At 45.3% G+C, this 130,771-nt stretch overlaps 3 protein-coding genes and 1 long non-coding RNA gene across 9 annotated transcripts; 3 read left to right on the top strand and 1 right to left on the bottom strand.

Moving 5' to 3' along the window:
- The first annotated feature begins 19,482 nt into the window (after positions 1-19,482).
- On the top strand, positions 19,483-29,063 carry PARP16 (poly(ADP-ribose) polymerase family member 16). 2 transcript variants are annotated; one of them, XM_038419646.2, is made up of 7 exons: positions 19,483-19,545; positions 20,785-20,989; positions 23,852-23,989; positions 25,189-25,395; positions 26,770-26,941; positions 27,763-27,904; positions 28,205-29,063. In XM_038419646.2, the coding sequence occupies exons 2-7, from the start codon at positions 20,798-20,800 to the stop codon at positions 28,347-28,349; spliced, it is 996 nt and encodes a 331-aa protein (XP_038275574.1). In that variant the 5' UTR covers positions 19,483-19,545; positions 20,785-20,797; the 3' UTR covers positions 28,350-29,063. The 2 variants fall into 2 exon arrangements, with proteins under 2 accessions (XP_038275574.1, XP_043349604.1); XM_043493669.1 differs by lacking the exon at positions 25,189-25,395.
- Positions 29,064-33,841: 4,778 nt separating this feature from the next.
- LOC122456060 lies at positions 33,842-45,493 on the top strand. The gene is made up of 2 exons (XR_006274688.1): positions 33,842-34,023; positions 44,282-45,493. It is a non-coding gene; the product is annotated as an uncharacterized LOC122456060 (long non-coding RNA).
- Positions 45,494-51,352: 5,859 nt separating this feature from the next.
- Positions 51,353-105,594, bottom strand: LOC119863048 (gonadotropin-releasing hormone II receptor-like). 5 transcript variants are annotated; one of them, XM_038420791.2, is made up of 6 exons: positions 105,503-105,594; positions 103,493-103,543; positions 67,230-67,339; positions 59,950-60,465; positions 54,788-54,989; positions 51,353-53,965 (listed from the first exon to the last, which is right to left on the bottom strand). In XM_038420791.2, the coding sequence occupies exons 4-6, from the start codon at positions 60,460-60,462 to the stop codon at positions 53,556-53,558; spliced, it is 1,125 nt and encodes a 374-aa protein (XP_038276719.1). In that variant the 5' UTR covers positions 60,463-60,465; positions 67,230-67,339; positions 103,493-103,543; positions 105,503-105,594; the 3' UTR covers positions 51,353-53,555. The 5 variants fall into 5 exon arrangements, with proteins under 5 accessions (XP_038276719.1, XP_038276717.1, XP_038276718.1 ...); XM_038420789.1 differs by lacking the exons at positions 103,493-103,543; positions 105,503-105,594 and adding exons at positions 72,685-72,754; positions 73,520-73,687; XM_038420790.1 differs by lacking the exons at positions 103,493-103,543; positions 105,503-105,594 and adding exons at positions 72,685-72,754; positions 73,624-73,676.
- Positions 105,595-105,751: 157 nt separating this feature from the next.
- On the top strand, positions 105,752-124,259 carry LOC119862632 (cartilage intermediate layer protein). Its single transcript, XM_038419645.2, has 9 exons — positions 105,752-105,826; positions 109,574-109,727; positions 112,462-112,545; positions 114,926-115,195; positions 117,600-117,782; positions 119,011-119,325; positions 119,468-119,576; positions 120,265-120,422; positions 121,070-124,259. The coding sequence occupies exons 2-9, from the start codon at positions 109,661-109,663 to the stop codon at positions 123,415-123,417; spliced, it is 3,534 nt and encodes a 1,177-aa protein (XP_038275573.1). The 5' UTR covers positions 105,752-105,826; positions 109,574-109,660; the 3' UTR covers positions 123,418-124,259.
- The last annotated feature ends 6,512 nt before the right edge of the window (positions 124,260-130,771 follow it).

The raw sequence follows: 130,771 nt of genomic DNA, 5'->3' as shown, positions 1-130,771 counted from the left end.
GCTGGGTAGACTTCAACATTTCCTTTGCTGTTATTTGACCCAAATAATTCAAGATCATAACGGTATCTGCTATCACGATAGTTATCTGGCCAGAAAATATTATTTTCTGCTAGAAATACTAGGTCTGATTCTCCTCTTATTCACACCAGTTTCAGTTGAGTTTAACTTGATTAGTTTCAGAGGAGCTATTCCTAAATTACTCCGGTGTCAGTGAAAAGAAAATCAGGCCCAATGTCTCTTTTGTGCTGCTGGGAATGAGTATGCTGTCTTGGGTATTCCTTTATTGTGATGATAAAGAAAGGCATGGATAATTACCATCTAAGAGGGATTTAGTTCACGGTACTTTTTAACCTCCTCAGATGTGTTTGGGTGAAATGGAAACTGCCTCTTTTTTCCATAGATGGTGACAGCACAAATAAACCTGAATCATGTAACCTAGTCCTCAATAATCTGCTCTACAGATGATAATGGGAGTTTTGATCTCTTTCCACGTGAAATCCCCAAAGAGGAGCATAAAACTGGTGCAGAACAAAGAAAAGAAATTCAATAGAACAAAGAGAAGAGCAATATTGACCAGAAAAGGAAGGATGTTTTTGTGGTTAACGCACTGGACTGGGACTCATGAGATTTGGGGTGAAATTCTGGCCCCATTGATATTAATTGTGCTGCCTTGGGGAAGTCACTTACCCTGTCCCTCATTTTCCCCATATGCTAACTGGGGATAAGGCCTATCTCACAGGGGGTGTGGCGAGATTAATATTTGTAAAGCACTTTGAGCTATTTAATTTTAAAAAATTAAACAGCTCACTTTTTAGAAGGGCAGACTAAACTGAGGGTACAGATGAGAACTCACAGCAGACTAAATTTTCCTTACACTGGTAAATTTGGGGTGATTTGGGGTGGCACCTGTATCAGTGACAGGAAGATTTGACCCATCATTTTCACATTGCTTTATTTACAAAATAAAAGTTAATATGATTTCAGCAAGCCACTAAAAAGTAGGGAAAAATGAGGGCATTTTCTGCCAATTGATTTAAAAAAATATTTGGTATAGCATTCTAGTTTCAGTAAATATGCCAGGAAAAAGCGGCCTTAACAGATTAGTCATGAAAAGGACAGAAAAACGTTAACTACCAGAAGAAGAAGGAAAATGAGATAAACAGTTTAGTTCTATTATCTTTACCATATGTTCTATTCCAACTTGGTTCACAAACTGCATGTCATCTTCAAGCACAGCTCTAGACCCTTTGAAGTGACCTGACCGTATTATTGATTTATTTCAAACTAACCTCTCTCTTTGAACCCTAGGTCAAGGTTAGTGCTATAATAAAATATACCTTTTACAGCTGGCCTTTGCCAGTGTTGCCAACAAGTAACAAACCCCTTATTTAAGCATTCATTTTACTGAGTGTAGCATTGTATTTCTATTTTCCCTCCCGCATAGTCATTTCCTTCACAAACCCTAGTTAAGGAGAAAAAATTCTCATTTCCGGTCCAGGAGATCAATTTTAAATGTACTTGAAGTAAATGCAGCTATTTAAGCTACAGTTATATGCCAAAAGGCACTGACTAATGCCAGAAATGCTCTATTTCAAATATCCACGTACGCTAACCTACCACATCTTTGACTTCATAAGAAACCATACAGATACTTCTTCCACCAGCAATGTCAGTTTAGCAACCTTCTATAAAACTGTCTTTGTGCAGAATCACAGCTATCCAACATGGACAATATATCTAGAAAATCAATATTGGAGAATATATTTTAAGAGCTCTTTTTGAGTAGGGAAGACATAATGGAGAGCTGCTTGTAAGCACACATAGGGCAAAGTTCATCCTTGATGTAAGTTCATTGGCTTGCAGAGGAAGATAAGGATGGAAGTGAGGTGAAGTGAGGTCTTTGATTGCATGTAGGCAGCCGGGGGGTGTGGGGTGAAAGCAGCATTGGGCAAAAAGTGTCTGTGGTTGTTTGGAGATGAGGAATGCAGGGATTAGGGCAGGGCATCAAGGCTGTATTCCACTCTGTTCAGGGCTTCTGAGTCTGCTGCTTCCTAGCCTAGAGTTTTGACTTCTAAATCCCCAGCCAGTGATCAGACAGCGCTGTGCCTTCTTCAGACAGCAGGAGGGTGACCATATTTCCTAAAGAGAAAACAGGACACCCTCAGCTTCTTGCCCGAAGTGCCTGTCCCCTCCTCCCCCCACCCCCATGAGGCTGTTGCCCTTCACTGGAACCCTCTGGGTGACCCCCCCTCGCATGTTGGAACACTACCTCCCCCAAGCCCTGCCTCCCCCCCGTGGGGTAGGGGGCTGGCATTTCCGCTCCCCCCCCCACGTTCCTTCACACCGCACCCCACTTTTTTGACATCTGTCCCATTTGCTCTTACCAACTGATCAAGTCAGCAAGAGCAAACAGGACATATGTCTTCTGAAAAAAAAGTCGGGAAGGCTGGGACAGGTCTTAAACAAGGGACTGTCCCAGCCAAAATTGGATGTATGGTCACCCTAGATGGCAGCGGAAATGAATGTGGCTGGGTGACAATAAAAAAAGAAATAAAACATTTAGACATATGTAATTCTTCGATACAACAGTGTTTTTAGAAAAGAAAGGAGTGAGGACAAGTGGCGAACGTTGAAATCACAGCAACACTTTCAACTCTTAATTAAATGCAGGAATTAGTTGGTTGGCTATATTTCTAATATTCCTCCAGACCCCAAAGCTTTATCACTCTGTGTCCATCAGAGCTGCTATGAGCAGGATTAAATGACATGGGGCTTAAAATGCTAGCAGCAGTTGGAGGTGCTTCTACACCAGGGGCTCCCAATGTTGTCAATACTAGAGGAGCTTAACTGGTATTAGCAACAGTGGGATTTTTGCTAGGGAGGTGATGTTTTAAATAATGATCAAATAAATAAAATCTACCCTCCCCCAAGCAGAGTTGTGGCCCCGAAAGGGGAGAAGTGTCAGAGTTTTCCTGAAGTCCATTAAGCAGTTTGCTATTCCTATTGAGTGGAAGGTATTAAGATACTGCAGTGATGGGCAGCAGAATAAAACCCCAAGATAAATAAATACTAATGGGCAAAAGCTATTTGGCTTCAAGGGAGTTACTCCTGATTTACACTGTGTGAGGGCCCTGTCAAGTCAATGACTCCCATTGAGTCAGAGTTGGATCAGCCCCTACACAAGAGGAGAATCAGGCTTTGTTACTCCATACCCACCATGGGGTTGCTCCAGTGGTTTGATCGATACTACAACAGGAGGCAAAAGAAGATGATAGCGCCCAATGTCCCCAGCTGGAGAAAAGGCTCATGCCAAAACTAAGAATCAGAAAGAGGAATGGATCTAAATACAATACTGTAACTTTAACACTTACAAGATGGTAGTGGCTCCTTATTAATATGGCTGATGTCACATCTTCATGGACTTTAGTGGAAGTTTAGAAACATCAGTACAGGAAGGGGTTTCTCTTAAATTTGGCATCAAAAGCTTTTAATGCTCCATCCCCTACTTTAATGTCTAGTTTGTAGAATAGGGTTTTAGTGCATCCTTGGATGAATTTGACCAGACACCACTCTCAGTAAGTTTTAATATAGCAAACTTGTTATCCCATTAATATCTGCCACTGCCTAAATCAGCAGAACTTGCTGCAATAGAACTGTCATCCATTATAAATCCCAGGGATGACTCATCACTTCTGGGTCAATGTTTTCAGCAGTTTCGTTAACTATCACACTGCTGCTGTTACTTTATATCTATTCTCAGGTTAATTTCTTGGTGCAGGAACAAGTCAACACACCACCATCTATTTACTTTAAGAGAGGCCCTCCTGCGATTAACTAAAAGGTGTATTGATGAGCTCTGGAGCAGCACAAACGTCTGGCCTCTCCAACACAAATAGACATAATTTTCTCCTCCAAGACAAACTCTTCCTCTCTCTCTCTGGCTCTCCCATTGCAATTCACTAGGATGGACTTTTTCTCATAGCTTCCCAAGACAGACACTTGCCTTTCTCCCACATCTAAGTCCTTGACCTTCTATCCACGTACACCTAAATCCTTGATCGACCACCTATGTAATACATCCCAGACCATCATAGGAGATAGCCAGCTGGCAGCTATCAACCGAGCACTACACCACTGCATCACACTCTTCCTCAGACTCACAGCCCTGGTTGTTTGTGAGGTATCAGACTTTAAAAAAAGACACTGGTCCTTCAGATCAGCAGTTCTATTTTGCCACTTGTCCAGGATTGTTACACGGCAAATCCCGGATATTGGACCAATGCAGCTTTTGGCCCTTGAAATGTCTTTATTATACTCAGGAATTTCAAAAAGAGTAACAGCTTTTCCTTAAAGGAAAGGTGAAGATAGAAGCCCAGGAAACAAAAATTATTCACCATTGGTGAGCTATCAGTAAGCAGAGATTTGCATCTGGTATGTGATTGGCTCAGAAGTTAACAGTTATCACCAAACGCAGTTGCATCCGGTTAGGATGCAATCGTTGGTATACCCAATCTGATTGGTCACCATTGCTCCAAATCTCAGTGACCATCCCCTAAATCGTAAACATCCAAAATATGCTGACATGAGAGTAGCTGAAAGTAGTCATGTGACAAGACAGCATTTTCTTTTCTCATGTAACAAGAGATATTTTACAATAAGACATGAAAATAATATTAATGCAAAAGTTCAAAATAACAATGTAAAATTCCACTCAGAGGAAGAAACTGAAAGAGACATCTCTATGGTCATATTATATTGTTCTTTAACAAGTGCTGATAAGAAAACAATTATGTCGAATGAAATATTAGTGAACAAAATCAGCCAACTGAGACAGTCAATGACTGATTTTCAAAGGGAGCGCACAGAATAATTTAATATAATGCAAGCTAATAAACACGTCCCAAGCTGAATCACTGAATGATGTAGTTAACAGCCTGTCAGAGACATCAGATATTTACAGACAGAATAATGCAGAGAATCAGATAAAGCAAAATGCCTCCTCACGAGGCCTTGCAAATGTGGAAATCAGTCTCAGCAGCCATATTCTGAGATCAGGATGCCTTACACAAGCCAAGAGAAAGAGGTGATAGCTACACCTTCCCCTTAAAAGTAGCTCATCCCATCCTTCCATCCAAAAGTACTTTATGGATAATATACAGGAATTACTGCACCAAATGGAATGCAACAAAGTCCAAGATTGAAGGTGGCTGAGCTGATTGGCACATACTACACTGCCACACAATGGGGGGTGAGGAAATTTGCTGGCCAGTGACATTGGGGAAAACTCCTACTGTTACAGGAAGTGCTGTGGGATTTTTAATGTCCATGCAGAGCAGACAGAATCTTGATTTTAAGGTTTCATCCAAAAGACCCTGCACAATAACAATCAATTACCAGTGTGTTAGGAAAAGAAAGGCAATATAATCCTTACGAGCTGGATAATGTTTTGAAGAGAAAAAGTATATCTAGATGTCTAGTAAATTTGCTAATCAAAAACCAGTTGGAGAACACTTCAATCTCTCTGGTCACTCGATCACAGACCTAAGAGTGGCTATACTTCAACAAGAAAAGGAGTACTTGTGGCACCTTAGAGACTAACAAATTTATTAGAGCATAAGCTTTCGTGAGCTACAGCTCACTTCATCGGATGCATTTGGTGGAAAAAACAGAGGAGAGATTTATATACACACACACAGAGAACATGAAACAATGGGTTTATCATACACACTGTAAGGAGAGTGATCACTTAAGATAAGCCATCACCAACAGCAGGGGGGGGAAGGAGGAAAACCTTTCATGGTGACAAGCAGGTAGGCTAATTCCAGCAGTTAACAAGAATATCAGAGGAACAGTGGGGGGTGGGGTGGGAGGGAGAAATACCATGGGGAAATAGTTTTACTTTGTGTAATGACTCATCCATTCCCAGTCTCTATTCAAGCCTAAGTTAATTGTATCCAGTTTGCAAATTAATTCCAATTCAGCAGTCTCTCGTTGGAGTCTGTTTTTGAAGCTTTTTTGTTGAAGTATAGCCACTCTTAGGTCTGTGATCGAGTGACCAGAGAGATTGAAGTGTTCTCCAACTGGTTTTTGAATGTTATAATTCTTGACGTCTGATTTGTGTCCATTCATTCTTTTACGTAGAGACTGTCCAGTTTGGCCAATGTACATGGCAGAGGGGCATTGCTGGCACATGATGGCATATATCACATTGGTAGATGCACAGGTGAACGAGCCTCTGATGGTGTGGCTGATGTGATTAGGCCCTATGATGGTATCCCCTGAATAGATATGTGGACAGAGTTGGCAACGGGCTTTGTTGCAAGGATAGGTTCCTGGGTTAGTGGTTCTGTTGTGTGGTGTGTGGTTGCTGGTGAGTATTTGCTTCAGATTGGGGGGCTGTCTGTAAGCAAGGACTGGTCTGTCTCCCAAGATCTGAGAGAGCGATGGCTCGTCCTTCAGGATAGGTTGTAGATCCTTGATGATGCGTTGGAGGGGTTTTAGTTGGGGGCTGAAGGTGATGGCTAGTGGCGTTCTGTTGTTTTCTTTGTTGGGCCTGTCCTGTAGTAGGTGACTTCTGGGTACTCTTCTGGCTCTGTCAATCTGTTTCTTCACTTCAGCAGGTGGGTACTGTAGTTGTAGGAATGCATGATAGAGATCTTGTAGGTGTTTGTCTCTGTCTGAGGGGTTGGAGCAAATGCGGTTATATCGTAGCGCTTGGCTGTAGACAATGGATCGAGTGGTATGATCTGGATGAAAGCTAGAGGCATGTAGGTAGGAATAGCGGTCAGTAGGTTTCCGATATAGGGTGGTGTTTATGTGACCATCACTTATTAGCACCGTAGTGTCCAGGAAGTGGATCTCTTGTGTGGACTGGTCCAGGCTGAGGTTGATGGTGGGATGGAAATTGTTGAAATCATGGTGGAATTCCTCAAGAGCTTCTTTTCCATGGGTCCAGATGATGAAGATGTCATCAATGTAGCGCAAGTAGAGTAGGGGCATTAGGGAACGAGAGCTGAGGAAGCGTTGTTCTAAGTCAGCCATAAAAATGTTGGCATACTGTGGGGCCATGCGGGTACCCATCGCAGTGCCGCTGATTTGAAGGTATACATTGTCACCAAATGTGAAATAGTTATGGGTCAGGACAAAGTCACAAAGTTCTGCCACCAGGTTAGCCGTGACAGTATCGGGGATACTGTTCCTGACGGCTTGTAGTCCATCTTTGTGTGGAATGTTGGTGTAGAGGGCTTCTACATCCATAGTGGCTAGGATGGTGTTTTTAGGAAGATCACCAATGGACTGTAGTTTCCTCAGGAAATCGGTGGTGTCTCGAAGATAGCTGGGAGTGCTGGTAACGAAGGGCCTGAGGAGGGAGTCTACATAGCGAGACAATCCTGCTGTCAGGGTGCCAATGCCTGAGATGATGGGGCGTCCAGGATTTCCAGGTTTATGGATCTTGGGTAGCAGATAGAATACCCCAGGTCCTCCACCCCCTCCACCCCCTCCACCCCCACGAACATGATACAGTTCTGTGGTGACCTAGAATCCTATTTTCGACGTCTCAGACTGAAGGAATATTTCCAACACACCTCTGACCAACATATTAACCCACAGAGACCTTCCTGCCAACACTACAAAAAGAAGGATTCTCGGTGGACTCCTCCTGAAGGTCGAAACAGCAGCCTGGATTTCTACATAGACTGCTTCCGCCGACGTGCACGAGCTGAAATTGTGGAAAAGCAGCATCGCTTACCCCATAACCTCAGCCATGCAGAACACAGTGCCATCCACAGCCTCAGAAACAACTCTGACATCATAATCAAAAAGGCTGACAAAGGAGGTGCTGTCGTCATCATGAATAGGTCAGAGTATGAACAAGAGGCTACTAGACAGCTCTCCAACACCACTTTCTACAAGCCATTACCCTCTGATCCCACTGAGAGTTACCAAAAGAAACTACAGCATTTGCTCAAGAAACTCCCTGAAAAAGCACAAGAACAAATCCGCACAGACACACCCCTGGAGCCAGGACCTGGGGTATTCTATCTGCTACCCAAGATCCATAAACCTGGAAATCCTGGACGCCCCATCATCTCAGGCATTGGCACCCTGACAGCAGGATTGTCTCGCTATGTAGACTCCCTCCTCAGGCCCTTCGTTACCAGCACTCCCAGCTATCTTCGAGACACCACCGATTTCCTGAGGAAACTACAGTCCATTGGTGATCTTCCTAAAAACACCATCCTAGCCACTATGGATGTAGAAGCCCTCTACACCAACATTCCACACAAAGATGGACTACAAGCCGTCAGGAACAGTATCCCCGATACTGTCACGGCTAACCTGGTGGCAGAACTTTGTGACTTTGTCCTGACCCATAACTATTTCACATTTGGTGACAATGTATACCTTCAAATCAGCGGCACTGCGATGGGTACCCGCATGGCCCCACAGTATGCCAACATTTTTATGGCTGACTTAGAACAACGCTTCCTCAGCTCTCGTTCCCTAATGCCCCTACTCTACTTGCGCTACATTGATGACATCTTCATCATCTGGACCCATGGAAAAGAAGCTCTTGAGGAATTCCACCATGATTTCAACAATTTCCATCCCACCATCAACCTCAGCCTGGACCAGTCCACACAAGAGATCCACTTCCTGGACACTACGGTGCTAATAAGTGATGGTCACATAAACACCACCCTATATCGGAAACCTACTGACCGCTATTCCTACCTACATGCCTCTAGCTTTCATCCAGATCATACCACTCGATCCATTGTCTACAGCCAAGCGCTACGATATAACCGCATTTGCTCCAACCCCTCAGACAGAGACAAACACCTACAAGATCTCTATCATGCATTCCTACAACTACAGTACCCACCTGCTGAAGTGAAGAAACAGATTGACAGAGCCAGAAGAGTACCCAGAAGTCACCTACTACAGGACAGGCCCAACAAAGAAAACAACAGAACGCCACTAGCCATCACCTTCAGCCCCCAACTAAAACCCCTCCAACGCATCATCAAGGATCTACAACCTATCCTGAAGGACGAGCCATCGCTCTCTCAGATCTTGGGAGACAGACCAGTCCTTGCTTACAGACAGCCCCCCAATCTGAAGCAAATACTCACCAGCAACCACACACCACACAACAGAACCACTAACCCAGGAACCTATCCTTGCAACAAAGCCCGTTGCCAACTCTGTCCACATATCTATTCAGGGGATACCATCATAGGGCCTAATCACATCAGCCACACCATCAGAGGCTCGTTCACCTGTGCATCTACCAATGTGATATATGCCATCATGTGCCAGCAATGCCCCTCTGCCATGTACATTGGCCAAACTGGACAGTCTCTACGTAAAAGAATGAATGGACACAAATCAGACGTCAAGAATTATAACATTCAAAAACCAGTTGGAGAACACTTCAATCTCTCTGGTCACTCGATCACAGACCTAAGAGTGGCTATACTTCAACAAAAAAGCTTCAAAAACAGACTCCAACGAGAGACTGCTGAATTGGAATTAATTTGCAAACTGGATACAATTAACTTAGGCTTGAATAGAGACTGGGAATGGATGAGTCATTACACAAAGTAAAACTATTTCCCCATGGTATTTCTCCCTCCCACCCCACCCCCCACTGTTCCTCTGATATTCTTGTTAACTGCTGGAATTAGCCTACCTGCTTGTCACCATGAAAGGTTTTCCTCCTTCCCCCCCCTGCTGTTGGTGATGGCTTATCTTAAGTGATCACTCTCCTTACAGTGTGTATGATAAACCCATTGTTTCATGTTCTCTGTGTGTGTGTATATAAATCTCTCCTCTGTTTTTTCCACCAAATGCATCCGATGAAGTGAGCTGTAGCTCACGAAAGCTTATGCTCTAATAAATTTGTTAGTCTCTAAGGTGCCACAAGTACTCCTTTTCTTTTTGCGAATACAGACTAACACGGCTGCTACTCTGAAACCTATACTTCAACAAAAAAGCTTCAAAAACAGACTCCAACGAGAGACTGCTGAATTGGAATTAATTTGCAAACTGGATACAATTAACTTAGGCTTGAATAGAGACTGGGAATGGATGAGTCATTACACAAAGTAAAACTATTGCATCCGATGAAGTGAGCTGTAGCTCAGGAAAGCTTATGCTCTAATAAATTTGTTAGTCTCTAAGGTGCCACCGGTACTCCTTTTCTATTTCCCCATGGTATTTCTCCCTCCCACCCCACCCCCCACTGTTCCTCTGATATTCTTGTTAACTGCTGGAATTAGCCTACCTGCTTGTCACCATGAAAGGTTTTCCTCCTTCCCCCCCCTGCTGTTGGTGATGGCTTATCTTAAGTGATCACTCTCCTTACAGTGTGTATGATAAACCCATTGTTTCATGTTCTCTGTGTGTGTGTATATAAATCTCTCCTCTGTTTTTTCCACCAAATGCATCCGATGAAGTGAGCTGTAGCTCACGAAAGCTTATGCTCTAATAAATTTGTTAGTCTCTAAGGTGCCACAAGTACTCCTTTTCTTTTTGCGAATACAGACTAACACGGCTGCTACTCTGAAACCTTAAAACCCCAAGTATCTTTAAGATCTTTATCTCCAAAACTCCAACAAAACCATACCGCAGCAAATAATTTTATGTTTTTATACTGAAGTCTTGTTTACATAACTGTTATTGAAAAATGAATTTTCTGTGAAATGATCAAGAAAAAGATTGTATGCATATTTATTCCAACACACCAGTCCCTGATCATAAAATCTCATCATCTAAAAGATGCAAAGGTATTTTACATAGCTAATTTAAGAACAGTTAAGACTCTTTCTAAGGCAGCTATAGATATTTAAGCAAAGAACATTTTCTTTGAATTCCATCATTTATACAGGGAAAACTATCTTAAAATAATTCAATTATGATCTAATTTTGGGTACAGTAACTCCTCACTTAAAGTCGTTTCAGTTAACATTGTTCTGTTGCTGATCAATTAGAGAACATGCTCGTTTAAAGTTGTGCAATGCTCCCTTATAATGTTGTTTGGCAGCCACCTGCTTTGTCCACTGCTTGCAGAAAGAGCAGCCCTGCTGGGGGCTTGGAACCAGGGTGGACGGGCTGCCCCCCCTCCCCCATCAGCTCCTCATTCTCCTAAGTTCCCTGTGCAGCAGCAACCCAGCAGGCTATCAATTGCCAGGCAGTTCAGCTGTCCCTCGCCCCACTGCCATGTGCTGCTCCTGCCCTCTGCCTTGGAGCTGCTCCCGGGTGCTTCCTGCTTGCTGTGCAAAGGGGGTGAAGAGGAGTGCTAATGTCAAGGTGTTCCCCCTGCTCCTGACCCCCATCTCCATAGAACAAGGGATGGGGGCTCAGGACGGAGGGAGGAGGGAGCTTGCTGGCAGCAGCTGCTTGTCTCAACTTGCTGATCTACTTAAAAAGGCAATCTACTTAGAGTGCGGTCAGCATACTTAAAGGGGCAATGCGTGTCTCTCTCTCTCACACACACAGTGTGTCTCTCTGTCTCTCTCTGCCATGCTGTCTCCCCTCCCTCCATTCGTGCTGCCTTGTAGGGTGTTAACCCTTGAGGGCTCAGCCAAGTGCTAGTTCATCATTTAGCAGTAAGGCATTCCCTGGGAAATATCCCACCCCCTTCCACCCTCTGACTCCACCACCTCAATCAAGCTTCACAATCTTCATTGCTGAGTACAGTATTAAATTGTTTGTTTAAAACTTACACTGTTTATATGTGTATGTATATACATATAAAATATAGTCTTTTGTCTGGCAAAAAATATTTCCCTGGAACCTAACCCTCCCATTTACATTAATTCTTATGGGGAAATTGGATTTGCTTAACATCGCTTCACTTAAAGTAGCATTTTTCAGGAACATAACTACAACAGTAAGCTACTATAATTAGCAGTGTCTTATGTGTGATATTGTAATGGATTTGCTAGTTGTGGAGTCTCCTTCACTGGAGATTTTTAAGAACAGGCTAGACAAATACCTGTCATAATGGTGTAGTTATTACTTAGTCCTGTACCGAGTGCAGGGGACTCACTCCTGAGAGTAGAAGACCAGTTGAGGTCCCTTCTAGTCCTACACTTCTATGATTCTATGGAATATAATCTGAACAGCACCTAAAGCTTATCCTTCAACTCAAGTGACAGGAGCCCATACTTTTGGAGCAGGGAGACCTGAGTTCTAGTCCCTCTGTCATTGTAATATTCCAAGCAGTGGCATGCAGCATGGTGACAACTCTGAAGATTCCAGATGGCCCAAGATGTATTCAACTATTTTTGTTTGCACTCCCACTGTATACTGAAACCATGAACTGATTTTTGTCCATTGAGTTTGCCTGATTATGATGTATTGGATTATAATCTACACTACCCACGCCAGATGAAAAACAAGCATTATCATACAACTGCTGAAAATTAGGAGAAAAAATGATCCCAGCAGAACAAGTGGAGAGAAAGGAGAGTGTGATGGGGTGGCTGCCCCTCACCGGCAGAAAAGGGGTTAAAAGCAGTCCTAGGGAGGCTGTGCTGGAGGCAGCCAATTAGAAAGGGGCTGAGAGGAGCAGCCAATCATGGCCCGGGAGGCTTATATAAGGAGGACTGCAGGGCAGAGAGTTCAGTAGCTGACTGCTGCCTAAATAAATACCGTGCATGTATGCCTTTTAAAGCTCTCTGAGCATTTAAGACACTTCTGCATGAAAGGAGCCTGTATCAATTGATAAATTGCATATGGAATGCCCTTTCTGAGCTGATAAACCAAGCCACAACCGACTCCTCATTGAGATCCCTCCTCCAGACTTACTTCTGCTCTAATGCCTATAAGCTAGGAATCAATGGGATTTATACTATTAAAAAAAGAAATCTGTTTTGCCATGCTGCGCATCAGTCTTTTGCCAAGTAACAGTGCATTCTCACTGCTGTAACACCCCTCGCTGCCTTCACCCGCCTCAGTGCCCCGTATAAAAATGCTATCTTCTGACAGGGAAAAAGAGAACAACTCTACTATGCCTTGCATGTCTCCTTTGACTCCCAAAGAGGTGGGGCTGTCTGTATTATGAAGTCCTGCACCCTCTTCCTATCCAATAGTTCGAACAGGCTTGATGTTTCTTCTTCAGATCAGATCAGACCCCATCTCTGCCAAGTCTCCCCCACTTGGAGGTGACCTATTCAACTAGGATTGGGCATAAAGGCCAGTATGTATCATGAGAGAAACAAGGTGAGTGAGGTAATATATTTTATTGGACCAACACCTCACCCACCTTGTCTAATATCCTGGGACCAACACGGCTACAAAAACACAGTAGATACCACTGTTAGGACAAGGGCTGGGTTTTGGCGTGTTTGTGATGGTCACACTCAACAGTTGCAGCTAAAGAACCTTGCTCGCTATCTGAGCACTGTCACAGTCTCTCATCCTCTGTGGAAGGGGGATACAAAGCACACCACGGGTATCGGCTAGAGCTGGTCGAACTATTTTGTGATGGAAAAAACTGCAATTTTAACTAAAATTAAAATTGCTGTTGAAAATACCTGGTTTCCGCTGAAGATTTCAAGGAAAACCATTTCCCCCCTTGTTTCTCTCAAGATTTTCTGCAAGGGGGGAAAAATTAACATTTCCAGGGCAGCTCTGCCAAAGGCTACAAGGGTGCCAATGAAACCCTGCAAAGCTCCTCTCTTTTCATTTCTTCATTCAGATGATCCCAGCTTGGGACAGTACAGACGTTGACCCGCCCCAGGTCTCTGCTGGGGCAAGAGTGGGAAAGGAACATGATGGGGGCAGAAAGGAGGGAAAGAAAGACAGGGAGTGGAGAGCAAAACAGTGCAATGAGCAACTGAATGGAGAAAAGAATGGAAGCTATGAATAAAGGGAAGGGAAAAAGGATGGAAGGATGGAGAGGGAGGGGGAAGGACAGAGAGAGGGTGGATGGAAAGTGAGGAATGAAGGACAAAGATGAAAGAAGGCGGGGGAGGGGGTAAAATACAAGGGATTGAGGGAGAGAGAGGGAGGGAAGGAGAAAGTGGGCAAGGAGGGAATGGGAAAGAGAAAAAAGGCAAAGGAAAGAGGGACAGCTAGTCAGTTGGGGGACAAAGTCAGGGGGACAGAAGGAAAGTTGGGGGACAGACAACGGTGGGGACAGCGACAGGCCGACAGTCAGGAGGACAGAAGGAAAGCTGGGGGAACAGAAAAGACAATGGGGAGATAGGAGGAAAGTCAGGAGGCAGATTGTGGGGACAGAGGGAAAATTGGGGGGTAGAAAATGGGGGGGACAGAAAGTTAGGGGCAGACTTAGGGACAGCAACAGACCAACAGTTGGGGAGACAGAAGGAAAGCCAGGGGACAGATAGACAAAGGGGAGACAGACAATGGGAGGGAGCAGTCAGGGGGACAGAAGGACAATGGGGAGACAGGAGGAAAGTCGGGGGGGGACAGAAGAAAAGCCAGGGGACAGATAGACAATGGGGAGACAGACAATGGGAGGGAGCAGTCAGGGGAACAGAAGGACAATGGGGAGACAGGAGGAAAGTCGGGGGGGGGGGACAGAAGAAAAGCCAGGGGACAGATAGACAATGGGGAGACAGACAATGGGAGGGAGCAGTCAGGGGGACAGAAGGACAATGGGGAGACAGGAGGAAAGTCGGGGGGGATAGAAGAAAAGCCAGGGGACAGATAGACAATGGGGAGACAGACAATGGGAGGGAGCAATCAGGGGGACAGAAGGACAATGGGGAGACAGGAGGAAAGTCGGGGGGGGAGGACAATTGGGGGGTCAGAAGGAAAATTGGGAGGCAGATAGACAATGGGGGGGAATCACGGGGGAGACAGATAATGGGGAGTGCAGTCGGGGGGGTCAGAAGGAAAGTCAGGAGGCAGACAGACAATGGGGGGGAAATCGCGGGGAAGACAGACAATGGGGGGTGCAGTCGGGGGGGTCAGAAGGAAAGTCGGGAGGCAGACAATGGGAGGGAATCGCGGGGAAGACAGACAATGGGGGGTGCAGTTGGGGGGGGTCAGAAGGAAAGTCGGGAGGCAGACAATGGGGGGAATCGCAGGGAAGACAGACAATGGGGGGTACAGTTGGGGGGGTCATAAGGATAGTCGGGAGGCAGATAGACAATGGGGGGAGTTGCGGGGCAGACAGACAAGGGGGGGGTCAGATGGACAATGGGGGGGATCGCGGGGAGACAGACAAGGGGGGGTCAGATGGACAATGGGGGGGAATCGCGGGGAGACAGACAAGGGGGGGTCAGATGGACAATGGGGGGAATTGCGGGGAGACAGACAAGGGGGGGTATCGCGGGGGAGATAGACGGGGGTCAGATGGACAACGGGGGGAATCGCGGGGGAAACAGACATGGGGGGGTATCGCGGGGGAGATAGACGGGGGTCAGATGGACAAGAGGGGGAATCGCGGGGAGACAGACAAGGGGGGGTCAGATGGCCAAGGGGGGGATCGCGGGAGAGACAGACAAGGGGGGTTCAGATGGACAAGGGGGGAATCGCGGGGGACAGACAAGGGTTGTTCAGATGGACAATGGGGGGAATCGCGGGGGGGATAGACAAGCGGGGGTCAGATGGACAATGGGGGGTATCGCGGGGGAGAGAGACAAGGGGGGGTCAGATGGACAATGGGGGGGAATCACGGGAGACAGACAAGGGGGGGGTCTGATGGACAATGAGGGGGAATCGTGGGGAGACAGAGAAGGGGGGGTCAGATGGACAATGGGGGGGAATCGCGGGGGAGATAGACGGGGGGGGTCAGATGGACAATGGGGGGGAATCGCGGGGAGACAGACAAGGAGGGGTCAGATGGACAATGGAGGGGAATCGCGGGGCAGACAGACAAGGGGGGGTCAGATGGACAACGGGGGAATCGCGGGGGAGACAGACAAGGGGGGGTCTATGGACAATGGGGGGGAATCGCGGGGAGACAGACAAGGGGGGTCAGATGGACAATGGGGGGGAATCGCGGGGGAGACTGACGGGGGGTCAGATGGACAATGGAGGGAATCGCGGGGGAGATAGACAGGGGGGATCAGATGGACAATGGGGGGGAATCGCGGGGAGACAGACGGGGGGATCAGTTGGACAATGGGGGGAATCGCGGGGAGACAGACAAGGGGGGGTATCGCGGGGGAGATAGACGGGTGGTCAGATGGACAACGGGGGGAATTGCGGGGGAGACAGACAAGGGGGGGTCAGATGGACAATGGGGGGAATCGCGGGGGAGAGAGACAAGGGGGGGTCAGATGGACAATGGGGGGAATCGCGGGGGAGAGAGACAAGGGGGGGTCAGATGGACAATGGGGGGGAATCGCGGGGAGACAGACAAGGGGGGGTATCGCGGGGGAGATAGACGGGGGGTCAGATGGACAACGGGGGGAATCGCGGGGGAGACAGACAAGGGGGTGTCAGATGGACAAGGGGGGGAATCGCGGGGAGACAGACAAGGGGGGTCAGATGGACAATGGGGGGGAATCGCGGGCAGACAAGGGGGGGTCAGATGGACAATGAGGGGGAATCGTGGGGGAGACAGACAAGGGGGGGTCAGATGGCCAAGGGGGGGATCGCGGGGGAGACAGACAGGGGGGGTCAGATGGACAATGGGGGGAATCGCGGGGGGGTCAGACGGGGGGGTCAGATGGAGAATGGGGGGAATCGCGGGGAGACAGACAAGGGGGGGTCAGATGGACAATGGGGGGAATCGTGGGGGACAGACAAGGGGGGGTCAGATGGACAATGGGGGGAATCGCGGGGGGTCAGACAGGGGGGGTCAGATGGAGAATGGGGGGAATCGCGGGGGAGAGAGACAAGGGGGGGTCAGATGGACAATGGAGGGGAATCGCGGGGCAGACAGACAAGGGGGGGTCAGATGGACAACGGGGGGGAATCGCGGGGGAGACAGACAAGGGGGGGTCAGATGGACAATGGGGGGGAATCGTGGGGGAGACAGACAAGGGGGGGTCAGATGGCCAAGGGGGGGATCGCGGGGGGGACAGACAAGGGGGGGTCAGATGGAGAATGGGGGGAATCGCGGGGGGTCAGACAGGGGGGGTCAGATGGAGAATGGGGGGAATCGCGGGGGGTCAGACGGGGGGGTCAGATGGACAATAGGGGGAATCGCGGGGGAGAGAGACAAGGGGGGGTCAGATGGACAACGGGGGGAATTGCGGGGGAGACAGACAAGGGGGGGTCAGATGGACAATGGGGGGGAATCGCGGGGAGACAAGGGGGGGTCAGATGGACAATGAGGGGGAATCGTGGGGGAGACAGACAAGGGGGGGTCAGATGGACAATGAGGGGGAATCGTGGGGGAGACAGACAAGGGGGGTTCATATGGACAATGGGGGGAGTCGCGGGGGGGGGACAGACAAGGGGGGGTCAGACGGACAATGGGGGGAATCGCGGGGGGTCAGACGGGGGGGTCAGATGGAGAATGGGGGGAATCGCGGGGAGACAGACAGGGGGGGTCAGATGGACAATGGGGGGAATCGCGGGGGACAGACAAGGGGGGGTCAGATGGACAATGGGGGAATCGCGGGGGACAGACAAGGGGGGGTCAGATGGACAATGGGGGGAATCGCAGGGGAGACAGACAAGGGGGGGTCAGATGGACAATGGAGGGGAATCGCGGGGCAGACAGACAAGGGGGGGTCAGATGGACAACGGGGGGAATTGCGGGGGAGACAGACAAGGGGGGTCAGATGGACAATGGGGGAGAATCGCAGGGAGACAGACAAGGGGGGGTCAGATGGACAATGGGGGGAATCGCGGGGGACAGACAAGGGGGGTTCAGATGGACAATGGGGGGAGTTGCGGGGGGGACAGACAAGGGGGGGTCAGATGGACAATGGGGGGAATCGCGGGGGGAGACAGTCAAGGGGGGGTCAGATGGACAATGGAGGGGAATCGCGGGGCAGACAGACAAGGGGGGGTCAGATGGACAATGGGGGGAATCGCGGGGAGACAGACAAGGGGGGGTCAGATGGACAATGGGGGGAATCGCGGGGGACAGACAAGGGGGGGTCAGACGGACAATGGGGGGAATCGCGGGAGGTCAGACGGGGGGTCAGATGGAGAATGGGGGGAATCGCGGGGAGACAGACAAGGGGGGGTCAGATGGACAATGGGGGGAATCGCGGGGGACAGACAAGGGGGGGTCAGATGGACAATGGGGGAATCGCGGGGGACAGACAAGGGGGGGTCAGATGGACAATGGGGGGAATCGCAGGGGAGACAGACAAGGGGGGGTCAGATGGACAATGGAGGGGAATTGCGGGGCAGACAGACAAGGGGGGGTCAGATGGACAACGGGGGGAATTGCGGGGGAGACAGACAAGGGGGGTCAGATGGACAATGGGGGGAATCGCGGGGGACAGACAAGGGGGGTTCAGATGGACAATGGGGGGAGTTGCGGGGGGGACAGACAAGGGGGGGTCAGATGGACAATGGGGGGAATCGCGGGGGAGACAGACAAGGGGGGGTCAGATGGACAATGGGGGGAATCGCGGGGAGACAGACAAGGGGGGGTCAGATGGACAATGGGGGGAATCGCGGGGAGACAGACAAGGGGGGGTCAGATGGACAATGGGGGGAATCGCGGGGGACAGACAAGGGGGGGTCAGACGGACAATGGGGGGAATCGCGGGAGGTCAGACGGGGGGTCAGATGGAGAATGGGGGGAATCGCGGGGAGACAGACAAGGGGGGGTCAGATGGACAATGGGGGGAATCGCGGGGGACAGACAAGGGGGGGTCAGATGGACAATGGGGGAATCGCGGGGGACAGACAAGGGGGGGTCAGATGGACAATGGGGGGAATCGCAGGGGAGACAGACAAGGGGGGGTCAGATGGACAATGGAGGGGAATTGCGGGGCAGACAGACAAGGGGGGGTCAGATGGACAACGGGGGGAATTGCGGGGGAGACAGACAAGGGGGGTCAGATGGACAATGGGGGGAATCGCGGGGGACAGACAAGGGGGGTTCAGATGGACAATGGGGGGAGTTGCGGGGGGGACAGACAAGGGGGGGTCAGATGGACAATGGGGGGAATCGCGGGGGAGACAGTCAAGGGGGGGTCAGATGGACAATGGGGGGAATCGCGGGGAGACAGACAAGGGGGGGTCAGATGGACAATGGGGGGAATCGCGGGGAGACAGACAAGGGGGGGTCAGATGGAGAATGGGGGGAATCGCGGGGAGACAGACAAGGGGGGGTCAGATGGACAGTCACGGGCGGTGGTGACCCAGGGCAGGGGGGTGGCGCTGACGGGGTCCCCCCCGGCCCCGATCCGGGCCGGGCCCAGCCGAGACACGGGGGGGCTCTCCCCTTTCCGGAGCCCCGCGGGGATCGGGCGGGCCGCTGCCCCCGCTCGCTCGCTCGCCCGGCGCCGCCAGGGCCGTGTGCGGGAGGAGGCGCCGTCCGGCGGCGGGGTGGGCGGGGCCGCGGAACCGGGGGAGCCGGGGCTTCCGGCCGCGGGCGGGGCGGGGCGGGGCGAGCGGGGGACGCTGCTGGGCCCGCGCCGCCGGGTGCGTAGCGCGGGGGGCAACGGGGGATGGGAGCAATATGGGGGAGAAGGGACAGTAGGGCCTGTAGGGGAGAGAGGAGGAGCCTGGGGGGGCAGTAGGGGAGAGAGGAGGAGGCGGGGGGGCAGTGTAGGGAAGGGGGGGCAGGCTGGGGGGGGAGTGTAGGGAGAGAGGAGGAGGCGGGGGGCAGTAGGGGAGAAGGGGGAGGCGGGGGGCAGTAGGGGAGAGAGGAGGAGGCCGGGGGGCAGGCCGGGGGGCAGTAGGGGAGAGAGGAGGAGGCGGGGGGGCAGACCGGGGGGCAGTAGGGAGAGAGGGAGGAGGCGGGGGGGCAGGCCGGGGGGCAGTAAGGGAGAGAGGAGGAGGCGGGGGGGCAGGCCGGGGGGCAGTAGGGGAGAGAGGAGGAGGCGGGGGGGCAGGCCGGGGGGCAGTAAGGGAGAGAGGAGGAGGCGGGGGGGCAGGCCGGGGGGCAGTAGGGGAGAGAGGAGGAGGCGGGGGGGCAGTAGGGGAGAGAGGAGGAGGCGGGGGGGCAGGCCGGGGGGCAGTAAGGGAGAGAGGAGGCGGCGGGGGGGGGCAGGCCGGGGGGCAGTAGGGGAGAGAGGAGGAGGCGGGGGGGCAGGCCGGGGGGCAGTAGGGGAGAGAGGAGGAGGAGGTGGGGGGGCAGGCCGGGGGGGCAGTAGGGGAGAGAGGAGGAGGAGGCGGGGGGGCAGTGTAGGGAAGGGGGGGCAGGCTGGGGGGGCAGTGTAGGGAGAGAGGAGGAGGCGGGGGGGGCAGTAGGGGAGAGAGGAGGAGGCCGGGGGGCAGACCGGGGGGCAGTAGGGAAGAGAGGAGGAGGCGGGGGGGCAGGCCGGGGGGCAGTAAGGGAGAGAGGAGGAGGCGGGGGGGCAGGCCGGGGGGCAGTAGGGGAGAGAGGAGGAGGCGGGGGGGCAGGCCGGGGGGCAGTAAGGGAGAGAGGGGGTGGCAGTGTAGGGAAGGGGGGCAGGCCGGGGCCAGGAGGGGAGAGAGGAGGAGGTGGGGGGGCAGTGTTTGGGGTGGGCCGGGGGCCCAAGCCGTGAGATGGAGGGGAACTGCGGGGCAGGGTACTTGTTGTGTAAGTCGCTGAGACAGGGATGGCCGGGTGTGTGGGTGGGGTGAGGACAGCTGTGGGGTGGTAGATTGGTCCCTCCAGCCCCTCCCCCGCCCGGTGAGTGTTAGGGAGGGGCTTTAATCTCTGCTGAGCTGCTGCCCTGTGTGTTTCCTGGCCAGACCCCTGGTGGGGATGCTGCCCCACAGGCCCAGCGATGCTGCCCTGAGGGAGAAGATCAAGGAGGCCACCCACAGGGACATCTTGGCTGCGGATCTGAAGTGCAGCCTCTTTGTCTCTGCTTTACAGAGCTACAAGCGTGATTCCGTCCTGAGACCCTTTCCAGGCCTCTATGCCAATGAGGAGAGCAAGGATTTTGATGCATTGGTGAGTTGTTATCCCCTCGGAGGGGACAGCTTGGCACCGGGTGAGCGGGGAGGGGAGAGGAGAGGAAGAATGACAGATAGCAGATGACAGAACGAGGAGTAATGGTCTCAAGTTGCAATGGGGGAGGTTTAGATTGGATATTAGGAAAAACTTTTTCACTAAGAGGGTGGTGAAACACTGGAATGCGTTACCTAGGGAGGTGGTAGAATCTCCTTCCTTAGAGGTTTTTAAGGTCAGGCTTGACAAAGCCCTGGCTGGGATGATTTAACTGGGACTTGGTCCTGCTTTGAGCAGGGGGTTGGACTAGATGACCCTCTGGGGTCCCTTCCAACCCTGATATTCTATGATTCTATGATTCTAAGAACAGGAGGTATTCCTTCAGAGCACACGTGTAATTAGTTCCACATAAAAACAAAGCCCAGAACAGATCGTATAAACAAGTCACTCATTTTCATTACTGATGCACGGAATGCTACTTTGCAGTAGTGTCGTTAGGAGCAATTAATTAATATCTGTAAAGTGCCTCCAAGGTGAAATGTGCTAAATGTTATTAACATGATTATCCACTTGAATAATGCTGACTCCATTTCTGGCACCTCCTGGTTTAAACACACCGGCTGTGCTGCTGTAGGTAGGCTGTACGGGCTTGCCTTACCTTCCCCTTGTTTTCTGGCTGACTGAGAGGAGCAGTGGAGGGTTACCACTCCCACACAGTGCTTTCCTGCATTGTACATTTGTCCCCTTGTCCTCTCAGGTTGGGGGTAAGAGTCTGATTCACTAGGAGTTCCTGCTCCCTGCAGCTATTGCTTCAGGCCCTTAATTCTGGAGCCTGTTCAATTTATCTGGCTTTCTGTACACACCAAGGACACGGACAGATTCCCGGCCGTGGCAAAATATGGCGTAAGCATTAGCAGCACATATATTATAAAAACTTGATCCTTGTTAAGGACAAGTGGCTAACATAATTCTCCTAATCCCCTCACCCAATCTTGATTTTTCTAACTACACATGAGGCTGTTAGGTTGTGCTCTGTATGTATGTGTTTGAACACTGTCCAGTAGTGAAAATTGCAAAACAGCTGCCACTATAACATATTCAACTACTCACAACTTTCTGAAAAACCCTCCTCTAGGATGGAAACTTTCCAGACATAGGCCCTGTCCAAAGATGAACTTCCGGTTTGGTTGGAGGAAAACACCTTTTTGGGCTTGTGATGTTGAACAAACAGACTGATGCCATATTGAGCACATGCAGCAGCACATAGACCTCTGCATAAGGGGAAATAGGGAATCACTGTTTTAATGGTGTCCTTCCAAATAAATGCAGTGTAATTTGTACACAGCTCTGGAAGTTAAAAAAATAAATAAAGTTAAAAAGTAGAAAAGTTGTCATACTACTGCGTATATTGTGTTATAACTTGTATATGGGCAAAAACCTACATAGCTCTTTACAGACAATCATAAAAATGAGGCCCCGGCCCAAGGGTTTATAGCTAAGTTGAGTAGAATCTATAAAGCGGGTTTAAAATGCATTGTTTTCGCTATAACTAAAGAGCCTAAGCAGCTGTGCAAAACTATGTACATTTACTAGCTCAAACAAAATACCTACTCTTGCCCAGTTAATAATAAAAAAAATTGATATGTTGTCTGCCCAATATAAGTGGGTAAGTAAAATTTTGCAAGTCTGAAATGCAGTAAGTAAGATTAAGGAATAGAGATTTAGAAGGTAAATGACAAATGTAGACTTGGAAGCCTCTAAGTCTAAGTTTGAAAGTCTGAAAAGGTTTAACAGGTGAAATAATATCAAAAGCCTTTTATTTTTTCCCTGTCTGTTGCTCTCTGGAAAATCCAATTTGAACCAGTATGTGCAAGCCTCCTCGGGGTGGCATCTCTCTGGAGGTGTTTACAACTTAAATGAGTCACCGTAATCACCCCCTCACTGTTTTGATTCATGGGGGCATTGTGGTAACTCTCCCTCCTGGTGTTGCATATAATCCCTGGCCCACAGTCATAGGTGCCAACTTCCCCTCTTTCCCGTGGGTCCTCGACCCCCTGCCACCCCTGCCCCCATTCCAACCCGTTCCCCAAAGTCCCTGCCCCAACTCCGTCCGCTCCCTGCCAACATGCCGACTCCTTCCCCAAATCCTGGCCCCATCCCAGCCTCTTCCCCTCTGCGCACCAATGTTCTTGCTCCTCCCCCCCATCCCCGAGCCGCTCGGGGACGGGGAGGCGGGGAGGAGTTTGGCAGTGGCCGGGTGGGAAGTGCTGGGAGCTAGGTAGAGAAGAGGGGATGCGGCGTGTTCAGGGGAGGAGGAGGTGGGGTGGGGGGTGAGGAGAGCTTGGCTGCCGGTGGATGCAAAGCACCCACTAATTTATCCCCGTGGGTGCTCCAGCCCCGGAGCACCCACAGAGTCGGCGCCTATGCCCACAGTGATACATAACTTAATACGGTATGGTTCCCAAAAATATTGCATGGGATGGCAATATCTGGTCACACTTATACCATTCCAGATATTGCCTCTGTGTTGATGTAGTGACCACATTCAGACGTTTTTGCTCACTGTTCTTATGCATACCCCATGGATGCTGCTGCTGAATATAGATCATAGAATTATGGAAGACCTGTAACTTGCTCAAACATAGTACTCAGTGTTGCATGTCAGAACAAATGACAAATTTCCCCACATAATCTCAGTGCAAGTTTTTTCAGAAGCGATTCTTGTAATTAATTGGAAATTGTTTTTCAACTTGTACCCCACAGATCCTCATTAGAGTGAAATATTATTTTCTTACCACTAGAGGTCTCTATTTAATCGTGATGATGAAGAGATGCAAACCACACTAATCATCTTTCTTATCTTAGCTTGCAGATACAAATGCTTTGCCAAGCTTAAAAGAACTTCCAGAGTCTATTTCAGACACAGATAAAAGGACATGGGATCTGTTTAGCTGGATTTTATCATCTAAATTCTTAACTATACAAAGTACTAAGAAAAAGGAGGTAAGATTTCAAATTCTTATGAAAGTTTCATGACGTGAGTTTTTTATTTAACACAACCACTTGCATGTAGGTGGTTACCTCAACCTGGGATTTAAGGGTTATTTATTGTAAGGATTGAAAAGTACGTCAAGTGAATGCATATTCTAGTAGGCATAGATGAATAAAGAGACAGTGTCTTTACCCCCAAAGAGATCAAAATCTAAATAGAGAAGGAACAGAAGAAGGAATGCGTGCAGCAAAAGCAAGTGAATGACTGAGTGGTGATTAATCTATTATTTCCTATTAAAACCCCAAAGGTTTGTCTTAGCAAAACCCTTATATTGCTAATATATGGTTTATCGCAGTTGACCACTCTATTGAATGTTGTACTCCTACCCTGTGTTTAGATTGTGAGGGCCTCAGGGCAGGGACCGTGCCACTTTTTCTATTTAGAAAACACCTCATGTTGAGGAGGAAGAATGAGCTAGTGGTTCAGGTGCCAGCCCAGGACGCAGGATACCGGGGTTTGTTTCCATGCTCCGCCACAGCCTCCACGTATGATCTTGCATAGGTAACTTAGTCTCTCTGTGCCTCAGGTTCCAATCTGTAAAATGTGCACTACCTCATGGGGATGTTGTGAGGATAAGTGTGTTAAACTTGTGAGGCACTCAGATACTACAATAGTGGAGACTGCGTAAGTACCTAAGAGAGCTGTGGATGCTCCTGGAAACGATAAAAATGTCTTTTAGTTCCACATCTTTTTCTTTCCCAAGGAACATATCTCATGAATATATCTATATCATAGCCTTGTTTGTGTGTTGGGATGATGACACCATAAAGATGTCTCTCTTCTTTTCCTCCCTCTCATTGCATCATCCACTTAACTCTGATATCTGACTCCCATTATTGGGAGAGGAGGTGGGGGGACATTTAACTTTGATGTCATAACCTTAACACTCAACACTCATGAATATTCGTAGAGAAGCAGCAAAGGAGAAGAGGGCAGGAGCGTGGAGGCAAAATAAACCCTTGCAGTTTCCACAATCCACTTGGTCTTCTATGGTTATCATTACCAGCTAGCTGGGTATTAATACTGAATTATAAATGTGCATAGGTAAATATATATAGGAACTAGGAAAGGATCTGAGAGTAAGCAAATTTCCAGTGAACAATCTAGACCTTTTAAAAAAATAACACTAGGATTCCTTTCTGTTTTTAAGTATGAGAAGATCCAAGAGTTGACAGGAATGTCAAGTGATGCCGTTCCTACTCCCGACTTCCTGTTTGAAATAGTGTATTGTGATCAGATGAATGCCAAATTTGATGAAACCAGGGGAGAAAGGAACCTTATTTATGCATTCCATGGGAGTCGCCTTGAGAACTTCCATTCCATACTGCACAATGGTTTACATTGCCATTTAAATAGGGTAAGGTTTCCAATATTTCTTGCATTAAACACACAGCTTTATCCTTCATTCACAAACTTTGAGGGGTGTTTTAAACACATGTACAAACTTGTGTAGGGATAAAAAAATGTGATCTGATATCTCATGTTGCTATTTGTTTTCCTTGATGGCAACGCAGTTAACTTTGCATATGATTGTACTGGGTTTTAGAATTCAGACTGAGCTTAAAAAATGCAGGTGATGTGAAACATAGGCATTAAATTATAGTCGTTTCTCCAATATGCCTGGTTGTAGCCATCCTTCACTTTAAAAATAAAAAAAAGAGAGATGAATTTAGTGCCTCTGAAAAATGCTGGCTTATTTGACAGCCCTAGAGATGGAAGATCTCTAGCCTTATACCAGGAGGAACATGGTCAATGTAGGCACTCTCTGCCCAGGTCTCAACCTTGGACCACCTCTAACGGTGAGAAACTACCTACCAATTGAGAGTCCTTTGCATCTGACAGGAGATTGCTAAGAAGGATGTCATTTGGTGGGGCGGGTGGGACTTTGTGGATGTCCATACCTGTTTGATAGAAGCTAGCTGGGACTATCACATATTTTCATGTAGATTGTCACATAGCTGCCAGACAGTAAAAACACACAGTCATTACCAACCTGGGTCACATGTGAAACAGTGACTTATTGTTTTTAATTTCATCCCCACATTCTTACTACCTCACTTTCATAAGCACCAAAGTTCACATGAAAACAAAAAAAAAAGTTAAAAGGCCCACACTTTTAGGGTTACAGAGGGCAAGAAAGAATCTTTTCCTTCCCAGGAGGGCACAGCTGGCATGGTGCGTTTTGATTTTTTTCCTCCACCCTCATGAATTATCACATTGACTACAGTGGGAGGCAGCGTGCTAGATTAGATGGGGTGGCAAATCCCATGTTTCTGAACTAGTAAAGCAATTGCATTTGGAAAAAAAAATCATACTTGAAAATAACTTTTCTCCCTCACAAGGCAGGTTTCTAAATGTCACTAAGGCCTTGTCCATGCACAAAAGTTGCACCACTTTGAATATACCAGCATAATTAAAGCTGTACAACCTCCTGAGCGTGGTTTAAAAAAAGTGCTTATACTGGTCTAGCTTAATCCATTTAAAAAAAAAAAAGTCACACCCCTAACTGAAATAGTTACACTGGTACAAAATCTGTCTGTAGTCCAGGAGTTTAAGATCTGAGACTTCTGAATTTCACTGCTGTGTTTTTAAGCTCCATAATACTTTTGGAAATAGCATGCTGGCATTTGGAAAGGAAAGCGCAGTGGTACGCTGTATTATTGTTCAATGTGGACATTCAGAGTGTTTCATCTGATGTAGTCTCTCTCGATTTACCTTTGTGCTATTTCAGACATCCTTGTTTGGTGAAGGTACCTACCTTACCAGTGATCTAAGCCTCGCTCTACTTTATAGCCCTCATGGTCTTGGGTGGCAACACAGTGTTTTGGGCCCTATCCTTAGTTGCGTAGCTGTTTGTGAGATTATCGATCATCCAGATGTAAAATGCCAGGTGAAGAAGAAAGGTGAGTGTATAAAAATAATTACAACTAGAGTATTTGTTAATCTTCTATTAATACTCCTCAGTCTTAGGTTGTGTAAATGTGCAGTAATACAGCTAAAAATGTACTCGTGTGTACACTTGTTTCCCTCCTGCAGAAACTGAACCGGGGGGCACCTTTTCTGAATGACCCATTAGCAAATCTACAAAAGCTTTCCACAAAAATGGAAACAATAAAACTTGATCATTCTGGTAGTGGGACCCAGCTAGATCAGTATAGAAACCAAAATAGCGTCCTATTTTGTTTTAATCTAGCATCAATACGATAACAGAATGTGTTCTGTAATACAGAGTTATTCCATTTGTTTCAGAAGTGAACCCAAGCCAAGGTATTCGTGTAACAGCAAGATTAATACGCATTCTGTATTTATGCATGTTTGACTCCTAACAAGGCCTGTACTCTAGTAGTCAAATTTCATTTTGCTGCTTTCTTCCCACAGTTCTAGATCCTGTTGTATTATTTGTTGATCCTTTCTGATGTTAGCAACCCCTCAAGCATTGTGCTCTAGGCCTGCCTTCTCCTATCTCTAATGTGCCCCTTCTCCACTCCCAATCCACAGTACCCCCATGCCAGGGATAACCATTAGGGGCCGGTGTAGCCTTAACACAACTCTGATTCTCCTTTGGGATGTTAAGAGGGACCAAGGAAATTTTAGGTACAGGAAGGAATAAGAGCCCTGTTTCCTAACTCCAAGTCCTGTGCCTTGACCCGTCTTCCTTTACTGTCATACATGTGCTTTTGCTTTCCTTCCCATTTCCAAGAAAACCTCTTTTTGTCCCATACAGATTCAGAAGAAATAGACAGGAAAAGAGCAAGAGTAAAAAACAGTGAAGGGGGTGATGTTCCTCAGAAATACTTTGTTGTCACAAACAATCAGCTTTTACGAGTTAAATACTTATTAGTGTATTCACAGAAACAACACAGGAGGTAAGAGTTCAGCTCACCAGTATAATGAGCATGGTGCAAGTGCCAGATAGACAGAGATCTTATTTGTACATCATTCTCTCTCTCAAAATCCAAAAATACAAAAGCAAGACATGCTTCTATTTACAGGAAGCAAAAAGGGATCCCAAAGCAAATAAAGGAGCAAATGTAGTAGCTAGGAAAATCTTTATCAAAGCTTGCAAGATCATTTAAAAATAATAAAACATAATAAATGTGTCTTAAATGTGACAAGCTTATATTTGATGTAATTCATGCTTTTTATGAATTTTTTTCTTTCCACAGGCCTTCTAGTCAGTTATCTTGGTTTTCCAATCATGGTTTTGCTATAATGATGATGATGTATCTACTACTGCTAATTGTTATAAGTGCAGGCAACTCACCGGCCTTCCTCTACTACTGGAATAGAATGTTTGTCTCGGAAGGATGAGCAAGCTGGTTTATATGCTGTTATGTTCACCATGTGCCTTAATGATAGGAGATCTCCAACCTACTGCATCTGTACCAGCGCTCTGGAAATGGGGTCTCGAGCATTTGGTTATATTCCAGTTGCATTACCTTCATGGCCTCCTTTCCATTTTTTCCTTGTTTAAGTTGTTTTCTTTCTTTGAGTAATGACGGAGCCTGATGGGCTTAAAAGGGAGCTGCCATTCTTGCCCTAGGGACGCTGAAGTAGAATGTGAACAGTTCTGTACACGTTTTAGTCAATGGTCCAAGAAAATCTTTATTTACAATTAATTAAAACTTTAGTGTGGAAACTATCGGGCTGTAGGTGCTGGAACTGGGGGTGCTGCCACACTCCCTGACTTTAAGTGGTTTCTATCATACACAGGGTTTACAGTTTGGTTCAGTTTCTCTCAGCACCCCTGTATTGGGGGTGTTTATTCTCTGCCAGATTAAAACAGCAATATTTATTTATAACGTTATTGGAAGGGAGGAATTCTCTTTACCTCACACAAAGGTAAACCCGCAGTAGGTTTTATTGCTTTGACTTGAGAAACCCTATGTCTTTACTGAAGAGGAAAAGTGCTGTTTCTCATATGATAAAGCAGGATCATCTTAATTACAGTTTTTGACAGGGGATTATATATAGGCACAGTGATTGTAACAAAACATTATAAATAAAACAGTAACCAAATCGGAAGGATCTGAATGTTCTTGTTATTGAAAATAACATCACTGGATAAAGAATTAATACTGAATTTTAGAGGACTGTAGGTGATGATGAGGAATATGTCTTAAGTACAGTACAATGGGCCAGATCCTCACCTAGGTTCAGAGAGCATACAGTGCACGTCTGGGGAGGGTGTAAGATCAAAGTTCATCTTGGCCCTCCCCCACAAAGGGGCCCACTATATGCAGGGCTGGTCCCTATGTCTAACAGGCTCAAATGGGAGCTTGGGATCAGCGCTGGGCAGGGGCTTCCCATCAAGAAGGAAGGGGAAGGTCTATGCCACTAGCAGATCTCTTGGTCTGGGAACACTGTTTTCGCAGCCAATGGTGCAGTGCAAAGTGGTCACATGATGCTCCAGCATGTGACTCTGTTTGTACATGTCCCTTCTCTTTTTCTGCATTTGTGACCTGATAACTGCAGTAGGAATATACCAAATATTTCCTAAAACAGTGTTTTAGAAATAAAATATTTTGAGAGCAGGATTTATTTTGTTTCCGAGGTCAGAGAGTGATGTCAGCTTAGTATATACTACATTTAGGTTTTCACTTGATAACTGACCTTTGTACGTGTGTCTGTAAGATGTACTGTCTACATAAAGTTATCAGAAGGAGATTGTTTTTTCCTCTATCAGAATTACATTATCTGTGTTAGGTAGGCTTCATGCCAATATGTAAGTAGTAGCCATATTTTACTTTTTTTGTAAATCAAATTGTAGTGCACACTTAGACTTGGAACTTTTAAAGAGATTTGAAAATCACTTCCCTGTCAATGTTTTATCTGTACTATAGTTATAAAACCACCTAACAGTATAAAAACTGAAAAAGCTAGCAAAAAGAATTTTCCTTTAGTTTGTTGTGCATATGAGGATAACTTTGCATAGGGTCAGATTCACTGTTTCTCCTTTTATGTATCAGCAAGGTAGCAGAAAAACCCTATATAAAATTGCCTTAATACAAATATTTGTAAAAGCTTCAGGACACATTTTAAGATTGTGCTCTCAAAAACTGGCAGGTTTTTTAAACAAGTCAGCTTTAAATAATTGAAATTGACAATGTCCCTTTTAAACTCTGGGGGCTTTTAGCACTCATTTTGAACACAGTAAAATTTTACTTTTGTGAAGATGTGAGCATGGGTGACTTTGACCACTCTTGATGATGATCTCAGATTTAAATACAGTGATACGTGAAAACAGGACAGTTCCACATTTATAAAGCGGTACATTTTGTGTTGTAAACATTAGTTATGTTTTGAGACAGCCAGGGTTCAACAAAGATGGTCTACACCCTGTGAAACTAGATTTAGCAGCAAACTAGCCAAGGTTGTGAACAAAGTGTCGGGAAGGAATGAACTATTCCAGACAGAACTATTTTAATTAAACTTTGGGGTTGGCTGACTTATTTTTAAAGGCATTGAGACAAAATATCATTTAATGAAATGTGTATTTTCTCACCTTTGAGATTTTGAATTATATAAATTCAATTTTACATCTTTAATAGGAGTATCCATTCTAGGAGCTAAAAGTTTGTCATGACTTATGGTAAAGTAGCCTCACAGGGGTGTTACATAGGGAAGTAGTATGTCCATTTCACAGATGGGAAACTGAAGCACAGCCACTAAGTAAGGTGCAGGGGAAATGGTGATTGGGGCATTTTACAGTGAAAATGGATGGTTTTCGAAGATTTAAAATGGCAAAGGAAGCCATTCTCACCTTCAGGAGAGCGGTTAAATGACTTGCTTATTAGGGTGAGGAAAGAGCGGTTTTAAAAAGTTGTGTGTGCTTAAAGGTGATCACATTGACAAAAAAAAATCAACTGCAAAATTTGATAACAGCTCCTGTGTGAAATCTGTTATTAACCAAACTGTAAGAAAATGATGTGTATTCCCTGCAGCCATAGTGGAATGTCTTTTAAGATGCATGAAGACCATGATTATCCTCTATGCTTCTCATTATCCTTCATCTGAGGATTTCAAAATGGTGGTGAAGTATTAAATCCCTTTTCCTGATGGTTAAATTTAGGGACAAAGAAGTGACTTGACTGAGAATATACAGCAAGTCTGTGATGTAGCTGGGAATAAAACCCAACAGACTTGACTAGAGGCCCCTGCTGTAACCACATTAGAAGTTTAACATCTGTGGATGGCTGAAGTGCTGGCAAAACAGATTAGATGAATGTTAGAGAGATCCAAGGCAAAAGATAGAAGTTAGATGCATGCATCTGCTCGAGACTGCAATCTAACCCTTAATATTATGCTTGATCAATGCAGCTTTTCATTGAACAATGAAAGGTTCAGAAAGGTCTCACTGCATATTTCTAGCAAACGAGACGAGGGTTACTACCTTACTGATTAAGTGTGTCAAAATATCTTTTCCCTAGATGTTATTCTGTCACCTAATTGCCAGAAATAATGACTTGGTAATCAGGTTTTCTAACTCAAGCCCTCAAAATTAGGCCTAAACCATGTCAACACTGGCTGTGCTATTGTGGCTACATCACTATCTATTCTCATTCAATCTCTCTTATTGGTGAATGGAACTAGAAGCATTTATTCCGGTGAATTTCACTGCCAGAACGCCTTTATTTATGCTCTGTGCAGCTTGCAAAACCAGAACATTATCATCTAATGCCACATTGCCTTTCACAGTCCATTAATACTGCCCAGCTTTACAGCATAGCCTACACCCAAGTAACATGTGCACTAATCATAGAGCTGATTTGAAATTAAAATACTTCTCAATTAACATTTTATTGTTCCATGGAGTGGAGGACAGAAGCCTCTCGATCTCTCTCTTTAAGGCAGCTTACTCTTTGGTTCTCCATTACAGGAATTAGGCTTATACGGGGGGGATCTCAGGCCATTTCTGAAAGCATTAGTGTGTGTTTTTGGTGCACATCAGTGTGTGTGCGTGTGTGTATATATATTAGTGCCATAGTGTGCATAGTGATTGCAAGCTATTTAGAGTATAAATAGCAGGGTAGCTGTGGCAGCATGGGTACAGCTCAGCTGTACCAAGTACGTACCCACTGGGTTCAGGCAGGTTTGTACTCGGCCCGCTGAAGCTGTATCAATACTGCTCAGGCTGCTGTAGCGACATCGCTGTTTCTGTTCACACTAGCAGTCATCGAGCTAGCATGAGTATACGTACCCGAGCGGGGAACTACACCCCTAGCTCGCAGGGCAGAATCTAAGAGGCAGGAGTGGATACAGCGCTAATCACTCGGTGTTTGCTCCCGATTGTAGTGGCTGCAGCTAGAATGATGGGGGAGTGGGGGGACGAGCTGGGTTTCCAAGAGCCCTTGGAAGGAGGAGAGGGAGGTCTGTGACACATACTAACTTGGGAGGTTGTTCCAGGAGAAGAAGGAGCAGGCACAAAACTGGGGGGGAGGGAAGAGCAATTAATTAAGACAAAAGGAGCAGCTGGGACGACAGGAATTTTTGAGACTTTGTTGCTTAGAACAACTGGTTCTCTAAGAGCCAGGCGCCTGTAGCCCAGAACTGCCCCTACAATCAGTGGAAGTTTTGTGTGGGGAAAGGAGCAAATCTCATTCTGCTATCAGTTGTTAAGCAGGTCTCCCAACAGACTACAGCCATTCTTTTTGGGTCCCAGATGAAGGATGGTCCAGTGGTCAGGGCCGTAGCCTGGTACTTAGGAGCTCAGGGTTCAGTTCCCTCCTCTGTTACGTTTCAGAGTAGCAGCCGTGTTAGTCTGTATTCGCAAAAAGAAAAGGAGTACTTGTGGCACCTTAGAGACTAACAAATTTATTTGAGCATAAGCTTTCGTGAGCTACAGCTCACTTCATCGGATGCATTTGGTGGAAAAAACAGGGGAAATTGATATACACACACACAGAGAACATGAAACAATGGGTTTATCATACATACTGTAAGGAGAAAAGGAGTACTTGTGGCACCTTAGAGACTAACAAATTTATTAGAGCATAAGCTTTCGTGAGCTACAGCTCACTTCATCGGATGCATTTTCGTGAGCTGTAGCTCACGAAAGCTTATGCTCTAATAAATTTGTTAGTCTCTAAGGTGCCACAAGTACTCCTTTTCTTTTTGCGAATACAGACTAACACGGCTGCTACACTGTAAGGAGAGTGATCACTTAAGATAAGCCATCACCAGCAGCAGGGGGGGGAAAGGAGGAAAACCTTTCATGGTGACAAGCAAGGTAGGGTATTTCCAGCAGTTAACAAGAATATCTGAGGAACAGTGGGGGGTGGGGTGGGGGGGAAAAATAACATGGGGAAATAGTTTTACTTTGTGTAATGATTCATCCATTCCCAGTCTCTATTCAAGCCTAAGTTAATTGTATCCAGTTTGCAAATTAATTCCAATTCAGCAGTCTCTCGTTGGAGTCTGTTTTTGAAGCTTTTTTGTTGAAGGATAGCCACTCTTAGGTCTGTAATCGAGTGACCAGAGAGATTGAAGTGTTCTCCAACTGATTTTTGAATGTTATAATTCTTGATGTCTGATTTGTGTCCATTCATTCTTTTACGTAGAGACTGTCCAGTTTGGCCAATGTACATGGCAGAGGGGCATTGCTGGCACATGATGGCATATATCACATTGGTAGATGCGCAGGTGAACGAGCCTCTGATAGTGTGGCTGATGTGATTAGGCCCTATGATGGTGTCCCCTGAATAGATATGTGGACAGAGTTGGCAACAGGCTTTGTTGCAAGGATAGGTTCCTGGGTTCATGCATCCGATGAAGTGAGCTGTAGCTCACGAAATCTTATGCTCTAATAAATGTTAGTCTCTAAGGTGCCACAAGTACTCCTTTTCTCCTCTGTTACAGCCTTCCTGTGTGACCTTGGCAGGGGTGAAAGTAAGTCGAGTGACTTATCGGTACGCTGGGGCCAGTTCTGGCCCCCAGAAGGAGCGGGGTTGAGGGGGTCAGAGCCAGCCCCAGCCCACCCTGTAAGGTAAGTGCCCCTCCTCCCCCACTGGGGTAGCAGCAGCCGCCTGGGGCTCCAGGGGCTATTTAAAGGGCCAGGGGCTCCCCTCTTCTACCCCCCTGGCCTTTTAAATAGCCGCCAGAGCCCTGGGGAAGCGGCGGGGCTCCAGCGGCTATTTAAAGGACAGGGGCAGCAGAGGCAGTTGGAGCCCCGACCCTTTAAATAGCCGCTGGAGCCCCTGCTACCACAGGGCTCTAGGGGCTATTTAAAGGGTCCACAGCTCCCCTCTTTCACCGCCCCGCTCCTTTAAATAGCCTCCGGAGCCCTGGAGTAGCGGCGGCAGGGCTCTAGGGGCTATTTAAAGGGCCTTGGTGGTAGAAGTAGAGGAGCCCCAGGCCCTTTAAATAGCTGCTGGAACCCTGCAGCCACTACCCCAGGGCTCCAGCAGCGGGGCTCTGGAGGCAATTTATAGGGCCTGGGGCTCCAGCCACTGCTGGGAGCCCCAGGCCCTTTAAATCGCCCCCCCCCAACCCCCGGGGGAAGCTGGGCTGCCCAGTACGGTGCACCAGCTTTTACCGGTATGCCGTACCAGGGCGTACTGGCTTACTTTCAGCTCTGGACTTTGGACAAGTCACCTGGCCTTTCTACGCCTCAGGTCCCTATCTGTGCAATGGGGATAACAGTTCTGCCCTACCTTGCGGGTGCGAGAGGGTAAATACCTTAAAGATTGTGAGTTGTTCAGATATGATAACATGATTCAGATAATGCATTTATCAGCTGATAATGCATTTTGTACTCAGGGCCACATCCTGCCACTGTTTGGAATCGGTGTGGAGGACTGGTTACTATGTGTATTTCCCAATGCTGGCAAGATGCATTCACTTGAATTACTTTGTGGTAGAAAACACAATGTTGTACCAAACAACTCCCACAGGTATTTTTATTACTTAACGTGAACCAAAGGTTAGCCTATTAAATAGTTTAAAGCACCGGGCAAAGTGCTCGAAAAGTACTGAGTGCTTTACTTAATGGGAAACTAACTGTAATTTTGCCTGCACAAAAACTGAATAAAACTGAGTAAGCAGCTCAGGATTAGGCCCCAAAGCTGCAAAATGTCCAGATCCCTCTGCTCATCAAAATGGCCAGTACAGGAATGTGACGAATAGTGAGAATGTGCTGCTCGGACACAGACATCTGTCAACTGCCTTTTAATGAATTGAAAAATATTGAAGTGAAACCAATCTTTTAAGTTACAATAAAGCAAACAAATAAAATATCAGACAAGTAATAAAGAAACTGGTCTCTCTCTGCTCCGGTTTGGCCCAAGTCCAGTGGAATTTTAATAAAATGGCCCCACCCGTGGCCTCCAGGTTTTGCAATAAGGGGCTAGTGCATGGGTATCTGAAAGTGAAACATACTAGAAATAAAACTGAAGCTGCGTGGTCTCTCTTCCTTCCCCAAGCTGAGAGAAATGCAAACAGATTCTACAAAAGTCACTTATTTTTAAAATTTCCATTTTAACAAATTAAGATAGAGAGAATTTTCTCAGTGCTCATCTACCTTTAACATCTCCTTGAAGCAAGATTTCCAATAGCCTCCCTCAAAGGAGCTGGAAAGAACAAGCTTCAGAAATTCAAGGGAAGAAATGTACTGGTTAGTTTTGCAGAGTTAAGAAACTGTAGTGGGAAAGGCTGATGGCCGGTGATCATGCATTGCATGGTTAGAATTTTATTTTTATAGAAGCAAGAGTAATAACCTTTAGATGAGACATTAAGCATTGGAAATAATCGGTCAGGCTGAAGATTGTAGCTGTAAGTCACCAAAAATAAAAAACAAATACAAATAGAAATTTCCATTTAACAACAGGCTGTATGTGTAAGTTACTCTTTAAAGATCTCATTCTGAGTATTGCCAACCACAAGCGTTCAAAAATCATGACTCAGGCCTCTCCAAAATCATGAGATTGGCTTAAAAACAATAAATGTTTTTCTATTTGATTTCTGAGCCTTTAGGCTGCTCTCACTTCACATTTCAAACTGTTTGTCACTACCCAGAGGGCTAGAAACTTACTTTCATTTCAAATGAGAGCTGAGAGTCTCATGCAATCTCTGGATTCCAGCATCTGGGGAAACACCAGGTATAAACAAGACTGAATCCCTCAAACGCTACTAAGTAAAGTGCTCACCCTTGGAGCAGCAGGCCTGGTGCTATAGGGAGACAGCAGAAGGGTTGTGTCAGCCGTGTGAGTGAGTTGGCATTTGCTCGGTAACACCTCTGCTCTCTGGCTTCTAGTGATGCTACTCTACAAACTCAGCTGCCCCTTCCCCTAACCACCAGCTCTGCTCCTTACAGCCCCAAATGCTTCCTCCTTGCTCTTCTGTGTCTGGGACTTGGAGTCTGCCCCCTAACCACCATCTCCACCTTCTGCAACCTCCAAGCACCTTGATCCCCAGATTCTCCCTAATGTCTGCAGACCTCACCCTGCTGTTTAGCAATTCCTCCTGTCCCAGCCAGGGGAATTCACGCACTTCTGATTCCACTCAGCTGCCTCTGCCCCCCATCCCTGCTTGACAGGAGTCTCCATCTCCATCTATTTGGCCTTTAAGAATTGGTCAGTTAGCACTGAAAAGAACACGCTTCAGTCCACTGGTGGTTTGCAAACTATTCTTAAATTAGTCAGGTGTGTGAGATGGGGCCTGGAGTGGCATTGTTCTGCTTCCTGATCTGGCCTTAGTTCAGCAAAATATCAAAGCATGTGCTTACATCCCATTGCAGACAGCAGTAGCACAACCACTTCCAGTGCATCAGTTGCAAGGGGACTTAAGCATATGCTTAAAAATGCTTATCAGCATAGGGATGGAATTATTCATGTGCTTAAAGTTAGGCAGGTGCTTTAGTGAGTTTCATGACTAAGGCCTGGACGGTAGGGTCAAAAATGAGAACGATTCCAAGATGGCAGCACAAATGCTTACAGGGGCAACACACGCATGAGTATTTGCAGGACTCATTTTCTACCAATGTTCATGTAAATGGCACATAAACCCTGGTGCAAAGGGTGGTGGCAAAGTGATTGGAAACAGTAATAAAGCAATTGGCTAAGCAGCAGTTCTGCAGAAAATGACCTGGGGATTATAGTGGATGAGAAGCTAAATACGAGTCAGTGTGCCCTTGTAGCCAAGAAGGCTAACGGCATATTGGGCTGTATTAGTAGGAGCATTGCCAGCAGATCGAGGGAAGTGATTGTTCCCCTCTATTTGGCGCTGGTGAGGCCACATCTGGAGTCCTTTGTCCAGTTTTGGTCCCCCAACTACAGAAAGGATGTGGACAAATTGGAGCAAGTCCAGAGGAGGGCAACGAAAATGATTAGGGGGCTGGAGCACATAACTTTCGAGGAGAGGCTGAGGGAACTGGGGTTACTTAGTCTGCAGAAGAGAAGAGTGAGGGGATTTAATAGCACCCTTCAACTACCTGAACCGGGGTTCCAAAGAGGATGGAGCTAGGCTGTTCTCCGTGGTGGCAGATGACAGAACAAGGAGCAATGGTCTCAAGTTGCAGTGGGGGAGGTGTAGGTTGGATATTAGGAAACACTATTTCACTAGGAGGGTGGTGAAGCACTGGAATGGGTTCCCTAGGGAGTTGGTGGAATCTTCATCCTTAGAGGTTTTTAAGACCCTGCTTGAAAAAGCCCTGGCTGGGATGATTTAGTTGGTGTTGGTCCTGCTTTGAGCAGGGGATTGGACTAGATGACCTCCTGAGATCTCTTCCAACCCTAATAGTCTATGATTCTAATTGGTGGGCTTTATTTTAAAAAAGATTTGTATTACAGGTGCTCGTTTGAAGGTCTACTTAAGACAAACATTCCCAAACAAAAATCTTTAGCTTTAGCAAGCTAAGGCAAAGCTGACAAGTTTTACGCTCTGATCTACCAGATTGTTTATGGAGAATTGAATGAGATGGGTCAAGAAACACCTTTAAAAAAAAAATCACAAAATAGAGATCTGGCATGGAGTATTTTTAAAAACACGTTGTCACTTTTAAATACCAGTCTTAAAATAATTGTGGTGACTCACAGAAAGATTGCCAGTGGAAAACAAAATAAACTAAAACCATTTCCTTTCAGCCTCTTTGCAGCTCACTGACGCAAATGCTAAGGTGAACTAAAAAAGAGTAATAGGATTTTTTAATGAGTGTCTGGCAATCTAAACAGTTAGATGTAATCATATTTGTTATATTAAAGTGAATTTAATTCTAAGGAGAGCACTAGACTTATATTAAAAGGAGTCAGTAGATATCCCCAGAAAATTGGATTTGGTTCTATGGCTTATCGTCGATATTACATTGTTCCACGAGGCTGTATTTTATCAAATGAGTGAAAACGTTTCAGTAAACTTTGAATTTTCATCTTTTCAGTTAACAGTGTAGCTCTATCATCACTCAAAAGGATTAGATGAAATACTGTCACCAGAAAAGTTATTTTGTCTCATTTTAATTGTTTGTACTTAATGAGCCAGGTTCACACAGGATGTGGTGTATCCAACAGGGGAATTTGATCCCATGCTTGTTAAATATAATTGCCACTAGATTTTCTTGCTACTTAGCAGATAATTAATGGGTAGGTAGGATCTAAAAGCAACAATTTAATGAGATGCTTAGCTTCCTAGGAAAATGGGAGTTTCTATGTCCGACTAAGATATCGTGGCTTGTAATATTGTGACCGCTTCCTCTTTGTTTGTAACATTTGGGGGACATGGCAAAATTCTCTGTTCCTAAAGGGAATTATTATAGATCCCAGGCTTTGCTGCTTTTGTAAAGGGATGAAAATAACTGAGAAGGAAATCGCAAAAGCCACCAGCATAAAAGACCAAGCAGCTTTCCTGTATGGCCTTTCATAAAGGACTCTGGAACAAACAGAGATCTCCCTCTGATCACAGTAAAATAAAAGAATGCAGTGACCACCGCCCTGTAGCTTAAGTACCACATTTGTATTAATGGTGCTTGTGCTGAGAAATATAGTCTTATATGAATCCATAGGACTAATCCAGCTAACACTTCAGATACCAGCTGGAATTGGGCAGCAGCCTATTACAGTGAATTAGCCCTCAGTTATAGTGCGATTGATGGAGTGAACTGTATGATGCAAGATGGTATCTTACTACAGCTACTAATCAGACTTTCCTTCAATAGATGCACATTAGGATTAGGATTTCACTACTGGTAGCAGGAAGTGGTGGTGTTCTGGTCTGGATCTGATTTAGCTTAGGGCCCAGGTTAGAAGGTGAAGCAGGGTCAGGGCATGGGGTCATACTGAATGGTGCTAAAAGCTCCTGAGCTGTTCTCAAACACAACATCCACATCAGTTCAGGCGCCAGCCCCAGAAATGCAGGGGCAGTTTCAGACCCAAGTACAAGAAGCCAAACACCAACCCAGAATTCACAGGGGGCTGGATTTGAGGTTCTGAGCTTCATCTCTGTTTTCCAGAGCAACTGGCAAGACCCGTTATCTGTGCTAGACTCCTACCGTCAGCAACCCAGCTGACACTGACCCCTTGCAAATCTATCCTCTTGCCAGTTCTGTCTCCGTTGCCTGGCTGGCTTAGCGCTAGGCAGGCAGGGGGATAGATTTGGCAATGTGCTTTTTTGGTGACATTTTCAATTCATCATGAAAGCTGTCTCCTCAGGCTCCCTGCCCACACCCCGAGCTTCCTGAAATGCGCAAATGTCAGACTCAAGCGCAGAGAAGAAAATGCAGAAAAAATAAAAATGCCTACAGATGAGAGACAAAGAACCAAGTGATGGAAGGAAAGGACACCACCAGCAGGTCTTATGCTTACTGAAGTGCAGAGCTTCTGGAGAGCCTACAGCTGAGCCTAAACCCCCTAGGTCCCAGTAGCTTTGGACAACGGAGAAGTTCAGAACTAGACATGGTGGAGATGAGGAGAGCTCTTTCTGGAAACAGAGTTGAAGCAGTTTGGGGCAGCTGCTGCTTCAGGCCCCATCCAACAAAGCACTTAAGCACATGGTTTAACTGTAGGCGTGTGGTTCAGTCCCACTGAATTCCATTGGATTTAAGCACATACTTAATTATGTTCCTGAATCAAGGCCAAGAGGCTAGCACCACAGACCTAGCTGACTGTATCCCAGTCAGTCTCATGAACCCCCATTTTACAAACAGGGAAACCGAGGCACTGGGAGTGAAGTGACTTGCCCCAGGTCACCCAGCAGGCCAAGCTGGGAATAGAACCCAGGTCTGCTGCATCCCACTCTATTGCTGTAGCCACTAGGCAACACTGCCCTTCCTCCCCCCTTCCACACAACGCACGCCAACCTCACACAAGGGCTCCTCCCTCCCAACGCCGACTGCTGGGCAAGGCCTATGGCTTTGCTTTCGTGCCGGAGCAGCAGAGAGCGAGGAAGGCCGACGCCGTCTCGTGACGGGCCTGATGCCGAGCAGCCTCAGGTCCCTCCGTGGCCCATAGGCCGGAAGCAGCTGGCGTGCGGGGGTCAGGCCAGAGGGAGCCAAACTCCTTCATGCTGCACAACAGCGCTGCCTATGAAGCCAGCAGATGGCTCTGCCCCAAATAGCCTTCTATAGCTGACCCACGACGCGGGAGGAGCAGCTGCATGGGCCGGCCAGGCAGCTTCACGCTGGTGAGCAGGGAAGGGCAATGCTCCGGATTCCTTGCCAGGGAGTGGTTTTAGGCTGTTGCAGTGCTGTGCTGGCCCAGACATCCCAGTCAGGGTGCCGCTATCGCTCCGAGGTAATGAGCGGGTAAATGCAGCAAGAGCAGCTCAGTAAAGCATCAGCAGAGTGGGTAAGGGGCCATGAGTGGTTTAGATGGGGACTCAGCCTTGGGGTCCCAAGGTCTGACGGGGCTGGCTGCGGAGGGTCCCCCCTGTTCCAATCTGCCTATTGTTCAAGGAGAGAGGCACCAACGCAGGTTGGGAGGGGATGGGAGAGAGGTTAAGAGAACAACGACCGGAGAGTCATCTGAAGAGAAATGAAGCCTCTTCCCAAGAGAGCCCCAATCTCAGAGGGACCTGAGACAACTACAAGACTCAGAAACAGGCCCCGGAAATGCTCGGATATGTATGCAGGGCATCTCCTTAGATTAGCGTATACGGAGACAGAACTGGCATAGCCAGCAGGGCCTTTCCATTCCTTGGCAGCCCCCCAGAAAGGTGAGGCCACAGCTCTAGGCTTTGCAAGTCTGGTCTATCTTTATTTATCTATTACCCCCTATTACCACAGCCTCTGAGCACCTCACAATCCGTAATGCATTTCTCTTCACAACACCCCTGTGGGGCAGGGCAGTGCTGTTATCTTCAGTTTTTCAGATGGGGAACTGAGGCGCAGAGAGACTAAGTGACGTGCCCAAGGACACACAAGAAGCCTGCGTAGGAGCTGGGAATTTAACCAAGGTACCCCCAGGCTAGTGCCCCAATCCCCTGGCCATCCTTTCCCTCTGATGGGCTGCCGGAGAGTTAGGCCATCCTCCCATCGCTGCAAAGAGGCAAACTCACTAATAGAAAACTTCAGCATTTTCCAAATCTCTGTAGCCCCTCCCAGGTTTTCCCATGGCTGGCCCTGGTGTAGAGACATGAAGGGACAGGACTGGAGATTAGTACAGAGGTTCCCTGAAGCTTGTATTTCATGGACATGTTTCTTAATTTTAAACAGCTGGGCTTCTCTTTGCTGTTTTCTACCTCGTCTCTCCAATATGGTCACCGAGCACCAGATCACGAAACCTGCACTCTGTTTATAATTTAAATCTAGTTCTCCTACATCCAAACACTGCCACTATAAGATATGGCCTTTGTTTAACCCCAGTCCTGTCCGAATTCCTTTTGGGGTTGGAATGGGCATGTTCCGATTTCTCTTCATTTAGTCTCTCTCTCTATGGACTATCTCAGCAGATCGTAACTGCATGGCCATGTTTTCATACGCATGCTGCAGTCCTCCCCCACAAGCCCTTTATTAAAGTAGCAGCTGCGCCCAATCTCCGCTCTTTCCCAAAGATCACACTGCAAAAGCTGTATCGGTTGTTTCCAAATACAAGCCATGTTCTCCTAGTTGTCTTTTTGTTGGGTTACAAAGAACCATGAAACGTATCAAATAATCTGTTTACAATCAGCATTTTTCAGGAGGAACTGGATTTTAAAAATCAATGAAACAGAATGATTAAGCCAGAGGATTAAATTGTATTACTTTTTTACTCTGTGTGTTGTGATAGCACCACAGAGTCCCTAATCTAATCATGCACCAGGACCCCATTGTGCCAAGCACTGTACAAAAAGACGCTCCACTGCCCAAAAAGCTAACAACCCATTACACTTTCCAAGGTCACATATGTTTAACAACAGCACTAACTACTCTGCCAGGCACATCTTCCTGCATTATTAACTGTACATGAGGAAACTTTCCTTTCCTTCATTCCTTGCTATTCTGTCGCTTGGAAGCCTTCAGAAAACCCTCATGGGAGCTCCCCGACGCTAGTCATGGCCCACCAGTAGGCCAAACAGGCTGCCAGCTGGAAATGAGCTGAACCCTGAACCTTGAACTTGATTACTCCAAACTTTGGGGGGATTCTATATATCTGGGCCTGGATCCTGATCTACTTTTGCACCTGGCCCCTAGCTCTGGATAGGCTGCTCTGAAGCCCCAGTTCTAACCATCCCTGAGTTTTTGGGGAGTTTGAAATCCAGACCCGTATGTTGTGGTTTAAGCCCATTTCTACTGCAGGACATATCAGAGTGGGTGGGAGAGGAGATCCATTCATCTTTCCCTTGCCCACCGGGGTTCCAATCATGGGAGAGTATTTAGCCTTAGTCCTGCTTCCATTGAAGTGAATGGAAAAAGTCCCGTAACTTCTAGATGGGAGAAGAACTGTGATTGCTATACTGACCAACTAAGAACTGTGTACTTCCCATTATATTTATTGATTGCCCCAGCCCACCCTGGCCTGCTTGTTTGTCTCAGCCTCTTGTCTCTCAGAGTGTAAGCTCTTTGAAGCAGGGACTGTCATTTAATAGGTGTTTGTACAGTGCCTAGCACAAGGGTCCCCCCCTTCCCCGCTTGTGGCCTTTAGGGGCTACTGCAACAAACAACAACAGAGAACATAGTGAAGTATGAAGACCTCTGCCATGCAGTGCCACAATTATGGAAAACCGGAACAAAGATGACCCCAGCTATTAGCGACTGGAGCGCTTGAAGGGGTTCCTAAGGGTGTGAGTGAGCAGCTCAAACCTCTGTTAGGAGTGTAAGACATCATGACCTCCAGCAGAATGCAAGAATCTGAAGGAAAGTCAAAGGGGAACAGGTTCATCTGAGCACCTAAAATGCAGGAATTTTGTTGAGGGTTTAACCAGACTCCTGCTGACCCAAACCTACATGTTAGGGGGCTTTCCCTTCACCCCTCCCCAGGTTCTTGTCACACAGACAGAAAGCAGAAGTCTGAAGTTCAGGCAATGCGATGTTTATTGGGGTTAGTTTCAAGCAAGAATATGCATAGCTCTGATGCCGCAGAGCCTTTACCTGTGTCCCTGTTCCCCCAATCCTCAGAAGCATAATTATACCTGCACTGCATGCTCCTGGTCCCACTCCTTACCATTTATGGTCATGTTCTGTTTTGGAAGGTCATGAGTCTGTGGGCTTGGTACCACCTCTTTTGTATCCTATAGAAGGGGTAAGGAGGGAGGTTGTTTTCTTGCCCCGGCCAGGCTTTTCTTTGGCTTTTAGTGTTTCTTTTACACCACCCTCCTTGCCCCCTCCTAACTGGTTGCTTGATCTTGGCTTGAGAGAGGAGCCAGGCAGCCTTCCAGTGTATGCTCGTATATTATACTCCCTGTCATGGGGATACTGTCAAAAATGTATCTCTCCCCTTTTTAAAGATCTTGTATGTTGTGAAGGCTAATGGTTGTTTTAAAAAAATCCCCTCATGTAATGCCGAAGGATAATACTACTTGGATTAGCCAGGGAGCACACTGCAAAAGTATCCACAATGACCCACGGCTTTGAAACAGGCTTGCAGCCCTTAAACACATGTTCTCCCTGTCTGTGTGGGCAAAACAAAATAAAACAAGATAGAAGCACGTGGAGGAGCAACGTTTTAACCCTGGTGGCTATCTAGACTAAAAAACGATTCCTTAATATGGTTAACCTCTAACATTGGGGTGGGGGGGTTTCTGTTCTTTTAAAAACCAACTTTTTAATTGTAATTATGGAAACATTTTCACCCAAACAAGGAAGTTCTGTAGCTATTCGTGATATTTCTCTTTCATTTTGACAGGCTTGGCACAGAGAATTATATTAAGGACGGACTTAATTCTGCAGCCCTTCATTGATCAGTGATCTTTTAACTGACATCCATGAACATTCTGTCAGATCCAGTGCCCTCTGAAGTCAATGGGAAGGTACCAATGTCAATGGATGCACCGCAACATATTTGTCATATTATATAACTCCTCACGCCTGCTACTGCTTGTCTTACTCACCAACTTCTACATGAATGGAAGACGCAAGAGATTTACTGCCCGTGCTATCTCCTGGGAATGACTTGTCAAGATAAAACAGGAAGCCTGTAATATTAGCTATGCAATAAAACAAAAGTTGTGCTTCAAGTGAAAATATGAAACAAAACTCTCTCTCTCTCTCTCTCTCTCTCTCTCAATAAGAGAGGATTGATGCCAAGGACACAGTGCAAGAACAAGACGACAGGAGGTAGAGAAGACACATATTAAAGGTGTTGACAGGTTAATGTATAATAAACAATTCCAGGAGGCAAAATGCTGAGCAGAAGAATAAGCTTCCAAAATCTGATCTATGCCTTTCTTTGATTAAATGAAAATCAAAGCCTGAAAGAAAATAGAAGTTCCACCTCAGCTGGATTGATGGCTCTGTTAGAACACACGTTCTCCGTCCCGCTATCTTGCTTCCTAATAAAAGGTTACAAACAAACATTCCTGTACATTCATCAGCCTGATCCACCATCTCAGTGAAATGCCACGTGCAGCTGTTTCTAAATACATGCCAGGAATCTGTCTCACTTACACCACTTTATAGACTGGCTCACCCAGGGATGGTCCCCGAGCTGCAAAGCCAGCCCAAATGTAGCCTGATTAATTGTGCTATGGGGACAGAAAAAGCCAGTGACTCAAAATGGGAATGTAGAAGCGGTTTCCTAGAGACAACTGGTTTAATTGCTACCAAAAAGCCAGAGAGCAACAACTTTCCGTCACTAGCTTCCAATCTGCCTTACATTTGAGCCAAGGATGTCCATGTGAAAGGCTCCACGTTCCATTCCAAAGGCGCCAACCTCCTGAACTGTCTTGCCTTGTTTTCCTAGATCGCCTGCCACAGCAGCTTGCAAACTTGGTGTTAGTTATTCGAAGACATGTTAAAATATGTTCTGTGTAAGAACCAGCCGAGACAGAGAGCTGGCAGGCTCTCAAGTCCCAACCTTTGTTCCTCCCACAATAAAGCTCATGCTTCTGGATCAAGCCATCCGTTCATAAACTTTTTCCTTTTTTTATGATACCACTGCATATTCTTCCTGCAGCGGATTTCACATGTCCTGCACGCAAGTAGATGTTTGCCAATTTCATCAATGGGTGGTGAAGGAGAATGAGCTTCTCTACTGGGGTATGGTTTGCTTAAGAGTTTTACAGACCACCCACTCTAAACATCAGCCTTTTAGAAAAGGAACAAGACAGAGGGCTCTGGGTGGGTGTGACACCCACGGAGCCCTTGGTGTCAACTGGCAGAGGGCACAGGGGGAGCCTATGGTATTACAGAGATTCCTTGGGTCAGATAGCCGCATAAAGGTTCACCATAGAGTGGCATACGAGGTCTCAGCCAAGAGCCAGTTGCCCACCAGTCATCATGATCATTATAAAATGTACGTGAAGATCATATTTAAGGAGTTCTGTATATATACTGAAAATGATGCAGTTAAGGTCTTTGTAATTAAGGTTGATTCCCAGGAAGTGACATATCTTGGGGATGTTCCTTTCAGGCAGGAGGTAACTGATACTTCTCTCCCTGTCAGAAAACCAGACTTAAAGGCCATTATGTGCCCACTGTGATTTAAATGGCCAGACTACATGAGAGTCTCATGAACAACATCACCTCAGAGCACAAATAGCTCCTGCCACTTTGAAGCCGTTCCTGTTTGCATAGCTCAAGTCAGGACAGCGTGAGAGTCGTTAGCTCTGCTCCCCGTTAGCAGTGCTTAATTAACCTTTAAAAGAACAAGTGAGGAAAATGAAACATTAATGATGTCTCTCATTTGCATTTGGGAGTAGTGTAAAGGTCTCAGATTAATCCCTACAAACCAGGCAGAGCTCTCTGAGCTGTAATCAAAATTCCTATTAAGCTGCACATCTAGCATGGAGGGACCTTAATGCTACTCTGGGCTCAATATGGGGAAACAAGTTACTTCGTATGTCTCTTACCCCCAGCCTACAATCAGCCTGAAACACACATTTGCCCCATTGCCCAGAAATAATCAACCTGGAGGTGCCATCTCCCTCTTTCCTAACAGAGTGACACAGATGTAAAAGGGAATTCTGTGCTAAGCAGCCCCTAGGGAGAGCAATGGCCTTGCCCATGAAGGCACTAGCTAGTACTAGGGAGTTAGGCAAGCCCCTTCCAACACATGCAGCTGTCCATGGGGGGGGGGACCAGAACAGATTGGGAGCCCCCCAGGCTAAGACACAGCATGTGCATCTGATTACTATGGGGCTGGTCTGAAGGGAAGCTTCTAGCTTCCCCACAAACTCACAGGAATTTTTTTGACAAAACATTTCCCCCCCCCCCATCAGAGAATGCCGAGTCACCAAAAGCAAAACTTCTCCTGGGAAAAGTTTGATTTTTGACAACAATTTTTTGATGTGAAGAAATATTGAAGAAAAAAAAGTTTTGAAGGTTTGTTTGTTTTTTTTAAAAAAGAAAAATTCTGGTGCCAAACCATTTTGTTTCAAAATTTAGGCCAGTGGATGTAATTAAGAAGAGGTTGAAATCACAACAAAACATTTTTGGTGGCCCCAAACCTATATTTGTATTTTAGCCAATGAAAAAGATCAAGATTTCAAGCTCTCATCCCAGTTTAGAGTAGAAAAATTCATCAAGATATCAAAAACTCTCATAGATGGAGAAACAATTTCCTAGATAGGTCTACTCACAATTTCTGACCAGGTTTGGCTCCTTCAATCCAATCCTAGCTTTGACCCAGACTCTGCTCCAAACAGTATTCTGGCTGCTATTAGAACACAGCCAGCTGAACTCATCTTCTCTAAAAGTTAGTTCCAGTAATAGCCCTCTCACTTTTGTACAAAGGGCTCCATACCCTAAAGGCCTTACAGTTAGGGTGGTTATGCTGGGCAACAAAACCACCTCTCCATATATGTTGCCTAGATCAGACCAAATACAAATAACTCCCTTGCGAACATTTTTAATGCTGAACAAACTCACTTTCACCAAAACACAGCAGCCACTTAACTACCCAGCATATGCCAATTACCAAGCAGTTGATTCAGTTCCTTCTTTATGCCAACAGTCGGTGCCAGCTTTGTTAGAACAATCACTAAGAGCCCTCCCTCTCTCAACACATTAAACAATCCTGGAAGGATTGTGTGTGATCTCACTGCTTCTCCTCCCATCTCTCCATTTCCGTCCTCTCCTCCTGCCTCTCAACTCTTACCTTTTAACTGTTTTCTCTTCCTTTTGGAAAAAAATATTTTTCGCTCTCCCCTTTTCTCTTTTCCTCTGCTTCCCCCATCTGACCCTCTTCTTGGATCCTCAAAACAAGTTTAAGCTGGGCTTTAAAAAGGTGTTTAGGCTTAGTTCTCACCCTCCATATTACCACCAGCAAATGATCCGTGCCTCAGTTTACCCATCTAGCAAATGTGGGTGTGAGGCAGGGGTGTGAGGCATGGGAATGTATGTAGGGGTTGATGGATACATGTACCAGTGCAGAGTGTTATTGTTTAACTTGCTGACACAGGGGGAAGTCAAATGCAGACGCTGTCTGTCACCCTCTGTGTCCCCACAGACACACCCGGTAAATCTTTCCCAAGCTATGCCTCCTTGCCCCCCACAAAATGCTGACTGATGGGACTTTCCAGCAGCACTGCAGAAGAAGTGGATCAGAGGGAGTGAGAATCTTTCCCCTTTTGGAAGCCTCTGGCTTTGAGACGTGCAGAGCTGGTGCTGATCTCACATGCAGACAGAAAGGAATCCCGTTGAGGAATACACCTGATGGGCCAGAGCCCAAGGTCCTTCCCTCAGGCAAACTCCAGCTGAGGCTAAATCCAATGGGGAACTCAAGTAAGGGATAAATAAAAGTGGAGTAAAGACGTCAGACCTACATGTGGATGACTGAGTGACATGGAGTCATCTGGCCATAGGGTGACCAGACAGCAAATGTGAAAAATCGGGACGGGGGTAGGGGGTAATAGGAGCCTATATAGGAAAAAGACCCAAAAATCGGGACTGTCCCTATAAAATCAGGACATCTGGTCACTCTATGCTCCCACGATGTCCAAGCAGCAATGTTCAGTACCTTTCATTTGATTGGGATATTAGGGTCCCATCGGGCATCTTTTATACCAGAGTCAGGTCTAATTCCCACTGACTCCTTTGTCTGTGTCAATGGGAATTTTGCCTGAATACAGTGTGCAGGATCAGGCCCTTTCTTTTAAATTTGGAAATCTGCATTCTTAGCACAGACCAGAGGGCGCTTGACAATAGAAGAGAAGCCAGCACGAGAGTTCATTGCAATTGCCCTGATGTAGGCTACACTGCTGTCCCAGCTCCTACCCTGTCATTATCAGCCAGTGACTTCTGATCTGGCCACACCTCCTGCTTCCCCTACACATCCACCCAGGGCCGTAAGCAGGGTGGGGAGAGCAGGGCAGCTGTCCAAGGCACAATGCCCTGGGGACAGAAAAATGGGGCAGCATGTGGGGGCAGTCATGGCCCCTGCCCCCAAATTTCTGCCTTCCATTTAGCACAGCGGTTTTCAAATTGTGGGGCGTGCCCAAACCTCTGTGCTAAATGGAAGGCAGAAATCTGGTCGGGGGGGCACAGGACTCTGCGTCACCTCTAGGGGACGCAAATATGCCTGATTGCAGCTCTGCACCCACCCACCCTCACGCAACTGAACTATTATGAATTATTCTGCCTGAGCCCTGAACATGTCACAACTGAGATCAGCCAGCCTGTCTTCCTCCAGATCCCAATAGCAGCCGATTGACACACCCTGCATTAACTCCCTTCTGGTCTGAAGGTTCCTTCTCCTGGTAGTCCCCAAACAACAGCCAAACCACTGATGCTGGGGTCCAGGATTTGCCCTGTAACTGTAACATTTATAAAGCATGTTGAGAGCCATGGACAGAAGGTGCTGTAGAAGTACTAGTGCATTAGTAATAGCAAGGGGTGGGATCTTGAATCTGTGGCAGATTTCTAGCAGAAGCACTCTTGCAATCTGCTGGGAGGATTTTTCCTCTTCATCGTTGGTAATCAAAGGTGCTAGCAATGGGAAGATAGGAGCCACTAGGGATTCTATCAACATGAAAAGATACCCAACCCATGGAGCGTACAAAGTAAAATCCATGTGTGTGGGCCACAGGTTAGGACACTGGACTAGAAGTCCTGGGCTTTATCCACAGCTCTGCTGTAGGACCTTACACAAAGTGGCTTTCAGTTTCCTCCCCTTTAAAATAGGGCTACTGAAACGCATCTTCCTTTGCAAAGCTCTTTGAGATCTATGAATGAAAAGCACGACAGAGGAGCTCAGTACTATTAGCTGTGTCCATAACCTATAAGATTCGAAGTATTGTGATGAGAATGAAACAAAACCCTGCAAAACTCATTTATTTCTCATTCCAAACCTAACGGGGGGGGGGCGGGTTTATGCTGAACATTTGGTCTGTACAAACAAGCAATCTGTGGTCAGGTGTGCTCTCGATCAGCTGCCAGCATCCTTCCCTATTGAAAGCCCGGCCTTGCAGATGGCACCGAGGGGCTGCGAAAGTGCCCACAATGGTTCTAGAGTTTTACTTGTAATTGACATGCGCACAGGAAATGTGAGACTGGAGAGAGGCCCGGGGCGGAGTGAATCTAGATTTGTTTCTGGTTTGGATGTGATTCCAGTTTGCATGGTAGACTGGACTGTAGAAATGTTTCTTAGCCTGTCTCAAAGCCTGGTCCGACCAAGACTTCAAACAACTGACAAACCACCGTCAAGGTTCAGCCTACACTACACACGGAAACAATGTTTGCAACTAGGTTAGAGAACAGGTGTACTCGAACCAGCTTCCCAGACATGGTTCCATTTGCAGTGTAGACCTGCACTTAGGACGGAAGAATCCCATGCACTGCTACAGACTGGGGACCGACTGGCTAAGCAGCAATTCTGCAGAAAATGACCTGGGGATTATAGTGGATTAGAAGCTGGATATGAGTCCATAATGTGCCCTTGTTGCCAAGAAGGCTAATGGCATTTAGGGCTGCATTAGTAGAAACGTTGTAAGCAGATCGAGGGAAGTGATTATTCCCTTCTATTCAGCACTGGTGAGGCCACATCTGGAGTATTGCATCCAGTGTTTGGGCTCCCTACTACAGCAAGGATGTGGAGGGCAATGAAAATGATTAGGGGGCTGCAGCACATGACTTACGAGGAGAGGTTGAAGGAACTTGGCTTATTTAGTCTGCAGAAGAGTGAGGGAGGATTTAATAGCAGCCTTCAACTACCTAAAGGGGGCTTCCAAAGAGGATGGAGCTAGGCTGTTCTCCGTGGTGGCAGATGACAGAACAAGGAGCAATGGTCTCAAGTTGCAGTGGGGGAGGTTTAGGTTGGATATTAGGAAAAACTATTTCACTAGGAGGGTGGTGAAGCACTGGAATGGGTTACCTAGGGAGGTGGTGGAATCTCTATCCTTAGAGGTTTTTAAGGGCTGGTTTGACAAAGCCCTGGTTGGGATGATTTAGTTGGGGTTGGTCCTGCTTTGAGCAGGGGGTTGAACTAGATGACCTCCTGAGGTCTCTTCCAACCCTAATCTTCTATGATTCAATGAATACCAGCTAAAAAAGTGCCATGCAAATGCCTGTCATCACTTTCTGGTGACATTGTAAATAAGATGAAAGCAGCATTATCTCCTGTAAATGTAAACAAACTTGTTTGTCTGAACAAGAAGTAGGACTGATCAAGAAGTAGGACTGAGTGGACTTGCAGCCTCTGAAGTTTCACATTGTTTTGTTTCTGAGTGCAGTTATATAACAAAAAAAAACTACATTTGTAAATTACACGTTCATGATAGAGATTGCACTACAGTTCTCGTATGAGGTGAATTGAAAAATACTATTTCTTTTGTTTATCATTTTTCCAGTGCAAATATTTGTAATCAAAAATAATATACACTTTGAGTCCAATTACATGACAGAATACAATAATATGAAAATGTACAAAAACATTCAAAATTTTAATAAGGTTCAGTCGGTAGTCTATTGTTTAACAGGGCGATTAAAACTGCGATTAATCGCAATTAATTTTTTTAATCATGATTAATTTTTTTGAGTTAATTCTGTGAGTTAACGGCGATTAATTGACAGCCCTAGTCTGAAGTCCATTCGCCTGTGAATCATCAACCTCCATTTCCAGGGTCACAGTTAAAAAATTTACACCAAGGCAGCAAAATATGGGGCTTTGGGAGGTGAAGCTATTCATTCCCCAGAATGGCTAAGGGTGCTGCTCTTCCTGTCTTGGTCCACTTTGAATCTCCTGGGGGGTGCTGACTTCGACACAGCTAATCAACGGCCACAGCAGCTTTTGTCTGAAGCCAGTTAAACTGCAGTGTAGACGGCAGAGCTCTCTGTAAAGCCAAGGTGGCAATCCCCACTTTGTGGCCACTTAGGGCTGCAGAAGGAAGAGTTTGGACTGGGTTTTTGACACAGATTTTCAGTGCGGGGGTTGTTTCTCTCTTTTCTTGATTACCTATCCTTTAATACGGACAACAACTAAACAACCAGGGGCTGATCCTTCAGTCTTTGCCCAGGCCAAACTCCCACCTCAGGGAGAGTTTTGCTTCTGGAGGGAATGCCAGATTTGGCCAGAAGAGGAGTTTAAGCCCCAGGAACCTTCTGCATCACTGGGCCCAAATGTGAGGGCATAATATGGCTTCCGCTGTATTAAAGTTAAACAGGGATGAACTGCATTGGTACTCCACACTGATCAGGCAGGAAACCATATGTTCACAAGCTATTAAAATACCCACATTGGCATATCTGATTTGTAATTATGTCAATTCAAAGGCGAACATAACTCAGAGTTCCCGGTGCCGGGGCATGGCATGGACACAGCTAAGGGTTTCCCATAAACAATCCACTGACCATTTATTTCCACCGTACATATATCAGAAAGCACCAAACCAGCACAAGCTCCCTTTCCAGGGATTCAAAACAGTCACAGGAATGACAGTGGAAGAATTAGGGCTGGTGCCTGGTATGTACTGAGTCATGTGAGTAGCTTTTAATACGGGACAGCTGAGTAGAAGTTCACAGAGGAGGTGATGTCAGGAGCAGGCAGGCCAGGAAGACAAGACCAAGACTTTGTATGACAAAACTTGAAACGTCTCATTTTTGTCATGGAAGTCACAGCTGTGAGAACTGCCCAGCCCGTGAGCCTGGTTCTGCAAACACCTCCGCAGCTGAGTACCGTTAGCCCCATGAATGATCCCACCGAGGCCAAAAGGAAAGGATGCTCTTTTGCCAATCCGACCCTTCCTCTATATTTTTTAGAAGCCAACGTATATTTCCAGAAAAACAGTGGTTGGGAGCAGGGGGCTGGCAGATACTGAATTCTAGAATCCATCACAGTAGGTTGCACCTGGCCCAAGAGCAGCATGAAAAGGCCATAAAGAGGATGGAACCAGCCCGTGGGGAACAGGATATGTGCAAAAGACTTCTACAGAGCTGGTGGAGTAGCAGGACACCAGCCCCTCTCTGAGTCTCTCCCATTGTCCCAAGGGGTCCTCGGAAGCAGAGCACAAGGGCCCAGGTCCGGAATAAGGGGGAATCATAGAATCATAGAATCATACAATATCAGGGTTGGAAGGGACCTCAGGAGATCATCTAGTCCAACCCCCTGCTCAAAGCAGGACCAATCCCCAATTTTTGCCCCAAATGGCCCCCTCAGGGATTGAACTCACAACCCTGGGTTTAGCAAGCTAATGCTCAAACCAATTTCTTAGAGGATCTTTGAAAGTGGTGCCAAAAAAATCTGGTGGTAAAGTCTAGAGATAATTTCCTTGTAAGAATAATCAGAATCAATGGGATCCCTTGGAGAGCACGGTGATACTCAGCATGAGTGTGGCAGAAGCCGGCAGAAGTTACCAATTTCTGGTGACTGTTCCATTCAAACCTAATTCAGGAGGGGCGGGTGGCTGAATGACATGCCAGCATTAGTACTGTACTTCCCAGGCAGTCACCGTAATAGGGGCTACTGGCCAACACAACACCCCTGATCAAGAACACAGAATTCCTTTCCTCCTGCCGGATGCTTTTCTTTAGCAGACTGTGTGGATGATTGTGCCGTTGGAAGTGCCCGAAGCTGCTCCTCCATTTATAATGTAGTCCTTTATGTTCATCTCAGAACTGGACATCAGTTTGTTTCTCTCCTGCCCCGTAATTACTGTTTCTATTCCTCTAAGGCACGCCTTCATATCCTCTCGGAAGGAAGGAGTGTAGAGTCCATAAATGATAGGATCGGTGCACGTGTGTAGCAAGCCAAAGAGAAAGAGACTGTGGTTGATGTACTCGGGCATGCTTTGAATCATGTCTGGCTGGAACCAGTACCATAGGCCCAGGAGGTAATATGGGGTCCAGCAGATAATGAAGGAGGCAACTATCACAATGGTCATCTTCAGGGTCTTCATTCGCGCCTTGGAGATGTGGTTGTTTTTGCTTCTTGCTAGACCTGCAGGGAAGAGTCAAAGGGATAATTGTATACAATGCAACAGCATATAATCAGGAAGAGACTAACATTCACAGCTCAGCCTCTGTCAAAGTCAATAAGAGTTTGACTTCAAGACTCAGGCCTGATCCAAAGACCACTGGAGTCAGTGGGGGCATTTCCATTGACTTCTGTGAGCACTGGATTAAGCCCAAAACTGCAGCTGAATTGAGTTACCACAGGGCTGAAGTAGTGCCCAGAGGCCTGTACTGGCTCTCTGTACTGGGGTGTGCTTCATTGGGACATATGGCCATGCACAAGGCGTGGGTTGGGCCTCTCCCAGAGGTGGATGAATAAGGATGTCCATTTTCAAGGCTGCTGTCTTTCATCACTATAAAGACACTTGACTGGATTGACGCCTGGCCCTCCCCAGCTATGCAGGAGTCAAAAGAGGAGGAAGCTGCCCTGGGCCTTGCACACCCTCCCCATCTCTTCTCGCCAGGCCTGAAGGAGACAGTAGCAGGTCTCCATGATATTCCTGGAAGAAGTGGGCAGAGAGAGGTGGCAGATTCGATGCTCTGCACCCCCTCCACCATCTGTGCAATCTGTCTCACCACATATTACGATATACAAGGCTCCCCTGTTCAGCTGTCTGTTATTTTCCATCAGAGGGGACTTGCCATCCCCAGAAACACACCTGCTGTTTCTCATTTTCTAAGCCTGGAGATGTCAGGCACTGATGCTGATAATGCAAGAGATGCCTATGACGGGGAAAATTAGGTCTCAGCAATACCAATAAGATCACATGGAAGTATGCTGAATGCTAAATAGCCGCAACCTGCTCACCCTTGTTGATCTTCAGTTGCTTACTGATTTCCCAGATGATGCGGATGTAGCAGACAATCATGACGCTCAGTGGGGCGACGTAGAGGGTGGTGAAGGTGAACATATTGTAGATGATTTCTTCCCAGTGCTCTTGGAAACTTCCATGCGTCACACACTGGGTAAAATTGACACCCGGGATAGTGTGCAGGTGAAAAAGAAAAAGCTGAAATTAAGAATGAAACACTTAGAGATCAGAGTAGCAGCCGTGTTAGTCTGTATTCGCAAAAAAGAAAAGGAGTACTTGTGGCACCTTAGAGACTAACAAATTTATTTGAGCGTAAGCTTTCATGAGCTAGCTGTAGCTCACGAAAGCTTATGCTCAAATAAATTTGTTAGTCTCTAAGGTGCCACAAGTACTCCTTTTCTTTTTTAGTCAGAGATCGTTCTTAAAGGGGCACTGTCACAATGACAATCTCCTTCCTGGGCTTGCTGGGAACACCTTCTGGCAATTATTAAACCCAAAAAGAATTTAGAAAGTCTTATTACATAGGGTTTGCTGGATTGGGTCAGACCACAGGTCCATCTAGTTCAAAATGCTGTTTTGACAGTGGGCAGCACCAGATGCTTTCGAGAAAGGTGTTAGAACCCTGCAGTAGCAGATGTGAAATAATCCGTCCCCACATTAAGTCTTGTTCTATCTCTTATCAGCAGAGCACGAGATGTATATTGACTTTCATCATGCACGCTCTTTGCTGACTCAGCCCATCACCCATCTCAAGCAATCGTCTGGTTCGTTCATGGTCAATTCCACTGTCCAGTCCTCATGCACAAGTATGACTCTGCAACGTTTGGGATGCAGCTGGTGAGAAATGGGTTCTGTTGGAATTAAAAGCTCGTTGTGGTTTTTTCCAGGCCTCGATCATAAACCTCAGCCATTATTGTAATTATTTCTTATTTTGTGCCAATAGACAACATGGAACCAACTACTAGCAAACACATCAATTAATTCTATAAGCCAGGTTCTTATAAATAAATCAGAGATAAAGTCCTTGATTTGGGGTGGATCCATCTCTCCTTTCTAAGTATTATGATGCTGTTCTCCATGATAAAAATTATTCCACTATCAAAAACATACTTGGCCTAAGAGCAGAAAATAACCCCCACTGAGCTTGTAAGCCAATGAGTGGATATTTTAAAGGTTGTTGTTCTCAGCCATGCAATATTTGATGGATTCAGTAACTGGGTGAAGAGCCATTTATCTCTCTCAGGAACTCAGAATTCTTTTGTGCCGCTACAACAGCACTGTAGAATTCATGCTCACAAGATTTATTTTCACTCGATGGCAGCTTCCTGTCCTGAGCTGAAAATACACCCCACTTATCTCCATTAGTGTCAGACATTCCTATCACTGTCTGAAGCTGGAGCATCTTTTGAATGAAAAGTCTCGATACTAGCCTTTTAAAATGCCAATCCCTCAATGTTTTCAGTCTCCGAACCTGGCTGCCCTTGCAGCACTGAAATTTGTACACTGAATAAGCACTGGAAGAAGGACAGGTTAAGTATTTTATAGCAGTCATAGTCCAGACACACCATACTGTGGATATGAGAGACCAAGGCCCAACTCCTCAAAGGTAGTTAAGTGCCTAACTCCAATTGATTTCAATGGGAGTTCGGTGTCTGAATACCTTTGAGGACCAGGACCCAAAGAGATAATGTCTGGTTATCATCTAGCAGGTTTCCTCCACCATACAAGTAGCTAATGACAGCATTACGCTACTGCACATTTCCTGCTGGGTGTTTTTGACTATTGCATTGATGAAACTACTGTATTTAGAACAAGAGCAGCGGGTATAATAGGCCTGGGGAGGTTAAGCCTCCCCTAACCGAGGCCCTGGCCCTGCCCACACTCCACCCTCTCTTCCAAACCGGCGGGAACTCCGCTCCGGCCAGATACTAGTAGGCGGCTGGGGCCGGTGGGCGGCCTGGTGCTGGTGCCGGCCGGCACTGGGGGCAGCCAGTGGCCCAGGGCAGTTCAGCTGGGGCTCCTCCGGCCATAGGGGCGGGGGATGCTCGGGGCTCTGGCAGAGGGAGGGGGCAATAGAGGCAGGGCCTCAGGCGGAATTGGGGTGGGAAACACGTGGCTAGCCTCCCCAAAAGGGGGTGGGGGCTTGCAGGGTGAAAGCTGGTTAGTTCTGTGCTTGTAGGCCCTGTTCACACTACAGCACCTGTAGCAATTGCATTTGAAGCCATTTTGCAAGGTGGTTGCAGCCCAGTGTAGTTATAACATGGTTCACATCTACCCCTTCCCACTGAAAGATGCCGTCGGCTGTCTAGAAGAGTGCTCTATGGAGCTGGTCACACTGGGTATTTTTGCTGAAATTCTCTACCGTTGCTGCCAGCATTTCAGCGCCGCTGGGGGTAGCAATGAGGGGAGGTTAGTGTAGGCAGTGTTCCAGGAAGCCGATGGTATTTGAAGCACCATCCTGTTTAACCTCGGCATGAGCAGGTCTTGCCAACACGTTGGCTTAAGACGCTGATGATCACTGGCAATGTGGCCATTCTAGAATGTCAACCACTGTGAGCACAAGTGGTAACAACTGGGGGAAATATTTGGCAAAATAGCCCATCACTGACAAAGCCAGAAGCACCATCTAAGCCAGCAGGGTTTTCAAATCTCCACACACACTGGACTGGGAAACTGTACATGCTGCAGTTGGGGATGCTCAGTGGGCTTAGTCTAGTTCCTCAGGCTTGCTAGATGTGCTGAGGAACACGGCAAAGAGATGTTCTGATGGGACCAATATGGGACAGAAGCTCTCTACCTGCAGCAATCATTGAGGGTACGTCTACACTACAGAAAAAAACTCCATGGCAGGGAGTCTCAGAGCCCCGGTGAACTGACTTGGGCCTGTGATACGGGACTAAAATCAGCAGTATAGACATTCCCGTTCGGGCAGGAGCTTGCGCTCTGAGACCCACCCCATTGCTGAGCCTCAGAGTTTAAGCTCCAGCCCGAGCAGGAATGTCTACACTGCTATTTTAATCCCCCGCAGTGTGAGCCCCATGAGCCTGAGTCAGCTGACCCAGGCCCTGATGTGCGCAGACTCAGGGTTTTTTTACACAGTAGATGTACGCTTAGTGTTGAAGTGACAACACCCCACCTGTTGTTCTGTGATTATGTTTTCACTCTGACTCAAAGGCTTGGTTTATTTGCACATTGCAAAATAATCCATCCTCCACAGAGAGTTAAACAAGGGCTCCCCAGTTGCTGTGTTGATCAACCCCATTGCACGTCATGAAATCCAAAAGCCACAGGACCAAAGTCAGCTCTCATTCCCATCTGTGCAACCCAATGAATGAGGTCATTTGTGCATAACAGAGCAGAATCGGGCCTGTAGTGTGAGCTATGGATCTGATTATCTTTTGGATACTTGGCCATTGTATCAGTAGTTGATCAGTGTGTAATTCTCGTATTGAACTTCCTTGCGCAGATAAGATGGAGGCAAGGTAGGTCACTAAGAAAATTCTACCAATAGAAAATTTATCCCTGTAGAAATCTGGGGCCAGGGCCTCAGCTGGTGTGAATCAGCATAGCTTCATTAACTTCAGATCAGTTCACACCACAGGAAGAATAGAATTCTATAGCAAATACATTCCCAGTTAAGTGAATGGGGTGCATGGATCAGCATTCATGTTGCACCCCCTGTCAGTACCTGGCCTGGGCCAGGGAAGCTAATGATCCAACCAGCGGATCAAATTTGGTGCCACCTGAGTCAAGTTGCACATTTGCTAAGAAGAAGTTAAGTGAATGGAATACAATAGCTAACACATCTCCATGCAAAGAATGGGGTTCAAGAGTTAATGGATTCCCACTGAAGCTAATGGACTCTAGGAGCTACTACCTCCAAAGCTGAGCCCAGTCGAAATTTCAACTGACATTTTCTGGCAGCACCATGGTACAGCATCACCACCTTTGACTCACTCTTCCTCACAAGCTGGAACAATGAGAAAGGGGCAGTGAGCAAAAAAGGGCTCAGTTCCAGGTTACTCTAATAGCTGCAGAAAGCACTGACCATAGACTTTGGAGAAGTCTGGAGCGGTTCAAGAGACAGGCATGGTGTATGGGAGTGGAAGCCAGAAATTCCCAAGTTATAGTTCTGGCTCAGGCAGCAAGTTCTTCCAAGATTCTGGACCTGTTACCTCACCTTCCTGTGTCTCACTTTCCCAGTGTACAATGGAGATTGTAACAATTACCATTCTCCCTAGGGTCTGGTGGTGATGAATGAGTTAACGTCCATAAAATTAGTTCTCTGAAAACATCTGCTCAATGTGCAGCAGCAGTCAAAAAAGAAAACAGGAATACTGATGTGCAGTTCTGGTCACCCCATCTCAAAAAAGTTATGTTAGAATTGCAAAGAGCACAGAAAAGGGCAACATAAATGTTTGGACTGGACGACGGGATGGATTTCTCAATAATTGCCCTGTTCTGTTCATTCCTGCTGAAGAATGTGGAAGTGGCCACTGTCAGAAGACAGGATACTGCGCTAGATGGACCATTGGTCTGACCCTGTATGGCTGCTCATAAGTGTTCTAGAAGTCCCACTTTTTATCTACCTCAACATCTGCATACCTGAACCTTAACTGGATTTGAACACCTCCCTGTGTGTTGGGGATGGGGCACTAAATCAGGAGGCTCTTCCCAACTATAGCTGTGCCGAGATGGGATCTGTGCCAGCTACAAGAATATCTCAGGCCTGAACTCCTCAACATTCAGCAACAAGTTAGGACCTGGGTTCCTCTTGGAAAATAATGGGCACATTGTCAATCTGTTTTGGGTATTGCAGATGGCTCCCCATCACTGCAGTATCTGAGCACCTCACAATCTCAAATGGATTTATCCTCACAACCCTCCCCTGTAAGGCAGGGTAGCGCTATTATCCCCATTGTGGGGAACTGAGGCCCAGAGCCACTGAGCGACATTCCCAAGGTCCATGGTAAAGGAGGGAATTGAACCCAAGTCACCAGCTAGTGCCCTATCCATTGGACCATCCTTTTCTCTTGATTACTGATTATCACCCAAACCATTCGCCCAGCCCAAGGTGGCTGTTCACTTTTGCTTATTCTGAACTGTGACACTTCCTGTTCAAAGTGACCCCAGCTTGACAATGGCGTTGCGCTCATACCTGGGGCGAGGCCAGCAGAAGGCTCATGACCCAAGCGACATATAACATGAGTCTGTTGCGTCGACTGGAATTAGCGAAGGCAAAGGGGTGGAGGATGGCTGAGTGCCGGTCTATGCTGATAACCACAAGCACCAGTGCTGCAGAGTACATGGCAAAGAGCTTGAGGAAGTTCAGCAATTTACAAGGCAGGTCCCCGGCGTACCACTGGACTGTCACATTCCACACAGCATCCAGGGGCATGACCGTGAAGGTCACCAGTAAATCTGCCACTGTTAAGCTCAGTATCAGCAGCCGGACATGGGACTTCCTTCTCTTCCTCATGATGCTGTATAACACAACTGAGTTGCTGCATGCTGCTATCAAGAAAAAGCAGATGGTGACAATCACACGGACCCTGGCTGCTAGGGTGAAAGTGGGTTCGATCCAGGGCTCGGGGCAGTCGGAAACAGAGAGGTTTTCATCCACGACATCAGCTGACTGAGGAGGAGTCATAAGGTCCCGTTCTTCAGTCATTCCCTACAGGAGAACAAATGGCAAAATCAGAGAAGAAAGCTAGGCCTAAAATCCCTGTTGGGTATCCATTTAGCATGGGACAGCTTTAAGTGTGATGAAGAGGGAGGCTCAATTGGCTTAGCCAAGGATTCTCAAATGTTTTAATATTCTTATCTGGTAGTACCTTAACGGCCCCAACGAGGGCTGGGGGCCCACTGAGCTGGGCGTAGGGTCTGACTAGATAATCTAAAGGTCCAGGCTAGCATAAACTCTGTGAAACTTCAACTCTATTAAAACCAAAAGATTTCACCTGCCCTAAAGAGCTTACAGGCTGAACGACCAGACAGACAAACAGGCAGAGACAAGCAACAAACAACAGTACAATGTCTTCTCTGTTTCCTAGTTTCCATAGTGTGAACCACCTCTCACTAGACAGATAGTCCCACAGAGCTGCATCGTCTTCCATTTGCTATTGAGAGGACCATCACCTCCTCCTCTTCATAATTACGCATCATCCCCATGGTGACTATAGCAACCGCTCACATGGAAATGTATTTTAAGCACTTTTCAATGCTGCTTAGCAGGTGGAAACAAGGAGGTGGCAGTCCCATGTGACCAGCCAACTGTGCAGATGACCCAGTGTGGTGGGGCAGGACTCACTCCTGCAGCGTCTCCTGCTAGTCGTCCAAGAAATTAGCATTTCCAGCCTCCAGAGTGCCTCCGGAGCTCTGCAGGCCAGTATCCCATCTGCTGCTGGACCCCACATCCCTCCTGGATGCCGGTGCCCCTTTCACACCAGGGTGCTGCCCCCTGTCAGCACCCCCACAGACCTGGGTCTGCCCCCTGCCCCAGGGAACCCCCACCTTCTATCCCCACCTCGCCTCAGTCTTTGGCTACTGTCAGTCACCATCTAGCCCCCGTTCCCTGGGGCAGACTGAGGCTCATGAACCAGCATGAGGAGCAACTGGCCACCCTCTGGAAGGGTTTGGGTGCCCACTGTAGCCTGCTTAGCTCCCAGGTGGGTTTCCCTTTCTGGTCTGCACCGTGGCCTGTTTCACCCCCGCGTGGATTTCCCTGTTGAGCTGGGGCCTCTCTGCCCCAGACCCCCTCTCTTCTGGGCCCCTGGTCTTTACCACACCCTCCTTTGGGGTAGTCTCAGACCAAGGCCAGAGGATCGGGCTCTCCCTCCTTCTCTGGGGGCAAGACCGTATTACTTGGCCACGCTTGTGACACAGGAAGCACAGCCAGTGCATTCCTTGGGCCACCTGCGGGCTAGGCCTGGCCCTGTGAGTCCCATGAGGGCACTCCCTCTTCTGGTACCCTGGCTCCCCACAGGACCAACAAGTTTGGAGCCCCCCTGTTGGCTTCACAGGGGGCACTCTAGACTCTCCACAATGTCCTGGGCGGAGCCTCTTTGCTCCATCCCGATAGGGGCACTCCCTCTTATAGTGCCCCGGTCGCCCACAAGGCGAAACAGTCTTTAGGCCCCGACACTGGCCTCCAGCCCAAGATGTTGGCCCCCAATGAGAGCTATGTGCCCTCCCCCACAACAGCTGTAGCAGCCTTGCTTGCTGCTCAGCGAGACGGGCCACACAGGCTCTCCAGTAGTAGTCCCTCATTTCTCCATCTTCAGTTCCTTCACTCAGATTCCGGGCAACAGTCCAACAGTCCTTGCCCTTGCCCCCTGTATCAGGGGCAGACTGTCTATGCCCGCATTCTCCACCACGTTGTAGCGGGGGCGGGACTCACCCCTGCGGCGCCTCCTGCTTGTTGTCCAGGGAATTAGCATTTCCAGCCTCCGGAACACCCTCCACAGGCCAGTGTCCTGCTTGCCGCTGGGCCCCGCATCCCTCCCAGACCCCAGGCCTCTCCCTCTCAACGTCTAGAGAGAGACTGTGTCCTCCTGGCCCACTGCCCTCTTATAAAGGCCAGCTGGGCCCTGATTGGGGCATGGCCGCAGCTGTGGCTGTTTCCCCAATCAGCCGAGGCTGGCTGCTTTCCCTATCAGCAGCCCTCTTGCAGCCTCAGCCCTCTCCCAGGGCTGATTTCAAGCCCTTCAGGGCAGGAGCAAGTGGCCATCCCGCTACACCCAGTAAGAGCTTGGTGCAACCCAGCGGGTTCATTGATCACAAATAGAGAACCTCTGGTCTAATGAAGAGTTAAAATGCACCTGAAATACTGAGAATCTCTGGAATTGTGATACTCTGAAGTAGATACGTTGAGTTCCATGGAGTTTATACTGGGTGTCTGGGAGAGAATCCATGTGATAAGACATTAAAAACAGAAGGCCTGACTCCTCATTGAAGACCCATTGGCACTTTTCTTTAGAGGAGGGGTGCCCAACCCAGTGTCTTTCGTTACATTCTCCTTTGGTCTGCTGTTGTGCAGTGAGCTTGGGTGTGTGGCTCTGGAGATCGAACCACTGGCTGTTGTACGCTGTGCGCAGTGAAGAGGTGTCAAATCCCATCCCTCCACACCACAATCCTAGGAAAGGTCCCTGAGGTGGAGACTTATGGAATCTTCCTTTCCTCATAAGTATTTCCATGGGAGGCAGCAATCTGAGCAAAAATACTTCTCCTATCCATGTTAGCACAGCCGCCATGAACCTATGACAGCCCAGGCACCTGTATATTGCCCTGTTCAGGTCACCGGGATTATATTATTATTATTCATTATTTGTGTTACTGCTTGGGACCCCTAGTCATGGAGCAGGACCCCCTTGTGCTAGACGTTATACAAACACGGAACAAAAAGACGGTCCCCACCCCAAGGAATTTACAATCTAAGTCTAAGACAAGGAAACAGATGGGTATAGTCAAACTGATGGAGGAGCACAAGGATACAATGAGACAACATTGGTCAGTAGGATAGGCAGTAGGCTCTGCACACTAGCAGCTGATAACACAATGGCCCATACTGTGAAGGCCTGTCCTGCACTCTGCCCAGAAAAAATGCCTAGCAATCACCATCTAATATTTATTCACTTACAGCATGAACATGTTTCAGGGCTGCCAATGTTATCTGTTTATTCCCTGGAACAAGAGCACTGAGCTATGTTAGCAGAACACAGATAACACTCAGAAGAATTAGACACAGCAGGCCATCTTTGGTGTGAGACCCCTGTAGTCGGTCCGTATTACACCAGGAATGAATTTGGCCCACAGTCATTTTAAAAACTCTGATTGAAACTCATCGCTTGCTAAATGGAGATGGGCCATTGGCCTGAATCTGCCAAACTTTGGAAGTCCAAAAACAAAACAAAACATAGGACCCATGGCTGAATTGGGTTGTTAGGTTTGTTTTACAAAACCTTCTCATGACAAGGTTTAGAAAGACCACACCACCCTCGTTTTTGCCCATCTCTGTTTGAAATAGACAGGGACCTATATTAGAACCATTTACATGAACCCCTAGGGACACACGCCCCCTGAACATTGTGGGTCCAGACAGAAAAGGACCTGATCCTGAACCAATGCCAAATCACTGCAAAACCCAAACCCAACTGACAAGATTTTTCCAAACCAAACCAGCTCTGGGTGTCACCTCTCTTTGGTGTCAAGGTTCATGACATTTTCTCAGCCCTTATTAATCTGATCTCCAGGACTGCCTATCAATATCTGATTCCGACTTCCAGTGTATAACAAACCCACAAACCTCACCTGCTTCTTAGCAGAACAGAGACATCCGGCCGAGCTCTGGGTTCAGTAAGCAAAGGATAATAAAAGATATGAGGTTAACCAAAAAGAGAGAGAGAGGAGTCTCTTTCTTTTTTTCCCCGCTCTGCTCAAAATAAATAAAGATGCACACAACCGCTTTTCACATCTGTGAGAAGTGCTTCACCCCCCTCCTTTCATTCATCTGTATGGTGACATGAAGTCAATCCCCAACAGTCCCCCACAACTGTCTCTAAACATGTTTTTGGGGGAAAGGGGGGTTCCCTGCAGAAAGATGCAACTTATACAATTTCAAAGCCAGATTCTTGCCCAGGTAACTCAACTGTGCAGAGCCACCACTGTTCCACTTAAACTGCCCTGTGCTCCCGTACAGAATGATATCGTGAACAAGCCAAATTTCAAAGGCAAAGACTTTCAAATTTAGGAGAACACAAACAATGAGTACCGATCAATGCGAGCAGCTGACAAACCGTTTCATGCAGCTGGGGCTGATGCTCAGTTTCACTTACACAGCAATAATGTGCTTTCCCCTGGTGAAGTTATAGAAATAAAATGATCAGCAGAGACCGAATCTACATCCTGCTCCCGAACTAACCTATTGTTACTACATACTTACACTTGCCTCTCTCTTCTCCTTACTATCATTTAGTCCATGTTCTGTGCCTAGTTACAGCTGTTTGCTTTGCTGGAGCCCCCACACAGAAAGTAAGCGCAAATATTACCAGATTCTTAGATCAAACCCCAAAAAAGCAAGCAAAAAGCGATAGCAATGACAAAGTACCAAACTGGTCGTTTCTCCTGTTATTGCCAGTCCACAGGAGGGAGGAATGACACCAAAGCCCAGTATCCGTGCTGATTGGAGCTGCTGCATTCAATTCATCGATGGGAACATACCTGGTATCCGCATGCCCTTAAGGGAAAGGAAAACCGTTGCCTCTCTCTTTATTTTCCCGTGCCAGAAATATCAGCCTGCTCCTCTGCTGAATTTAGCCAGCCGTCTGCATGATGCAGATCTGCCTTCCAGTAAAGAGGAGACGCAGAGAGCTAGCAGGGTGGCTGGGAGCTGTTACAGTGCTTGGTCTATGCACAAGAGGAGTGTCATTCCACTCTCTGCTGCTGGCACTGGAATTCTCCTAGAGAGACCCCACTGCCCAATGTAATTCAGGTGAACCTAGCATAATGCTTTAACAATGCACAAGGAGAGTTGCTTTGATAGGAGCCCACGGGGGGCACAGCTCCAGTGCATTCAGGGCTTAGCAGGTTTATTTTATGATGCTTGTTAGGTCTGTATTTTAACATGTGCAGAATGCCGAGTGCCTCTGTGGTGAGATGGGGTACAAACATAGCTTTATATATAATATTATTATTGCATCCTTAATATTATTGTATTGCTATGGAGATCAGGAAAAAGGCTCATTAACCGGGCCATGAATCAAACTGCTCCAAAGAAAAGCAGAAGAGATTCTTTGCCCTGGGTCAAACCACGAGGTCCTTATTCCATTTTTAACCTAGTCCATACATAGGCAAAACTGCATATGGACTGGGTAAAAACAAATCTCAAGATTTGACACACACGTGAAAACAGGTATCAAGCAGTGAACGTCCAGGTACCAACACATATTTCAGTGGAGCACTTGGGCTGGATCCATGCAGGGACCGTATGGGGGCACTTTTGGGTTTTCAAATGTTAATGACTAAATGGGCCTCCTTTCCTTTTAGGATTTAATGAGCCACCCACTTGAGGATTTAATGAGCAGGCCTAGGAGACAATGACAAATCTGCTGCATTCAGGGAAATGGCCACATTCAGATGCTGCACCTGCTTACAGCAAAGCTGAATGTTGCCTCTTCAGGGACAGCATCACCATTCCAGCACATCAGTTGTCTGTAAATCAGTAATTATTACATGGACTGTTGTTGAACCTGCTGTTGCTTAGACAACCGTGACACACACACACACACACACACACACACACACACACACACACACACACACACACATATAAAGCACATACACTGCAAAGTTCCAGGAGTATACAGCTCTTTATTAGCCCCACTGATTGGGGTTAATAAGGAGGGGATGTGATCCTGAATGGAAAGCCATTAATTGGGAATTAAACACAGAGGGAAGAGGAATTGGATAACATGTTCAGAAGTCCCTTAGTGACTTAGAAGTCTATGGCCCATTTTTGAAAGAGACGTAGACACTCAGGGCTAGATCCACTAAAGGGTGAGGCTGACATCTTATTTTAGACACCCTGCACCCAGTGTAATCCCCAGTCCTGAGTTAGATGCCCAGGCTCTCTATACAATGCATGGAGACTGGCATGGAGCCAGCCAAGGACAAACCTACGGTCTTGGACGGGATCATGAGTGGGTGGCTAGAGCCCGTTGAAATGCAGCTGCACTTCTGTTTGGGTACGTCTCCTCCAGCCAAAATGGACACTTTCTAGCTCTAATGTAGACATACCCTTAGGGACTGGGGACCCTCAGCTGTGGACCCTCTCCTGAGTTAGGCTCCCAAGGTAGGTTGGTCCTTTCTCACAAAAAAATAGAGGAGGAACCCTTACACCTAATAGCCCAGGGAATGGAGCACATGGGGAGCACCACGGTGTGGGTTTCTACTGAAGTAACCCACGAATCTTAATAATAATTCATTGCTAGTAACTTAACAGTTTTTAATCAGGTAATTAGTTAACATATCTCCAGCGCATCTGAATGCAGGTCAGTCTAACCTAAAACCAGCTGCCTCCTCCCAGGGTCAGCCCCCAACAATCTGAAGAGTCTATTCAGTCTCTTAAATCCATTAGAACGCCACAGCCACCACCACCCTCTCCTCGACGGCATCAGGACTCAGGCCGCTTTGCACATGTCCAGTGGCAGAAATGTAGGGGACTTTACCAGCAGCGACATAGGCACTTACACTTGGCTTTGAGGATCTCTGTTTTGGACTTAGGCACCTCAAATGGCAGTTAGGTACCTACATCTCTTTGTGGATCTAGCCCTAAGAGACTAAATCTCATTGCAAGTCAATGGGACTTAGGCAATGCCTAAGCCACTTTTGAAAATGAACCCTAAGTGACTTAGAGAGCTAGGTGGCTCAATGCCTAAATACCTGTAAAAATCTGTTCAGAGGATCCTCTCCTGCCAGATGATCTAAGGAGCGGTGTTGAGTGCTGCATGTCCTTCTCTCCGGCTCGGGGGAAGATGCTATGGAAGCAGGTGCTGTAAAGAACGAAGAGTTCCTTGGGTGACAAAGACAGCGAGGAAGAGATGAACTATAATATCAGTCTGGGTAATTTAGAAGTCCAACACACACACTGGATAGTGTGTATCAGGAAGAAAACCACATGAAAGGGTCAATGCTAAAAATTAGTGAGTAACTTTGAATGCTGTCTTTGACATTCACAAAAGTCTCCAGAAGATGGCGCCTCCGAGTAATCAGCAGGGGGACGGCTCAGCCTTCCGCTCCCAGAACTGGGTCTGTCTTCTGTAACCAAACCTGCTCTCAGGTCTCATTGTGAAACCCACACTAAGGCCAAGTTTGCTGAGGTTCTCAAAACTATCAGCAAACCTGTTAAAGTAATGGTTTCCGGTGGCCAGCATGCAAAAATGAGGTAACTTTGTGCAACACCAAGTGGTTTCGATCTGAAAGTTAGGCTAAACTTTTGGCCATGTTCCATTTTGGAGGGGGGGATTATTCACACCTGCAACTCAAAGCAACTTTGGAGCGGGGGGAGTGAACCCCGAAACATTGGCTCTGTCTGTGATGCCAAGCGAGTGCAGAATTCTAGGCTGAATTAAAGCACACAGGCAAAAGCAATGAGCCCAACGAGAGTAAATGGCCAAACTCTCATTGATTTCCCTGGGAGCGACAGCAAGCCATATTATTTTCCCCGGTATCATGAACAATTAAGGACTCATGCCAAACGCTGTGACCTTTAGAAGAACTGTTACAATCCCCTGGAGGAGAGGCAATAGCAGTACTTATTCACACACAAAACCTCAGTGCTAGTGACTCAGTATAGAACAAGGTAACCTTTTCCTTCCTCCAGTAGGGCCTGTACAAGAAACCAGATACAGATAATGACACCCAAAATTACACAGATTAACAAAGGAAATAAGAGCAGGAAAGCCCTAGAGAGCACGACGTGCTAGGTGCATAACTAACTGTATGTGTAAAATGTTCCTATGTTTGCACACCGAACATGCACATGGAAATACTGCAGCTGTGCACACAAAGTGGGGAACTGGGAGTGGAAATAAATTAGGGTCATTTGTAATTGCTTGATTTGTGAGGAAAAGTGGTTAATTGCCAGTGCAAATAGATGAAAAAAGGAGCAGAGGGAGAGAAACATTGGAGTGAAAACCATATAGTCCAAGGAATAGTTCTGACATTTTTCAAAATTTTCAGCAAATTGAAGTTGAAAAAGATTTGTTTTGATTTTGAGCCTTTTAAAATGTTTTTCATTTTTTAAAAAATAAAATGATAGGAAATTTCTAAATGAAAAGTCATTTTGAGTCAAAAATCAAAACATTCCCATTTGTGCTCAGGGGTTTTTGTTTTGTTGGACTGAAGCAATTCAGTGAAATCGACACGAATTTCATTTTTCGCCCCAGAAAAGTTTTGATTGAAAAATTTCACCCTGCTCCATTCATATGCAATGATCCAACTTATGTCAGCCACAGGGTTTGAATCAAAGACCTTCTGCAGCACAGAATACACCTCTATCACTTGATCTGAAAGAGTACTTCCTTTTCCTTTAGCTAGTAGCAGTAATAGGCTATTACCTTCTACACGGATTGACCAGTGCAGAGGGACCAAACACACACTCCACAAGCCTATTACATATACATGGGGCACGTACTTGTATCAGTCTACCTTTGGGGGTAGAATATTCTATGCATAGTGCAGGACTTTCTAATTAGTTTGTGTTTTAAAGATTGAATCACCGTTGAAAAAAATACATCTAATTACAGGGGGGAAAAGGTCAGTGAACTCAAACTAGTTTTGGGAATCCCAAAGTATAGTAAGAGCCTACAGCCCCTTCAAACTCTGCGATGGTGGCTCATGCTGCATTTAACTATTCGATCGCCCCCACCCACATACCCATGTGCCTGCCCGTTTCCTAAAGGGATTTACATTTAGCTCATGACAATGACATTGAATGGACTGGAGGAGGCTGACCCTGTCCTGGAACTACATAGAAAATATGAGCTTGGAGTTTCCAACTGCAATGAGAAAAGCTAGGGAGGGGCCAGGCAGGCAGAATATCTGGAGAGCTGCAAACACACAGGGCAGCCTACAGATCACAGCCACCAAAGGGGAAAACCAAACAATCCAGGGAGATACCAATATTGACTTAAGTGAGAAGTGTCACTCCTAGAGGAAGGGGAGGAGTAACCCAGCAGGCTGGGGGAACTAAGCACTACCAGAGGGATTATACCAGGGATCGAAATCTCTCACCGAAGTCACTTTCAGTGTGACACCTGTCAGGCTGAGATACAAAGTAGCTGCTTTATCACCAGGAAAATTGCTCCTGCAATATACTTCTCTGCTGAAAATACCTGGGAGCAGTACTTGTGTATTTGAGGGAACGAGACATCACAACATAATTATATAGTACTTGATGATCTCCTCTTAGATACACCAATGTAAATCAAGCTAACCCAGTTCACAATGGCGTAACTAAGGGCTTGTCTACACACAGTCTTTGTACCACTTTAACTATATTGGTTTGAAACTGACATAGTTAAATCAGTAAAATCCATAGTGTGGATGTAGTTATTTTGCTATAAAGGCACCTCATACTGGTATAGTTTGTTCCTGTAAACCTACATCCATGTTAGGAAATGTACCAGTTTTACTGTTTGGTTACACAGCGTACCAGTAATCCTTACATTTAACTTGGTATGAAAACTGTGTATAAACCAAGCCTAGGAGTTCTGTGGCCTGTGTTTTACATGAGATCAGACTAGATAATCATAGTTGCCCCTTCTGGCCTCAGAATCTATGAAAGAGGAAGAGTTGGCCCATACTACAGGCCAAACTACTTTGCGAACATTATTAGCTAATTTATTCTCACTGCATCCTGATTTTGCACATAGGGAAACTAAGGCACCGAAAAGGTAAGTGGCCACACTCAGTGAGTCATTGTGAGAGCCAGGATTAAAACCCAGGTGACCCTGGCTGCCCAGTCCAGTGTTTTAATCATTGGACAAGTGCTGACTCTGGGTGCGTAGGGAAAAACGGCACTTACACTACAAGTCATTCATAAAGCCAAAGAAGGAGAGAGAAGATGGATTGTCAGAAAACAGGACATTTAACCTCAAGTAGAGAGAACAGGCTTGGATGAGCTAGAGGCTGATAAATCTGCTTTGCAGACAACGCAGCAGGGATGGTGAATCGTTCTGTAAATATTGGGAACATCTACCAGTACGTGTTGTCCTTCTTAAAAACAAAAAGAACAAACAAAGCTAGTAAATCCCTTGTGATCTTTCCATCATCTGCTCTGATACTTATTGAGGAAACGCTCACCAGACAGAGAATGTGTTGTTCAGGTCTACACGCCGTTGACATGCACTAAAGCGATGTGCAAGCTCACCTATTTTAAAAACCCCAGGCCAGCACCAAGAGGTTTTTTCTTAAGAACTCCTGTGTATGGAGGGACAACCAAATGGGGGATGGGCATGTTATTTGCTTCTGTAGTTTCTTGTTTGGTGTCACACACTACATCTGATATTATGGATGCTTTCAAACACAGTAAAGGACTCTGGCAGGCAAAGGGATAACAAGATCCAGTGGTGGGAAGCTGAAGCTAAATAAATCCAGGTTAGAAATAAGGTGCAATGATTTAAAAGTGTGGGTAATTGACAACTGGAACCGCTTTCTGAGGGATGTGGTGGGTTTGCCAGCGCTTGGCAATCTTTAAGTCACGATCGGATGTCTTTCTCAAAAATATGCTGTAGATCAGCCAGAAGTTCTGGGCTTAAGGCAGGAATCACTGTGTAAATTTCTATGGCTTACATGATGCAGGAGGTCAGACTCAATTATCATAATTTAAATACATTTACAATTGTTCATAGACAAATCTCAATTTACTATCAAACGGCCTCCACTTTCAATTCAGTTGCTTCTCACTGTCTGGAGGGGACACATTCCTTCTAGGTGATTGTTTGGCTCTGTTGCTGCTAACCTGTTCTCCAGTAGCCTGACAGTGTTTTCACCTATTTCAATAAGGTAATGCATGATCTCCTCTGAAAGCAAATCTGCACCATCCAATGACCTCATGCCTGCAGAAGACCTCCTTGCCATACGTTCATGTTATGCAAACAAAGGGAGGTTTTTGCACCTGGTGACCAAAAAACAACGACCCAAGCTCTAGTTTGACTTGCAGGGATTCTGTCAACTGTTTAACACAGTATGCAATAGATTTACTTTAGAGTCCAAAAATACACCCCAAAGAAACCCCTGGGTTCAGGCTTGCCCTCATTGCTTTCACTGTCTCTGCCCGAAAAATACAGGGCCCAAACCACTTCACACATCTGTGAAAATCAGGAATAACTTCATTGAAATCAATGGAGTCACATCTGGTGTAAAAAGTGGCAGGATCAGAATCAGGCCCTTTATGAATACAGGCCCATGAATGAAATACAAAAATACTCTCCACCCTGGGTGCTCTGCCTAGGAGTCAGGACCACCCTGCTCTCTCGCATTGCTAAATGAGAGCGGATCCCTTTGTCTTTCTGGTCTATTTCGATGACAAGCTCATCGGGTGAGGTGCTGTCTTTCCCTGCGTGTCTGCCCAGCAGCCAGCATAATGGGGCCCCGATCTCGGCTGGAGTACCTAGGTGCTACTCGGCTGAGCGAAGCGAGGCCTAGCTCGCCACTCGCTGACATTTCGTTTTGTCTCTTTGTGCATCAGGGGATAGCTTTTGAAGATCCCCTCTGAGCGGTTCTAAACTTTCAGGGACTGGTCGAGGCATCTAGAACCCTTGTGATTTTGGTGACACGAGAAATGCGGGACCGCCACATTGTGCCCATCTGGTGCTGCCGGGGGAGAAGCATTGTGACATCGGGGGCAACTCGGCCAGTCAGCCCTCTCTCCCACCAGTTCATTTGCATACTTCAATCCCATTGGTTGAAATGAGTCGGCAAATGAAACTGCAGGTCAGGTCTGACGTGCTTGGACAGAGATGATGGGTGGCAGGGATTCAGGCCTGGAAGAGCAGGGGCTGCATCAGATCAGATCGCAGGAGTGGGTGGGTGAGATTCTGTGCAGGACGTCGGACTAGATCATAATGGTCCCTTCTGACCTTAGTATCTATGACTCAGATGCTGTACTGAGTAAGGCTGGAGATTTGCATTGTGACTTCCTCTGCACTATGCCTGGCTCAGGCACGTACATTTACCTTTGCCCAGTCAGAGCTGTTTTAGTTCAGTTAAACAGTGCCCCTCCGGTGTTCGACTCCTCGACTGGCAGCACTAGATGGGTACGGGCAAGGGGAGAGATGGCCACAGGTCCGGGTTTGGGGTACCAGAGGCAGTGAGCAATGACTGACTGAGTTACCTTTGATGTCAACATGCCGCTGCTCAGGTTCCTCTGCCTGAAGCACCCCATGGACCTTGTCAAGTGGAAGCTGTTGACATAAAACAATGCAGAGAAGAGGAGGAGTGGCTAAGACAACTTCACAATAACGTTTAAGTTTAATGGCAGTTACAGATTCAGGGAGAGAGACTGCTTTCCTCCTATTCCCACTCCCTGCGAGCTCGGCCTGCATCAACAACCAAGTGTGCCACCTTCTAGTTAATAACACTAACAAGGGCTGGGGGTGATCTGAGGGGATCCCAGTTGTGGCTCCGAACTAGCAGGGGAGGCTCTGATGGGGGAACAGTTACAATGGGAGAACAAATGGCAATGATATGCGTCTCTTGCTTCTTTCGAACAAACATCTGAATGGAAATCTTGACAAGTGGTTTTCCCACTTGGTTCAGCCGCCCTGTTTTCTAGATTAGTTCTTGTTAAGAAGTCCCGTTTGTCCCACAGGAAGCACGGCTATCCATTCTGGAAAAAACACTTCCCCAGCTGACACAGCTCAGCTTGGATCATTTTACGATAAACCCACAAGTGACGCAAAGTGGAGGCCGAAATGCTTTTGCAGCTTGTTTGTGGGCAAGCCTGGAGTCTGTTCCAATCCTAGAAACCCAGTTAGGAAAAGCAACGTGTCTGTTGTATCTCAGTTGGTGCAGCTAACTACCCCAGTTTGCATCTGTAAGTTTGTTCCTAGAAGCTTTGAGTCCAGGAACTACAATTCCCAGGATGCACCAGGGGAGGAGGAGGAATGGGAGGAGCAGGAAAGGAAGAATGATGAGCTCTGTGAAAGAATGAGGGGAACAAACCTTACCTTGCTATTAGCAAGTTTCCAGAGTCTTCCTCTCAGGGGTTCAGGTACACAACAAACTGGCAATGAGCATAAAAGAACCACAGAGAAAGAGAGATCTAACTTACGCACGTGCCTCGTGATTCCTGCTGCTGAGAACTGCTGTTGCTGCTTCCAAGGAAAAGCCACAGGCCTAATGCCTGCTGCTATCTGCAACTGCAGCTTGCTGAGAGAAGTTTAAAGGGGCAGTGCCTATTTCTTCAAAGTGCCCCTTTTTGCCAGCTGGCTTGTTCCTCTGCCGTTCTGAGTATGCAGCTTGCTTCCACACTTATTACCAGGACACAAGTTACACCTCGTCCATTCTTCATGCCTACCCCAGGAGATGTGCCCTCCCATAGGAACAATGGAAATCTTACTTCAGCAACTGTGTTTGCGAGAGAAACTTCTGCTTACACTCCAGGCAAGAGGAAAGCGTTACTGCTTCATTGCCTTGGTTCTGGAAGTCACTATTGCATTAGCCTCCAGAGCCCTGATTGATCCAGAAAAAGCCTAGGCTGTCATTGAGATAGATGCTTTTCGGAAGGAACACATTTCAGAACCTACCTGTGTAGGTAGGAGATTTATCTTAAGATCGGATCACAAACCTCTTTAAGCTTTATTCACCATGTGAGGTTTTGGTGAGCAACACCAAGAATTGCTAAATGGGCCACCAAACCAATGGACTTTGATTTCCAGACAGTACATCTTTCAGGAGCCAAGAACATGCACTGCAGATTGTCTATCTTGCCTGCCCATACCTTATCATGAGATTGCAATAGAGCAAGATGATGAGCAGAGTGTCATTTCAAAAATCTCTGCTACAACTCAAGGAGTAATCAAAGTCTCAGAGTGGGAAACAGCCATAAGAGATGACAAGGTACTTCAGGACCTAAAGTCTTACAAAGTCAACAGATGGCCTTAGAAGATGATGACACCAGAACACTTGCAACCCTATATACACATATCATATGAGCTATCCCTTGTACATGAATTAATTTTGGGAATTGATCATCTTGTTGTCCCTGCACTTATGAAAGAATGATTGATTCACCTGGCACATGACAGACATCTGGGGATGAGTCTAACCAAAAGATGACTGCGACAAGACTTCTGGTGGCCAGGGATGCACAAGCCGGTTGAGGAAATCATCAAGAATTACATGGCTTTGTCTTAATAGTGATAAATCACAGAAAACCTTCAGCATCCCTCTCACACCAGTTGACCATCCCATCTGTCCATGGGAGAAATTGGCTCTCAACATAATGGGACCATTTGAAGATCAGCTTGTAATGCAAAGTTTTGCCATAGTAAGTGGCTGGAAGTTACATTCAGTGGAAAGGTTATCACTGAAATCATGATTAAGTTCATGCCATCAGTCTTCTCCTGAGGTGAATTTTCTAAGAAATTGGTAACTGACAATGGAACATAACTGACCTCTGCTGAAATGCAACATTATCCCAGTAGCAGTGGTATCAAGCACAAAATGGTTTCTTTATACCAGTGGTTCTCAAACTATTGTACTGGTGACCCCTTTCACATAGCAAGCCTCTGAGTGCAACCCCCCCTTATAAATTAAAAACACGTGTTTATATATTTAACACCATTATAAATGCTGGAGGCAAAGCGGTGTTGGCGTGGAGGCTGACAGCTTGCGACCCCCCATGCAATAACCTCACAACCCCTCTGAGGGATCCCGACCCCCAGTTTGAGAACCCCTGCTTTATACCATCTGAGAGCTAATGATGCAGTCAAGAGAGTGAACAAACTAGTGAAAGAAAGTTTGCAACTGACCAGTTTGCAAGTGAGACCATGGAAACAAGCTTTATGTGAAACACAGTTTGGTTACAGGACCACTCCACACTCAACAACTTTGAACTATTAAGAGGATGCAAGGCCAATACACAACTTACTACCTGTCAAGGGCTTACATATTCTTCTTTTTCAACCAAATATCCCAAAAAAAACTCCTTGTGAATGTGTTGAGAAAAAATAGGAGAAATACAGACAGTATGTAGATTGTAAGAAAGGTGCTAAACCTTACAAGTGTCAATCTGAAGATTTTGTTCGCGTGAAGCTGCGTTATGGAGTCAAAAAAGGATGTTCAAAATATTGATGTCCTTTGCAGATAACAAAAATCGGAGGAGATCCTGCTGTATTAATAGATGGAAAGAAATGGAACATTTTCAGGGTTGTCCACAGCTCATCAGCCAGCAGTTGGAGAAGAGAATGCTGATGTCCACCTTGGACCAGTGAACATCAATGACAGATAGTGATGATGGACAATCCATAGTAGTAGGAATTGCTCCACTGCCTAGTCTCGTTACTGCCTCTCCAGGTAGTAGGAGAAGTGGGAGACAAAGGGGACTGCCCAAAAGATGGGAAGACTTTGTTACTGGACTCAAGTGACTGTTTAAAGTTTTACAATGACTATTTGAAAGGGGAAATGTGTGTTATAGCTAGCACGGTGCAAATACCTACCCCAGTTTGTGTTTGTAAATTTGTTCTGTAGCTCTGAGTCCAGGAACAATAATTCCCAGGATGCACCAGGGGAGGAGGAGGAGAAGGAGGAGAAGGAAAGGAAGAATGTGAGCTCTGTGAAAGAGTGAGGGGAATAAATCTTTCCTTTGCTGTTATCAAGCTTCTCGAGACTTCCTCACAGTGGTTCAGATACAAAACAGTAGTAGCCTTTGACCTGTATTACCTGTGCAACCACATAGGGTTTGTCTACACTGCAGGATGGCCATGACTGGCCAAGGTCAGCTGACTCAGGCTTGCGGGACTTGGGCTGCAGGGCTACAAAATTGCAGTGTAGACAATGGGGTTGGGGTGGAGCCTAGGCTCTGAGACCCCTCTATCAGCAGCCCCAGGCTCTGAGACAAGGTGCCATGGGTTTTTTATTACAGTGTAGACATACTCATCCTTGTTTATCCAAGGATCGCGCATGCAAACAACTCGGGATCCACAATGGCAAAGGCCTTCTCATAGGTGGAGAGGAAGCTAGGACTCGTAGGGTCTGAACCAAAGCCTTCTGAGCTCAGTGGAGAGTTGACGTCAGTGCACTTTGGATCAGCCCCTTGCTTTGCATGGGGCCCTGTAAAGCTGAGGCTTGCCCCTGTCAGTCAGCTGGTCAATATAATTCCGTGGACGATCTACTCTCAGCAGTGAAGCTGTACACGATTCACAGGGATTTGGACTTGGGCTGGATGAATGGCACAGTTTATAATTTATCTGAGATGGCATTGTATGGAATTTATGATCCCTGCTCCTGGCATGTTTAAATTCCCTCCCGCAGCTTGACAGGGGATTTGGTTTTGGATAGAGAGAGATTATATGGTAGGCTAAGTGTGTATAGTTATTTTGAGGGATTTTATGAGATTATAGGCGGATTGGCATTGCCTGCCCATGGCAACGATAGGCGATATGTCTTAGTGGAGCACATGGACTTTCCCAAGACCTCTGCATTTGTTCTCTTTTTCAGTTCAAATTTTAAAAGGCAATTCTTCCTCTTATAGGTGGACCCCTATCTATCTCACCCCCATCTCTGGATACTTGAGCACCTCCCAGCCTTTAATGCATTTATCTTCACTATGCTCCTGTGATTAGGGCAGGGCTGTTATCCCCATTGCACAGATAGGGAACCGAGGCACAGAGAGGCTAAGTGACTTGCCCAAGGTCACACAGGAAGTCTCTGGCAGAGCAAGGAGCTGAACCTGAGTCCACCAACTTCCAGGCCAGTCCCCTAACCACTGGGCTATCCTTCCTTCCCATTGTAGAGACCTCAGGGAATCTCTGTTAACAAAACTCAGCAAAAATACTTGCTTCCATGCGGGCTGGATATAATCCATTGTGCCTTTCACAGGGCTGACCGATTGGGACTGGATGAACTCCACTTGGAGTTGCAGAGGAAAGTTCATGGGTCCACCGAAGTGATCACCACTAAAAGGAAAAGACCGAGTCTGTCTCTTTCCTCCCCCACTGTCTCCCCTCCAAGCATTGTCAGTTTAGCTGAATACATATCCTGCTCTTCGGGTTCCAGGACCAATGACTAAATAGTCTAAACAACACTCAATCATCATCATCAAAACCCACCACCTCCAAAGAACACCTAACTGATTGCAGCTGAACCCATTAGTAGAGGCAATGGAGCTGATTTGCTTTTACACACAAACACCATGCTTAGCCGAAGTTCAGTTATCATATCCCATGAGCAACCATGAGATAACCATTGTTATCTACTGGAGGGAATGGGGCTGTTTTCTGGGCTTACAGATTCAGCTCAAAATCTGAACAGACAATGAAGGCCAGTTACATGTTTCCTCCATCTCCCCCCCACCCACTAAACAAAGATGTGCACAGATGTGACAGTATTTTGCAAAGGCATTGCCAGGTCAGTTTACAGTCTTGGATACAAAACCAAAGAAGCCTGCAGAAGAGCATTGCACAGTTTCCATCCGTACTGAATCTTAAAGAAAAGGGGAGTGTGTGGCCAAGGCAACTAGTGAGGTTGGCAAGACAGAGATCTTAATACAATTGTCAAGGCTGATTCCCCACTCCGGCACTTTGAGTGCAGAAGGTAGGGGCCCGCAAAGATTTTAAAAATTAATACTGACCACTCCAGGCTTGTATTAAACTTCCAAGGTTGCAGCTTTTCTCTGACCTCAGATGGGTAGATGCTGCAACTACCCAAGTACAAAACCCCCCTTTTTGGAACCCAGGAAGGCGCACTTGGGAATTCTTCCCCGTGGGGTAACCTCAAGCCCTTTCACCCCTGCCCCTCCAGGGAAGAGCTGAGAAAGAAAACAAAGGAAATTAGCTGTTGCCCCCAACTAATTAAACAAAATATGCACAAACCTCTTAGGACACCGAAAATACAATCCTGTTCTTAAAAAAGGTAAATTTTATTAAAAACAAAAAGAAAGAAAATACATCTGGAACTTCGGCTTTTGCTAGGTTTAAACAACCCACTTACCAAAATTAAACATCAAGAGTAATCTTCTTGAGGTCCAGCTTAAAGGTTACCAGCAAAACAAAAGCATTTGGGGTTAGCACAGAGGAGTCCACAAGCCAATAAGAAATAAACTGAGATAAACCTAATTGCATCTTTCTAGACATTTTCTGATCTACTTACATATCTGGGGTTTCAGATGAGGAGGTTTTAGGTATGATCTGATGATTTTCATACCTGACAAAAAGCTTTTTACAGCTAGTCCCAGCCCTGTCCCCTCTCTCTGGAGAACAGACAGACAGACAGACAAAGGGAGGTTTTTTCCAAATTTTAAAAATTCTAGCCTTTCCATTGGCTCTTTTGGTCAGGTGCTCACTCCCGTTCCTTTTACCTGTGCATGGAGACTTTTTAACCCTTTACAGGTAAAGCAAGTAGAGAACTGCCACCAAGAGGGATTTTATAGCTAACAGGCTGGCTGGGTGTCCACAAAAGGGAGCTACCCCCCTCCCAGCCATTTATCACAACAATGTATGTAACTTCTCTTTGTTTTGGTAATGAGAATCATCTACATTTATTGTCTATTTGTTCACATGGATATTTCTGTTTGGTCAGAGTAATTTATAGCCTCAAATAGAGTTTTTCAGAGACTGATCTTTTCCCCTTAAGTTTTTTGAAGGCTTGTGTTGTTTCAAAAGCAACTTGTCCAAGGAAACTTCTGCCTCATGTTGCATTTGAAACAGCAAGTCTAGTCAGGAGGGGACATCTAACTTAGTGTTTTTGTGAGTAAATACCAGCATCCATGCAGTCATTTCCTCCGGTTAGGTTGGAAATGAGATCACCGCTGGAATGGTTTCTTGATATCGGACAAAAAGTTCACAAGTTAAAAATATGCTCATGAAGTTCCCATTCCCCCCCCCATCCTTAAATACATTATCTGGGCTCGATTTCCAAAATCACTGTGCTGAGCTAGAACTAATTCCATAACATACCTCGTGCTATGGACATGCCTCTATCAGCTGTGTAAATATAGTAGCCATGTGCTTTCAGACTAGCCTTCAGGCCAGGATCTCAAAGCCCTTTGGAACATTCACTGAGCCTCAGAATATTATCCTGAGAGGTAATTCATCCTCACTCTAGAACTAGGGAAACTGAGGCACAGAGCAATTAAAGCAGGTCAACTTGCACAGAGAGGTATCCTACACTCAACTGCTCCATGACAGCTCTCCCAACTCTGAGACTGCAGTAGCACCCTGACACCTCCAATGTGCAGGCAGGACGCACAGAAGGATTCTTTCCAGAAACACACCCTCTGGTCCTGCCTTCCACCACTTGCTTGTATCAGCAATAAGGTTTGAACCTAGGACTTCCACCACTACATCCCAGACCTCTACTGCCTGAATTAGCAGGGCAACTCCATTAGTTAATATATAGTAGGCTATTATCTTGTATTGGACCATCCCCTAATGGGAGATGATATACGTTTGGCCACCATCGCGGTGAGAAGCAGGGAGCCACCACAGAGTTAAGCTCCAGCCATGCAGAAACTAGTGCAAACATTGCCTGATTTTGTCCAGACAAGTTGCTCTTTTGGGACTCTTGCTGGAGCCCTGAAATGGAACTGTAAATAGTCCCAACTTGTCTGAGGACACATTTATGACTTCTGCGCTGCAGAAATTGGGTTATGTGGATAATGAGGAGGACATGATCTATTGGGTGTTTATGTCAGAAGATGGTAGGGAGGAAAGAGTTTATTTTCCGTAGTTGTAGAAACGTCTGTGATCAAAGGAAACATTTGAGAACCAAGACATACGTACTCCACAAGGCTCTCTCTGTTATTGTACCTCAGTTCCCATCTGCAGTGAACCCTGTGGTAATTACTCTTTTGCCTCGCCTTCGTTAAGACACACAACACACTTGGTTTCCAAGGCTGATATAATAAGGAAAAATTGTAGCAGAGAGTCATATAAACATATAAAACGCCTGACATTCAGAAATGCTTTGGGAGCTGAACAGGGTGTATGGATTTCAGTCTGGATTGGGGTTAGACCAGGGCTCAGAATCTGGGTAAGAGGCAGAACCAGGTCTAGATTCTGAGTTAGCCAGCAACAAAATCTCATGAGATTTCAACCCCCAAACCATGAGAATTTCACACAATCAGTTGCTCTTGTGAGTTCTCCACCACCTGGGCCATATTCAGAAACAGACCCCTTCTGCTCTGCAATCTAATCCGGAAAGGATGGGGATCCCCATACAAACATCTCATCCCTGGAATGTATTTGGGCTGAGGGGACGCAGAGATGGTATGTCTTCACTGGAGAGTTAACTCGGGTGATCAACACCGGGTTCGCTGAGCCTGTGTGTGAGCCACCCCACTGCAAAGCCAGACTCGAATGACCCTATCCTTCCTGCTGCCTCACTCCCCCGTGTGAGTCACTGGGACTTGGGGGCACATCCCAGAGTTCTGCAGTGAGCTTTCCCAGTACATTGTGAGAGAAATTGTCTGTCTTTCTGGGCACATGGGAGAATGGTGGGAAGGCCTTGGAGGACTATGAGCACTCAAGCCTGTGTCCTCACAGCCTGTGTGAAACCAGCACTTCAGCTCTAGCCTATCTGCAGGACAGGACAGTTAGCCTGGGTTTAAAGCAGCAAACACAAGTGAGTGGTTGTGTGTGTGGATGGGAGGAGGGGCTAGGGTCAACTCCCAAGTAAGACCCTGGGTTGACTCTGTAGTGAAGATAGACCTAGTGTCAGGGCCAGACCATTGGCAGCCTGTGTGCCCTGGTCAGCTGCTAAATTGCAGTCGGGAAATAAGCAGCGGGGCTGGGGTCAAGCTGGGTCAGGGTTCTAGGAAGCTGGGGTCAGGCACCAGGTTATAGACAGTAATAAAATAGCAAAGTCAAGGACCAACCAGGGTCAGCAGCAAGCAGGGTCTGGAGCAGAAGCAGGCAGCCAGTCTTCATGGTTGCTCAGATAATAGTTGGGGTTGTTTCTGCTTTGAGCAGGGAGTTAGACTAGATGACCTCCTGAGGTCTCTTCCAACTCTAATCATCTATGATACTATGATTAACTCCCCATGATGGCTTTCTGGTTTAAATACTAGTCTCAGCCAATCAGTGGGCTGTGATGGGATGCCACTCAGGTCCTGCTGGGCAGTACTTTCTACCAAGCTTAGGTCCACAGTGTCCTCTAGTAGATGGTCAGCCTGAGCTTCCAGTGGTGATGTGGAAGCGTTAGCAGCTCAGAACCTCCCTTGTCTAATCCTATGGGCTCTTGTGTCTAGAGAGGTTCTACCCTTGGCCATCAGCATGCATCACACTGCACCACTTCATCATCAGCTGTCTCACACAGGGTTTGAACATAGATCTGAGCGACAGGCCAAAGCTTCTCCAATTCCAACAAGTTCTATAGACACAGAAGCAGTCTGAGAGGCTTGCAAACCTCTACACAGCTCACCATCCAGCTGCCATTTGTCTTACATCTCATATGGGTCATCAGAACACACCAGCACACATCAAAACTAGAGATGGGCCTGCCCCTTAGACCTGAACATCCCTGAGGCTTTGGGATGCTGATCAGGCCCATCTACAACGGAAACAGTTCTTCAAGCTGCTATTATAGCAATCCCTGGGCATGAGCCCCTCATGGCAGCTCTGCCTACCTGCAGTGCAGACCATGTGCCTCCATTATAGTCTATACCTAACTGGCTTGGTTAGGCTAATGAGACCACCTATCTGAATAGCTAAGTCACCACTGAGGCTCATTTTGCTTTCCTCCAGCCCAGACAAGCCTGGCAGGGAAGAACTGTGGCCTTCCTGCTCTTCAGGAGTTCTGCTTCCAGGGAACTGCCAGGATATGGATCAGGATTCAAGCTGACTTCCCAGGCAGACAGCTGTCACTGCTTGTGGATGCATCCCAGCATTGTTGCTTGGGAAGTTGGGATGTTGCACCATTATAGGCACGAGGGCAGGTGACTTCTAGCCCATGTGGAATCCCCTGTCAAACCGTAAAAGGTTCATATAGTCAGTAAGAGGCCGGGAAAGGCTTAGTAATTGGAAGGTGAGCTAAAAGGACAGTAACATGGTCACAGATGGTTCTGGAATGCTATGTACAGTTCAGACTTGCTTATGTCACAGAGAAGGAAACAGAGAAGGGTCCTGTCTGAAACCAGAGAGCTAACTGTAAGCTTGGGGAGTTTGGGTCTTGACCTGAGCTGTGTGTCTCTGGCAGGCAATGCAGCAAAGTGACTCTATCCCATTGCCAAAACTCTGGGCCAGCCGTTACTCTGGCTTGAGTTTCTGTGCTTATTGCTAGAAGCAATGGGAGTTACACAGGGCAGATCTCTGTTAGGCTGGATGGACCCAGTGCAATGGCTGCTAAGACCCCACTTCAGGAAACTGGGAATCCCATAGATGCTGCCAGTGATTAGGGTGGCTACCCAGCCCCCTTCTTTCCCACTCTGCAAACTCCTGCTGACTGTTGCAGAGGGTTTGCACAGTTGGCACTAACTGCCTTGGTGTCCTAAGTAAGTAAGGGGTTTGGTCTCCTTCCCCCACCCAAATCTCTTTGAAGCACAGGTCAAATCACAGAACCTCTGTGCCTCAGTTTTCCCAGCAGTCAAGCAAGGATTATAATATGTACCTGCTTCCCAGGGGCGTTGATTCATTTATGTCTGCAAAGAGCTTTGAGGTGCTTGGATACCTTTGGATGTTAACTAAATGCTCTGCATTTCTGTATCATCCTTCGGTTGCCGCTCCAGTTCTAGAATCCGTTATACCAGCTGCAGCAACGCTTCAGAGACAGTACCACAAAAGCCATTACAAAGCTGGATGCTGGAGCTCACAGAGGACCTGTTGAGCAGAAACAAGGAAGCAGAAACCTTGTGGCTGACAGGCCCAGCCTATGGGGGAGCGACCATGATAGACCCAATACACTTTCCATGCAGTGCCACCTAGTTAGCCTGTGTCTAAGGTTGCTATTTACCAGCAGGCACCAGATTCCCTTAAAGCTCTCTCTGCAGGTTCCCAGGAAAAAGGACGGATGCTGCTGCTGACACACCTCTCACCATATCTCTGGTGTCTACAATGAATGCTTTGTAAGGAGAATGGATAATAAAAGGGTCTTATATCATTGGACCACTGTGGATTGCTCCTTGCAGCCAGTGATAGTTTTCTGGGGTCTAGCTTGATTCTTTCCTGACCTGTGGGTCCCCCTTTGCATAAATTCTTAAGTGGAAAGTGGCACGCAATGAGCCAAATTCTGCTTCTGCTTACACTGGAGTAAGCTCCAGGTGACTTCATGTCCTGAGCAGCTCCAGGTGACTTCAGTGCAGCTACTCTGGATGTACATTAGTGCAACGGAGCCGCATGGGGTCCATTGGATCCAGTTATGGCAATAGTGTTCGACTGGAGCAATTGACTGTAATTGGAGCAGGAATGAGCTGTTAGGGCCTGATCCAAAACCCATCTTCCCAATGACTTGAGTGGCTCTGGCTCAGCGCCGCAATGTGCAGGAAATCATCCAACTCATTCATTTCTCGCCATTCTTGGTAAATGAAGAAAACACAATTGGGGCCTCTGCTTTCTTTGCTGCGACTTCCAAAAATGCGATTGCAAACCTTTCAGGGAGAAGTGAGCATCTTTTAAAGCCAGCGTCATGTTTTTACACGTCTGGGGGCCGTTTGCCTCATGCTTTATTGGAAAATGATCACTACCCAGAAGGCCACCAACTGTCCTTTCATCAAGTCTAAGGTTACCTCTGATGTATGGATTTGTCAGCTGTCTGTGCATTGCATAGCTCAATTCATCCACGAGGATTTATGGGGAAATAAATGGGGGTGCTGAAAATGAGCTTTGCAGTGAGCAGATTTATGACCATAACAGAAGCTTTAGAAGTGAGAAGACTCCTGCAGTATAAAAACACTTCCCACTAATCCATATCCTTCCTAATTCAACCACGACCATCAGAATTAGTCCTTCTGTTCTTATAGAAGCTGGTAAATTAAGCAGCAGCAAGTCAACACAGTAATTCAATACCCTTTCACCAGAATGCTCTGAAAGATCAAATGAGGGAATATGTAGCTATTGTACTGCAGAGAAATCAAACGTCCAAGAATACACCCAGGAAATTTCCAAGGACCGAAATACTCAGAGAAAACACCAACCATATGCTCATAAAATAAAATGCTTTATTAAGAATTGCAATAGCCTGAATGTTCATTCAAGCATTTCCCTGTGGAATGATGATACTCTGCTTTTATATAGCACCTTTGTGCAAAGATCGCAGTGTGTTTTTCAGATACTGAGGAATTAAGCCTCATGGCTAGAGATGAGTCCAAAATAGATTCCAGTTCCAACTGCTACAGAGTCTGGGGTGTTTACAGTCTGGGGTCCAGGTGTTATGACTTGGGACCATTTCTACTCACAGACACCCCTGGAAGCTGATACTTTAAATATCATCCCCATTTTACAGATGGAGAAACTGAGGAGTCACCAAGTTAACAGTAAAAAGAAAAGGAGTACTTGTGGCACCTTAGAGACTAACACAAGTACTCCTTTTCTTTTTGCGAATACAGACTAACACGGCTGCTACTCTGAAACAAGTTAACAGTGAAGCAGTGGCAAAAACAGGAATAGAATTGAATAATTATAGCACATCGTCCCTTGATCTAACCCCTACGCCACACCACCTTTTCTATTCCCTTTCATTCACAAATCAGGTTCAGCCTGGGCAACAGCAGTGCAAACTTCTCCACACAACCCCACCAGCATGTCATCCTGACTCTAGGAGTGAGAGGGGAATTGATTTGCCCTGCTCATCCAATTTTGGCCTTTTGATGAGATTGCCAAGAAGGAAAAAAATTGCATGAACTGGGTTCACTGGCAAACTAGGTGCTTTCTATTCAATTGCTGATACTCTGGGCCATCCAAAAAGATTCTAATTTAACATTGAGATTTAAATTTATGCCTGGTGTAACTCCATTGAAGTCAGTTAAGTCATACCAGGGATAAATTTGGCCAAGCATGTTTAATTTGTTAGTAAACCCTCATCTTCTTTTGGACCATTTCTGCATGAAATAAAGTACGGTGTCAAGATTCAACGTCATATTATGCTGTATTTCAGAACACTTTGAGACTTTATCAGCCATGGCCCTTTTCTTTGTCAGATTCTAGGTGAACTGCCTAATCTAGCAATTTGTTTCTAGCCCTAAAACGCCTCCAATGCTCACAAGACCATCTGTTCTTGTGTGTTAGTAACCTGGTACAGGATTCCTAATTTATCATGTACCAGAGATATCAGCAAGCCAGCCTCAGCTTCAAACAAGGATGCCTGAAAAGGTGAGAATGTAAATCCATATTCACTAGGTACTTAAATCTGGATGGCGGTGTCTAACACTTTAGACATACAACTATTTCCCCAGGCTAATTTTTCCCCTACGGTTACTCACACCTTCTTGTCAACTGTTTGAAATGGGCCATACTGATTATTACTACAAAATTTTTTTTCTCCTGCTGATAATAGCCCACTTTAATGGATTACTCTTGTTAGACTTGGCATGGCAACCCCCATTTTTTCATATTCTCTGTATCTATATATATTCCTACTGTATTTTGCACTGCATGCATCTGATGAAGTGGGTTTAGCCATGAAAGCTTATGCCCAAATAAATTTGTTAGTTTCTAAGGTGCCACAAGTACTCCTTGTTCTTTTTGCTGATACAGACTAACACGGCTACTACTCTGAAAGTTATCTAATGTTTTCCTAAAGCTTTATTCCCACATCCTGCTCGTAACAAAATGCTCTGTGTATGAGAGTCAAAAGTTCTCTCCGTTCACTTAAAGCAGAGAAAGTTTTATCTGGGAGGATGGCAGCTGAAAGCATTATTTCCAGAGGTAAATGGCTAGATGTGTGAAGCAGCTGTGCAGACCAGGCCACCTGCTGCTTTAACTCCAGTATTTCAGCAGAGGTGCGGAATTCCACACCCGGCTCTAAATGACCCCAGAGGAAGAATTTAGTAGCCTGACTCCCATTCAAAAAGTGCAGTTCATATCAAATCACTGCTGCTGGCCATTCCCGGGTCACACCTGTTTCACTGTGTGTACCATCAAGGCGGTGGTATTTCTGGCTTTGACGGTTTTCCCTCCTAGAGCATTAAACTGAATGAACAATGATCTATATGGAATTGAAGGTGATTCTAGATTAAACATTTAAAAGGCACCAAAATGGACATTCTCCCCACCACACATACACACCTCACACTGCCCATCTCTTAAAGTAAACAAGACAGACAAATGGATTTGTCACAATGTTGGGGATTGGTCCTGCTTTGACTAGATGACCTCCTGAGGTCCCTTCCAACCCTGATATTCTATGATTCTATGGGCCAAACCCTGAGGTCCTGCGTCAGGTCAAATACCCCTGGGAGTCACTGGGAGTTGGGATGAGTTGGGACAGAATACAATCCTCCTATGCAGGAGAATAACCCCCAGCTTACAGAGTCGCCTATGAATTCTGTCATTGAGGATAGGAGGCTGCTCCCACTGGGCCTTGGAGAACATGATGGCTTCAAGCCTTGTGCTTCTAGGACTCCCCAGACCACAGATGTCTTTGCTTCACTGAGGGAGAAGGCACTTAAGTTAACATAGCCACAAGTTTGGGGGGGGAGCAAGTACCCAGATAAATCCAGTTGGTTCCTATGCCCTATCCCCTCCAGCACCTGTTATATTAACTTTCTCAGTGTGTGTGTTTGCACATGAGGGGGAGGAGGTGATACACACCCCTCTCAGCTTTCCCCCCCTCTTGCCTTACAGATCACTGACAAGGACAACCTACCAGGTCCAAGGTAGGAAGGGATGGTGCCTTGGGGTCAGATACAGGAGCAGGGAACAAATAGAGAGTATGCAGCACCAATGATCAGGATGAGGGCTTGACCCTTACTTTTAACAAATACAGTTTCTGGGTTTGGGTTTTCATTCACCCTGAAATATCAAAGAACCCTTCCAGTTCCAGTGGAGCTCAACATGGCACCCGCACGGGAAACCTCCTGCCCCCTTGCATCCAGCTTTGACATTTCAGTGCTTGGCTGCTGGAATCATCCTACGGAATAGATGTTCCAGACATAGGACTGTTTGCTTTGGAGGAACCAACACTGGAGTATCTTATACACATAAAATTCCAGGAACAACTCAGAGCACCAGACGACACTGAGGCAATGAGGGCTGGACACAGGTAGCAGCTCTCCATAAGAATGGAAGGGATATTTCTGGAGCTAGACAAGCTGTGTGCGCGAATGAGGGATGCTTATGAGGCTTTCAGCATTGTAGCATGAGACCTGGCACAACGTTTATTTTGCTGTATTTCTTAACTGCTGTCCCGACAGGATTTTTGAAGATAATTGAGCAATGGAATGTCCTGTTCTGCTAAGACTTCTTGGCTGTCAGAAGCGATGTCTAAACAGCTGAAGTGCAATTCTGGAGCACAGCCCCACAGGGCAAACAGAAGCTGTGTTTGTTCATCACCTGGCTTTGCAGACCTACTTATCTGCCTCAGCACATGGTGCCCTTTGTGAAACTACACTCAGAGTTCGCCCATCAGGTTCCATCCTCTGAAATTCACTGACGCTGACACAGCAAGGTCCAAAGGATAGGGCGAGGGTCAGGAAACCTCGTTTCAGTCCCGGTTCTGCCACTGATTAGTGTGTGATCTTGGGCAGTTCCCTTCACTGTGCCTCTATCCCCTCTCACCCTCTGTCTTGTCTATTTAGACTGTAAATTCTTTAGGACAGAATGGTGTCCTACGTGTACATACACCACCTTGCACCATGGGGCCACGATCTTAGCTGGGGAGTCTGGGCATGACTGTAATTCACCTAATAGCAGCAATGACAACAATGCAGAGGCTGGGTTCACCTTGTAAGCCTAGGCTCAAAGGTTTACAACTCTACGCAGCAAGGGGTTTAGCCAGCCCATGGGCCCTACTGGTTTATATGGAGAAGATGTTGGTTGATGTCCCATCATAGCCTTCTTCCTGGTGGTCTCTGCACAATGCTTCGGATGGAGTTGTACAGTATAGTCAATGTGTTACAAGTCCTGTCAGCCTCAAACATTCTGTAGATTTCTAGAGGTTTTTCTTTTTGGAGGATGGGTGGGCAAGGGAGGCAGGGTTTTGATGCCAGCGTGAGGCTCAAGGTAGATTAAAACCATCAATCAATGCAGATCTCAGAACTTTGCTGTGACTTGGTAAGAAGTCCACTGTGCACTCCTTCCTCACCCTGGTTAGATCGTGGCAAAGAATTATCAAGGCTCAGTGAAAGGAATGTTGCTTGTCTGTCCAGCATTCATTTGTCTTCCTATCCAAACACGTTCCTGGCCAGACATTTGTTAGGTTTCTTAAACAGGACCAGATTCGCCAAAGTGCTGAGCACCCTAAAACACCCCCTGAAGTCAACAGAAGTGCAAGATGCTGCCCATAATTTTCCACAGTTCTTATATTTCCCTTAATCTGTGACAAACTATGGAATCTAATATTTTCACTATGACTAACCTATGAAATTGGACAGTTTTGTTCTTGATTTATATGGGGCTCTAGTTGCCATATTCAGGTCTCTCCCATCTATTCTCTCTTTCCTCCTTACTCTTTTCTACTACGTCCATCCATTCTCCTTCAAATCTTCTTCTCTTGCTGGTTAGAACAATCTTAAGGATGGCCAGAGAAAACATCCTAAAAAATCATACTGTACCAGTGCACTCCCATCTTTAATACTATAAGAATTGTAATTTCTCAGAGTATTTTCCAAAGGAAAAAAGGCTTCAGACCCCAGCAAAAGATCATATTTTCAGCCTGGCTTCTCAGCTACCAGATGAATAAATCTCCCACACCCACACCATGGCTCTCATTTAAGACTGCAGACTCCGGCTTTTCCGTGCAATTACCACAGCAATTTTACAAGTCAATTTCACTACAGCCAGTTGAGTCTTATCAAACAATGCTGTTCTGGAGATTTCTAGAAAATCCAGAGTGCAATTAGCCTAGGTCAGTTAATGAATATTACAGGCCAGCTCTTCAGCTTGATACAAACTGGTACAGCTCTGTTGTCGTCAATGGAGCTATACAGATTTACAGCAGCTGGGGATGTAGCCCTAAGTTGCTCCGCACTCAGCAGAAAGTGTGATATATGCACTGCATTTCCATGAGGATAATGGGCCTGATTCTCTTCTCACTCAGCCCAATGGATTTACTTCCAATTTAGTGAAAGAAAAATCAGTCCCTGATTCTATGCCTCTGCCTCAGAAAAGTTCTCAGAATCATTTGAATCCATCAGATTTCTCAATATCATTTTTATGATTATTCCCATTGCCCCCCCCCCCAATGATAAAGCCATTGCACCTACATGGAGTGTATATTGAGTAGATCCTGACCCGTCTCTGAGCAGTGGTGCATTTAGCAATGTGTCTTGCATTTGTCAGACTTGGTCACCAGGCATTGGCTCCCTCCCCATCTCGAATGCAAATTCAGACTTGCCCTGCTGTTTTTCAGTGGTCTCATTCTAAATCACAGCTCTGACCTTTTCTCCACAGGGCCAACCTAGGCCCGGTCCCAACATTGGGGAAGAAGATCCATCGATCCCCCTTTCCTTGCAGTGTTCCTTCTCTTTAGGACTCTCTTCCTCCAATTGCCCATTCTCCCTTGGCCGCTATTTCTCTTGGAATCAAATCCTAGTCTTATGGCTGTCGGTGGAAATGACTGACATGTAAAGACAGCCGCTTTGAAACATGCGTCACCCAATTTCTTTGCATGGAAGTTAAAGAAACTTTGTGCCAGAAGTCTTTGTCCTCCTAAAGAAACATAATGGAGAAATATTCTTGAGTGTCCGTGTGCATTGGAATATTGTAGGCCTTAACTAAGGTGTAAATTTTTAATGGTGAGAGTAACTAACCAGCGGAACAATTTACCAAGCATCATGGTGGATTCTCCATCACTGACAATTTTTAAATCAAGATTCGATGTTTCTCTGAAGTATCTGCTCTAGGAATTATTTTGGGCAAGTTATCCAGGAGGTCAGATCAGATGATGACAATGATTCCTTCTGGCCTTGGAATCTGTGAAATGAAGGAGATGCAGCTTACAAATAAACTATTAATTCCTCAGTGAAATAGTTAGACTTAACTGTATTTCCCTATTGCTAAAAACCACTTTAAGTCCCTAATGAGATAATGAAATTGAAGTGGGCATAAAGATGAAGAAGATCTTGTTCAAGGACTGTGGTGGGAGGGATTTGATTTCCCTTTGCAAAGTGCATTTAAAAAGAGGCTCTTTAAAAAAAATCTACATTGCAGATGGATCCAAAACAAGAATCCTATATCCAAAGATCCACTGATATCAATGGGAGTCTTTCCATTCACTTCAGTTGGGCCAGGATTCCCAAAACTTGGGGAAACTCTAGATCCACATTCAAACTTTGCAGGCCAGATCCAACTCTGGCTTTTATTAAATTAAAAGATGTAGCTACAATTTCTCTGATGCTTCAGACTAAAATCGGTCTCTCTTGTCAAACTGTATTTTACCTCCATCACAAGAGCACACTGGTCTTCAGTCTAACAAGCATTGTGCTGCCATCCTACTCCCTAGCTGATGTGAAGGCTATAGCTGGAGAGAGGATTTCCCTCCCACTCCCACCATTACTCCCGCTGCTGCAATAGCCCCTTGGGTTTTCAGGGTGTAGGAGCAGCCTTCAGGCTGCTCTAACTTATGCCAGGAAACCAGACTGGCACCCAGCTGGCCCAGGATTAAGGGAGCGCAAAGGTATATTAAAGCCATTTTTGCCATGGAATGAACTCACTGTTTCTTGCAAGCAGCACCATAATTGTATATTTTAATGGCCATCTGTTTATTTTATTTTCTCTTGTGTGTTATTTCCTATAGTGTCCAAGTATTGGCCTGTTTTGTGCTAGACAATGATACACAGGTTGGCATGTTAAAAATTAGAAATAAAAAATTCATAAAAAATAGCAAACAGCTCTCTTTACTTCTTCCTTCTGTCACTTCAAGAGAGAACAGTGGGTTCTTCTTTATTCTTGCCAGTGCTCACCATCTGCAAATCCATTTTAAAGAGGCACTATGAATTAACCAGATGTTGGCTTTGAAGCACGGTATACATTCATCACCTGCTTGCACACCCAGTCATTCCTGAGCCCAGCCATGGCTTGCTTTGAAACATCACTGCTGTTTCCTTCCGTATTGGTTAGGAAGGTGTTGACGAGGGTAGAAGGTTAAAATTCTAACTGATCTGCACGGAAACATCATCACCAGCGCTTCATAGGCAAGCCATCGGGAAAACATATGCAAGCTGGGAGGCCCAGACTTGATGTCACTAGCAGGTTGTTCCTATCCTTGCATCTCTGCCACCCCTGCGAGGCTGGGTCTAGCTCTAGGATGCTAAGAATGGTGGTTGTCCGGGTTTGGTACATGCGTGGATTGACCCGTTCTCAATAAACAACCGTACACCGCATGTAAATCATTCCCATCCTGTTGGACTCTTTTATGGGAAAGGGATACTTACACAAGTTGCTTTCACCACCACTCTCCCAATTACTTGACCAGGTGACCAGTTTTCACAGGAACTGTGTTATTGAAAGACGGGGCAATCGTGCATCCGGCAAGCTCCCCATGATCTAATATACAGCACACACTTCAGACATGAGAGCTAGTGCTGGGTAGACAGCTGATGTTGCCCAGTCTTGGACTCTTTGTTCCTTCCCCCTCCAACTGATTTCAAATCAACCTAAAATCTCCAAGGAACACAGGAATCGCCAGACTTGATGTGCTGCGGTCAGGCCTAGCGGTCAGAGCAGCGGTGGTCAGAGGCCAGGAACAGTGCCAAAGGTCTGAGCCAGAGTCAGGACCAGGAGTCAGACCTGGAGTTGAGCCAAGAGTCAGAGTCAGAGCAGGGGCAGGGACCAGGAACAAGGCAGGAGCCAGAACAGGTCAGGAAAGCAGGGCTCAGGAGTTGGCCAAGAAAGCAGGGTCCAATGTAGCAACTATCCAGGAATCTTATAGCACAGCCAGTACAACTGGGGGCAGTGGGGGTGCTCCTTCAATCAGGACACCCAATGGGCAGTACCTCTGGTAGGGCCAGGGCTCCATTAGCCACTGGCAAGCCACCACCTGGTGGCCAGGCTACAAAGATTGCCCAAGACCCAAGGTCAAGACCCATGGATCCTCACAGGATCAAACTCATGACTCATCTAGTCATATATATCAGAATTAAAATGGACTGACACTGTCTGGACCTTAGTTCTTGGGATTCACTATCAATATGATTTTGTCATTGCTGTTAGCTGCCCCTGTCTACTGCACTTTGTGATGGAGAAAAGAGAGTGTGGAGTAGTTGAATGTGCTCATGTTGATATAAACCCAAAGAATAATCCTCAGTGTTTTATATGCAAGAAGAATATTCTGTATCCACTAATTATGAAAAAGTAACAATATCATATAATATGATACAAGTATAGTCCTATCCCTTTAAGAATTCTCCTATCCTGCAAGGAATCTCCTGCCCTACAAGTGAGTTCCATTGAATAACACTGAGTTCCTTCAAAACACAGACCTTCTCTTCTGGCAGGGCAGGGGAAATTTTAACAGAAGACACTGCTCTGCCTTTACTTATGGCCCCTACCATATTACAGTAGGAAATAAATAGTAAATCTTGTCTCTAAATTTTATTGTAAGCCAAAACACAACATAGCTCTCCCCCAGATAAGGCAGTGGCTACAACATCCCCTTTGCCTCTGGATGACTTTAAGCAATTCCAAGAACTACAAATCCTGCATCTGGGCATCTGATTAGATTAGATGACCCTTGTGGTTCCTTTTAACCTATAGTTCTAGGATAGTGGTAATAGAAAAAGTTTTACACTTATTTTCCTGATTTTAAAACATTATTTTCTGGATGTGTGGGCAGCATCCGATGAAGTGAGCTGTAGCTCACGAAAGCTTATGCTCAAATAAATTTGTTAGTCTTTAAGGTGCCACAAGTACTCCTTTTCTTTTTTGCGAATACAGACTAACATGGCTGCTACTCTGAAACCTGAAAGTCAAGAATGACATCTGAAAATTCAATTTCCTGAAGCACATTGGACTCAATATTCATCGTAGATAGAGAATTCAATCTTGGCTGTAGCCTATGACTGCTGTAGTTGTTTTTTATCAGCTTCAAATCTGAAAATGACCATTCACCACTGCAGTTTGTTACACTCACAGACAAGGAAATTCACAAAGCAATTTCAGTGTTAGTGAATTGAACGTGGAATCCAGCTCGTCAGTCTTTACCTCCAAATGAAGGCTTGACATGGACACTGATTCTTCTGCTTCTGCTGAGACATCATGCTTGAAATGCTGATATTCAGAAATAAGGTCTGCTTTGCCCAGATCATTTTGTAGTAAAGAGAGGCAAGCTTCTCATGCAGCTTTGCGATTTCCTCAGTATTCATATCCCTTGCTTTCATAAAGAAACCAAATTGCCCATTGATGTCTTTGTATAACTCGCCTCATCTTAATCCATGAGTTGCTGATTGGTTTCAACCTTGTTTCAGTTATGAACTAGCAGCTCTTTCAAAGTGACTTAGGCAACAGCTTCATTGTTTTACTGTTACTGTAATCAGCCTCTGGACCTTCTGCCTTTGCCTTACATTCATAGGCATCAAACTGGTCTTTCAGATCTTGTGTATATGACTTCAAAGATTGGATGATGATGACAACAACAGACAAATTCACATCTCCTTTTTATATAGTCTTGCCTGTTTCACTGAAACAGATGAGAATGTCATGCCAAAGAACAGTCACAAATACTGTCTCCAGTGTGCCCATTTTTTATGGAGATTTTGAGCATCATGCATGGTTTCTCTTGGCTGATGGTAGGTTATCATTGGCCAAAGAATCAAGAGTTGCTTGAATCCCTTCACAGACATCACATGGATCCTTCACTGAGCTGACCATTGAGTGTTAGACAAGCGCTTTACCACCTTGTAAAGACACCAATGCATTCCAGCCATGAGTAGATGAAGCAAAATATGTGTACAATCTTTGCTTAAAGTCAAAGTATGAAACAACTTGCATGCTCCATTCAGCAGCCTTAACACCTACTAGGAACAAGGAATATCCTGCACAGGGAACGTACACAGCAAATTCATTCATTTCTTTTAGCCTTCCTGCAAATTTGAGTTGCTTGGGTGGAGCAAAATTTGGACCAGGGTTCTACTCATGTGAGTAAGAGCTAAAGAACGTTGTTCCTCATGTGGAAGGGGGCAAAGAAGGCTGCTGGGCAGGACATTGAGAGCATTATTGTTCCTGTTAAATCCGTTGTTTTTTCCAAAGCCCTTCTAACCTGAATATAAAAAGAAAAGGAGTACTTGTGGCACCTTAGAGACTAACAAATTTATTAGAGCATAAGCTTTCGTGAGCTACAGCTCACTTCATCGGATGCATGTAGCTCACGAAAGCTTATGCTCTAATAAATTTGTTAGTCTCTAAGGTGCCACAAGTACTCCTTTTCTTTTTGCGAATACAGACTAACACGGCTGCTACTCTGAAACCTAACCTGAATATAAACACCCTCTCCTGGCTGAAATGTGCCTGACAAGCTTCAGCCCCAAAATTAAATTAAAACCCTTTTTCTTTGCTTTTCTAGAGAATCAGTCAAAACAAAAGAGCCCTTTCCCAGCCTATAATTGTTATTCCACTTAGGAAAAAAAGATGCTAACTTTTCAAATGTGATTGTTTGGAAGCCCTGAGTCTTACTCCCATGGGACTCAGCAGCAAAGCTCCATTGACACTAGAGAAGCAGAATCAGGCCCAGAGATCTTTCTTTGGTCTGATGCGAGCTGGCTTGTTGATGTTTGAAAATCAGGATCTGTGCATGAACATTATATTTCCCAGTATAGACTCTGGAATAACTCCATTCTGTGGGGAGGCACCTTAATCCTCTGAAAGAGCCAACTGTTGAGATGCACTGGGCCATAACCTCAATCAGTGCAATACTTGGAATTGCTCAATTGAAATCAATTTGTATCAGCTGAGTATCTGCTTCATTATGCCAAGGAGATACTTACTGGAGTCAATGCACTGAATTCAGCACTGGCATAACTCCACAGAAGGCTGTGGAGATACACCAGGGATGAATATGGCCTGATATTACTTAGCAGAGCTAGGAGAATCTTGGCCAGTTTGCTTGCCAGAGATTTCCACAAACAGTTTCTTCTTCTTCTGTGTGGCATTAACTTTCTACTCCCTCGAGTTTCACTGTTAATTTACGTTTGAAGAAATCTAAATATCTCTAAGAGAAACAACTGCAAGTTGAAGGCACCAAATTTTCACATGGTTTTGCATCAAAACCTCAAATTTTCCCCAGTATCAATATGAAAACACAACATAACCTGCATTTCCTCAAAAACTGGCACCAGATGTGCTTCAAAGGGTCACAAACCTTTCAATAAACCAGTCTGAGGAGAAAACAAGAACCCCAGTCAAGAGATCACTGCCAATCATGCTCACCAGTATTGTTGCATTATTTCTTTGTGTTCCCCCATAGGTCTGTCTGTATCCACTTGTTGTCTCATGTTTTATACTTGGACTGTAAATTCCTGGAGTAGGAGATCATCTTTTCGTTCTGTGTTATGATACCTAACACAGTGAGGGCTGCTGTGATAATTGGGCCTACAACTTTACCCTAAAGATGAGCTAAACTTATAAGTAGTACATGAAAGTTCATAAGATATCACAGTGACCTATAATAACAAACGTTGATGGGAAAAGGCACGATAGAGAGATGCCAACATGGAAAGAGTCCAAACACAAAGCTCTACTGATATAACTCAAGGACTGTGTTAAGATCATGCTTGGTAAACAAGAAAAGTGTGGAACCAGAAAACAGTGAACCCTAACTGGTGGACAAAACCATGAGGGGATGGGCTATTCTGCCCACCATTCCCTTTATGGGTCCTTAAAGAAAGAGACTTTGGCTTCACCATTATGGCTGCCTCTCCCACCATTTTCTGGAATGCCAGGTCTTCATCAACCTGATGCCGAGAGATGGCTGAGCAGACCAGGCCAGAGAGAGGGACCCAGATGACACTGCTACTTCTACTGGCTCCAGCTGAATCCCAAACACCACCTGGGATGAAATGGGATCAGATGTTAACAACAACAGGTCCAGCCCATCTCAACTAACTTCTTCTCTTACCATCAGTTATTACCATCATTGATACCATCTAAGAGACTGACAAATAAGGTTTTTTTTTCCTTCTAAGGACTCTTACCAGCTAAAGAAAAATGGAACAAGGGATGTTGTTAAAATGAAAGCCTTATTTAATAGTTTGCATTTCAAATACTTTAAGTGATTTTCCTTCTTTTCTTTATCTTTAATAAAAGGTTTAAAGGATTTTTAATGGGGTATTTGCCATAGTACCAAGCAGGCTGAGGTCTCTGTATGCCAAATCCCGGACCTTGTTTAACACTGTTTAATGTTGGACAGAGACTGGGTTATGTTAAAACCTTTAGCTCACATATTCCATCTAAATTAATACCACAGGTACTGGTTGATGACTAGGGCTCCTATGAGCTACAACAATCAATATATATCACAAATAAAACAACAACTGTGACTTTACTTTTCTGTGGTTCCAGATGAATATTTCAGACATAGTGGCTAAGAAAAAGTGTTGCCCTCATATTTTTGTTTTCAGGAACCTGCTTTTAATCCATGGCGTGATGCTTTACAACACGGTGAGAAGTCAGGAATAAGACAGAGACCATCCTCCCCTGCTTGTTTTGTTATAATTATCCTGCGTATTTTGTTTTGGAAACAATGATATGGAACATGCTTCCTGAGATCCCCAGGGACAAGCTTTTTTCTTAGAACCTTAATTCCTAATTTGCTTGACATTTTAGGCAAAGCTTCCCAGAATTATAGTTGTAGCTTAAAACTAATCTTTCACGGATTCTCAAACTCCCACAGTGGTTTTAACACTTCAGAGGTAGCTTTTACATCTGTTACATAAATTATGTATGTAAAACTGAATAGCATTTAACCATGGTCCACAGTTTAACTCATAACCAAATCCTTCCAGTGGGAAATGTCTGGTCATTCCTTGACTCCTAGTCACAACCTGTAAATTCTCCTTTGGGCAATAAAAGCAAACTACTGTTGTACATTTTCTGGATCTTTTCCAAAGATTTTTGGCAGCTGGACCATGACTTTAAGCTGAAGGATTGTTTGTTTTAAGTCACAAAATAATTTTGTGTGTGAAAGGTTTGATGATGGTTCAAACCTCACAGTGAGCCCCTGGGACTCTATGACATCTCCAAGACTGAATATATAACATGGAAAACATTGCTAGGGGCTGGGGTATCAAACAAGTTTTTTAAAAAAAAAGTTGGCATTAGTTATCCCTGTAGAATGATTGGGTAACTCCAAGGAGTCAGGTGATAAATAAAATCAGAACTCCCAGCTCATTGTTCATGAATGGATTTAATTTTATTGTAAAACAGTGTTTGCTGTGGAACCAAGTGGGCAATTAGGCCCAGATCAAAGGTATTTAGGTGGCTAACTGTCAATGGGTGCCGAAACATGTGAAGATCTGGGCCTTTGTTACTTAAAATCCTGTATTCTCCTGCATAAAGATGCAGGAGGGAGGAATTTTCAGAGAAATGCACACATCAGCAGAGGGAGATTAGCATCAAATCTCTATGGTAGGCTGGCAGTGTGAATGGGAATGTAGCCAGGAAAACAAGAGTAGGTGCTCAGATACCATGGTTATGGGTGCAGCACAAGAACCAGAATAGAAAAGAATAAGGTTTAGATTAGCAGACTTATTGCCTTGGGATGTTGTGATAGCCAAAAGTATAACTGGGTTAAAAAAAGAACTAGATAATAGATCCATCAATGGCTATTAGCTAAAATGGTAACCCCATGTAACCCCATGCTTGGGGTGATCCTAATCTGCTGATTGCCAGAAACTGGGTGCGGAAAACAAGGGTGGATCTCTCTAAAATTGCCCTGTTCTATACACTCCCCCTGAAGCTCTGGTACTGGTCACTGTTGGAGAATTTATCAAGCATAATTCAGATAAATATGCTATTGTTTTACTTTATTAGTTATACTCCGTATATCAAATCATAGAAGTAACTGTGTAAGAAACCACACAGCCTCCTGAGAGTTAATCCACAGTAGCAAATGGGAAGGAGAGTGGAGAAGAGCAGGTGACCTGGCATGGTAGCTGAGCAGACAAGTCCCTTAAGCCCTAGACAATCTCTAAGTACCACTGGATGCATCATCCCTTTAGCCTCAGGAGGGACTGAATGCTAATTCAGAGAGAGATGAAGTTTCAATTAATTCCTGCTTTAAATTTAACAGGTGAAAAGCATTAAGGGGGGAAAAAAAAAGAAGATGAAAAAAATGTCCATTTCATTCTAACACATTCCTCCGTCTTAAATACTGAATAAATTTGTTCTGGTTGAAAATCCTAGAAACCGGAGGCTCTGAAGGGATTCTGAACTGCGAGTTCAGATCTGGGTTTAGAACCCAGAGCTGAAATTGTTCAAAGTTTGGGTGTTGTCCTGATTAGGGGCTCTTATTTGGACCACGGAAGATATAGTGTGACATTTGGCTCTGGAATGAGATCTGGAGCCCAAAGTTCAGCAGTATTTGGCTCTTCAGATCCGTGTCCACTAGAAATGGGTTAGTTTGCACACTAAAACACAGAGAAGGTATTTGACTAAGAAAACTCCCAAGTATCCCTCACACAAAGAGTAAACAGTGGAAGCTAAAACCTCTTATATCACAAATAGTCTCTCTCACACAGCCTCAGGAACTACAACATTAGAAATGAATAAATTGTAACCCACAAGAATCATGTATATGTAGTAATATTATATATACAAATTTTATGTCCTCAGTAGACTTCAGCCACTGGAAGGTGACATGGCATACGTTAGAGACCTTAGCTTTTATAATAGAAGTTAATCACTACATGGTGACATGATCCTACACACTCATACACTGCTCTGCCATTACTTATGGCAGAGAACACATATAACCTGTTGGAAGACGGGCAGACATACAAATACAGTGCATTATTATATAAACATCATAGCAGTTGTGGAGAATGTGAGGATAAACCACATTGGACAGGCCCAGGGAGAGCCATATATCATGTTTGTTATCAGCTCGTCACACATTAGAAATACTCAGCTCTTGTCTGGCTGTGTAGCTTACAACTCAGAGGATGCATGGTAGCAAAGCAACATCTCCCTGCCAAGCCGGAGAACTGATTATAGCTTCCATATTTGGCTAGTGGAAAGAAGCTGAACTCCCTGCCGAGAAATACCTGTCAGGCTCAAGCTCAGCATGCTACAGACCATGGCATTCAACATGCCCCATGCACTGACCAATCTGCCATTAACCTGGTGCAATAATTGCAGGTTAGTGATGATGAAACCAGAGACCAATCACAAGGTCTGAATTCCACAGAGAATTGTTTTTAATGAATCTCTGCACTAACATGCTGGTGGTCTTTCCCCGAGCTCGGTGTGTATGCCTCTTCGTAGCCTCTCCAGCTGCGTTTATCCTTGACAGGAGAAGCTCAGACAAGAACAGCTGGAAAATCTCAAGCAGAGAGGCCTGCACCCGCAGCAGTCTAGTTTTAATATCCAGTTTAGTTTTCTTCACATGTGGAATAACCACCTCCTTGTTTTGCAGAGAAAGTCTTTATCATGCATTTTCCTGAAATAGTGACTCTTGGAATCCAGTGAAAAATGTTCTGAGAAAGTGACAGACACACGACCAAATCCTCACCTGGTATAAGGTAGTGTAGCTCCCCTGAAATCAATGTAGCTACACCAGTTTACATCAGCTGAGGATCTGGCCCACGCTGTAGAAGGCAAGCAAACAGACTAATAGCTTTCAAAGGGGAACATAAATTTGTACTCTCAAGAGTGTAATAAGACTGCTCGTGTGGGGGAGAGTACATTCTCCCACTCTTTGTTATAATTAATTTGGACAGTTTTCTGTGCAGACAGTCTTCATCAGGAGAATGAAGCAAATCTATAAGGGCGTGTTCCATTGAAATGGAAGCTTGTAGAACATAGGATCAAGCCTTTAGAGTCTGACCCTGCAAGGTGCTGAATGCCTCCCGCAAGGATCTAAGCGCTCTCTTAAGTCTCTTGCAAAATCAGGTCATCATTAGGTAAAAACCCAGCTTGAGAGAGTAAATAAAACAGTTCAGCTCAATTTGGGAAGCCACTGCCTCACTGAGGAATTTTGCACAAATACATTCTTCCAAAACCCTCTTAAACGTGTACTTTTCCTCTAACTCCTTCCCTTGTTGCTGATTATTACCAGAATATCTGCATGTGAACAGAAGATTCATGTCATTTAACAACAAAGTTAATTAAACACGGGCTGTCGATTAATTGCAGTTAACTCACGCGATTAACAAAAATATTAATCGCAATTAATCGCAGTTTAAACAATAGAACACAAATTGAAATTTATTGACTATTTTGGATGTTTTTCTAATATTTTCAAATATATTGATTTAAATTACAACACAGAATACAAAGTGTACAGTGCTCACTTTATATGATTATTTTTATTACAAATATTTGCACTGTAAAAATTATAAACTGTTCTTTGCTATTGTAATAGCTTTTGGTGAGCTCATGGGTTTTTGTTCTTTTACACTGTAAACATAAAATCTGAGTAAATGCAATCAGAAATCAGTTGTTTATATGACAACTCCACAAACATTTTCAGTTTGTTTTGATCCATCTGCCAGCAGGAACGAGAAGGATTAGAAAGTGGGCAGAACTCAATTTAACAACCCTTCCAAACCTCATTTTCTGCTTCATACTCAAATTAAAACAAACATTTGAAAGAATTTGCCCGCACTGCGGCTATTGGCTCCTGAGAATCCAAGACCCACATTGTTTAAAATGATTCCCTTTAAAGTAACTGGCAGGCACAGGTGATAAGAGGGTGTGAGACAGTCACTTTTTTTGCCTAATTTTGAAACCATTACTGTTGAACTTGGATAGACTGGAACAATAAATTTAAAGTGGAACCAACATTCGAGGGGCCCAATTCTTCACCACCCCACAGGATACAGTAACTCCCTCTGATGTCAGAACCAGGCCCCAGTTTGTTAGAATTAGCTGAGGACCAACAGTAGCTTGGTTGTGATGGAAGGAACAATCTGTTTAGACTAAATGACAATCCCTCAACTAGTTAGGAAATCTTTTTTAAAGTCCTCCATTTGCTCCCTCCATGGCTCTATGCATCAAGTTGGAATGCCTTGTCCTTGCTTTTAAACCCAATTTCTCAGAGACTCATAGACTTTAACATCCGAAGGGATCATCATGATCCTCTAGTCTGACCTCCTGAACGTCTCAGTCCAAAGAACCTCACCCACCCACTCCTGTAATAGATCCCTAATCTCTGGCTGAATTACTGAGGTCCTCATATCTTGATTTCAAGATTTCCAGTAACAAAGAATCCACCAGCCACACACCTGGGAAAGAATTCTCAGAGCCCTTCCCATCCAGTGTCCCATCTCCAGCTGTGGCAGATATTTGCTGCTAACAATCATGGATGGGCCACATGCCTTTGTAGGCAGTCCCATTATACCATACCCTCCATAAACTTATCAAGCTCAGTCTTGAAACAAGTCAGGTTTTTTTGCCCGCACTGCTCCCCTTTGAAGGCTGTTCCAGAACTTCACTCTTTTGATGGTTAGAAACCTGTGTCTAATTTCAAGCCTAACCTTATTGATGGCCAGTTTATAGCCATTTGTTCTTGTGTCAGCATTGGCCCTTAATGTAAATAACTCTTCCTCTCCTTCCCCTGTGTTTATTCCTGTGATGTATTTATAGAGAGCAATCATATCCCTCCTTAGCCTTCATGTGGTTAGGCTAAACAAGCCAAGCTCCTTAAGTCTCCTCTGGTAAGGAACGTTCTCCATTTCTCTGATCATCTTAGTATCTTTCTTGGCACTTGTTCAAGTTTGAATTCGTCTTTCTTAAACATGGGAGACCAGAACAGCACACCGTATTCCAAATGAGGTCTCACCACTGCCTTGTATAATGGTACTCACACTTCCCTGTCTCTACTGGAAATCCTAGGACTGCATTTGTCTTTTCCACAGCTGCATCATATTGGCAGCTCATAGTCATCTTGTGATCGACCAACGCACCCAGGTCTTTCTCCTCCATCACTTCCAAATGATGCCTCCCCAGTTTATAGCAAAAATTCTTGGTAGTCCCTAAGTGAATGCACTTTGCACTATTAAATTTCATCTCATTTCTACTCCTCTAGTTTTCAAGGTCATCCAAATCTTGTATGATAACCCCTATATTGGCATACTTCCCAACCTTGTGTCATCTACAAATTGTATTAGCGCACACTCACTTTTTGCGCCAAGGTCATGAATGAAAATGTTCAGTAACACTGGTCCTGTAGTAGGGTCCTCAGAGGGATGGGTGGCCTAGTGGTTAGTGTCCACTCAATTGTGGGACAGTGGTCGGAGAGCCTGGGTCCACACATGCCACTGGGCTACAACCCAGGGCCCTAAGAGGGTTAGGAGTGTTGACCCTGGGAAGAGGCATGGGTGCACCCTCTGAGTTACCCTCCCTGGGTCGCTTCCTACCATTGCTTCTGCTTCTGGTGCCAGATAAGGAAAAATAAAAAGGAAGCCAAACCGTCAGCACCAACCGGGCTCAGCACATACTACTCAGGGACATGTCTCTAGCCCAGTGGCTCTCAACCTTTCCAGGCTACTGTGCCCCTTTCAGGAGTCTGATTTGTCTCATGTACCCCAAGTTTCACCTCATTTAAAACTACTCGCTTACAAAATCAGACATAAAAATACAAAAGCGTCACAGCTCACTATTACTGAAAAACTGCTGACGCTCTCATTTTTACCCTGTAATTATCAAATAAATCAATTGTAATATGAATATTGTACTCACCTTTCAGTGTGATACTTGAGCCTGGTTTTCCCTTGTGAGCCTTTGGTCATTCTGGGAGGCAGTGAAGCGACAGCAACAATTAGGTTTTTCTCCATGCTGAGCCTATTCCTACTCTTAGGCCCAGCGTCAGGGGGTGGCAAGCAGGGCAATTGTCCAGGCCTCATGCCACAGGGGGCCCTGTGAAGCTAAGTTGCTCAGGCTTCAGCTTCAGCCCTGGGCACCAGTGAGTCTAATGCTGACTCTGCTGAAGCTCGAGTCCCGCCGCGTGGGGTTGAAGCCCTGAAGTTTTGGCTTTCTGCCCTGGGCCCCAGCAAGTCTAACCAGCACCAGTGACCCCATTAAAAGCAACTCATAACTCACTTTGGGGTCTCAACCTGATACAGTATATGGAGCAGGAGCCTGCAGGCTAGGTCTGCACTCCTCCCCAGTCTCCAGAGCCGAATTGCTCCTTTGGAGGGGCAGGTCTAACTGGGCTCAATACTGTCCTTTAGCCCCTTCTGTCCCAGTGTGGGGTCTGTATACCCCATCACAGGTCCCAAGACTGATCCCTGAGGAACAACGCTAGTAACCTCCCTCCAGCCTAACTATTCACCTCTCAGGGTGACCTGTTGTAGTCTCCCCTTTAACCAGTTCCTTACCCACTTTTTGATTCTCTTATTAATCCCCATCTTCTCCAATTTAACTAATAATTTCCCATGTGGTACTGTAGGAAATGACTAACTGAAATCCAGATAGATTAGATCCACTGTGATTCCTTTGTCTAAAAAATCAGTTATCTCAAAAAAAGAAATCAGGTTGATCTGGCACGATCTACCTTTTGTAAAACTATGCTGTATTTTATTCCAATTATCATTTACCTCTATGTCCTTAACTACTTCTCTTTCAACATTTGTTCCAAGATCTTGCGTACAACTGAGGTCAAACTAAGGGGCCTGTGCTTTCCTGGATCACTTTTTTCCCTTTCTTAAATATAGGTTCTATAGTTGCAATTTTTCAGTCATAGGGCACAACCCCCGAGTTTAGGGATTCATTAAAAATCCTTGCTATTGGGCTTGCAATTTCATGTGCCAGTTCCTTTAATATTCTTGGATCGAGGTTATTTGCTCCCCTTTTCCCCCCCGATTTCGTTCCATTGAGGTATTCGACTTCCACCTCAAATGTGGTAATTTCTACTTCCATGTCCTCTCTGTTACTGTCCCCAAGCTCCTCATTATTCTTATTAAAAACGAGGCAAAGTATTCGTTTGGATAGTGGGACATCCCTATATTATCTTTAGTCTCCACCCATCCTCAGTGTTTAGTAGTCTCACTTCTTCTTTCCCTACTTCATCACTCAGCTTCTGCCAACATCTTGGTCTCCTTTGGTGTGTTCCTCCTTCCAGCCTCAATTTCTCCTTCTCTAACAAACGTCTCTGCCCCTTCTGCCTTGCCACCCAGTATGCCTGCAACTCTCTCCCAAAATCTCTTTGCCAGCCCAGCACACTCACCTCGTTAAATCCCTCCTGAAACCCAGGGCCACTGCAGAGCCGCGGAAGAAAAGAACTGAGCAGAATTAAACGGAAAATAGTAAACAAACTTCTTCCCACCATTATCCCGCCCTACCCCAAAATAACCCAAAAAGGCTGCTCTCCAAGAAGTGCATGTCAACTAACCAAGGTCTCAGTTCTGCAATGAGCTCTGAATGGGCATAGGGCTATTCCTATTAGAGCTCATTGCAGGGTTGGGGCTTATGTCACCACATAATGTTATGTAAATGGCCCTGTCTGATCCTATACTCTCGTGTTATGATATCTAAATTTTAAAGTGTTAGCTCTTCAAGGCAGGGACCTATCTATTTATCAGGGTTCTTATTTGGCCCCCATAAGCCTAGTATCTAAACCTCTTCCACAAGTAAAAATGAAAACAGTAATCTCTCTCTCTCGTCTGTCATCCTGTTCATTGAGGCTTCGATCACACCTCCGGACATGGTATAAGTAATGAAGAAATAATACTCCAGTACTAAACTACATACTTGCTCTCCAGTGAAGTTTCTCTGTCCTTTGTCAGCCCCTTTGTTCTCTCCGGTTACTTATCTCCATTAGGGCACTGCAACTCCCCAGTCTGCAGTTGGTTTGCATTGTTTTGCAGACAGTTGGAATATGCAATCACCTTGTTAAGGGATTACTCAGACTGTGGTTTCCTCACTCTTCTATTTGGTTTCCTCTGAGCCCTGTGGCTCAGTGCCACCTCCTAAGCTACACGCTGTGCTATATAAGAGACTCCAGCGGCTTCAAGCTGCTGAGATCGCTTGTACTGTACTGTAGCCCAACTCAGAAGTAGCATACTGGAGACTTTGGTAAGCTGCAACTCTTATTTCTTCTACTAAAGGGTTGTAAATTCCTTAGTTCAAGGATGCTGTGAGTTCAACTAATTCTTGCTTCACCTCTCATACTGTAGCTTGGCTAAAAACTTTGCAGCAAGTGAGATTGGATTTTCCCTTAATTGTTGTCTAGGTGATGAATGCAAGTGAAATAATCTAGGGTTTTATTCCCCCTCTGGTTACAAGATTATAGATAATAAATATGTGATTAATGCTGAGTAATTGTATTTGACTGTGTTTATAGCTGAAAGATCTATATACTGTAAGTGGTAATTCACTGATGGCATGTTGAGGGAAGTATTTCAGAGATCGAGTGCTCAACAGCTCTGAAAATCATGGAAGGGGGGAAATATACATTGAACTGTGGTCTGGCACGAGTACAGGACAGATCATTAGCCTAGGCAGAAATGATCACTTTTCATTTCTATTCAACCCAAATCAGTGCATGGGAGAAAAGTCTCCTGACTTCCTTCTATCAGATTTCTATATTACACAGATATTAGCAGCCCTCAACACACCATCTTTCTTCTGTAGGTTTCAAACCTAGGGGTTTAAGCACAAAATCTGTACATCCAAGCAAGGGAGCCTCTTAATTTACATGGAGCTGTTCCAACCTCACTGAATGTGAATATGTTTCTACACTGTGACTAGCTCCTGATTCATAATCCTCTTTCCAGATAAACGGGAATGTGCATAGCATGCAGAGTGTTTAAATTCCCTTGGCTTAGTGGGAAGCCCAGCTGGAAAACGAACATTTTAAAAACCCTCTGTGTCTTGGGCTTCCAGGAATGTAGACAGTTTCTGGCTCCTACACTCTATGAGAAAGGGAAAAAATGTCCTAATTCTTGGCTGAGATTTGCACGAAATCCAGTTTATAACAAGCTAGAACTGAGCTACAAAAGTAGCCTCCAAATGGGAATAGGCTTTTAACTAGGAGTGACTTTTCTTCTACTATTGTTAGACCGTAATTTCAAATTCTCATTATAAAGTCACAAATTGTCCCGAATTTCCTGCTTATATCATTTTTTGGCCACTCATAGCTTTTAAGTTATAATAAACATATTTCCCACCCATATAGTGCCTTTTCTCAGAGACCCTCATAAACATGACTTTCTAACAGCTAAGCATTATCACTACTGTTATGAAGCATCACCACCATCCTGCAAGGTATGTAAATCGTAGCCTCATTTTACAGATGAGTAAACTGAGGCGCAGAATGGCTAAGGCTATATTTTCAATATGTCCACTAACTTTGGGGACATCACCTCAGACACTGACAACTCCAAGTGACTTAAATGGGAGATGATGCTCAGAATTTTTGAAAATCAGGTCAGAAGGTGGGCACCCCAAAACCCTGGGACACTGGTAAATTTGGGCCTATGTGATTTACTCAAAGCAGCCTCATAATGGACAGAGCTGGAAATAGAACCTAGAAGCCCTAACTCCCAGTCCATGGTCTGTAACCACTAATGTAACAATAATCCTTTTTTGCAGTGTGTTGGTCCCAGGAGCTGAGACACACAAGGTAGGTGAGGTAATTTTTTAATTGGACCAATTTCTGTTGATGGAAGATACAAGCTTTCAAGCTGCGCAGAGCTCTTCTTCAGGTCTGCGGAAGGACATCAGAGTGTCCGAGTTAAATACAAATTGGGACAGACTGGTCAGCAGAAGGGGTAATGCATGCTGTACATGCATATTGTAACATGCATTACCCGGTCTGTTTAACAATCTGTCCCAACTTGTATTTGGCTCAGATACTCTGATTTCCTTCCACTTACTTGAAGAAGAGCTCAGTATAGTTCAAAAACTTCTACCTTTCACCAACTGAAGTTGGTCCAAGAAAAGATATTACCTCTCCTACCTTGTCTCAAAATACTTTGCACATATATAGAATTTTTACACTTTCAAAGCACTATACAAACATCAGTCCTGACACCTCCCCTGTGAGGCAGCTAAATAAGTAGGTTTCAGAGTAGCAGCCGTGTTAGTCTGTATTCGCAAAAAGAAAAGGAGTACTTGTGGCACCTTAGAGACTAACAAATAGATACAGACATCATCTTCCTCTCCAAATACGAAAGCTTATGCTCAAATAAATTTGTTAGTCTCTAAGGTGCCACAAGTATTCCTTTTCTTTTTGCGAATACAGACTAACACGGCTGCTACTCTGAAACCTGTCATTATGCAAGGCACTGAATTTAGCCGTATAGAGTGGAAATCTGTCAACTTCATGAAAAAACTCGTACAGATACAGACAGACATCATCTTCCTCTCCGAAAGCTTATGCTCAAATAAATTTGTTAGTCTCTAAGGTGCCACAAGTACTCCTTTTCTTTTTGCTAAATAAGTAGGTAGCATTATCCCCAACTTGCAAATGGGGAAACTAAGCCCCTGAGCAGTTACTATATAACTTACAGAAAGCCACAAGCAAGTCAATGGCAGAGCTGGGATTGGACATTAGATCACACTTGATGCTATTCCACTTTGCAAATAATAGAATGACATTGATGCCAAAGGCATGTGATCTAATCTACAGTGCCAACAGCTCTGGAACTTGTCTGGATGTATGTTTCAGTTACATTTTATTTCCAAACCATATTTACTATTGGTAGCAACTCCTTTCCAGTATATGCCATTGTACTTGTGTCATTCTTGGAGCAAGGTTGCGGTTTCAGAAGGAATGTGGGACTGTCAGGCTTGGTTCCTGCAACAGTCCTGAAACATCATCCTTGCATAGAAATTTAATCCATGAGAAGGCGGTTTAATGATCTTTTCATGAAATCATTGTCTGCAGAACACATCTAGGGTATGGCTTGAATGGGGTGGGAGGATACAAATATTAGAACTCTGTGCCAGATACACCTTTCACACAAATAGAAATAAGGAAGAATTCAACTGAATTCTTCTGAATTCGGCTGAACTGAAGAGTTCCACCAGTGTGAGAGAAGAATCAACCCAAATGTTTGCAATGGGATAGAGATAGAAGTCGAAAATCTAAGGCCTGTGCTGTGCAGGAGGTCAGGCTAGATCATCATATTAGTCCCTCTACCGGCTTTAACATCTGTGAATCCAGAAGTGATGCCATTGGTGATACAAGTGCCATGTCAAGTGGAAGTTGGTCAGAAGACAGGGAGGGTGGGTGTAAGTGGCAAAGGAGTGTATTTCACATTGCTTGGTCAATACTTACACTAGATTGTTATACTGAGAGGGCCCAAAAATGATTGGATACTGTAAAAACTTAGCCCTTGTACCTCAGGACTTTTTACCCAAGGCAATCTTTGGCCCACACTGGTAAATGTATATTTAATGAGAATGGCCACACGGCGTAGTTCCAAGGAACATAGTCTTCAGAGCAGAACTCCTGGTTATTCCTACCAGACAGGTCAAGTCTTGTGTTTAGGAATCAAAGCCATTCTCAGCTCTTTTAGCACCAGATTTTGCCACCTATAATTATGCTGAATTGTACTTCAGTCTTGGAGGAGCCCCACTGACATCAGCCATAGCATGCTGGGGCCTGAAATCACCCAGCCTCTATCTGAAGGGAGGTGTTACCCAACACAAGGAAGGCTGGGAAAATCTGGCCCTTGATGAATTGCCCTTCAGGACCTCTTTGAGAGAACCATCACATAGGGCCTACGCTAAATCCCATTGATATCAATGGGAAGACTGTCATTGACTTCAATGGGCTTTGGATCTGACCCATGATCATTGAAATTGTCTTCACAGGTGACCTGATTTAGGGAAACTACCCAGGGACTAAAATTATTTGAAGACTCTCCATTCTCCGTGGGGGCTCAGCCAGTGAAGAAAAGGATGATCGCAGCAAGAGGATGGATTCTCTCGCTCTTTCTTCTGGAAGCCACAGCTGTTCTAAGTGAAGGTTAAACCTTTATACCAACATTATGCTTGTGGCCCAAAGCTGTCACCTGCTGTTGGCTGTTTGATGGCCTATATGAAATGAGCTGTTGTTTTCAGGCCTATTCCCAGTGGAATTGCCCATGTCAGAAAAATCACTGGTGCATTGGCACTACCTGCTAACATCTCCCATCTAGATTACTTATCTGGCCCCCATCATTCTAGGATCTGATCCCCACACACTCTTTAAGACCCCTGTGAAGTAGGGCAATTATTCCAGTTTTGCAGATAGGGAACTGAGACCCAGAGACACTAAGTGACTTGCCCAAGGTCACACAGGAAGTCTGTACCAGAGGTGTGAATTGAAACTAGGTTTCCCAAGGTCCAGGCTAGTGCCCTAACCACTGGACCATCCTTCCTCCCTCCCTCCCTAATCAAAGTCCTATAATTTTCATTCCCACCTCTACTCCAATATTTGAACCCAGGACCACTGGCATTGTAAGCGAAAGCCATACCCCAGATGACACGGTGTAGTTTGTGGGCACTCTACTACACTGTCACCTCTTAGGCACTGTCTATTCTGGGAATTTTCCCTAATTTCAGCCATCAGCAGCCAGCCATCAGTGGCACTGCTGAATTGTTGGCCCCCCATATAGACCAGCAAAGATGCGATTTGCACTGATACAGATTACGCTGGGTTCAAGCAGGAGTAAATTAGATTGGTGCAAATTATGGCTTATAGCACTTCATTCTTTCTACACTCGGAGTTTGCACACCAATGATCGGCTGCCCGCTGCTGAAATCCACAGAGACAACATTGTCTTAGACATGGTATCCAGGGCAGGATCAATATGTGAATGGGGCAATGTGGGTTAAGAAGCCTGCAGTCACACTGCCTGTGCAATAAAATAGAGCAGATAACCCCTTCTTCTGACTCGAGGCAGGATCTCAGTCTCCGTCAATACAGACGGTTGGGAAATTTCTGCAAAAATTAAAATCTGACAAAGTAGAAATGAAATTTGGAGAAAATCCATGATGGTTTCCACTTTCTGGCCAGCAGCTCTAAGCTTTCCATCAGACACCTTTCAGCAGCACAAATTTAACTAAAGAAAAAGGCAACAGAAAACAAATCTAGATCCCATTGTTGTCCATGTCCATACCCACAAACTCTTTATCTCACAATGAAAGCAATTAAAAAACATCTAATCGCAACACTGGTCATAAACTAGTTCCTCATTCGTGTTACAAGCCATCCCTACCTGCCTCCTGCCTCATGAGTTTCCAGTCTAAACAGTTCTAAATTTCATTCAAAACACATTTGACCTCCAATAACAGGGCTAATGGCTCACTCATAGTCAGCAATGACCCATTGCCCACGTATGTTTAAACTACTCTGCCTCAAACCTCATAGTTTATCCCTTTGGGAGGGAAACTAGATTATTGCTCCCCAAAGTGCAAGGGGGGTGGGCTAGATGACTTCTGGAGGTCCCTTCCAGCCCTACATTTCTAAAGCAGCACATGGCTACTATTGTCCCTTCGTTACTGAATCTTAAGCATGTTCCAAGCATGCAGACATCAAAGAGTTGGGGCTGGGCTAAGTATGGGCAGAGATGGGGCCAGAGAAGCATGCTGCAGTCTTGGGGGAGGATTCCTTCCTCTTTTCCCCATGCATTAGCCCAGTGCCCAATCCTAGGCAGGGCGCTGTGTTCATGATTTAGCCTTTGGGGTTAACTGCAGCATTAAATAAAACAAAGCAGTTGGCAGCCATTACATGGAATCTGTAACGGCCTTTGGAAGGGTTATTTTGGTGAGTCAGTAGTGCTAGAAACTGATTATTGGACTACATTTCCGGTCACATCGATGTCAATTGGACTTTTGCCATTGGCTTCACTGGGACCAGGTTTTGGCCCCGTGGTCTGCGGAGCAGCTTGGTTCACTTAGAATTTCCATGGCTTTGCAGTCAGAAAGGAAACCTGGTGAGAAGAGGTTCTTTGTGCGATTCCCAGACCGACTGTTTTTGGCAGGGATGGGAGAATATTGTGAGGTCTGGCTATCGTAAATAATTTTAAAATACAAAAGTTTTCAGCCCACTCTTAAATTCCGCTGAGGTCACAGGCCCTTTGTAGCTCAGGAGGGTCACACAGCAGTTCTCTATCCAGACCATTACTGGTGCAAAATAGAAGCTCTGAGATGGCTGTGCACAGAAACTCTGGACCCAAACATTGCCACTGAGAACCGGATCCACATCAGAGTCTCCTGGCAGGCCCCTAAGTCTAGAGTGGCTGAATCAAAACCCAATTCTGCACTAATTTACATGGGTGGTGCTCCCTTTAAAGGCAGTGGGAGATGCACCCATGTAACTCAGAGCAGGGTCGAGCAAGCCCTGGTGTCATGTACCTCCCAGCTTTGGGAAAGCCCAAATCCAAACTCTGCAGCTCAGACCTATTGCAGAGAAGCAAATTCTTGAGGATATCGACTATTAATAAAGCCAAGGCTGCTTCTAAAATAATTATTTATAGCTTTTAAAGAACAGACATCCTTTGACCATCAATGACTACTTTGAATCCCCAGCAATTTATCATGTGACTGCAGAGATACTCAGCTATCTCATAGTATCAATCCATTCCCTGGCTCCCGCAGCACTAACATTTGGGGGTGTATTAAAAGAAATTTTGGAAAAAATCAATTGCTAGGAACACCCACCCCTCAGAAATGTTCTTCTTCCCTGTCTTTATTGTTGTTGTAAACTTCTCCCCCAGGTGAGAGGGTTCTGAAGCAATCCGTCAGCAGGATTCAGCCCAGACAGAAACCCCTCACTCCCTTTATAAAGGCCAACCTAGCAAGTAAGTCATTTTCCACCTCCAGAAGCTTTGCTTGGTGGGGACAGAGGTCGTTTTGTGCACGTTTATTTTTTTTCATGCTTAATATCTAACCTCTTTAACAAGATGAGGCGCTTATGCAATGGACTCATCCTCACCTCTGACAGGATTTGGCTGTCACTGCAATATGCTTCTGGCTTCTCTCCTGGAAGGTCAGATATACAACCACAGCCCATATTTCTAGCTGGAATCCAGCCTCACACGCTTCCCTTAGGCACGTAAGGTTCCTCAGAGAGGAGGAATGCATATAGAAATCTTGAACGTTTCACTACACCCTCCTCCCCCACCAGAAATCACGCAGTGTCAGTCCTCAGAAGAAGTTTGACAGACAGCTCCCTGCCCTACACTTTTTCCTCCACACACAATGACTCTTCACTAGAACTCTCCAAGGAGACTTTGTCCCACACTATGCACATGCAGAAGGAAGGTGCCCTGAGAAAGTTGGGCTGGGCAGAAAAACACCCAGCCCCAGAACCACTCAGAGAATTAAGAGCTCTCCCCACACCACCAGCAAAATGAAAAGACAAGCCACCATCGTCAGAATCAATGGCTGGAATTTCTCAGGGGTCCCCTACGAGTTCTGGATCAAAGTAAATATGCTCCTGTATCAGGTGCACGTGTGCTGCTAAAGCAGAGTAAATGTGCTCCCCCTGCTCTAGCTGAAAGCATCCCCACCCTCTCTCCTGATTCAGACAGTTCCCACCAGGACTGGGAATAGTCTGTACACAGGGCTATGTGTGGGTGCCATGGGTTAATTAGGGAGTCTATGTGCAAAAATGTATATACCACCAGCCAGAACCGTACATCGGCATCACTCCACTGAAGTGAGTGGAACTGCACTGATTTACCCAACTGAGGATCTGGCTCCCAGCTCCCTAAAGCTCCATCCTGAAAATGCACCTCTGTGGCATTTTTGCAACTGAGGAGCTAAAAGAAGGCAGATAAATTTCATCTAACACTCCCATCAGCTGTGGGTGGGTTCTCTGATAAGCGCCCTGCCACGAATTTGGCCCTATATCCCAAATAGAATGCTGGATAAGACTAACAATGTAACTGGTTAGCTCACCAGGCATGAATCCTCTAGCAATGCCGAGCACGTGCCAGCTGCCACAGTGTCACCCTGCAAACAACCCCTATCTTTCTACAGTAGCGTAGGGTATTTCTCAGTGATAAACGACCAAGCAGATTTAATGACCCACAGCGCCAACTTTGCCCATTAGCTCTTCCCAGCTGTTTCTTAATCCTCAGGAAATATCCTGAGGCCTCAGGTGATGTTCCCTAATGTCAGGCACCGCAGACTAGGATTTAAATTGCAACAGATACTGAAAGCGATGAACAATAATGATGTTATGGCAGAGGGATTGCCAGACGTTCACAGCAGTTACCCAAACCTTCCCATCTCATTTTCCCTTCATTACCATTATTAGCAATGGTTGGGGTGGGAATGAACCGTCCATGTGTGATGAGCTAAAAGCACAGAACCAGGGACACAACACCTGCATTTCAAATAAAGGATTTGCATTGGCTCAAAAACTGGAATGCCAATTTAAGCTGCTTGTTTCCCCTTTAAACTGTTGGTTAAACTCACTCTTGTTACCAAACCTTTGGTTAGAGCTAACACGGCAGTTGGGGATAGCCCATATTTCATGACAAGGGGAAATATCTAATATCTGACAAATTTGTTTAGAACAGTGTTTCTCAAATTTCATTGCACCACAACCCCCTTCTGACAACAAAAATTACTACATGACCCCAGGATTGGGGACTGAAGCCTGAGCCCGCCCAAGCCCTGCCACCCTGGGAGGCGGGGGGAGGGAGGCAAAGCCCAAGGGCTTCAGCCCCAGGCAGAGGGTCTATAACCTGAGCCCCGCTACACAGAGCTGAAGCCCTCAGGCTTCAACTTCGGCCCCAGGTGGCAGGGCTTAGGCTTCGGCTTCTGTTCCAGGCCCCAGCCCTGGCGACCCCATTAAAAAGGGACCACGATGCACTTTGGGGTCCCAACCCAGTTTGAGAACCGCTGGTTTAGAATAGAAGCGTCTAGACTTGACCACACTTGGAAAGCACCAGGCAAACATTAATTGATTAAGTCTCATACATCCCTCTCGGGGAGGTATTATACCCACCTTTTATGGCACAGAGAGGTTAAAGGACTTACCCATGGTAACACAGCACAGCTGGCATTAGCATCCAGGATTCCTGATGCCTCAGTCCCAGTCTGTGTAAACACACAAGAAAAACAAACATTCAAGATGAAAATGAAATGGGAACAAGAACCAAAAAGTGGTGTGGTGATCACGCCTCCAAAGGTGATTGTTAGTACTGAAGCATCCTCTCTGTTATCCAGATCATGGGGAGTGGACCACATGGTTCAATGTTGATCATCCAGGTGGCAACGGGGATCACGAACGTTTAGATGCCATCAGGTTTTACTTCAGGGACAAGATGTGCAAGAGACCCATGGGAATTGAAGCACGAACCACAGACTGGGTTCCTGCCCAGAAGACAGGCCAAGTGGTCCACGCTAGCCTACAGGAGGGATTCTGGTGTTTGAATAAGGAGCAGTCTGCAGGAAAAACCTGTTTGAATTATGCCATACGTTTCCTGTGTCCCACAGGTAAGTGCAGCAGCTCTCCGGGGGGGGGGGTTGGAATTAATATTTACCATGTCATTCTTAAAGAAATGAGGTCCAACATGCCATCCAACAAGGATGTACAGGGTATCTCTACACAGCGAGCGGCAGTGCATCTCAGAGCCCGGATCAATACTATGGTGCAGGGCTCACGCTATGACACTAAAAATAGGTGTATAGACGTTGCGGCTTGGGCTGGAGCTCAGGTTCTGGAGCCCATTGTCCTCCTTTAGCTTCAGTGCCCAAGCTGCAATGTCTATTATTTTTAGCACAATAGCACAAGCCCGAGTCTCTTGACCTGGGCTCCAGACATAAAACAGGGCTTATAATTAGAGCCCTGTGAAATTGCTTTTATTTTTCAGGAATACATCATCATTTCATTTTATCCATTCCCTCACCAAGGAGCTGGGCCCTGCCCCTGGGGGAGGCTGGGAGGCCATGAGGGGATGGCTGCAGAGCAAGTCCACCTTGCATCTGACCTGCAGTGATGGCTGCTGTCCTGCAGAGCTGGGCCTGGCTCCGGCTCCCTGCTCTAGGCATTATGACCTGGCGCACAGGGTTACAGTGCCACTCACTCAAATTTGGTCCAACCACTCCCCCATCCTCATGATGGAGGGGCAGTTGGGCCAAACCTGAGTGGTGCTGCAAACCCATACACCAGGCCCAGGCAGGAGATACAGGAGCTTCCACTGAGGGTTGAGTTTTTTATTTTATGTTGTTTTAATCTTTGGTTTTTGTTTTATTTTGTGCTATTTCACATTTGCATAAAACACAGAGCTCTACTTTTTTTTCCACCAAATGCATCCGATGAAGTGAGCTGTAGCTCACGAAAGCTTATGCTCTAATAAATTTGTTAGTCTCTAAGGTGCCACAAGTACTCCTTTTCTTAGAGCTCTACTTATCATTCACCCCATAGAAAGCATTTTAACTTGTACAGTCTTCTTTTGAGACTGTTATCTGTCAGGTCAACAACCAGAACACAGGATTTGAGGTGCCAACAGCTTTAAAATGTCCATTTAAGCCATGGCACTTCTTGACGAACCAGCCATTACAGTTCTGCGGCTGCTGTATTTCGCTTTCCTTCTCCAGCCACCAAAGTCCACATAAAACATCTGCTTTTATAAGACGGAGTCAAGTATAAGGGGGTAGTTGTGTAGTCTGTATCCACAAAAACAACAAGGAGTCCGATGGCACCTTAAAGTCAATAGATTTATTTGAACATAAGCTTTCATGGGTAAAAACCCCAATTCTTCAGATGCATGCTCCATGCATCTGAAGAAGTGGGGTTTTTAACTCACGGAAGCTTATGCTCAAATAAATCTGTTAGTCTTTAAGGTGCCATACGACAAGGGGTTCAGATTCCAACATTGTTATTCAGACACTTAGCTGGGCATCTGTCTGCATTTCTACCAGGTAACCTGACCTTCTAGTGGTTTATTACAACAGGTGGAAGAACATATCACATAGTGCTTAGACATTTTTCTGTAAAAGCAGATTTGTATGTATTTAAAAGAATGTGCTAATAAAAATTTATGGGGCACGGAGACTTTCATTTTTAAATACTTGGAGCAGACCGTGTATTTTGCAAGCAAGCAACTTAAATTACATTAATTCCTTCTAGTAACTTTTTTAACCGAAGTGTCTTAAGGTCCCAAACACACACAAGACCATATCATGCACTGCAAATAATCTGACCATAAAATGCTATGTAAGTGCTAAATGGTATTCCAGGGTTCTGTTCTGCCCTCAGTAAAACAAGTGCAATTCTCAAAATCGGAGATGTACCTATTTTATCGTAGACAACGTTTGTGTAATTATTATCAGAGTCATTGGACTAGCTTGTGCCAGTTCTCTTATATTCTTCCATGTAAGTGACAATGTCTGTTTGATTTCCTTTAAAACAAAGACATTCAAGACTAAGCATCTATTGCCCTTGAGCAGTGGTTCTCAAACTTTTGTACTGGTGACTCCTTTCACATAGCAAGCCTCTGAGTGCGACCCTCCCCTTATAAATTAAAAACATTTTTTAATATATTTATCACCATTATAAACGCTGGAGGCAAAACGGGGCTTGGAGTGGAGGCAGACAGCTCGCGACCCCCTCTCCCCCCGTAATAACCTTTCGACCTCCTGAGGGGTCCCGACCTCCAGTTTGAGAGCCACTGCCCTTGAGTTTTACTTTAGCAATTCTGAATGTAGTAGCCTGCACAGATTTAAGTCAGGTACATTCAGAAGTCTTCTCAAAGCTTATTACTCAGAATCATTCATATGTTTTCGGTTTTTTAAAATCTAAATGATTTTAAAAAATCACTGCCTTTTTCCCAGGCATGAGAGAATACGCAGTATATGGAACATGCATCTTAGTAACACAGCAATGATGTTATTCAAGGGTCTTTGCTGCAAGATTCAAAAAGGTGGTCTCCATGGTCGAAATGGAGTGCATGCTCAGCAGAATGCGGCAAATCTGGTGTCCAGACCCGTACCAGAACCTGCCTGGCAGAGGGCCACTTGGACCTGCACTGTAATGAAGTGACTGAGGAAGGGCAACTCTGCATTGGACAGTCTTGTTCAGGTGCTCATATAAACTTGCTTACAATGTCCTTTACCTACATGAAATAATGTCATGGTCTCACTCCAACTACTAGGGCTCAGGAACCACCCGTACGGTTTTAGCATCTTTCTTGCCAGTCTCAGGCAGGAGCGAATAAGCCACAAAGCCTGGTCTACCCTTTCACCCCGAGGGTGGTCTTGTCAGGTCATGACTGAAGTACACTGATGGGGAAGTATGGGGAATTCATACTGCTGCCGTCTATGCTGTGCTTACCCTGTGATTAGAGATGAGCTAAAATTAAAATCCCCTAATTTTGATGCTTTGGTATCAAGATGTGGGAAACACTCAGGGCTCCATCATGGATTAAGGAGCATCTACATGTAATGTCCTGTTAGAGCAGCACTCAAACTGTTTTATGGACCACTGGCAGTCTGCAGAGCACTTGCTGGTAGTCTGCTGGTTGGTTACGTGGTATTAGCTCTCCTCTTATTAGCACACGGTAAGTACATTAAAAGTAGACAAACTACGTTATATACTTTCCTAATAGTGCTGTTGTTGCCGCCACAAGGCTATTAAGCAATTGTGAATGAAAGAAGAAATGGTATGAGCCATTGTGATTGGAAAGGGAGATGGTTCCCTGAAACTCTCTCTATTAGGCGTAGTCCACCTTAGGAAAAAGTTGAGACTCACCATTTTGCAGCTAATCTATTAGATCCCTAATTCTGTCCTCAGAGAATGCCCATGAGTACTCAAATCAGGACAGAACTGGACCCACAGAGTTAACTGGGTAATTAGTTTTATAGACGGACCTGAGTCATGCCATGTACACTTAGATCTGCACCCCAACTTTCCCAGTGTTTAGAGCTTTTGGATTTGTGGTTTTATATCTGTGGCCCATTGTATATCTGTGGCCAAGTTGGAAAGTTCACATCCAAATCTAGATTTAAATTTCCCCAAGGTTCAATGCTGGGAGGTAGAACGGAATGTTTGCAGTAGCTAGTTATTTCAAGATAGTGACCAATAGTAATACATTTTCATTAAGTGATTGAATACATAGGCATTAAACCTATCTGCTTCTAATACACAGTTGTTGACCATCAATAAAAATGTGTTTTGGATAAAAATTATTTCATGTGCTATATCTGCCTTATTAAATTTGAATTAAAGTAAGACTCAAGATCCTTAATGGAAAGCATTACCATACTGAATCCGGATGCTCCATTTTAACCTACACTCCTTCCTTCCCCAGAGTGCAACCTCACCTGCTCCATTGGCCGCGTGAATGCTGAATGCGATGCCTGCATGTGTGAGGACCACATACTGCATGGGATGGTCTCCCTTGCAGATGGAGCACCGGCTGCTGAAGCTACTGTCTACGTGCAGTCTGAGAATCTGAAATTGTTAACGGAGTCTGATAGCAACGGAGGGTTTAGGATTCCTGGAGTGTGCCCTGACGGCAAAAACATTCTGAAAATAAAAAAGGCCAGATATGCCACTGTGACTGTCCCCATACCTGAAAGCACCAAGAAATCCTCAATAATCCACGTGCGTCTGAAAAGAGCAGGTAACTACAGACAGACTCCTGGCAATAAAATGTACTGCTATGATCCACTGATTGCTTGGTAGTTTGCTCCTGCTTTTAACATACATCAAATCTAAATGTGGTTTTAAACTGAAAAGAATACAGATTTTCTTCCCTCCCACAGACAAGCCATACACTGTAAAGAATCCAGTGGATAAAGTGAGGAGAATAGGGCAAAGCGTGATACTCTGCTGTAAAGCTGTGGGGAATCCAGCCCCTGATCAATATCTCTGGTAAGCAATTAAAGGCAGCCCACAAAGTTATTTTTTGCCTTTGAGCATGCTACAGATATAAAAGATGCAACAATGCTCTTAGAGTTCTTCTGCACTTAGGTTCCTCTGCAGAATCACAATAAATCCTTATATTATTGTTAGTAGGAAGCATTTATATTACGGTAGTGCCCAAATATGCTTGGTGCTGCAGAACCATAGAAGAGTCAATCCCTGCCTTGAGGGGTTTCCAGTCAATAGTGTGTCAGGTCATTTGCAATCTCAAAAATCTCCTGTAGAATTCGCTATTGAGGAAGGGTTTAGTATAAAAATGCCCAAAATGCAGCCTAAATCAACAGGCTCCTAGAAAGTTGCTAATGTATCCCTCAGGGTCAAAGTTTGGACAGCCCCACAATAATTTATTTACCAGATACTCATAAAAATACTTTGCTCTTCTGTAGGGCCTTCTACTTAAGGATTTCAAAGCGCGTTATTAGAGAGTTAAAAGCTCACATCACCTCCATTAGGTAATATTATTCCAATTTTGCAGATGGGAAAACTGAGCAACCCAGCAAATGTGGCAGAGGCAGGAGTAGAACCCATATCTCTAATTCTAGTCCAATGCATTAGCCACTAAAACCATCCTTTCCTTGCCCCATCAAGTTGCTTGACTTTTTAAATCAGGCTACGGAATGATTTCTGTTTCTTACAGGTACCACAATGGAACTTTGCTGGATTCCTCAGTGTACAAATATAATAGCAAGCTGGTGTTAAGGAACCTCAACATAGACCAGGCAGGAGAGTATTTCTGCAAGGCTAGCAATGAGGCAGGGTCTGTGAAATCCCAAGCTGCTAAGCTTTCTGTAATAGGTAAGAAAATGTGGCATGTTACAAGAAGTTTGGGAATTGCCAATGTGCAAAATCAGCGGGCACATATGTTGAGGCTATTTAGAACAAGTTTTGCAGAAATAATATTCATTATTAGCACATTAATACAAGATACATTCAATATCAGATAGTCGCAAAAGAACGAGCCTTTTGCACTTTGGATCACCTACCAAATGACCTACCCAAAATAATTGTCCTTTGCACTCACTGCCATGAGTGGAGTATCTTAGTACTTTTAGACACTGGGGCTGAGGCCCCAGTTCAACAAAGCACTTAAGCATGTGCCTTCCTTTAAGCATATGTTTAAGTTCATCCCTATTCAGCAAAACACTCAGGCACATGCTTAACCTTAATAACTAAAGGATATTCTTCATTTGAATGGGATGTTAGCACACGCTTGAGTGCTTTTCTGAATAGACGGACCCTAATCACATATTTTAAGCATGTGCATTGCTGAACTAGAACCACAGGCACTTGACTAAACAGAAGCTTGTAACACATCCAATTATTCTGAATTTAAAAACCTTATTGCTATTGAAATAATGGTTATCAATATCAGAGGGGTTCAGATGTGGCAAGAAGCAGCACAGAAATATCTACACATTCATTGATAAAATCTATTTTAACAGCAAGCGATGAAGCTTCATGCAATCCAAGACCTGAAAGCTACTTCATCAGACTCCCACATGACTGTTTCCAAAACGCAACTAACTCCTTCTACTATGACGTTGGTAAATGTCCAGCCAACATATGCACTGGAAAGATAGATAAAGGACTCCAGTGCAAAGACAGCGTTGCTTACTGCTGTGGGGTCTCCAAAATGGAAGCAAGAGAGATATCGTGCAGTGGATACACCCTTCCCGCTAAAGTTGCTGTGGAATGTGGCTGTAGCGTGTGCACTGAGATCAAGATGACAGTCCGGGGGAGAGCCATAGCTGCAGATAATGGTGAACCAATGAGGTTTGGCCATATATACATAGGGAACAACAGAATTGGCATGACTGGCTACAAGGGAACCTTCTCCATCCACCTCCCAGCAGACACAGAGAGGCTGGTTCTTACTTTTGTCGACCGCCTACAAAGGTTTGTGAACACGACTAAAGTTTTGCCTTTCAAAAAAAAGGGAGGTGCTGTGTTTCACGAGATCAAATTACTAAGAAAGAAAGCCCCCGTTACGTTAGTGTCCTCTGAAACCAACACGATTCCCTTAGGAGACATGGAAGGGGATGATCCGATAGCTGAATTAGAAATTCCTCCCAATACATTTTATAGGCAGAATGGTGAACTCTACACAGGCAAAGTGAAAGCCAGTGTTACGTTTCTGGACCCAAGAAATATGTCAACAGCTACGGCAGCACAAAGTGACCTGAACTACATAAATGAGGAAGGTGACATGCTCCCGCTGCACACATATGGCATGTTTTCCATGGACTTCACTGATGAAACAGGCACCGAGTCTCTTAATGCAGGGAAGGTAAGGGTTCACCTTGACTCTGCGCAGGTCAGGATACCAGAACATCTTCAACAGATGAAGCTTTGGTCACTGAACCCAGAGACAGGATTATGGGAGGAAGAAGGGGACTTCAAACCTGACCAAAGCACACGTCACAAACGGGAAGAAAGAATTTTCTTGGTTGGGAACATGGAGATCAGAGAGAGGAGGCTCTTCAACCTGGACGTCCCAGAGAGCAGAAGGTGTTACGTCAAGGTACGAGCTTACAGAAGTGAGAGATTCCTGCCAAGTGAACAAGTTGAGGGGGCTGTGATTTCCCTTATAAACATGGAGCCTGCATCAGGTTATTCATCCAACCCTAGAGCATGGGGTCGCTTTGACAGCGCAGTCACTGGTCCCAACGGGGCTTGCTTACCAGCTTTCTGTGATGAGCAACATCCAGATGTCTACTCAGCTTATATCCTGGCAAGTCTTGGAGGAGAAGAACTTGAAGCTGTGCCCTCTTCTCCCAGACTCAACCCTAACGCCGTTGGAGTCCTGCAGTCATATCTCAACAAGCTCAACTACAGGAGGACAGATCATGTGGATCCTAGAATTAAGAAAACTGCCTTCAGTATCACGGTGGCCAAACCAAGTCCGAGCACTGCAGAAGAGAGCAATGGCCCCATCTATGCCAATGAAAACCTAAGAGAATGTGAGCAAGCACACTACAGTGCCGCTCATTTCAGATTTTATAGAGTAGAAGGAGACAGGTATGATTACAATACAGTTCCCTTCAATGAAAATGACCCAATGAGTTGGACTGAAGACTACCAGGGTTGGTGGCCCAACCCAATGGAGTATAGGGCATGTTATATGAAAGTAAAAATTAATGGACCCCAAGAGGTGAACTTAAGATCTCGCAACATGGGTGGTACGCACCCGTACACAGTCGGCAAGCTTTACGGCATCAGAGATGTGCGCACCATTCGAGACATGGAGCAATCAAATCTTTCGACTGTGTGCCTGGAATTTAAGTGCAGTGGCATGCTGTATGACCAAGACCGCGTGGACCGTACACTGGTAAGAATCACTCCCCAAGGAAATTGCTATAGAGAAAGTGTTAATAGCATGCTCCAGGAATATCTAGTGAACCACCTCCCCCTTGCTGTAAATAATAAGTCAGATGAGTACACAATGTTAGCACCTCTTGACCCTCTTGGACATAATTATGGAATCTACACAGTCACTGACCAGAACCCTAGCATAGCCAAGGAAATAGCTCTGGGTAGATGTTTCGATGGCTCATCTGATGGTACTTCCCGAGTTATGAAGAGCAACATAGGCATAGCGTTAACTTTTAACTGTGTTGAAAGGGAGGTGGTGCAGCAAAGCTTATTCCAGTCTCTGCGGAATTCACCTAGGCAGAGTGAAAGAACAGGGATCGGAAGGCAACAAAGAGAAATCTGCATTGGCCAGGCCAACATGAGAAGAGTTACCCAACGCAGAAGTTCACCAAGAGTTCAGTGTACACCTACAGATTAGAAACATACCAAAGCACCATTACAGTACCCATATTTGATTAAATATATTCTAAAAGGAATAACTACTTGCCAATAAGCTAATCTAAATACATCTGCTCAGCTGCAGTTGGGGATCATTACTGAATTTCCTGAGACATCACTTCTGTGCTCACTCAACTCTAGTAATTAAGGTTAATCAATTTCTGATTCTCTTTTTATTGCACCACAAAGGAGAGATATTAAGCAAACATACTTGGGGCCAATCATATTACCATGTTAACATCCTTAGTTAAATGAAATCACCATAAAAATCTTATTTTTGCCTGATATTAAACAATTTCAAAAACTTTGGCCTAAAGGGGGAAAATTCAGAGATTAAATAATGCACATAAAATATTGTTCTAATATTCTGGATCCAAAGATGTTGCCAGCTAGGAGTACATGAACAGTAGTTGGTAACAATTTAAAGGAATAAACTGATTTCTTCATACTGAATTCAACTGCAAGATTTTGTACTTGAAATGTAAATATTTTATTTATTTCCTTGCTTATTTTAGAACTGTATATTCATTACTGAAGTATTGTATAGTGCATTTATTTTATTTTGTGTTTTTGTAGCACATTGAGAAGAAATCATAGATTTTTAGGTTTCACTTGCCTAAAAGGCTACAGTTTTATTTTGCTTCTTGCTTGACTCAAGTAAAAAGTCCACGCTGTAGAATAGTGTAGATTCATAAAAAGGTAATTTTTGTAATGTTGATAGTGCTGTATTCCTTCTGTGTCTGATGGGTCTATATTAATGTTCAAGTAATAAAATAGTTATTCCTGGCAAGAAATAATTTGCTAAATTAAAAAGGTGAAACTTTTTTCTTTTCGTGAACAATTCACAAAATAGATCACAAAATCCTCAATTTGAGTCTGATTCTGGCTGATGCTGTGGGCACAGTTCTGGTAGCACAAAGCATCTGTAAAGCTGCTCTAAATGGGCAACTGGGGATTCTCCCAGGGTGTGAGGGGGCATAGTCAGAGCATGTTGCAGCAATTTCTTCTATTATGAGCCAATGCAATTTGGAGCAGCCCTGAGGCTACTCTAATGAACACCAGCAACCAAACTGGCACTCAGCAGCCCCTGAGATGAGGAAAGTGCTTCTCCCACCCCCAATCTCCTCGGCTGCATTGTGCAGAGCTCTCAGAGATGAGGATCTAGCCCTTACTTTGTTCTTTGAGTTCTAACTTTGTTCATTCTTGGAAAGTTATCATGAATTTCTTCAGTACTTAGAACCCGATCTGCTGATTGCTCACGAAGCACGAACTGCAAATATTCACAATCTGCATTGCACTGGCTAGTTGCACAAGACATGTGGTATTGTTTCTCTTCCCGGAATGACTGACATATGCAACTAACCAACAAAGAGCAAACTGTATATTTTACAATCAAACCAACCATTTTAAATGAATATTTAAATTTAAGATTTGGGCTAGTAAACCTCAAGCACTAGAATGCTCATGGAAAGAGATCACAAAAAGGTAACCAATACACTTAGACTGGGGTGGACAAACTATGGCCTGTGAGCTGCTTCCAGCCCATCAGACGTTTTTATCTGGCCCTCGAGTTCCCGCCTGGGAGCAGGGTCGAAGGCTTCCCTGTCCCAAATCACCATTCCCTTGATGAGCACCATCTTCCGGGACGCAGAACCACACTGCACAGGTGCGATTTCACCGTGCTGTTTCCGGGATTGGAACCCTGCCCCTACGTGACAGCCCCCACCCCATGCGGCAGCGCGCCCAATCCCCTCCCGGTCTCCTATGGCCCCACCCTCAATAGGCTCAAAACCGCCCAAGGGCCGCACCCGTCCCAGCTAGGGTGCCTCTGCCAGTGATGGTGCCTGATACAGCTGCCTTGGTGTCACTGCCAGCAGGACCCTTAGGAGTCCCCAGTACTGCCCCTGTAGAACCTCCCCCCACGCCACGCCCCATGAGTCCCCGCTCTCCCCACCTCAGTAACATCCCTTATATATACCCCCATGCTACACCCCATAGAGTCCCCCTCTCCCACCAGGCATTCATGGCCCGCCATACAGTTTCCATACCAAGATGCGGGCCCTCCGGCCAAAAAGTTTGCCCACCCCTGACTTAGATCAAAAGTCACTTCAGAAGTGAAACAAATATTCACGTCTAATTTTTTCCTACTATTCACTCAACCCTCATGTGTAGTAAGTAATGTCTAAACCAGATAATATGCTTGACCCTGATCCAAAGCTTACTAAAGTCAACGGAAGTCTTTCAATATATTTTAGTGGCTCAGTCCTCAGTGTTGGGGGTGGAAGGCAAGAAAGTTCAGCTTGACTGATTTTAATGCTTATAAAAAAACAAAACAAAAAAAACACACACCTTTGATCAATAGGCAAGAAATGCCACAATAAGCCACGTTCTTGTGGATCAAACTGTCAATCAATGAGACTAAGTGAAAAGAAAACTGGAGAATATTTGGGCATTTTTTCCTTTTCATAATAGTGAGTTTGGGTCATTCCTCTTTTATTTGTGTCTATAACTCTGCAATGGTTTGCCTGGAACTCCTGCTCGCAGAGCCAAGATGGATCACTGACTTGATTCTTCCTCCAAAGTCACTGGCTTGCCTAGTTCAACAATGCATTTTTCAGACTAATCACTTTTTTTTTTCCCTTCCCCAGACACAGAATGTAAAATTCTGGTCTCAGCTACACCCATTTAAATCTGGAACAACACTATGGGTTTACACTGGTGAAAGTGAACTCAGAATCTGACCCAGAGTATGTGCAGACTTAAAGCTAGAGTTTTTCCTTTTGGGAGAATTTTCTAAAATTCATTTAGTCTGATAAAAGGGTCCTGATTCACAGCCCAGGGGACTGAAATCCTCTTTATCCAGAGAATGGGTACTGCATGGGATGCAGCAACGCAAGCTTCCCTATGCTGCCCCACCAATAAGCCTGACCTAGAAAGACAAGACGGTTCAGGACTCCATACCTATTCAATCCTTGATCTCTCTGCTGACAAGGTTACCACCAAGTGCCAACGGTGGTCGTGGGTTTTCTGATGTGGAGACTTATTTGCTGTTAACTAGATGGAGATCATCAACTCATTCCAGGTAGCCTCAAAAGCCACTAGTCAAATGCTAACACCCTTTCACTGCTAACATAGGCAAGAAGGGTTCCATATCCCATTACCCATCTAGTCCAAACACAATTTTAAGACAACTCATTAAAGAGACACAGACACAAAACTTAGCCAGCCCCCATCTCTGACCCCCCAATCTTTATAATATTCTTCAGTCCTGTGTCGTTCGTTTGCATCTGTCCTTGGACTTCCATAATACTTAGCTCTCATGTTTATTTTTTTAATTTATTGCATGAGATGCATTAGCTGCAATCTCTAGCTTCATGCGGAAAGTTATTACACACTAAAACACACGTAGGTCACGTCAACTAGAGGGAGCTCAAGAACCACCCCCATGGGAAAATTCAAATTCAGCTCCTCCCCTATGATGGCTTCAGACCCCCAACTTAGGCATCATTCAAGTAGATGGGCCTCACGATGCACCAGAAGATCCACCAATTAGGGACTAACAGGAAAATATGTTCCACCAAGAACACACTGCATCCCAACCCCAGACAAACATCTATCATCAAATTCTATTCCCGCTGAAGCCAATGACAAAATCCCATTGACTTCAGCTGGAGCAAGACACCACCATTTGGAACCATCAAGCACTCAGTGGTTGGTCTCAACTGTTGAGATAAGACACAGGAAGAGGTGGTTTCTTATATACTCACAACTTTAATTTCTTAGGGCTTATGCATTTTAGTCTCCAGGGCTTCATGTGGGTTTACACTGACTCACCTTTAGTCATCTGTAAAATACTCAGCAAGAAATAGGAGAAAGTTAGATCTTTAAAAAAACCCCTTATCTTTCGAGCAGGAGCAGCCCAATTGCTGCAGTTACAATCATATCGAGAGAGATGCCACAAGGTTTCCTATTCCGCATAGTATTTATCTGAAATTCAAAATGACAGCATCCCTATGCAACACCAATGCCTCTCCAGAGTTCAAGAAGTTTTTCAGGTCCCCTATTGACCTGGCTTATAAAGCTCTTAATAAATTAATGCCTCAGTGGATGTTGGCTTAAAAATGTAAAGTTGCTGCAATTTTCTCTCTCCTCTGAAAAGGCAAGAGTTGTTCTGCTTAGCTAGCACCAATTTCTGCATACTAGGGCTGTTCTTGACCTTAATAGTGATGCTGGGAATTGAATCACAATGACTAACACATTTCAGTAAATCTTGGCATGCTATGTCACACCTCATCAGCAAACACCCCACTTTTATTATGTGCATTCTGAAAAAATAATCATTCTTCATTACTTTCTGGGTTAAATCCCCATATCATGTAGATTCTGGAAACACTACTTTCAGACACTTTGGCTGAGATTTTCAAAGATGCCTGGGACACAGACATCCAATTCCCGATTAATATCTTTTGCACAATGGCTGAGATTGAGTCCCAAATTAGGGTCCCAAACTGGGAAATATAAGAATCATCTTTTCCTCCATAAAATAATTACAAGAAAGCAGAGACTTCTTCTCAGCTTGTGCATTAAAGAGTTACTAAACAACTGAGAATTTCCTAACATTTAAGCATATAAGGTTGCTTTTGTAAAAGAATAATTTAGTGGCCTTAAACAGAACTTTGTGCGGATTTAATTATGAGCAAAACCGGATAGCTCTGGCCATAGTAAGGATTAAAAATGATTTTCCATGAGAAAGAATTATGGGTATTCTGAACCCTTTATTTACTTTGTAATTCTGACACAAATGAGCCATATACTTAAAACAGATGCTTCTATCTGCATCAAGGGCAATACACTACTCACATATGGCACAAAGATCAGGATCAGATGCAGACAGCACCATCTGCTGATCTCTTGACTGTATGTAACAGTGTATATCCAGGTTTCAGAGTAGCAGCCATGTTAGTCTGTATTCGCACAAAGAAAAGGAGTACTTGTGGCACCTTAGAGACTAACAAATTTATTAGAGCATAAGCTTTCGTGAGCTACAGCTCATGCTAAAGCTTATGCTCTAATAAATTTGTTAGTCTCTAAGGTGCCACAAGTACTCCTTTTCTTTTTTCGTGTATATCCAGAAACTCACAAATAAGGAAACATCTGCACTATAGTGTGTAGTTAGGCTTAAAATTACAGCAATAAACCTCACACAAAGAGCAATCTGAAGACAACAGCAAGAAATGTAGAAGCTATTTTGCAGCTTCTCTCTGGTGCAAACATTTACTGCAGTATAAATGTTGCTCTCTCTTCCAAAGCACCATAAAGTAGATATTCCAACAAGCAGCTCTGTTGCACTCTGCTGATACTCTTGCATTGCTACATAGGACTCCATAAAGCACTCTTAAGACTGATAAGGCACCCACTGAATAGTGACTGGGGATTTCTGCCCTGTGAATATTATCTTGCAAGCAAACATTAGAATAGCACTTGTGCTCAATCCTTAGGGCTGTTTTGCAGGAGGATCTTCTTTCTGACCCACACAATGCTAAATGCCTCATTGTTTTGGTTTAGACAGAGGAAACTTTATGGACCCAGCCAGGTCAAAAAGCACAGAAATAAGGAGAAATTAAAGAAAAACCAAAGACATTACAAGGAATGGTTTTAAAGTATTAGCATGAACAAGACAGGTGAATTACATAGGCTGGTCACCAGAAAATCTTTAACCCAAGAACAGCATGTAAATATTCAGCACCTCGTTCAATTTACAGACATTACAGCTTATTCCTTTTGGTCAGGGCCAAATGGGCAGACACACTGACCTACCGTCTCACGGATCAAGTATGTTGGTGAGCTGTGGGAAAAGCTGGCGTTGCACTGTCTGTTCTGCAGCTGCAGCACTTTTCATAATCACTAGATTCCTTTCCACTGTGTGCTAGAAATGATCTTTGCATTAAATGTTAAGTGATTTATTTCTTCCATTCCTCTATATTAAGGAGATTCCTATTATTACTTATGAAGCCACAGTTGTGTAACATCACCACTAATCAATATCACAAGTGGACTCTCTCCAATTTGTCCACATTTTTCCTAAAGTCTGGCACCCAGAATTGGAGGCAATACTCCAGATGAGGCCTCCCCAGTGCCAAGCAGAGTAGGACAATTAACTCCTGTGTCTTAAATACAACACAACACACCCCAGAATTAAATTAGCCTCTTGTAACTGCATCATATTGTTGACACACTGCATATTCAACTTGAGATCCCCCAGGTCCTTTTCAGCAGTACTACTGCCTAGCCAGTTATTCCCCATCTTGTAGATGTGCATTTTATTTTTTTCCTTCCTAAGTGTAGTACATGGCACTTGTGCTTATTGAATTTCATCTTGTTGATTTCAGAACAATTCTCCAATTTCTCAAGGTTGTTCTGAATTCTAATCCTGTCCTCCAAAGCGCTTGCAACCACTACTAGCTTGGTGGCCTCTACAAATTTCATAAGCATACTCTCCACTCCATTTTCCAAGTCATTAATGAAAATATGGAATAAGTACAAGCCCCAGCACTGACCCCTGCAGGGCCCCACTAGACTGCCACCCTCCATCCTCAGTTTGACAGCAAACTCTTGAGAACTACTCTTTTAAGTAGGTTTTTTTTAACCAATTGTGCACCCACTTTATAGGAATTTCACGTAGACCACATTTTCCTAGTTTGCTCATGAGAATGTCATGTAGGATTGTGTCAAAAGCCTTACTAAAAATCAAGATACATCACCTGTATCACTTCCCCACTATTCACTAGTCCAGTAACATTGTCAAAGGAGGAAATTAGGTTGGGTTGGCATGATGCATCCTTGAAAAAATCCATGTTGGCTATTCCTTATAACCCTATTATGCTCTAAGTGCCTACAAACTGATTCGCAAAAAGAAAAGGAGTACTTGTGGCACCTTAGAGACTAACAAATTTATTAGAGCATAAGCTTTCGTGAGCTACAGCTCACTTCATTGGATGCATTTGGTGGAAAAAACAGAGGAGAGATTTATATACACACACACAGAGAACATGAAACAATGGGTTTATCATACACACTGTAAGGAGAGTGATCACTTAAGATAAGCCATCACCAGCAGCAGGGGGGGGTAAAGGAGGAAAACCTTTCATGGTGACAAGCAAGGTAGGCTAATTCCAGCAGTTAACAAAAATATCTGAGGAACAGTGGGGGGTGGGGTGGGAGAGAGAAATACCATGGGGAAATAGTTTTACTTTGTGTAATGACTCATCCATTCCCAGTCTCTATTCAAGCCTAAGTTAATTGTACCCAGTTTGCAAATTAATTCCAATTCAGCA

This window comes from Dermochelys coriacea, chromosome 10, assembly GCF_009764565.3.
Source record: "Dermochelys coriacea isolate rDerCor1 chromosome 10, rDerCor1.pri.v4, whole genome shotgun sequence".
Classification (NCBI taxonomy): domain Eukaryota; kingdom Metazoa; phylum Chordata; order Testudines; family Dermochelyidae; genus Dermochelys; species Dermochelys coriacea.
Note: the sequence above shows the minus strand (reverse complement) of the source record. Positions and strands in the feature narration are given on the sequence as shown.

Coding starts and splice junctions, on each gene's coding strand:
- LOC119863048 (XM_038420788.2), bottom strand. CDS start 64,986: ATGCAGCAGCTCCAATCAGCACGGATACTGGGCTTTGGTGTCATTCCT. Junction 54,990..59,949: donor TTCTGCTGGCCTCGCCCCAG/GTATGAGCGCAA, acceptor TCTTAATTTCAG/CTTTTTCTTTTTCACCTGCA. Junction 53,966..54,787: donor GCAACTGAAGATCAACAAGG/GTGAGCAGGTTG, acceptor TCTTCCCTGCAG/GTCTAGCAAGAAGCAAAAAC.
- PARP16 (XM_038419646.2), top strand. CDS start 20,798: ATGCTGCCCCACAGGCCCAGCGATGCTGCCCTGAGGGAGAAGATCAAG. Junction 20,990..23,851: donor GCAAGGATTTTGATGCATTG/GTGAGTTGTTAT, acceptor TTCTTATCTTAG/CTTGCAGATACAAATGCTTT. Junction 25,396..26,769: donor TACATTGCCATTTAAATAGG/GTAAGGTTTCCA, acceptor GTGCTATTTCAG/ACATCCTTGTTTGGTGAAGG.
- LOC119862632 (XM_038419645.2), top strand. CDS start 109,661: ATGATCGCAGCAAGAGGATGGATTCTCTCGCTCTTTCTTCTGGAAGCC. Junction 117,783..119,010: donor CATTGGACAGTCTTGTTCAG/GTGCTCATATAA, acceptor TTCCTTCCCCAG/AGTGCAACCTCACCTGCTCC. Junction 119,577..120,264: donor GCCCCTGATCAATATCTCTG/GTAAGCAATTAA, acceptor TGTTTCTTACAG/GTACCACAATGGAACTTTGC.